The sequence below is a fragment of the Hevea brasiliensis genome, chromosome 17 (genome assembly GCF_030052815.1).
Source record: "Hevea brasiliensis isolate MT/VB/25A 57/8 chromosome 17, ASM3005281v1, whole genome shotgun sequence".
NCBI lineage: Eukaryota > Viridiplantae > Streptophyta > Magnoliopsida > Malpighiales > Euphorbiaceae > Hevea > Hevea brasiliensis.
In genome coordinates, this window is record NC_079509.1 from 14,098,997 (window position 1) to 14,243,175 (window position 144,179).

Below are 144,179 nucleotides of genomic sequence, written 5' to 3' on the forward strand. Positions count from 1 at the left end.
CTTCACTTTATGGGGGTCATATGAGTGTGACAAAGACTGAAGAAAAAGTTCTTCAAGCAGGGTTCTTTTGGCCACACACGTTTAAGGATGTGAGGAATTTTGTAAATGCATGTGATAGGTGTCAAAGGATGGGTAATATCTCAAAGAGAGATGAAATGCCCCTCCAAAATATATTGGAAGTGGAATTATTTGATGTGTGGGGCATTGATTTCATGGGACCTTTTCCATCATCCTTGGGACACAAATACATTTTAGTTGGAGCAGATTATGTGAGCAAATGGGTTGAAGCTATACCATCTCCAACTAATGATGTTAGAGTTGTGATTAAATTCCTTAAAAAATTCATTTTTACAAGATTTGGAACTCCACGTGCCATTATAAGTGATGGAGGTTCTCATTTTTGCAACCATCAATTTGAAAGATTATTGCAAAAATATGGAGTGAAGCATAAGATTGCAACACCCTACCATCCACAAACTAGTGGTCAAGTGGAGATCTCCAATAGAGAGCTAAAAAGAATTCTTGCAAAAACAGTGAATAGTTCAAGGAAAGATTGGTCACTAAAGTTAGATGATGCTCTTTGGGCCTATAGAACAGCTTTTAAAACTCCTATTGGAACTACCCCATTTAGATTGGTTTATGGGAAAGCTTGTCATTTACCTTTGGAGTTGGAGCATAGAGCATATTGGGCCATAAGAACACTGAACTTTGACTTAAAAACTGCAGGAGAAAAAAGAATGCTGCAACTAAATGAACTTGAGGAACTTAGACTGGATGCTTATGAAAATGCCAAGCTTTACAAAGAAAGAACTAAGAGATGGCATGATAAGCATATTAGGAGGAAAGAATTTCAGGAAGGTGATGTTGTTCTTCTATACAACTCTAGGTTAAGGTTATTTCCAGGAAAATTAAAGTCAAGATGGTCAGGACCCTACACTGTTATAAAGGTATACCCCTATGGAGCTGTTGAGATAGGTAATGAAACCTCAGGGACTTTCAAAGTTAATGGGCAGAGATTAAAGCATTATATTGTTGGAGAACCCACGCAAAGGGTCGTAGAGGTTTCATGGCTTAGTTCTCCAATCAGGGATGCTTAGAATTGGAGTGGAAGGTCAAGCTTAAGACCCTAAACAAGCGCTTCTTGGGAGGCAACCCAAGCGTATCCTTTTATAATTCATTAATTTTCCATTTCATTTCATTTTCAGTTTTCACCCTCATTAATCTCAAAAGTGACATTTGTTTATCTTTTGTAGGCCATTCATGAAGATTGAGCAAGTTTACACTTGTGGCAAAAACAAAGAATTGAAGGGAAGCAAGTATAAGCAACATTCTGCACTTTATCCAGTGCCTGTGAACAGTAACACCTTTAAACTTGTGCTAAATTGCTGATGTTGCAATATACTTGATAGCACATGTTTGATTTTGTGTTTTGTGTAAATTCTGTGGAATGCAACTTGAATGAGGATCAATTTTGATATTTAGGACTGATGTGAGCTTTATTGAAGTGCAAAAATAATGTTTGTTGAGTTTCACCTTTTAGTGTATATATAATTTTGTAGTCTGATAGGAATTTACATGTTTTTGTTTGAATTGCTGCTAGTTTTTTGCAATCTGTAGATTTTTGTTACTGTTCATGCTACTGTTCATGCTGCTTAAAAAGTCAATTTCTATGTCTTTTCTGCAATTTTTGAATGTTTAGAACTTGTCTCAAATGCTGCTGAAAATATGCTTTTGGTATAAGATCAGAAAGGAGATCATTTCATTAAGTGTGCAAAAGGTAGTCACAATTAGTGCCTTAATTGAAAAAAATGCTTGCATGAGCTAAATGAAAATATATTGTGTTTGATGAGTGCTAAGAGATGATGAACTTAAATCCCTCAATTTTATGGTGTTTGTGTGTATTTGGTAATTGCTGAGGGTCATGATAGAATTCCATAGCTTGTGGACTGTTTTTGGCAAGCAAAACCACAATTTTTCCCAAAACCTGCCGAAACTTGCTGATGACATTGCTTGTCAAGCAGAGTCTTAAGCAAATTCTGCTGAACCTTATGCTTAACCCCAAGCATGGCCCATCTTACAACAAGTCTGCCCCACAATTTAAAATAGCCCAAGATGTCCGCCAATTTTCCAAAAGCCTCCCCCACACTCCCGATAAACCTCGTCGACTCCTTTCCCACGCCATTTTTTCCGGCAATCTTTACAGGAAGCCGAAAGGTTTCTTTCCTTTCATTAAAATGGTAAGAACTAAAATGTGGTCTTCCCACAAACTCAAACTCAACAAATTTCGACCTAAAATGGGTACTCCATCCTCATTGCCCACAAACCCTAACCCCACTTCACCGCGCTCCTCGCCACCGCCACCCAGAACGCTGCCATTACCTGAATCGCCACCACCTCCGTCACCGCCACCACCCCCAAGCTAGATACCACCTCTCATTCCGCCGACTCCCCTCTCGCCGCAAATCGAACCGCAAAATGAAACACCAATTCTAGACACCCATTCCCCAGAACCAGTGCCTGAGCCTGCGCCTACTCAAAGGAAAACCAAAGGTAAAACTAAAAGGGCTGCAGGTAGACCCAAGGAAACCCCTGTCGGAAAACGAAAACGAGTATCCTCTGTTCCTTTCGACCTAAATTCTCCACCTAAGCCGTCCTCTGAACGATCGACAAAAGGACCAGGTCTTCCTCGCAAACCCCAACACCAGTGGTCCAAACACCAGTACCTCAGTCTCCCTTACACTCTCCAGCACCTGCATCATCTGCAGATAATATCGAGGAGGTAATTTCTCCATTACCTTGGGCTTTTAGGGATATGGCTATGAAAAAGGCCTATGAGAAATTAGTTTCTAAAACCATTTTGGCAAACAAGTATATGGATGAGCAAATTTTGAAAGAATTAGGCATTTATGACTCTGTATTTGCCTATTTGAATGCTGTTAGCTGGACTGATTTTGCTAAAATTAGGGAACCAGTGTACAAGGATTTAACCCTGGAATTTTTGAGTTCCTTAAGGCTGAGTTTCAAACCAATAAAGGTTCGATCATAAAGATATGATATATTTTTGATGTGCTGGAATTGATAGGGAGTTAGACATGGCTGCTATGAATGCAATTTTTGGTTTTCAGGATTCGGGGTATAAAAACATTGAGTGGCAGCAAACTGTTTATGACCCTGTTCAATTCTGGAAGGATATTGCACCTTTTGGGGGTTATTATAGACAGAGGACTGCAAAAGCCTCTAGGATAGTTGACCATGTATTGAAATACCTCCATAGGTTCATTTCTTACACTGTTTTAGGAAGGGGACACGATATGATTGTGGGTCTTTGGTGACTTGTTTCTCTTGTGGTGCATGAAGGAGAGAAAACAAGTAAGCACAGCCCATTTCGTAGCTACTCATTGGCACCAAATTGTCACAAAGCATACTAAAGGTAGTATAGTTTTTGGGGGTATATAACTGCTATAGCAAACTCATTTAGCTTTGATGCTAGTCTATATAAATTGCTGCTAGTTTCTGGGGAATCATATATAGACAGCACAATGTTGCTGCATATGGATGTTTGTGAGAAAATAGGCCATACCTATACTCTGTTACAGCAGCATCCTGATACCACTGGTACTACAGACCCCACTACCTTTACACCAGCAGAACCACAACCAACCACTACCCCACAGTTTTCAGCAGACATTTTATCCCTCTTAAGATCCTTGGAATCCAGAATAACAAGTTTCACTGTCCAACCATCTGTTCCCTCACCTGACAACACAGAAATTCTTGCTACCTTGAAGAACTTAGAAATCAAAATTGAAACCATGGGTCAGCAGCAGGTTAACCAAAAGAAGAAGCTAGAAAAGAAACTTAAAAAGAGATTTTTATCTCTTAAAAAGAAACAGAAGCAACATCAACTTCAAATGTTGGAGCTTTACAACAAACTGGCCCAATCCTACAACAACTTATATCATTGGGGCCAAGCCATGTTTCAAGAAATGAAAGACCTCACAGAAAATTTGGAAACTGCTTCTGAAGCTTCGGATCACAATGAACCTACTGCAGAACCTGAAGCAGACCCTGATGCAGCAACAAAGCCTTGATAGCAGAGCTTGATCAGTAGCAGCAGTTTTAATTTCTGTTTTAAGTTTATTTTGTAATCTGTTTATTTTAGTTTTCGAACTTTGGTACTAGTTGTAATACTTTGGTAATTAGTTTTTATGATTATACTTGCACTTCTTTCCTTTAGTTTACTTTATTTTATTTTATTTTCTGCTATGGACATAGATACTCTGTGAATGTTTTTTTGGTTTAATTTTTGATTTAACTATTAGATTTTATTTCTTTACACTTTTTCATTTTCTTGCACATTATTTTTGCACTTTATCTTTTCTTCAATCCTAATTTTGCTGACATTGATGAGTTGCACAAATTTTCTTTGAGCCACACCTGTTCCACATCAGTTGCAGGTAACAGCTTCCCTTACACCATTTAAGCTTATGGTATGTTACCAATGCTTATGCTTTCGCTTTACCCTATGCAGCAGGTTAAGCAATATCTTAAGCAGTGTAAATCCATACATTTGGGATACTTTTTCACATTTTCTCTCTCTAAAGCTTCATTGTTAATATCATTTTGAGCTAATTTTGAAATACTTGAGCTTATATTGATTTAATCCCCAATTGTATATATTTCATTAATTGATTAGTTCACACAATTTTGCCCATCTTTGCATTCATTTTAAACATTGAGGACAATGTTTCATTTGAGTTTGGGGGTGAGGGCAAAATTTTTACAAAATTTTTAAAATTTTCATTCATTCATTTATTGCATTTCATTCATCCATATATAGATAATCCATACACTTATACATATACCACACACATGTCCATACCCATTTACATACATTTGCATATAGTTTTCATATAGATTACACTTAGTTTTAATTTGATTTATGCATTCATTTTAGGATCATGCATATCATAAAAATAAATTTTTACCTTGTCCTTAGAGGATTGAGAATTGCTTTGAAGAGCAATTGAGCTTACTTTTAGAAGGGTTTGATGGATTGAAAGTTCTAGATAGGTGCAAAGTTATTAGATTCTTGCTTTAGTTTATATCTTCTTAGCCAAGGGCCACCCAATCAATTGCATTGACTTTGAGTGCTTAGAGAAAACTCTAGGGTGAGAAATAGCTAATTGATGTCTCACCAATCCTAGAACAATCTTTTTAAACCTTTCAAGGCGAAATCATAGCATACACTTGAAAAAGAAATGATCTAGCATTCTTTGAATTTTAAACCCATATTTTAGCCTTAGCCAACCTCACTTCAAAATTTCCTTTGAAACCAATTTGAGCCTACATTTATCCCTCTTATTTCTTTGGAACCCACATTAATACCTAGCCATAAACCCAAACACTTACCTACCCTCCATGAGAATAATTCTTAAAGAGATAGATTCCAAAAAAAAAAAAAATAAATAATAATAATAATAATAATAATAATAATAATAATAATAATAATAATAATAATAATAATATATAACAATTAGTTGGGAGAAGTAATTAAAATAAAAAAAAGCTAGCAAATTCAATTATGGTATGTAAAGTAATTCACCACCCAAGTACACAAAGAAATGAGTTTGGGGGTGAATTGAAAGGGACAATTATAATTCAAGTCAATGATATTTATGTAGTCCCTCTAAAAGCCTCAAAATTATATGCTAGCATTAGTGAAAAGTTGTAAAGTTCCTTCTCCCAATTGATTTAAAAAAATATATATATATATAAAATAAAAAATATTTTGTGTATCTTGATCTTTTAATAATTTGATTATTCTCATATTTTGTTACCTTTATCCTTTCTTGTTAACCACATTATCACCCCCTTAGCCACATTACAACCCTTGAAAGTCCTTTTGATCTTTTGATAGTGTTTTGATACATTATTGGAGATTGGAATAGGAAAATTGCCTATGGGATTGTGATATCATTAATCCATTCATTTACTTCCATCATTATTTGAGATACTTTAGCTTATGGATTACCCTATAGTCTATTTAGGCATGATTATTCTTTGTGATTGATTGGTTTGGGCTTGATGATATGGATAATTGACCCAAGGCTAAGCGGTGATAACTTTGGTAAGGATTAAATTCTTTGCATCTTGAAAGTGGGTATATGGTTTGATGGTGGCTAAAGGTAAGCTTGAGAGTTTGGATAAGTAATTTTCATAAATTTAAGGTAAGGTACCCCAAATCGTATTAATTGTTTTAATTTGCTTGAGGACAAGCAAAGGTTTGAGTTTGGGGAATTTGTTACACTCACTTCATATAGGCATTTTATGGTAGTTTTGCATCCATTTTGCCCTTATATTTTAGTATATTTTATGTTTTTAGCTTTATTTTAGTTTATTTGTTAACTTTAGATACTTTATATTTGATTTTCGTAATTTTTGTTGTTTTGATAGGATTTTGTGGCAAAATCGAAGATCAATGAGTGCAATAGGAAATAATTTGAAGAGATTTGAAGTTCTTTAAGCATGGAGGAAAGTTGAAGAAATCAAGCCTTGAAAGAGCAAACTAGCCGAAATTTGCTTGAGACTTTGCTTAAGGTCATGCTTAGGGTAAAGCGGCAGTACTTAAGGAGCAGCACAAGTCAAGCACCAGCAGAAGAGTTCATTCTACTCTAAGTCTGCCGAGATTTGCTGAAGGTCTGCTTAACCTTAAGCAGACAGTGTGACCAGAAGCTGAAATTTGCTAAGAAGCTGCTTAGGGTTAAGCCGAACCCTAAGCAGACTGCCCAAAACGTGAAAAATGCTGCTGACTTGAATAATTTTACGCCTCATTTCCTATTCACTCCTTAGCTGTTATTTACTTTTAGGGCATCTTTTTAGGACCATATAAATTCATCATTTCCTTATTTTTGCCACAAGAGGAAGGGAGGAAAAACAAAAAGGAAAGAAAATTTAATAGAAAGAGAGAGAGAAGACGCCATTTTCTTTTGGGGAGGAGCTACTGCACCAGTTTTGGAGCTCGAAACAGAGACTTTGGTTCTTCCACCTGGGTTTTTCTATTTCAGTCCTCTTATCATGTTTTCCTTTACTTTTCCATCAATATTTCTTGTAAATACCATCATGAGTGAGTAATTTCTTTAGATTTTAGAGTTGGGAAATATATCTTAGATTAATTTGTGGATTTGGATTGGGTATTTCCTTATTTTATATGAATATGAGTTTTGATTCCTTCCTTGTGTGCTTGATTTACTTGCCTAATATTGGTACCCATTGGGTATTGTGTTAATCTTTGATTGAAGGACCGAAAGGTGAAAGTCATTGATGGGTAATCATGGATTGGAACTTAAAATCACCTAGATTTAGAAATAAACTAGGACTTTAAGAGGAATTAATTATTGGTTACAAAACTTAATGGGTTTTAAAGTAATCAAATACATACGAAAGTAGGTTTGGTTATTTTAGAATACACTTTGATTTGCTTGAAAAAGATATCAAAGGGATTTAGAATCAATTTCCTTCAAACTCTATTTTTCCCTAAAAATTGGAATGCCCAAGACAAATCCCAATTAATTTATGCATAAACCCCCAACTCTGGAATCAATTTTTACCATAATTAGACTTTCGTTTAAATTACCCATTGTTAATTTTAGTTTAATTGCGAACTAGAATTAGAATTTATTTGTTTGCTCTTTACCCATTTCAATTAGATTAATCAATTTACCTTGCTCATTTACATTTAACATTTATTCATTAATCATTAGCCCAAATAATCGCTTCATTCATAGTTTAGTAATCAAACAGCAAATCCTCGTGGGAACGATACTTGATTCATCACTTTATTACTTGAGACGACCTGTATACTTGCGGATAAGCCACATCATTCGACTCAGAGAGTAAAATATCAATTTTAACCATAATCTCTATAACTATCTAAAACTAATGCACCCTATAGAGTGAAATGCAACATCAGCAATAAATTCACATCATAACAACAAAAAGGTAATTTGGAGCACTCACACACCCAGTAATATCAATCATAATATATATGGGAGCTGATCTCCTATACAGCTCTCTTAAATCCAACCTGTGCCAGCGAAGAACTCAGCTCGGACTTCCACTTAATAACCAAATCGGGGTCCCAGCGAAGAACTCAAGCCGTGTCTACCCTGAAGGACCGGATCCCAGCGAAGATCTCAAGCCGTGTCTACCCGTACTATCCATAGTCCACACCACATCACACGCACGCCAACGCACGCACACTGCTCCAAATTACCACAACAACATACATGGCACTTTCACAGTTATGAATGCAACATAAATCGTGCCTAAAGTTTATCTACATAGATATATACATATAAGTGATGCATGGGCATGCTTGAACATATAATAATAGTGAAATTACAATTAAAATTAATATTTTACTCACAGACTTGACAACGGTCACTGTGGCAGCTGGGCGGAGGAAGAAGGCTGTCCCGGCTCACCTGACAATTACATTACAATTATTTAATACAAATGACTCAATACAAATCAAGAAAAGACCAAATACGTCCTAAGTCGTGCCGAAAATCCGGCAAAGTCTTCCCTATACCTAGGACCTACCCAACCTGCAAAAGGGCTCAAAACACACTTCTATATTCGCAACTCATATATCCACAATTCAATCACATCACACAGCCCCTCCTGAGCCCATCAAATCAGTCATCCATCACAATATGTAAAATTTCAATTTAGTCCTTATAATTGATCATTTTTGCAAAAACTACCCAAACAAGCTCTAAAAATTCTAAAACTTTGCCCCGCGGTCCTTAGCAATATTACTACGCTATTGCAAAAAGAATCATAATTTTCTGAGCTACCAAGAATATTTTATAGATTTTTAATCCTATTTAAGCACTAAAAAATTACGAAAAAGCAAGGTTCGGGTTTACCTTTGCCAATTCCCACTTCAGGGACGCGCTCGGGATGTCTGACAATGGGGGGATAGCCAAAACCTCGGTCCAATTCGGAGACTTTTCCTTGTAGCCGGTCTGTCTGGCCGGAAATTCACAGACCTGGACAACTGTCGAATTTCCATAAATTGAAGATAACTACACGAAGCCCACAACACGGGGGTTAGTACATAAATTTTATAGAATTTTTTAAGCTCATTAAATGCTCGAAAAAACACTGCGAAGTTCCGTGGGACCCATCGAAAAACGGTGTCAAAAAAATTCGAAATTTATGTCGCCGCGAAGCTCTCGATGAGTGGAGCGCTCTGGTACTCTCAGTTTTCTCATGGAGTTCATGATTTGCGAGAAATCTAGCCCAAAAGTCAAAATGGGCTAAAATTTTCCGAGCAAAAATTGGACAAACCACTCAATGGATTTCGGTGTTCTTGGTGTCTATGGAAAGCTCTCGACGAGTAGATGGATTTAGACACAAGTCGATCCGATTGGTGGCCGGATCGGCCGAATTTTGGCCGGAAAGACGAACGGTTGCGCGCGCGTGCGCGTCGCTTCAGGAGCCATTTTTCGGAGTTCCAGGAGGCGGCCGGCCGTGGGGGAGGGGTGAGGCGGCGCGCCGGCGAGCTGGGGTGGCAGGGGAGGTGGCGGCGCGGCAAGGGGAGGAGGGAGGAGAGAGAAAAAGTGAGAGAAAGGGAGAGGGGTCAGGACGCGTGGGGAGGAAGAAGGAAGAAAAAGAAAAGGCTGGTCCGATTCGACCGGTCCGATCTGATCCGGTTCGATTCGGTCGGTTCGATTCAGGATACAAATTTTTGAATTTTTACTTTGCCTTGGGACCGAAAACGAGGTTCAAAAATTTCGAAAAAATTCTAGAAAACTCAGAAAAATTTATAGACTCCAAATATATTTTTAGTTTTGCCACGTGGTCTTTAAATAAATTTTTAAAAATCATCAAAGTTTATATTTTTGGAAAATCGAACCCGATTTTTAAAATCCTAAAAATCTCAAATAATTTCTTAAAATTTAAATAAAATTAAAATATCAATAATACTCATAAAATAATAAAATTTAAAATTTTGGGGTGTTACATTCTTCTCCCCTTACACAAAATTCGTCCTCGAATTTTACACAAGGCAGAATAAATTACAAGATTAAATATTGAACAGATAAGGGTACTTGCTACGCATGTCCCGTTCTGACTCCCAGGTACACTCTTCCACCGACTGGCTCCTCCACTAAACCTTAACCATAGGGATCTGTTTTGATCTTAGCTGTCTCACTTGGTAGTCCACTATGGCTACAGGTTGCTCCTCAAATGTCAAATTTTCTTTTAGCTCTATCACATCCGGCCGTAGTACATGGGAAGGATCTGGAATGTATTTCCTGAGCATGGAGATGTGAAACACAGGATGAACGTGAGAGAGGTTGGGTGGTAGGTCCAACCGATAGGCAACTGCTCCAACTCTATCAGTAACCTCAAAAGGTCCAATATACCGAGGTGCCAACTTGCCCTTCTTTCCAAATCTCATGACTCCCTTCATCGGAGAAATCTTTAGGAATACGTAGTCGCCTACTGCAAACTCCACATCCCTTCGTCTGGGATCTGCATAACTCTTCTGCCTACTGAAAGCTATTTTCAATCGTTCCCTGATTAAAGGGACTATCTCTGAAGTGTACTGCACTAGGTCTACATCATGTACCTTTGCTTCTCCCATTTCCGTCCAACATAGAGGAGACCTACACTTTCTTCCATAGAGTGCCTCATAGGGTGCCATCCCGATGCTGAAATGGTAACTGTTGTTGTAGGCAAACTCCACCAAAGCTAGCTGATCATCCCATTGACCTCCAAAATCCAAAACACTCATGCGAAGCATGTCTTCCAGTGTTTGGATTGTCCTTCAATTTGTCCCGTCATGCGAGGGTGGAAAGCCGTACTGAAGTTCAACTGTGTGCCAAGTGCCTCCTGCAACTTTCTCCAAAATCGAGAAGTGAACTAGGGCCCTCTGTCAGATATTATGAAAGTCGGAACTCCATGCAATCTGACGATTTCTCGAATATAGAGTCGAGCGTACTATGCAACAAAATATGTAGTCTTCACAGGCAAGAAGTGAGCTGATTTGGCTAGGCGTTCTACAATTACCCATATCGAATCATATCCTCACGTGGTACGAGGCAACCCAGTCACAAAATCTATAGTAATCATTTCCCACTTCCATTCTGGGATAGGGAGCTCTTGCAGCTTCCCTAACGGTCTCTGATGTTCAAACTTCACCTTCTGACAAGTCAAGCACTTGGACACAAAGTCTGCTATGTCTCTCTTCATACCATTCCACCAATAGCTATCCTTCACATCATGGTACATCTTGGTGGAGCCTGGGTGGACACTGTACAGTGTATAGTGTGCCTCTCGCATGATTTCATCTCTGAGATTGTCCACATCGGGCACACATATCCTAGAACCTTGCACTAGGGCGCCATCATTGGCAAATCCAAACTCACCACCTTCACCTTGTTGTACTCTTTCTATGATTTTCATCAATTGTTGGTCTCTGTGCTGGGAAACTCTAACTCTGTCTTGCAAGTCTGGCCTCACTGAAAAATGAGCCAATAATACCCCCTCATCAGAAAGATCTAGGATTAAACCTTGATCCATTAACTCATGTACTTCCCGAATCAACGGTCTTTTCTCTGCTGAAATGTGCGCCAAACTGCCAGAAGATTTTCTGCTCAAAGCATCTGCTACTACATTGGCCTTCCCAGGGTGGTACTGGATAGTGCAATCATAGTCTTTCAGAAGCTCCATCCATCTCCTCTGTCTCAAGTTTAAATCCCTCTGTTGGAAGATGTACTTCAAACTCTTGTGGTCGGTGTATATCTCGCACACTTCACCATACAGGTAGTGCTTCCAGATTTTTAGTGTAAAGACTATAGCCGCTATTTCCAAATCATGGGTGGGGTAGTTCTGTTCATGCCTCTTCAGCTGTCTTGAAGCATAAGCCACTACTTTTCCATTCTGCATCAAAACACACCCTAGGCCAACTCTGGAGGCGTCACAGTACACGGTGTATCCTTCACCACCCATAGGTAGTGTCAACACAGGGGCGGTGGTTAGACACTCCTTAAGCTTCTGGAAGCTCTTCTCACAGTCATCTGTCCAAATGAATGGAACATTCTTCCGAGTTAACTTAGTTAGGGGAGCCGCTATCCTAGAAAAATCTTGCACAAAACGCCTATAGTAGCCAGCTAGACCCAGAAAACTTCGCACCTCAGTGACTGTTGTAGGCCTAAGCCAATTAGTTACAGCTTCAATTTTCTTGGGATCCACTTGAATGCCATCACTAGAAACCACGTGTCCCAAGAATGATATGCTTTCTAGCCAAAATTCACATTTTGAAAATTTGGCATATAGCTGGTGCTCCCTCAAAGTCTGCAACACCATCCTCAAGTGCCACACGTGTTCTTCCTCTGTCCGAGAGTATACCAAAATGTCATCTATGAATATGATGACAAAACGGTCCAAAAATGGCTTGAACACCCTGTTCATCAAGTCCATGAAGGCTGCTGGTGCATTAGTGAGTCCAAAAGACATCGCCAAGAACTCATAATGACCATATCTTGTCCTAAATGCCATTTTGGACACGTCCTCATTCCTGATTCTCAACTGATGGTAGCCTGATCGCAGGTCTATCTTGGAAAAGAATCTAGCCCCTTGGAGCTGATCAAACAGATCGTCGATCTGAGGAAGTGGATACTTGTTCTTAACAGTCACCTTGTTCAGCTATCTATAGTCAATACACAACTCAATGACCCATCTTTCTTTCTCACAAATAGAATAGGAGCACCCCAGGGTGAAGTGCTCAGACGTATGAAACCCTTGTCCAAAAGCTCCTGTAGTTGCTCCTTTAGCTCTTTCAATTCTGCTGGTGCCATCCTGTAAGGCGGCATTGATATGGGATTTATAACCGGAACAATATTAATGCAGAACTCTATTTCCCTTTCTGGTGGCAACCCGGGAAGCTCTTCAGGGAAGACATCCATGAATTCTCTAACAACAGGAACATTTTCCATGTTAACACCTTCTACAGATGTATCTCTCACCAATGCCAAATATCCTTGACATCCACACCTCAACATTTTTCTAGCACTAATTGCTGAAACCAAATTATATGGAGCCACGCTCCTATCACCATCAAAACTAAACTCTTCCACACTAGGTATGTGGAAATACACCTTTTTGTTCCTGCAGTCTAAAGTGGCATAATGAGTTGCCAACCAATCCATTCCCAAGATTACATTGAAATCCATTACTGGTAGAGGAACCAAGTCTGCTAGGAGGATCTTTCCATCCACTACTATTGGGCTACCCGAAAAAACCATATCTACATCTATGTTGTCACTAAGTGAGGTAGCTACCGACAAAGGGCATTCTAAAGTTGTAGGGTTCCTACCCAACCTCATGGCAAACACAGGGGAGACAAATGAGTGCATAGCACCCGGATCTATTAAAACACGAGCCTCATAGGAACAGACCAAAAGAATACCTGCCACAACTGCATTTGAAGCCTGAGCATCCTGATGGGTCAGGGTGAAAACCCGAGCTTGACCCCTACCTTGAGTGGTAGAACCCTGATATTGACTTCTACCTCCTGATCTGCCTCCAAATCCACTTCCCCCTTGTCCTCGGCCCTGTTGGCCATCGAATCGATCGCCGCCATATCGAAGCACCCGGATACAACTGACGAGGAGCATTTGCAACAGAACCCTGTGACCCCATCTGTGGCTCGCTGAACACGGGGCATTCCCTAGCAAAGTGACCTGGTTGGCCACACCTGAAGCATACTCCTGAACCCATCATACAAGGTCTTGAATGTCCTCTTTCACACTGTGCACAAGGTGCTAAGGAAGATCCTGAACCAGACCCAGAACTGCTATACCCCTAACTGTGACCACTGCTGGATCCATACCCTGGTATGAACCGTCGGGATTTGTGTCTAAAACCACTTCTCTTATTCTTGCTTCTTCCTCTGTAATCAGTTTGGCCACCACTATCCGTAGTACCCATGTGGGGAACACCTGAAGAACCCTCTGCTCTGTTTTTCTTTGCTCTTCCGCTGTCATCCACAGCATAGCTAATCTCAATCTGTCTGGCTCGATCAACCACCACATCAAAAGACTGATCCGACATCATGGCCAGGTTTGCATACCTCCTGTCAAGCCCCTTTAGGAACCTCTTCACCTTCATAGTTTCTAAAGCCACTGCTGTAGGGGCATACCTGCTCAGTTCCAGAAATTTTGTAGGATATTCATCTACAGACCTGCCATTCTGTCTTAAGGCCTCAAAGGCCCACTACTTTTGATCCCTGAAGCTTTCTGGCACAAATCGATTGATGAACAGTTCCACAAACTGAGTCCACGACAAACCCTCCATCCGAGGTAATATGCAGTCATTCATCCATTGTCTAGGCATAGGCCCCATGACATGCTGCATACACTCTATAAGTCTTCTATCACCAATCGCACTGCTCTGCTCGTCATAGAATCCAAAACCGATATGCATCATCTGACACATCATAAGTTCCAGGCACTAACTTCTTGAAATTAATTATTTGTTTGTAAGGTTCCCCTCTTGGTGCGGTGGACTGCTGCTGCTGTGGAGGATGGACCATATACTAAGCCATCATGTTGATGGTTCTCTGCAACCCAGCTAGAGTAGCTGCCATGGGGTCCATGGGACCCTGTGCCATGAAAGACTGATCCTAAACTGTCGGCAGCTGCTCTTCTACTTGAGCAGCTCTAGGCCTCCTACCCCGCCTCCTCGGGGCAAGCGCCTCATCCTATGCTGACACCTCGTCAGGCACATCTGTTACAGTGCGATGGCGCTCTCACGCTTCTACGCATTTTCCTGAAATTCAGCAGCATTAGCCCACAAAATTCAAAACAACAAGTTACACAGCTTTAGAGACTCATATTTACACACAATATATGAAGCAGAAACTAGAAGCAAAGATGACAATGCAAGACGAATGTAGACCCTATTTTCCGCATGTAACTCCTAGTAGACTCTTCCCAACACTTAGACAATTTTTCCCTATGAATCTGGAGCCTAAGCTCTGATACCACATCTGTCAAGACCCAACTTATGGGCCGGATCGGCACTAGGACCTGGGCCAGCCTAAAGCCCCTGAGGCCCGTAGTAAGCCTAATTATTCATTAACCCAACTTTAAGGCCTATTTGGGCCCAATTTCAAAAAATCAACCGGACAGTGTACGGCCATAAAATGGACCTTCCAACGGGGAGTTTTTGACTCACCCGACCTGTAAACACAGTAAATACTCAATTGGGGAGCTCAGCTCACCCTCCACATACTCATATCATCATAAAAATATATGAGAGCTCAGCTCCCTCATCCAGTCCATCAAACATGCATATCATTATACGTTTACAGGTCCAACATAATAATAATATTACATACCAAAATCAAATAAATACTTCTAACACATGCGGAAATTCTAGGAGTAAATAAAATTACACAAATATTAATAAACAACCTGCGAAGGAGAAAAGTAGGTTAACCACAATAAAATCCTCCTGTAGCCTGAAAAAAATATTGAACATGAGTGAGCGTTTGACTCAGAGAGTAAAATATCAATTTTAACCATAATCTCTATAACTATCTAAAACTAATGCACCATGTAGAGTGAAATACAACATCAGCAATAAATTCACATCATAACAGCAAAAAGGTAATTTGGAGCACTCACACACCCAGTAATATCAATCATAATATATATGGGAGCTGATCCCCTATACAGCTCTCTTAAATCCAACCTGTGCCAGCAAAGAACTCAGCTCGGACTTCCACTTAATAACCAAATCGGGGTCCCAGCGAAGAACTCAAGCCGTGTCTACCCCGAAGGACCGGGTCCCAGCGAAGATCTCAAGCCGTGTCTACCCATCCTATCCATAGTCCACACCACATCACACACACGCCAACGCATGCACACTGCTCCAAATTACCACAACAACATACATGGTACTTTCACAGTTATGAATGCAACATAAATCATGCCTAAAGTTTATCAACATAGATATATGTATATAAGTGATGCATGGGCATGCTTGAACATATAATAATAGTGAAATTACAATTAAAATTAATATTTTACTCACAGACTTGACAACGGTCACTGTGGCGGCTGGGCGGAGGAAAAAGGCTGTCCCGGCTCACCTGACAATTACATTACAATTATTTAATACAAATGACTCAATACAAATAAAGAAAAGACCAAATACGTCCTAAGTCGTGCCGAAAATCCAGCAGAGTCTCCCCTATACCTAGGACCTACCCAACCTGCAAAAGGGCTCAAAACACACTTCTATATTCGCAACTCATATATCCACAATTCAATCACATCACACAGCCTCTCCTGGGCCCATCAAATCAGTCATCCATTACAATATATAAAATTTTAATTTAGTCCTTATAATTGATCATTTTTGCAAAAACTACCCAAAAAAGCTCTAAAAATTCTAAAACTTTGCCCCGCGGTCCTTAGCAATATTACTAGGCTATTGCAAAAAGAATCATAATTTTCTGAGCTACCAAGAATATTTTATAGATTTTTAATCCTATTTAAGCACTAGAAAATTACGAAAAAGCAAGGTTCGGGTTTACCTTTGTCGATTCCGACTTTAGGGACACGCTCAGGACGTCTGACAATGGGGGGGGTAGCCAAAACCTCGGTCCAATTCGGAGACTTTTCCCGGTAGCCGGTCTGTCTGGCCGGAAATTCACAAACCCAGACAACTGTCGAATTTCCGCCAATTGAAGATACCAACACGAAGCCCACAACATGGGGGTTAGTACATAAATTTTACAGAATTTTCTAAGCTCATTAAATGCTCGGAAAAACACTGCGAATTTTCGTGGGACCCACCGAAAAACCGTGTCGAAAAAATTCAAAATTTATGTCGCCGCGAAGCTCTCGACAAGTAGAGCGCTCTGGTACTCTCGGTTTTCTCGTAGGGTTCACGGTTTGCGAGAAATCTAGCCCAAAAGTCAAAATGGGCTAAAACTTCCCGAACAAAAATTGGACAAACCGCTCAATGAATTTCGGTGTTCTTGGTGTCTATGGAAAGCTCTCGACGAGTAAATGGATTTAGACACAAGACCCGGTCTGATTGGTGCCCGGATCGGCCAAATTTTGGCCGTGAAGACTAACGGTTGTGCACGCGTGCGCGTCGCTTCAGGAGCCGTTTTCCGGCGTTCCAGGAGACGGCTGGCCATGGGGGGAGGGGTGAAGCGGCGCACCGGTGAGCTGGGGTTGCAGGGGAGGTGGCGGCGCGACAAGGGGAGGAGGGAGAAGAGAGAAAAAGAGAGAGAAAGGGAGAGGGGTCGGGACGCGCGAGGAGGAAGAAGGAAGAAAAAGAAAAGGCCGGTCCGATTCGGTCGGTCCGATCCAGCCGTGTTCGATTCGGCCGGTTCGATTCAGGATACAAAATTTTAAATTTTTACTCTGCCTTGGGACCAAAAACAAAGTCCAAAAATTTCGAAAAAAATTCTATAAAACTCAGAAAAATTTGTAAACTCCAAATATATTTTTAGTTTTGCCACGTGGTCTTTAAATAAATTTTTAAAAATCATCAAAGTTTATATTTTCGAAAAATCGAACCCGATTTTTAAAATCCGAAAAATCTCAAATAATTTCTTAAAATTTAAATAAAATTAAAATATCAATAATACTCATAAAATAATAAAATTTAAAATTTTGGGGTGTTACACTCTAGCATGGCTTAAAACCAAATCTAGATTATTAGATGTATAGTATAAGTTAAATTTATATTTAAAGTATTTAAATATGAATTTAATTGTGAGAAATTAATTAATGGAGATTAATTAATTTATATTTGATATAAATTGATTAGAAGAGGAGAAATAATGATTGTGGGTTGAGAACTCAAAATTACAACATAAGGGTAATTTAGTCATTTTACATGGTGACATGTGGCACCATGAGATGGTGACACATGGCACCATATTAGTTTGCCATTTATCTTCCTATTATGTAAGATGATTAAAGTCAAGATTAAGTCTAGTTTTGACACTTGGCTTAATGTAATTGAGTCAATTAAAAATAAGATACAATGTGATAATGACATGTGGCATAGGGTTTAAGTGACTTAATGACCTAATTATATAAAAGGGAAAAGAATGAAAAACAAAACATAACACTCCTCTCCTCAAAGGTGGCGGCAGCCAACATTCTCCCTCTTCTCTTTTTCTTTTCTCATCAATTCAAAGAGAATTGCCCAAATTTCTTTAAATTAAAATTGCTAGAAATTATTTCTAATATTTTATACATACATACTACCTCTCTAAAGGTAAAAATCCAATTTATAATTGGTTGGCAAAGGCTTGAGAAGCAAATTGGGGGCTGCCCATTGGTGATCTTGGTGTGGACAAGCTAGAGAGACAACACTTGGGGTCCTAGATACTTCCTAAAGGTGCCAATCACATTCATAATGCATCGAAGAGGTTAGTGCTCTAACTCTTCTTTTAAACTGAGGTTTAAATAAATTAATTTGTTAATTTATAATCTTGAATGGCAAACATAGATCCTAATACATATTAAAATTTTTTTAATATGCAATTGAGCATTGAAATTAATTAGGCACATAAGAGATGTGGTATGATGCATGTAACTCTAAAAGAAAATTTTTTGAAATTCAATACTCTAATAAACAATTTTTATGCTTCCGCTCCTTCAATTGGTATCAGAGCTACTATATTTGCCATTTAGATTGATTATTGAGATTTAATTGTGTGATTGAATTGATCTAAAGCTGTTTGGATTGACCAATGGTGGCGGCATGCATGTTGAGGTCCTCATGTGTGGCGGCTTGCATGGTTGTGTACACCAACCATGCGCATGGTTTTGTACACCAACCATGCGCATGGTTTTGGGTTTGATGTATGGGCTTGGTTTTTAAGACCCATAATTAGGCCCATGCTTAATTAAATTGTTTAATTAAGAATTTTAATCACACAATTAAATTTTGATTCAATTGTTTAAATGAGATTCAAATCTGAATTTTTAAATTTGTTTAAATGATATTCAAATCTGAATTTTTAGATTTGTTTGAATGAGATTCAAATCTGAATTTTTTAGTTGAATATGAGATATTCAATTTAATTTTAGTATGTATATTTTATTTAATTGTTAAATGGTAATACGCATGATGGGTGATCATAGACAATAAAAGACCAATGTGATTGGATTTATTTCTTTTATTTTTCTTTGTGTTGTAAAGGAATTAATTTTATTTTGGTGGCATGTATTATAAGTGTTGTAATAATTTGGGTTGTAATTTCATTTATTTGAGGACTTTAAAGTCTATATTCTTGTAAATTTGCCTTGATATGCCAAGGATTATAATGTAATTAGATTGCAAGAAGATCAAAGAGGTCAAGAGCATTAGTGGGACCAGTGGGAGAAATTCAAGATCAAGTGTTGATTATGTACTCTTTCAGTAACTCTTGTAAAATAAATGAATCAAATCCACCTAGGAATGTCCTGATTCAATTCTTGGTGGCTCAAAATTGAATCCCTTATAAAGTCCATGATCATACCATATTTATTGTTTATCCATGTATACATGAAATGTATGGGAATGTATGCAAGTATATGATATATGCATGCCAAATGGATAATGTACAAAGTGAGACCATAATAGTAATTAAGCCGACCACTAAATCTTCCAAACAAATTATTAAGTTGGAAATGGTATAATTAAAGTAATTATATCATGGGCCCTCCATTGAGGTAATTATTTTAAGAAACTTTAAATATTTGCATGTGATGCATTTAATTTAAGAGATTTTCTTAAGAATAATTGTTAAGCATGAGATGTTGTAAATATGTAAATAAGTTGATGGCCAATAATGGATGTGCCTGAGGACATTAAAATTATTTGCATATTTACTGGCTCAATGGGATCAACTTAACTAATGCAAGATAAATCAATAATAGATGTGCCTGAGATTTTGAGCATTAGGGGCTAGATGAATGATTGAACCTCACATGAGATGTGATGGGCAAGGAGCTGCTCACTTATAGTTTATTGTAATTCCAATAATGGATGTGCCTGAGGATGATCAATAAGACTATAAGAATTTAATCACCCATTAGAAATCCATCCACTAGGATTTCCATTTCCTACTTTGGAAGTGTAGGATTCGCCAAGTTAGTGGGAGGGCCAATTTGATTAAAAGACTATAATTATTTTAGTTAATTACTTGATACATTTACTCATTAATCTAGTTATTTTCTGCAGTTAATTTCTGAAAATAATGAGCACACAACAACCACCGCCATCCAATATCCTTGCGAGCATAATTGATCACAATACGTTAACGGGACCTAATATTTCTGATTAGCTAAGAAATTTAAAACTTGTCCTGAACCTAAAACGCATTGGATATGTTCTAGACTCAAATGTTTCTGGCCCCTTACCTCCAGAGGCCACTCAAGAGGAACATAACACTTTGGACAAGTGGAAGGAGCATGATATGAGAACCAAGTATTACGTGCTTGCTTCTATGAGTAATGAGTTACAGAAGCAGCATGAAAATATGCAAAGTTCTAGTGAGATCCTCCTTCACCTACAAGAGTTGTATGGTGAGCATAGCAGGAATGCTAGGTATGAGATATTTAGGCAACTATTTCGAATGAGGATGTCTGAGGGACAGAATGTTGGGGATCATGTCCACAAGATGATTCAGCTTATAGAGCAGCTGAAACATCTTGACTTTAACATGGATTTCCAACTGCAGATGGATTTGATCCTTTAGTCCCTACCTGAGTCATTTGAGAATTTTGTGACAAATTCCATATGACTAAACAGGAATACACCTTGACTGGTTTACTTAATATGCTGGTTATTGCCCAAAAGAATATGTCGGGCAATAAAGAAAAAGAGGTAGCTTTGATTACATCTTCTTCTGCTGGAAAGTCCAACAAGAAGAAGGGCAATAAGAAAAAGAAACCTCAAGTTTCAGGATCTTCCAAGAAGATAGCCAAACAGAAAACAAAGACTAAAGCTGACAAAGGCAAGGTAAAGTGTTTCCACTGTCAAAAGGATGGGCACTGGAATAGGAACTGCCCAGAGTATAGCAAGTAGTAGCAGCTTGCAGTAACGACATATTAGACTCCGGGTTGGTAATGGCTCAACTGTTGAAGCTTTAGCCATAGGATCTAAATCTTTATACATGTGTGGACATGTTTTTGTATTTAAATAAGGTTTTACATGTACCCGATGCTTTTAAGAACATCATTTCTATATCTAGTTTGACTAGAGATGGTTATGAATTTCAGTTCATAAATGATGTTTGCAATATTATTTTAGAAATAAATATGTTGGTTCGGGTTATATGCATGATGGACTTTATTATTTAGATAATAATTTTAAATACAAATCTAATACAAGCAATCTAAATGAATATAATGCCATGATGAAAATCAACTCAAGTTTAAAATATATTTGACACTTAAGATTAGGTAGTGTTGCAGAAGATAGGATTACAAAGCTGGAGAAAATATGAGTGACAGTATTTCTAGCACAAAGTATCATAAATTGGTTCACAATTGAGGATACTCCACACAAGACATGACTTATCCAAAAATATTATAATCATGTTTGTTCCCAAGGTATTTATATGGGATATAAATAAGATGGAATGGTGAGCCTCATGCCATATAACAAACATGATAGGCACTTATACATGATAAGTAGGCCGAATTGTCATATATCATATCAGTGCATATAATCTTTAAATTTGAGATAACACAGTTATCTTGTATATAGATGGTTTGAATTTGATACTGCTTTCATACTTGTACTGTGTATGGGTATATGGGCATGTGTTGGCTCCTACTAGTTATATATGGAGATAGGTGTTGATCAAGATGGAATCTGTTACCCTAAGTAAATAGGGATTTAATTGTTCTTGATGTTTCAAGCTCTAACTTCTCTTTTAAACTAGGGTTTAAATGAATTAATTTGTTAATTCACAATCTTGAATGACAAACATAGATTCTAATACATATTAAAAGTGTTTTAATATGCAATTGAGCATTGAAATTAATTAGGCACATAAGAGATGTGATATGATGCATGTAACTGTAGAAGCAAATTTTTTAAAATTCAATGCTCTACTGAACAATTTTCATGCTTCCGCTCCTTCAGGAATATCCTTTCTTAATGGAAAATCTTCATGGATTATAATAGGTTTAGTCCTGATTAATTCAATTCTTTCATCTTCACTAATTATTTTTTACCTATTCCCGTTGGCATGGTAATGAATGCAAGTAATTGTCCTAATCCGGTATACTGCATACTTATTAAACTTACCAAAGAAAACTGAAATTGGTTGCACAAGCAGGTTCTTTGGCCTGAAAGTGTGTGGATGCCAGTGCCTATTGTTCATATAGTTGAAGGAATGCGGTGAAAGACCATATGAAAAAGCCTCTCTACACCCAGAAAACCTAAAGCAGAAAGGCGCTCCCTCACATAAAAAATACATATAGTAGAAAGATTTTTTTTTAGTTAATTTTTCTGCAAGTAATATTTAGATGCATGATTTTTGTTAATCATATTTGTTTATTTTCCTTCAGGACTTATATTGCTTCATCTGAGAAAAGAAGTTCTAGAGCAGCTGAGCAGAAATTCATCTAGTGCTAAGACAATCATGAACATGCAGGCATGGTGATCGGAAAGGATATGAAGTATATTATAAATTAGATACTGCTTATAATTGAAAGTGCTCTATTGGTGCGGGAGGGGAAAAAGGTGGAAAGTTGTTTAAATATGCAATCGATGATTCTTAAATTTAAGCATAGTGATTGCAAATATGCTTCTTTATGCACCCTGGGCCTGGCTTTTGAGCCCAAGATGCTAAGTATTCTGCGTTAGTGTCACTTCTGAATGGACGATTAGATGGCTTCAATGGACTTGGACAACAGCAGAGGCCCAAAAGGCAACGTTGCAGCGCCCAATAATAATAATAATAATTAATCCACGAATAATATGGGTGACACTGACACAACACTTAAGTTAGCTACTTTTAATTTTAAAATTTTATTAATTAAAGAAACTCTATCTGTCTTTCTGCGTAGCACGCCTGTCATGTGCACTTTACATAGTTTCTGTTAAAAGAAAATCATACTGTTGTAATATAATAAGCTTCTTAACAATATGGACTTTCGTTATCATCACCTCATGTTCGTCCTATTAGTTACCTAAACTCCCATATCTCTATTAAACAATTGAGAGAAATCGAACTAATTAAGTACAATCATTAATTTAATCCATATTTAATTAGCTGTGTGTGGGTTCCACTTTTAACAGCGCTTTAGAACTGAAAAACCGGGATTGTTGCTAATTTAAATTAACCTTCTCCACCATAAAATTCCCTAAATTAATATATACTAATACCACATGTTGTGTACGTATTATGTTCACTTTGTCTCTACATGGGTTTTTCATTTGATTAATTCAATTTTATAATTAAAATACTTGATCATGATGTCTGTGTTGTGGCTTGTGGATGTGGAGTTGTAATTAAGCCAAGGGGAGTGTAATCTAAGCAAGTTCAATTAATGGACCAATTTGTTGTTATTGTTAATATTTTAATTTTCCCAACTTAATCCAATTCATAAGTGTCTCTTTCGTATGAGTTTCTTATGAAATGTGATCAACTAGGTAAGAAACTCCAAGCTCTGGTGGTGGTTGTTAAACATTGTTAGTCAACTTGTATCATGAGTAGTAGTGTAGCCACGTGCCTCCTCAATCATTTTTTTTTTATAATATAGAAAATATATTTCATTATTTTAAAATAGAGTATAAAATAAAATATAAATCATTATATTATTTTTTTTATAAATAAAATTAATTACTTATAAAAAAATAATAAAAAAATTAAAAGAATCAATAGTATTTATAAAATATAAACAGGCTGTATACTCTATTCTTTTAACTTAATTTAAAAACTTAAATAATCTAGTAATTTACATCTCATAAAGCATTTTTCTAAAAAAAAAATTTCACCAATAAAACACATAATAACTTTATAAAAAGGATAAAAAAAATGTATTCAAAATTTATCGATAATAATAGGTATAAAAATTTATTTATTCAAAATTTATCAATTATTATAAATATAATAATATATATTCATAATTTATTTCTAACGAATACACATATAAGAATTATTAAAAATCTCTATAGCATAATAAATCCAGCATCAAAGTATATATGCGTGACATTTTTGGAATTTTCGGCCAGAGCAAAGTGGCAAAAAGTTAATACGAGGATTGATACTATTAATCCTGTTTAATATGAGTCATGCGAACAGTGCTCATAATGAGTTGTGAAGAGCAATTTTATCTGTTTTGAGGAATTATTCATTGCCCTTGCAGACATCCCATTGTTCCTTCAGACTGTCATCTGTCAAGTGACGAGAAAGCGGGCCCTTCTCTTTTAGGGCGTGTGCCATGAATATACAACTTTGTTGAATTTCACTTTTAAAATATATATATATATATATATATATATATATATATATATATATATATATATATTATTTTAACACAAATTTACTCTCAACTGCAGACGGAATATATGCGCACCAAACAAAACCACAACACATTAAGCAATTTTCAAATGTATTGAGAGCTCATAATGACTGCAAGCGAAAGTATTAATGAGGAAGGACAAATGCAGTCGGATAAATTGAAATTAATTGTGGAAGCTAGCCGGAGAAGAAGAAGATTATGGTAGACGAGAAATGCCGACACAGAGAGAAAATGAAATGTGAGAAAGAATCAAAAAAAGGATGAAGTGACCAAGTAACAACCACACCCGCCCACCTCTCAAACCTTTGATTGATGCCAATTCCAGACGATGTCGCAATCCAGTAGTACGGTTTCCTGAATTCCAGCCGATCCAATTTCGGAGAATATTGAACCGCCGATTAATTGCACTTACCTATCAATTGAATTCAAGACTCACATTTTTTTTTTCTAATTTCTACTATCTATTTGTAGGCCGACTTGGAATATTTGGATACGGGTCAAATATGGATTTCTTCATTTCCCCTTCATTTAATTTCTTTGTCCATGACAGAACAAAAAATAAACTATAGTTCAAATGGTCGGTAGCTGGCTAGTACGTACCAAGGATGGCCATAATTATGGTGATTTTGAATAATTTGATACGTGTCAATTTTCATCTTAATATATCCTCCCGCTTTCTAATATGGAGTTTGAAATTTTTTATTTTTCTTTCTTTCTGTGAAGGTGTGGGGAATTGGGTGAAATAAACCAATTAATAAGTGGAGTAATATCATCATTTCGAAATAAAAATGAATCAAGAGACGATTATATATTTTGAGTATTGACCAAAACAAGAGGCAGAGAATTGGTCATGTTTCCAAACCTCCGTAGAATTCGACCATCATTATTGGAATTTGAAGATGGCATTTGGCCCAGAAATTTAAGTGTAAAAGAGAAAGGCCATGGTTATGGTTTTCTAATGGAGTGTGTGACTAGAACACTAGGAGTTAAAAGCATTCTTTAGTAGGAAAATTTTAAAATAAAATTAAAATTGTTCACGTATTTATTAAGAATATTTAATTTAATTTATTTTTAACTTTTGATTTAATTTAGTTTAATTTTTATCCAATTTTACTCAAAATTAAAGAATGTGTAATTCACTCATCACTTGGTGTGTGAGTTTTTTTTAATTATTTTTTAATATTCATCATTTAGTTAATTATTTTTAATTTTTTAGCATAGTTAATTATTTTTTAATGTTAATTTAATAATTATAATTAGTTAAGTTTTATATTTTATTTTTTTAATACTACTTAATAATAAGGAAATATAAAAATAATATTTTTATATTTTTAATTTTATTTAATTTTAATTTTAATTAAAAACATGAAAATACAAAATTAATGTTTTCAATTTAAATAATTAAAATTTATTGTAATAATAATTTTTAATTTTATTAATTACATGAAAATAAAAATATATTTTTATTGTTTTTCAATTTAATTAAATATAATTTTATAATTTTTATTTTTAAATAATTATATGAAAATATAAAAAAAATATTTTTTTATATTTAATTTTCATTAAATAGCAAAAATAATATTTTTTATATTTTAATTTAATTATAAAATATAAAAATAACATTTTAATATTAAAAAAATAATTAAATATTTAATAAATAATACGTATAAAACAATTTTGAAAAATTTAACTAAATTAAATATAAATCAAAATTTTTAAATTAAATTAAAAATTAAAAATGAATTAAATTGTACTTCTAAACAAATTGAGTCTTATACTGAAAAGTTTCTATCTATGGAGGCTCCATTTCTAACATTGGGATGTTAATTTCAATGGAATTGTCAAAAGGATTGAATAGCAATAATTAAAAGTAGGGCCATTCCCCATGTTCTGCTGTGCGCCCATTTGAATTCCTATAAATGTTAGACTCTTTCCTGCAAGCACTTTCCACAATAATCATTGATCAAACTCTACCTATCCAATTGGTAGTTGAATTATTCAATACTACAAAAGCGATAGTTGGAATTGAATGTCTATTTTTATATTATTATTTTTCAAAGTTTATAACTTCAAATTTTGACGAACATCTTCATCGCAAAAGTAATTTTGTTAAGTTTTTATAATTTAATTAGATGACTGCAAGTTCCCATATCTATCTGAAGGTTGGTTTTTCTTTTTCCTTCTTTATTTTCTCTGTAATTTTTCAATGGCTGCATCCTATAATGGAGAACGCATCCGGCCGGGACTGATTGGCCGACGAGTCTAGATTACGATGAGCAAAAAAGATTAGAAGCTAACAGCTGCACAATTATTAATATATTATTTTGTCCATAAGTGATTCGAAAAGTCTACTCGTACAATGAACTTGCACGAGTTTCTTTGATCCCTCATCATGAGAAGGGTAACAAGATTCAAGCTTTGAAATGACTTATTTAACTCTTCTAACTAGCTTCCTAATTAGTGTTGAAAGTGATTTGATGTCATCAACTTAAAGCTTAATCACTACATGCATGATGATATAATTAATTATTTTGCAAATCTAGCTAATCACCTCCACACAGGTCACATTAGGAGGCTTCATCAAGCATCTCTTTCCTTCTTTATTAGTCATTTCTACCTCAAGCTGAAGTAGAGTTAGCGTTGACGAAAAAACTGAATCTAAACTACAGGGAAGTAAATTAGTGTATATAATTGGTGTATAGGTTTTATAATTAATTGTAATTAATTAGCGTCAACATCATGTATCAGCTCAAGTTAATCATCCAGCAAGTTGTAATGAAATTATTTTAATCACTGTTTGATGTCAGCAATGATCGAAAGGACATGGAGATTAAGACCCACCAGACTCTACTAACCAGTTACTTGGACGACAAATCACCGTTCCACATGAAATCCTTCCAAGCACAGATGGCGTCAAGTAGTTGACTTGCTGATTTTTAATGAAGATAATGGTATGTGAGAAGGCCGATGATCATGGAGTTGTTAATTGTTTAATTATCATATTTCGCAGCCTGCATAACTATCTTCGAGCCACCTTAGCTTTCATTTTCATCATTTCCCTTCTAACTCTTTCTTTTTTCATCGGAAATTACAACATATATATATATAAGTCATTAACAAACGGTTGATTAGTGAAAGCGGACTGCATTATTTTCAGGTGAATTTTATTGTAAAATCATATATTCAAATGCTACAATTGTTACTGTTAGAAAGATTTTAGTTTATTATCACCTGACCCAAGGGTGAATTAGTTTCATTTTCATAAACGAGTATATATTCCTGCTATATAGAATTATGAAAGAGGTGGCATCTGTGATAAGATATTGAAACCTTTTATTTAAAAGACATGCAACTTTAGAAATCTTTATATAATTTTCAAGAAAATTGAATCTTACATGGATACCATATCGTTGATGGGTCTAGGACGTTCAATCGTACCTTGTAGATCTAATTAAGACTAATTAAAGATAATAAATTAATAAGAAAGGGGAGGAGAAGTGGAAAAGAGATAGATAATTGAATGTGTAATTACCTTTCTTCAGTAATTAAACAAGAAAAAGAGAAAAAAAAAAAAGTAGGCAATGGTTTTGGCAGTGAGTGAGTGTTGTATGTGCTAAAGCACGCGTAGATTCATAGTCTTGAACATCTTCAACGTTTTGAGCTGTTTTTGGAAAAGAAAGATTTTGCTGCTCAAGTTCGCGGCCCACTAACTATCAAATCTATTAGACCCCATCCCTTTTAACACCATTTTGTTAGATAAGCTTTTTACCATTAATATTATTCTTTTCTCACTCAAACTCACCTTCTGTTTTTTTTTTTTTTTTTAAATAAAATCTTAATTTATTATATAAATTTAAAAAATATTTAATTTGATTATTTATTTTTAATTTTTAATTTAAAATATATTTTTTAATTTATAAATTAAATTAAGAATGAGTAGTTAACTGTTTTGATAAAATTATTTAAAAATAATTTTAAATAGTTTAAGTATTTAATTAAAAGGTATTTAATAGTAATTTAATTGATTAAAATTATAAAAAAAATGTAATTAAATTTTATAATTTTTAAAATAAGATAATATTAATATTTTTAAAAATTATTAAAATATTTAATTAAAAAATAATTTAAAATAAATATATAAATTATAAGCAAAATATCTTTATTTATTATTTATAATTTATTTTAAATAATTTTTTTAATTTTTAAATTATATTAAATAATAATTTATTTATAATTTTTTATTTATAAATAAATTTAATTGATTTATAAATTTAATTAAATTTTTTGTTTTTAATGTGTGTATATATATATATTCTTTTGAACGAATGTGAATCTGATATTAAAAGGCACACAAATAGAGGAATGGAATAATGATGATCGTGATTAGATTTTCAACCCTAATTCCCACCTTTCTTTGACTTGAATACCACAGCTTATGGGGCGTTTCAGAGTTCTCTACATCAAAATTTTCTATATGACAAAAAGTGGATCTCTATCTCAAACAGCAAATGTGCTGCCATTCTTGAACTTAAAAAACCCAACTCCTGTTAGACTAAAACTCTCTATCCCCAGACTGGTATAAATATGTGTGAAAAATTAAGAGAAAAAAAAAGAAAAAAAGAAGGTGAACCCATCGCAGTACGATTGATGGGACAATAAGCAGTTCAAAGCTTGATGGCATTAAATAATGGTTTCAACTGGTGGGGCAAGGCTTCTGGACGCCAAAGTTTGTTCGTGTACAATAAGTGTCTGATATCGTAAACCTTTAGGTTTGATTGATAGATGGATAGATATGATTGATATATATATTGGTTCAGGTTGATAACGATAGGGTTAAGATGAATGAGATGTGTTCATCATTAATGGTTAAGAAAATGCTGCTCTAGTCGGTGATCAAGTCTTAGTGGTGTAGTATATGTCAATTATCATGAATAGTTGGCAAGTGTGATCCCCAATTCCTCATTCAAAATGGGAGCTGGCCGGAACTCTTGAGAAAGAGAGTGCGTTCAAATTTAGCTAACACAGTCTGCATGATAAAATTAAAACGAGTGTGAACTTTCCTAGGCACTGATGGTTGCTCAAGATTGTTTTGCAGTTTTTGGATCCTTTCTTGTTCTCAATCTCTACCTTCTGATTTTTGTTCTACAAAAAAGATCTGTAAAGAATCTCTTAATTTGGTGAAAACTAAGTGCAATTGATTTTTTTTTTTTTTAATGATCAAAGAACTAAGTGCTATTGATTGTTTAAGTCAATGGATTGAAAGCCAATTAAGTGGAGTCAAGGAATGATAATTCATAGTTAATTATATGTATTTTTTATAATATTATAACTAAATATATAATAATATTATAATTGAAAATATTTTTGGTTTAATAATGTAAACAATTAAGTTTATTCGATAGTTATAATTTGTGTCAATTTTATATAATTTATTAAATTTATTTATCAAAATAATTAAATTTAGATGAACCGCATAATTTTTTTGTTCATTTAAAATTATCATTATATATTAAAATTAATTATACTGAACAAATATATGTTTTAATTATATATATATATATATATATATATATATATATATATATATATATATTTTTTTTTTTTTTTCTTATTGGTTTTCTCTGCTAATGTTCAAAATTTTCTACTAAAGTGGGCCGCGTCTCTATCTCTTCTAATGTCAAATCTATCATTTTCATCATAGATTTACTATTTTATTTAATAATTTCTCTTATAATAAAGTTTTTATTCTCTTTAGTGATGGTGAGAAGAGAAAACACAATTTTCAAATCTGCATGCAGTGAAATATTTATCAAAGATATTTATAAATATAAAGAAAATTCATTAGAAAAAGTCTTGATTTGGAATCACATAATCTATAATTTTAATTAATATTAACTCTCGTAGATAAATTTTATTCATATTTTTTTATCTTGGCAATTTAGCTTCTTGTTAATGAAAAATCTCTTTTTTTTAAAAAAAATTGAAATATTTAAGAAAATGTTAATTATCTTCTGCCTCCATTTTTTTTTAAAATTTCCACTTCAAATAATTTGCATTTTTTTTAGTTGGTAGTATCCAAAGTCTTACATATAATCAAATCAGTTTTATTTCAAATAATAATTTTCATTTTTATAATATGGCTGGTTAGTACTTTTATTATCTTCTACCTCCATTCCCTTGAACTAATTATGATTAATTAGACCACTAATTAGGATTAATTTACTTCTCTTGGAGAAAACAATAGTTTTTCATTCATAAATACCAATACATTATTCAATTTTATGACTGTAATTATTCTATTTGGTCCTTTCAGAATTACTTTTTTATTTTTTTTTATTCACAATGCGATACAGATACATTAAAAAAATAATGTAATTAATTAATTAATCTATATATAAGGCAAGATCTTATGTTAGTCGCAAGTTGATTCACCAAAGGAATTAATTTCACTTATCATAATGTGTGATTTGAAATCTAAAAATTTATTTGACTTTCTAGTTCATATTGGACTCTATATATTATATTTATGAAAATGATTTTAATATTATTTAATTAAAATTCATTAATAAAATAATGTTCTCATTCATTTTGCTATTTCCAAGTTATTTTCTTTTGAAACTGTCTGTGCATTATACAGATGCGTGATAGAGCGGAAGAGAAAAGAAAATCGAGGAAATGAAAATGATACAGAGAAATACAAGTAATAGAAATAAATGAACATGAAGAAAAATAAAATGTTGAGAGTTGTCGCCCATCAAAGGAAGCAAGCAGATCGAGCATGCATGCATGTTACCGTCACTGCAACCACAGAGAGAGCCATGAGCTGAGTACAAACTGGGTCAAACGTCGGTGCATCCTTTGTGGTGGTCCAACTCCAAACCATTTCATATGTTTCTTTTTCGCAGGGAAACCGTGTTATATACACATTGCAAGAGAAGCCTCTTATATTATCTCTCTTAAAAAAAAATAAATAATAATTTTCACTACTTAGACTCAGCATGGCCGGTTTAAAATTGAAATTGAATCAATTTAAATTGTATTAAAATTGATTAAATTTATATTTAACTCGAACTATGAATGAATTAGATTAGTTAAACTCCACATTTCATGTATTTTTATTTCACAGGCAAAATGTATTAAAAAAAAATTCCTTACCAATATTTTTTAGACCTCACATGACTGATGTAAAACTGAAATCGAAGTTAAATTAATAAATTAAATAAAAAATTATTAAATTCGTGTTTGACTCAAATTGTAAATGAATTGAATTGAAATCGATCAGTTTAATTCTAGTTAAATTAAATTTTTTTAATTTTAAAAAATAAAAAATTAGAGCATTAAATTTAAATTAAATCAAAATCAAAATCTTAGAGATTTACAATTCCAATTCAAATTCACCCTTTTAAATAAACCAAAACCGATAGTTCCAAATCAATTTGAACCAAAACCAATCAAGTGGCCAGTCTACAAACCAGTATCTAATCATTAATCAGCTATACCTTTTATGCTGTGTGCCAACAGAAATTTCCTTTTTGCCCTCTAGACAAAACTATGTTTCACCTAGCTAGCTAGGAATTTTCAACTGCAGGTCAGCTACCTATCCCTTACAACCCGCGCTGTGTATGCATAGAAAACGTGAGTGATGTAAATCATGGGTAATTTTTATTCATTGGCCCTCAACTTTAATAACTCTTCTCATATTTTAATTTTAATTTATTAAAATAAAATTATTTAATTTTAATTTTATTTTAAAAAATAACCATTTGATCCACAACAATCAGTTTCTCAGTTATTATATTAATCTAATATCTCACTTCTCTTTAAAGAAAAAAAATAAATAGACTAAATTGCCCCCTTACCTACAGTCCCTCCCTTCTCTTTTGCGTAATCCATGATATTCCTCTCCTTCACGAATTATCCCTCTACTTCCTCTCCAAATCCTATATCTCTTCCCACTCCAAATCTTCCTTTGAGAAGCTATGCCGAATGAAGAAAACCCATTGCCATCCAACTTTCTTTGTCGATTACATGAAGAGCACAACATTTATTTCTATGTTGCCGCAACATTGCAATGAGACCCATCAACTTTGGTATCGCCTCTAAAGCCCATCCGTTGTTCATCAATTCGGAAGACCAAGGGACTCCCACATTGCTATGATGAGTGAATTTGCCTTTTGCAAAGCCTCTCGCAAATATCCAGCTACGAACGACATTAAGAATAGCACTAGCTATTCTCACCAGTGTCGGCAACCACCAATTACAACAGTTGCTTGTTGTTTCTCATTTTTTTGGTTGTTGGTTATATGGGTTTTGTTGCACAGCTATTGATTTGTTTTTGTGTTAGGCAATTGAGAATTTTATGTGTGGATTATAAGATTTGAGGTTCTCCTGGTGTTATAGTTTTTTATTTTTCAGCGTTTTTGATTATCTTGATGTTATGGGTTTTTTGTTTCCCTTGTTCTTAGTAATATGGAATATTGATGGCATTCACTTTTTTTTATATATATATATATATATTATAGCTTGCAAATTTTCTTGTTGTTTCGGTTTGAAATTGAAAATTATTTGCCTGCTCTGCATTGCTAATTTATGGTGTTCTTTTACTACATTTAAAGATCAAATAATTTTTTTTTTTAATTATCAGTTTAAGAATTTGGGAACTGGGTTTATGTTTGATCATTTGTAATGCAACTCCATTATATGGAACAAAAAAAATATCAATTTGAGAGAGAGAGAGAAATAGAGATGGAGATGGAGAATGAGAATGGAGAAGAAACAATATGAGAGAAAGAAGGGGAGGGAGAGGGAAGAGAGAGAGAGAGTATAATAAAATAATTAATTTAATAAATTTTAACTTAATAAAATTAACATTAATAATAATTAATTATAAATAAAAAAATATATATAATTAATCATTTTATTAGGCTTGGGCCCTGGCCGTGCGCGGCCCATGGAGGCTGAGAGCTTATGAGGAATTTGGTGCGCTACCCGGACAGGATATCCTTTTCGGGCTAAGTGGTATCAGAGCCTCGTAACGTTCCGGGGGTCTCGGGTTCGAGTCTCGCCCCTGCGTAAAAAACAGCTCTGCGCTAAGAGTGGGCCTGGCGAATCCAGAGTCTGCGCAAGTGGAGTCGTGGTGGGCTTGGGCCCTGGCCGTGCGCGGCCCATGGAGGCTGAGAGCTTATGAGGAATTTGGTGCGCTACCCGGACAGGATATCCTTTTCGGGCTAAGAAGATGGCAGAAAACAGTGATACAGAAATTAAGAGAAATACAAGAGTTTGAAGAAGAAAATGTGCTTAACTCCTTCTTAGAAGGTAGAGCGATCTCTGGCCACAACGCCACGTACCAAATATGGCTTGTCAAACACCTAACCCTGTTTCTGAAACTCATCTCCAAACCCCTTCTCCCTCAGAAATTGTTAATCTCACTTCTTCTCTTTCTTTTTCTTCACCACTTCGGAGAACACTATCCTCCAGAATTGATAATCTCGTAGAAATATCCACTTTACCTGAAGATGCTCAGGTTGGAGAATCCCTCCTTCCTCTTCTCAGTCCATACAACATCTATAGACGATCTGGATCTTTAACCAGATCTATCAGATCTCTCATTTCATCTCGAAGATCTTTGTCAAAAGAATATGTTCAGGCCTCCAGAATGGACCAATGCTCTCTCCAGAGTTCATCTGCTGAACAATATGTGACTTTAGAAATCCCTCCTCAGCTCATCCCCAGATGGAGACAAGAAGGGTTTTCTCATCTTCACTTTGGAGCTGTACGACTTATCCTCAGTCTACATGGGAGACGAGGTCTTCCAGTTACAGCTAGAGTATCTCTCCTTGATACACGATTCTTGCAGTATGAACATGCGGTTATAGGAACCTGCCTCACCACTTTGCATGCTGGGAGCGTGGTGTTGACATTCTTCCCAAACTATAATCTCTCTCTAAGAGATCCACATCTTAGCACTGCCCTTAAAGTTCAGGTTCAACTCACTGGCGCTGCTCAGGTGACCTCTTCGATGATGGCCACCTTACACCATCAAATTATCTACAGATTGCAAGATCATGCTGTAGATCTTTCACAGCCATCTGTCTCCAATGATGCTCTGCTTGTATTGGCTGATACTGAAACCACCCCAACAATTGTTCAGATACCTAGGCAACTGCCTAGAAATGAGCTTGAACAGCTCATTCCAAAGGATTGGTTAACCAATTATGAAAGGCTTCATTCAACCTCTCAGCCAATCCAGATTACTGAGTCTTCTTTCAGGAGAAACCCTGATGGAACGGTGCAGACCACGTTTCAACCTCCTCGGCATTCTACAGGCTCTTTGCCTGTATTTCAGACCATGATGGTCCAGCCATTAGAAAAGGAGCAAGACTACTATCCCATTGAAGCAAGAACACTGCATACCATTATATCTATCCTCAGAAAATAGATGGTCACTGCCCCTGGGATCTCCCAGGTTCTGGAGAATGCGATGAAGATTGTGATTGTCAAGACAATTACTGGGAAAATGAATATGACCATCCTCTGTCTGATAAAAATTGGAGGAAGCTCACCAAACAAACAAGAAGAGCCTCTTGCAAGCCACAACAAGTTCTCAGCAGAGACTATCCAGATAGTAGCCCATGGATTGGTATCCATGAGGAAACCAAACAGAAGAAGCCTCTTCCTATCTATGAGCTTGCCCTTGAGATCATCAGAAAGGAAGGAAAGAAACTACCCCCTCTTAAACCAGTTTCTTCTCCTCCTCCTGCACTTCCCCTAGTACAACCTTGTATGATGTTCTCACCTGCCTCCTATGAAGCAGATTTTCCTCCATTAGCACAACAGACCGACCAGCAGACCAAGATCTCCACCAGACCTTTCATTCACTCAACTAAGGTTGATAGTGAAGGTCAGACAACCCCGATCACTCAAGCTGAAGAAGTTTTAAACTGGCAAACCAAGAATGCTGCTGTCCAGAATAAGACGCTACAGCGTATTGATTCCAAGATTGACCAGGTCCTTACCAGGACTCAGCATGTTGATCAAAAGCTTGACTCCTTCACTGCTTTTGCCCAAAACACGTACAAGGACTTACAAAGCAGAATTACCCAGCTTGATAGAGATCTGAAGGCTTTGATCCAACAGCGGAGATTTGGTGTAGAATTCAATCAAAAGGAACAGGAAATAAGAAGGCTGAAGAAACAATTAGCCCAAGTTGAAGCAGACTTGCACAAGCCCACAGAAGCTCCAGTCTCTTTCAGCCCATTCAGCCCTTTCTCTGCCCAAACAACTTCTAACCCTTTCCTTCCTACACCTGAACCTGCTTACTCCCCTTTTGGACCTTTTAACTATTCATATGAACCACCTCCAACATATCACCCATCTCCTTTGTTCAAACCTACTCCAACACCTGCCAGGTATGAGCAAAAGAGTCCATCTTCCTCAGAGGAATCCCATCCTCCAAAAAGGAAGATTGATAAAGGGAAGGACAAAATGTATCCTGATCCTCCTCCACAGCATATGGTGTCCATACCCTCTGAGCCAGAACCAGAAGAAGATTCTTCTGAAGACTCGTCTGATGATAGTGAGGACGGACGAATGGATATCACGACACTGCTCATGGCTGATCCTCAGCCAACAGCCTCCCAAACAGGTCCTTCACCAACCACAGATTCTACCAGTGGCACTACAGGCCCTACAGGGCCTCCTCAAGACCCCCATGTTGAAATTCCTGATGATGAACCAATTCTAGACTTTGGGCTACCAGGCGCTCCACAACAGGCCAGGCCCAGTTCAGGCCCATGGTTCACCTTGGATGATGTTCCCCCATCAAGATGGAGAGACCGTCTTGCAGAATTTAAAGCTTGGCTTGATGTCCAAATGCTCCGGGAAGGTGCTGACTCCCATGCTATACTCAGAGAATTCATCTCTCGAACTGTTGGCACATTACAAGACTGGTTTTCCTCCATTGGAGAATATCAGAAAGCTCAATTTTGCCACCTGACTCCCTTACAAGCAATCAACGCTCTTTGCCGAAGTTTCGGGAGATGCATCCTTATACAAAGAAGCGCTTAAGACAAGAGTTCTTTGATATGCGCTGCTGTTCTTTGAAAAGATCAGACATTGAGAAACACTACCAGCGCATGACTCAACGTTATTATCTGCTTAATGGTTACAATGATGTCAACCTCCGGCATACCTATATTGCCTCCCTGCCAGAAGCATTGCAACCAGAACTCCATAGAAGTATTGCTGCTACCAGAAGAGCGATGAATGCTATCACCATAGGAGAAATCCATCAAATGACTCTGGCTTGTCTGGATAAAATGTGCGAACAACAGAAGCTGTTCAAAGATATCATTGACAACAGCAAAGCTTTGAAGAATGTATGCCAGAAGTCTCACCTTGCCATTAAATGCAAGGAAAAGAATTGTGAATGCAAGACAAAGAAGAAAGCACATTACAAGAAGCATCCTTCTGGGTTCAAACCCCCTTTCAAGCAAAAGAAAGGAAGAAGGTCAGTCAGATACTTTCGAAAGAAAAGAACGGGTACAAAGAAGTCTGAAAGGTGTTATATCTGTGGCAATCGAGGTCATTATGCCAAGAACTGCCCAAAAAACCCTAATAAGGCAGTTAAGCTGTTACAACACATACAGCAGGCTTCTCACATCTCCCTGGAACATGATGATGTTGAATCCCTGTTCTCTGAACAGGATGAGCCTGATGAAGATACAGTCTTTGCCCTTGGAGTAGACACTGGATCAGAAGAAGATTACTCATTCACTTCAGAAGAATCCAGTTCAGATACTGAAGCCCATTACCCGTCTTACCTGGCCCAACATATCCAATCCTCCCAATCCACCTATGGCCCAGACACTATTCCAATTCCTTTAGTCCCGATCCATATTCTTCCCAGTAAGTATGAACGGCCCATTAGTGTCATTGGCTTCCTGGATACCGGGGCTCATAAGAGCATGATGAACCCAGCCATCTTACCCTCAGAATACTGGGTCCCTCATGAAGAATACTTTAAGGCTGCAGATGGAAATGTTTTCAAGACTAGCCTCATCACTAAGCACCCGATTGGAATCCAGTTCTTCCCCACTTGTATCCTCTGGACTAGGGTCATCGGGTCGGATCTTCCTGACAAGGATCTATTGATAGGCTTTGACTTGTATCAACAGGCGAAGCATTTGAAGATCCTCCCCACAGGATTGAAGTATAAGAGGAACTTTCAGCCATTTACTTCTGTCCCAAGGTTATATTCTCTGGCTGATGCCTCAGCTGAGTTCCAAGAACACAAGGAGCTGCTCTTGCGGTCCTGTGCTGATTCCCATGCACATTTTCATCATCACCACCCCCTGTGGCAGAATCCGGATTTCTTTGTCAATCTTCCGTTCAAGCTTAATGAAGATATCAATCCGACAAAGGCATCACACCCGGGGATGAACCCTACAGACTTGGCTCTAGCCCAAGAAGAGTGCAAACTCCTCCAAAGAAGGTCTCATAGAACCCACATCTTCTCAGTGGGCCTGCCAGGCCTTTTATGTCGAAAAAAGATCTGAGCGATTAAGAGGAAAGAAGCGGCTTGTCATTGACTACAAGCCCCTCAACCACTTCCTTCAGGATGACAAATTCCCGTTACCAAAACCTGAAGCCTTGTTCACTCAACTGCACGAAGCCCATATCTTCTCAAAGTTTGATCTCAAAGCTGGTTTTTGGCAACTGGGTATTAACCCCTCTGATAGGCCCAAGACTGCCTTCTGCATTCCTACGGCCCAATACCAATGGATGATCCTTCCATTCGCCTTAAGACGGCCCCATCAGTTTTCCAAAAGGCCATGACAAGGATATTCGAGCCCATACTGCATAGTGCTCTTATTTATATAGACGATATCCTTCTCTTCTCAAAGGATGTTACGGCCCATAGGACACTCCTATCCACATTTCAACAACTGGTAGATTCCTATGGAATTATGCTATCAGAAAAGAAGAGCTCACTGGCCCAAACTGACATCGACTTCCTTGGAATGAAATTCAAGGATGGAAAATACCAACCGGGACCTCACATTGCAGAAGAATTACTGAAGTTCCCTGATAAGGACTTGTCAGTGAAACAAATACAACAGTTCCTTGGTATTATCAATTACATCAGAAAGTTTATCCCACATGTGGCCACCCACACTTGCCAGCTGTCAAAGATGCTTAAAAGGAATTCCCCACCATGGAGGGAAGAACAGACATGTGCAGTCAAAAAATTAAAAGAAGTGGCCTTAAACTCGCCACCACTGAAGATTCCCAGCATTGGACACCGCATCCTTCAGACTGATGCTAGTGACACCCACTGAGGTGCGGTCCTCATCGAAGAAATTCAAGGAGAAAAGCATATCTGCGGACATGCTAGTGGAGAGTTCCCAGAGCCTCAAAAACATTATCATTCAGTCTATAAAGAGATATTGGCTGTCAAAAATGGGATAAAGAGATTCGAATTTCATCTGATTGGCTACCACTTCACTGTGGTCATGGACAGCTCATCCTTCCCAAAGGTTCTAGACTTCAAAAACAAGTCTCTTCCTGAACCTCAATTACTGAGGCTTAAGGACTGGTTTGCCAAGTATAAATTCACAGTCCAGCATATCAAAGGAAAGCACAACTTGGTTCCTGACCTCCTATCCAGGCCAAAAATCCTTCACCTAATCCAAGCTTCCTCTTCACTCCCCTTGATCCTCATGGCATCATCCTCATCCTCTCCACATACTCCAGCTCCAATACACAATTTCCTGGTTCCTACTCCAGACAGTTTTCCCCCTGGATGTTCACCAAACCAGCCTATCTCAAAAATGGCTAAGTTCGCAAGGGATCATCTGTTTCACTACCTGAGTGCAAGAAACACCCTAAGGGGATTACTCCCCTCCTCAACTGTCTTTATCCCTGATAATCCTTTTCTCACCTGTTTCAGTATCCAACCTGGCAGAGAACTCATCCTAGAAGAACTATGGCTCCTATGGTGCATGGTTACACTCTATTCCTCAGGTCTTTAATTCCCACTCATGTCCCTGTATCAGTATGTTATGAACAATACTAACAGGACTCTCCTGTCCAGATTTCTAGAATGGTTCAAGCCCATTTCAGCATGGCGCTACAGCCTGAAGCGCATCATAGACACCCATGGAATAGAAGACAGGCCCATCGCTACTCAGCCCAACATCAGGACCTTGTTCATTTTTCACAGGCCTTTCTCTAGAAGGCCCGATGGACTCCTCTGGACCCAGAATACTGAATACGAATGGAGGACCTACGAAGGATCAATTATTGACAAAGATGCCATGGGACCCTTGAGAAGACAACTAGCTGAGTACCTTTGTGAAATCAATAGTTATTTTTGTCTAGTGCCTCCCCATGTGAGTTGTACGTCACTCGGTCCCATCGATCCTCACCGATGAGCCTATTGTGGACCCATCCCATGTGGCAAGATTCTCAGGATCCAATGGACACAGAGTCACGAGATGCCATTCAGAGTGCGGACCCACCATCTCCTGTTCACCAACAGTGGCCAAAGGACTTTTTTGGAATCGATTCTGATGACTCTGACTTTGACACCCTCAATCTGTCCACCACTCCATGATAAAAGCAAAAGTTTGTCAATAATGTAATAATGTGTATTTGTCTTTATTTATGTTGCTTTGAGAGTGTCGGTAGCCAGTTTCTAACCAGTTGCCTGTAATGTCAAGAGCCTCCTCGCCTATATAAGGAGTTGCTCTCTTCAGTTGTAATCAGACTTAGTTCCCTTTTAATAATATCCTCTGAAGTTCTCTTCTATGGCTTTCTAAACTCTTCTCCTTCTCTCCGAAAACCTTTGAATGTGTATCATACTCTTATAATCAGAGATACGTATGCTCTACACTTGCCTCTTTAAGAGGATCCTGTGTATCAGAAATATCTTTGTTTTGACATTAAGGTGCGACGGTCCCGTTATCACATGTGTAATGAACAAAAGGGCACAGCCAGAGAGTACCTATGGAGAGGGAAGAGGCATAGCATGAGTTCATTATTTATATTTTTTAACTTGTAAACCTGCTGTTGCCATTGTAAGTAAGAATGATTATTTTGAAATAAAATCAAAATTGAGTGACTTTATTTTAATAAAATAAAATTGAGGGACGAAAGTGAAATTGCCATCAAAATTGAGGAATGATGAATAAAAATTATCTATAAATCACACTATCAAATCTCAATAATATATAGTAAATTTCAAAATCAATTATAAAATTCAAATTATTTTATAATGTAATTTACGTATTTAAAATAAATTTACAAATAAAGTTTCCGGTTTAACTTGACACATTAATGTCAAAAATTAAAAATTATAAAGGGTGCATATATATCGGTTATACTAAATAATCTCCGGTTAGCCTATGAAGAATTTAACCAATATTTTAGGATTAATTAAGTAAAACTCATCACCACGGAGATGACTTTAGTGGTGTAAATGGCGTCCTAAAACTCTATCATTGGCGACGACTCCAGTGAGACACTTGCTGAAGAGAAATAAATTTTTTATTTAACATGTAATAAACAATAATTTTGATTAATTCTTGTGGAGATCTACTTAACTAAATCTTTTAAGCAATGATACACTATAGCTAATTGAAACATATTATAAAATTTTACTAATTTATTATATAAAAATATCATTATTTTTTTAAAATGTGATCAAAATTTAGTAATAATTGATCTAAAAATTAATAAAATTTATTAAAAATATATTTATTTAATCATATAAGAAAATAATTTAAATCTTAATAACTTTTATTCTTTTTAAAAGGGTCTAATGACTCGAAAAAAATCCAAAACTTTGTAAATTTTGATGTTTTAATCCAATTCTCCTAATTTTAGATCAATTGGCCAAAATTTTAAAATTGAAATGAGTTTTATTCAAATTTGAAATTAAAATTGAGGAGTGTGTGCCTAATTTAGTCTACCAACTTTTTTATTATAAATATATGAGCTCACATGACACATCATAAATAGTAATAATAATAATAATAATAATAAAATTTAACCTCTCTATCCCTCCATCTTTTTCTCTTTTCTTTCTCTCTTTCCACTCTTTAAGAGTTGTTTTGAATATTACTTAACGTTGCTTTTCTAAGAGTTGTTTCTTTGAGAGGTATTTTGAATGACTGGGGCAGAGGTTTAAGCATGAGAGGGAGGGGAGGAAGATGAAGCAGCCATTGTTTTAACTTAAATAAAGGTTCAAAGTTTTTTGTGGTGAAGCATTTTGTGGAGCATCTAATGGGTTTACTATAAGTTACTATTGTATTCTTCTACTGGTAGGACCTTCTAAACTTGATGATGTAACCTAAGATGTGCTTGAAGAAGTGGGAAATATTTTCATTAAAAAGAGAAAAGTAATGTTTGAGCAACACTCAGTATAATTTCAGCATCAACTTAAACATTTAAAAGAAACAGGAAAATAACAAATAATGCGACGTTGTTTTGATTCTCTCTTTTCTTGGTAGAGTAGTAAATTTTGTAGCTATTGTATATTCTCAAAAAAGCATGCATCTCCATTCTACCTTCATTCCATTTCTCAAACCGTAACCCATCGTATCTCAACATATGTTAATCCATTCTTCGAATTGATTAAATGATATTTCTCATTGGTACATCCATTATGCACTACGTCATCAAGATTAACTTCCATGTGCCCTAATGATTCTACCTTTCATCCATGATGGATTTATTGCTGAGATGCAAACAGGGAAGCGAAAAACATTGGTTTCAACAATGAAGAGGAGGGAGAAGAGAGTGGAAAGAGAAGGAGAAGGGAAAAGATAGGTTACTAAGGTTTTTTTTTTTTTTTTTTTTTTTCATGTCCGATGTGTCATGTGAAACCCACACATTTATAATAAAAAAAGTTACTTGTATTGGGCACACAAGAATTGAATTAGAATACTAAAAGTCGCAAAAGTTTGAATTTTTAGGCTCTGTTCAGTAATAATTTTTAAGGTAGTGTTTAATATTTTGATTATAATCAAAATACCACCTCTCTTATTTATACTATTAGATGACATAATATTTATAGTAGTGTTTAGAGGTTAAGGAAGGAGATCGAGAAAGCCTAGCCCTTTCAGCTTTTAGAAGTTAAGAGAGCGTTTTAACCTGAGTTACCACTATTTTTACATTTAATAACTAATTCAATAATTATTTTTATTGAACACTTTTATTTTAAATCATTATATAAATAACTAATTACTAAAAGCTAACAGCTACTGAAAAAGTTAACAGTTATTAAAACAACTAATATAGCTAAACATGGCCTTAGAGTCATTAAGCCTTTTAAAAATTATAATTTCTATAAATTCCTCATAAGGAGATATAACAATATTCATCCAACCAAAACTTTGTGATGTTTTTAATTTTTACCGTTAAAGCATTCTAATTAATTTAAGTTTGTGAGCATGCTCGTGGGTTCAAAAATTGGCATCATTCTTTTTTTTTTTTTTTTTTTTTTCTTATTGAAAGTTAGAGATTGCTTCCTTGAAATAACAAGAAAAAGGCCTAAATATTGTAGAAGGCTCATGGCTAAACAAACACAATTCTAGCTATAAAGAATCAAACTTTGCCCGAACAAAAGGCCCAAGCCCATAACAATAGAAACCCTACCAGAAATGGATCTTTACTCGAAAGGCATGATCCGATAGCACGTTCTCATTGGGCGGTAGATGTAACACCCATTATTTTCTGACATCGGAATTTTTATCGTAGATGGAATATTCTGGCGAATTCGAAGTTTTCACCGATCAGAGAGTGGTGGTAGAAGTGTATATATATATATATATATATATATATATATATATATATATAAATGTGTGTGTGCGCTCGCGTGCGCGTGTGTGTGTGTGTAATGCATTCAAAATGTATTTAAAAATGAAAATATTTTGAAGGTTTTCATCCCTAAAAGTTTTTAAGTGTTTCTTTGAGTAGAAGGAACTTCGACAGCTGAAATATGGACTTTTGACAGCTAAAGTCCCTTTTAACTATTCAAATCTATTTTGGGCAGAATAGACTCTGGTAGCTGGAACTATGACTTCCGACAGTCAAAAGTCGATAGTGAGGTATAAAAGGCCAACATCTTGTCTTTCTATCCAAAAATAACTTGAACTCTCACTTCTCTCTCTCTAAACTTTTGAGACATGCAATGAGGTTTTTGAGGAGATTTCCTTGACATTTTCAAAATTTGGATGTGGATTCTTCCATTTTGAAGCTTTGAAGAGTGGATTCAAGCTTTGAGTCTTTGATTCTCTTACTTCCAAGCTCTAAGAAAAAAGGTAACTTTCTTTTCTTCTCGATCTAATAGGAAGATCCAAGTATGTTGATGAGGAATTTGGTTATTATAACTTCAATTTCATGTGAAGTTGTGTTTAAGATGAGATTTTGAGAAGTTTATGCATATTAGGGTTAGGGTTTTGTGATTTTATGTTGAAATTGCATGCTTTATTGTTAGTTTAACCATGTTTAAGTGCTATGGGCCTTAAATGGCTGGTTTCCCTTAATGGATTTGAAGGAATCCTTGTTTATGTCAAGTTAGTGTTAGGGAAAACCTAGGTTTTGTTTTCTTGGATGATGCACGTTGGTTTTGAGTGTAATTTCAAGTTGTTTTAGGCCCTAGAGACATGTTTATATATGTTTGCTTTGAGTTTTGAGACCTTGAAGTGAGTTTGAGTGTTGATGAGAGAAGAATTCTACAGTTTTTTAACTTGGAAATTATGAAAATTCCTAGGTTCGGCTTTCGAAAGCCATAGTTTTGATAGTTAAAGTATGCATTTTCGCAGAAAAATCTAGAAAATTTCCAGGTTCGGCAGTTGAAGTCCAAGACATCAATAGCTGTAATCGGTACTAGACTAAAAGGCCGTTAAAAGCCTGAGACTTTGGCAACCAAACTGGGTCTCGCCAGGCCTATTCTCCCTTCTTTTCCAAGGTTCTAAACATGATTTTATGGTTCCTAAGGGTTTAGAATAAGATGTTTGTTATGTGTATAAAGTTTTAGAGCTTCGAATAACTCCTTAGATTCCGATATTTATATGATCGGACTTGAGAGATTCGGAAGGTTAAGGATTCAAGGGTAGCTTTTGTTTGAGTTAAGTGGTTGAGAAGCTACAAGAGGTGAGTAACTCTAACTCTAATAAATGTAAATTCTTTAAATATGATTTATGATCATCCACATACATTATGTCATTGTTTACTAGGGTGTATGTATCTAAAACATGAATATGTTATATTCTTGCATAATTATTGTTGATGCATGATAGAATTTGGATGACCCATTGGTTCACCCTATGTTATGTATATATTATATTTATGATGTGATCATGCATGATTTGTGGTGGTAAGACCAAGTGAGGCCTAACAAGTCTCTAGCGCACTACTTTTAAGTGAATGTCCTAAGCCGGGCACATTGAATATATTAAGCAGAAGTCCTAAGGAGCCTTTGTACGAGCCGAGCACATTAGATCTGGGGAATCACTAGTGACAAGTCTATCTTATGTGGAATATTTATGATGTGAAAACTCATTTTGGTGATGCATTGCATATGCATGAAATGAATGATATAATTAATTGATGTTGTTTAGTTTACTCACTGAGCTTGTGTAAGCTCACCCTTTCCCCTAACCCTAAGTGCAGAAGTAGAAGAGTACTTTGGAGCTTGAGCAGCAGGAGTAGCTATATAGTGGTTATATGTATGTTTTATATTTAGTGGACATGTAATATATAAAGAAATAGTTACTATACTAATATTCAAGTTTATGATAGATGTTGTATCTTAAGTATAAGTGATGCAATTATATATGTTTAAAATCTAAGCTAACTTCTCATGTGAGCATGTATGTATGAACTAATTACACTTTAGAAATTTTATGTATGTAAAGATTCAAATTATGAGCCAATTCTATGTTTTTTATGAATAAGAAAACTAAAATGTAATGGTTTGGAGTATGCATAGATTGTGAGATACAAGGATATATTCATGTTTAACAAATTTTTTGGTTTGCTACGAGTTTCGTGTTAGTAGTATGCCTTAGAGCATATCATTTAGTATGTATCTTGTACATATTTTTATTAATAAAAGGCATTTCCACTTTTCCGTTTACATAATATATTTATGTGTAATAGAAAAGGTCCATTGATATTTTGTTAGAAATATTATTCTTAAGTTGTTAAGAATATGAGTGACAATATTTCTAGCACGAAGTATCATAAATAGGTTCACAATCGAGGATACTTCATAATAAGGACATGACTTATCCAGAAAGATTGTATTCATGTTTGTTCCTAAGTTATTTATATGAGATATAAATAAGATGGAATGGTAAGTCTCATGCCATATAACAAACATGATAGGCACTTATAAATGATAAGTAGGCCGAACCAGTGACACTTATGACAAGCACATGGAGTTTACTCTTGTCAATGTTTTGTCATAAATCATATCAGTGCATATAATCTTTAGACCTGAGATAGCACAGTTATCTTGTATATAGGTAGTTTGAGTTTGATACTGCTTTCATACTTGTACTGTGTATGGGTATATGGACATGTGTTGGCTCCTACTAGTTATATATGGAGGTAGGTATTGATCAAGATGGAATTTGTTCCTCTAAGTAAATAGAGATAAAATCCTATGTTCATTTAATTGTTCTTGATGTTTCAAGTTCCTGGCCAGGACAGATAGATTTATTCAGAAAAGACTTTTTGATGAGAAAATCTTTTTAATCAAGAACTGGAATTAAAAGAGAACATAATATTCATAGCAAATGGAGTTTGACATAAAACATGACTCCAGCTTGAGTTGGGATTTTGTAACAGAGAGATTCTAGTGCATGGTAACATATGATTATAGGTTCATTTAAGGTAAATCTTATTACTAATTGGGTGGCCATGATATGCTATGCTAGGTGTTAACCATGGTCTATGAGGTTCATAAAATGATTTAGAGAAATCATTTATGGTAAGAAAGAGTTCTAATGATATTAAGAGTTGATATCATGTCTCATTGCCAATTAGTGATGAGCCTAGTAAGTCACACACATACACAAGTTATCACCTAATTAAATATGATTCAATTAATTAATTAAAGAGTTTAATTGATTAATTAAATAGGTTTGGTTTGCAATTAGATTGCAAAGTCCCTAGCATGACTTGAAACCAAATCTAGATTATTGGATGTATAATATAAGTTAAATTTATATTTAAAGTGTTTAAATATGAATTTAATTAATGAGAAATTAATTAATAGAGATTAATTAATTAATTTATATTTGATATAAATTAATTAGAAGAAGAAAATAATTATTTTGGGTTAAGAACTCAAAATTAAGACACATGGGCATTTTGGTCATTTTGCAGTGTGACACGTGGCACCATGAGATTGTGACACATGGCATAACACATAAGCTTGCCAAATGTTTTTTAATCATGTAAGATGATTAAAATCAAGATTAAATATAGGTTTGACACTTGGCACAATGTGATTGGGTCACTTAAACCTAGAGCTAATCAAAGGGTGACATGTGGCAAGGGTTTAATGTGTTAACCTAGCTATTTAAGTGTTGTTATGAGAAAATAAAAGACAACCAGCAGCCACACTCCTTTGTCACGCCATTTTGCAGCCCTCCCTCTATTCTTCTTCATCTCTCATCAATTCAAAGAGATTAGCCATCAATCTCTTGAATTAAGAACGCTAGAAATTGTTTCTAGTGTCATGTTTACATCTCTAATCTCTTAAAAGGCAGAACTTGAATTTCTAATTAATAGAAAAAGCTTTAGAAGCTGTTCAAGGGCTGCCATAGGTGTTCTTGGTGTGGACAAGCTAGAGGGACAACATCTGGTGTCTCAAGACGAATCTCAAAGCGCGAGACATTTGCAATACATCAAGAGGTTAATGTAATCGTTCTTGATTTAATCTAGGGTTCTAAAATTAATCTGATTAATTTTAAAATCTGAAATCGCAAATAAAGATCCAAAAACATATTAAAAGAGTTTTAATATGTTATTTATCATTGAAATCAAATAGATAAAAATAAATCTTGCATGATGCATATGACCCTAGGTGAAAATTTTTGAATTTCAATGGTATAAACTTGTGTTTTCACGCTTCCGTTCCTTCAATTGGTATCAGAGCCACTATATTTGCCATTAAATTGTTTATTATATGATTTAATTGTGTGATTTGATCATGAAATGATTGATCCATTGCTGGTTGGATCAAGAGGTGTGGCGGCATGCTTGATGAACTCCAACATGGTGCGCATAGCTTTGGAAGATCATGGTGCGCATGGTTGTTATTAAATTCTGCAATTGTTGCATGATGAAAGGTTCATCATATGATCATAATTTAATTGTGTGATTAAAAATCCTAATTAAACATTTTAATTAGTCATATGATGAAAGGTTCATCATATGACTAATTAAAATGTTTAATTAGGATTTTTAATCACACAATTAAATTATGATTCAAATCAGAATTTTAAAAATTGTTTGAATGTGATTCAAATCTGAATTTTAAAAGTTGTTTGAATGTGATTCAAATATGAATTTTTAAAGTTGTTTGAATCATATTTAAATCTGATTTTTTAAAATTGATTGAATAAAATTCAGATCTGATTTTTTAAAAAATGTTTGAATGTGATTCAAATCTGATTTTTTTAAAAATGTTTGAATGTGATTCAAATATGAATTTTTGAAGTTGTTTGAATGTGATTCAAATCTGAATTTTTAAATTTGTTTGAATGAGATTCAAATCTGAATTTTTAAATTTATTTGAATCATATTCAAATCTGGATTTTTAAGTTGAATATGAGATATTCAATTTAATTTAAGTATGTATTTTTTATTTAATTGTTAAATAGTGATATGCATGATGGATGATCATGGACTATAAAAGACCAATGTCATTGGATTTATTTCTTTTATATTTCTTTGGGATTGTAAATTAATTAATTTATTTTAATTTATTTTGAGCATGTATTATTAAGTTTGTAATAATTTTTGGGTTGTAATTTCATTTATTTAAGTTCTTGTAAATTCGCCTTGGTATGCCAAGGATTACTATGTAATATTGGATTGCAAGAAGTTCAAGGAGGTTAAGAGCATTGGTGGGACCAGTGGGAGGAATTCAAGATCAAGTGTTGATTATGTACTCCTTCAGCAACTCTTGTAAAATGAATGAATAAAATACACCTAGGAATGCCCTGATTCAATTCTTGGTGGCTCAGAATTGAATCCCTTAGAAAGTCCATGATCATACCATATTTACTGCTTATCCATGAATGCATGAGATGTATGGGAATGTATGCAATTATATGATATATGCATGCTAAATGGATAATGTGCAAAGTGAGACCTTAATAGTAATTAGAATGACCATAAAATCTTCCAAAGAAATGATTAAGTTGGAAATGCTATAATTAAAGTAATTATAACATAGGCCCTCCATTGGGGCAATTATTTTAAGAAATTTTAAATAGTTGCATGAGATGCAATTAATTTAAGAGATTTTTTAAGAATAATTGTTAAGCATGAGATGTTGTAAATATGTAAATGGTTTGGTGGCCAATATTGGATGTACCTGAGGACATTAAAATTATTTACATAATTACTGGCTCAATGGGATCAACTTAACTAATGCAAGATAAGTCAATAATGGATGTACCTGAGATTTTGAGCATTAGGGGCTAGGTAAAGGATTGAACCTCACATGAGATGTGATGGGCAAGGAGTTGCTCACTTATAGTTTATTGTAATTCCAATAATAGATGTACCTGAGGATGATCAATAGAATTATAAGAATTCAATCACCCACTAGAAATCCATCCAACTAGGATTTCCGTTTCCTACTTTGGAAGTGTAGGATTCGCTAAGTTAGTGGGAGGACCAATTTGATTAAAAGACCATAATCATTTTGGTTAATTACATGATACATTTACTAATTAATCTAGTTATTTTTTGCAGTTAATTTTCTGATAAAAAAGAGCACAAAATAACCACCACCATCCAATATCCTTGCAAGCATACTTGATCACAATAGGTTGACAGGACCTAATCTGTCTGATTGGCTAAGAAATTTGAAACTTGTCCTGAACCTTGAATATATAGGATATGTTCTAGATTCAAATGTTCCTGGTCTCTTACCTCCAGAGGCCACACAAGAGGAACATGATACTTTGGACAAGTGGAAGGAGCATGATATGAGAGCTAAGTGTTACATGCTTGCTTCCATGAGTAATGAGTTACAGAAGCAACATGAGAACATGCAGAGTGCGAGTGAGATCCTCCTTCACCTGCAAGAGTTGTATGGTGAGCACAGCAGGAATGCTAGGTATGAGATATCTAGACAGCTATTCCGTATGAGGATGTCTGAGGGACAGAATGTTGGGGATCATGTCCACAAGATGATTCGGCTAATTGAGCAGTTGGAACATCTTGACTTCAACATGGATTTCCAACTACAGACGGATTTGATCCTTCAGTCCTTTCCTGAGTCTTTTAGGAATTTTGTGACAAATTTCCATATGACTAAACAGGAATGCACCTTAGCTGGTTTACTCAATATGCTGGTTATTGCCCAAAAGAATATGCCAGGCAATAAAGGAAAAGAGGTAGCTTTGGTTGCATCTTCCTCTGCTGGAAAGTCCAACAAGAAGAAGGGCAATAGGAAAAAGAAACCTCAGATTCCTGGTCCTTCCAAGAAAATAGCTAAACAGAAAAAGAAGACTAAAGCTGATGGAGGCAAAGGAAAGTGTTTCCACTGCCAAAAGGATGGGCACTGGAAAAGGAACTGCCCAGAGTATCTTGTCCTGCTTCTCTGAAGGACAAGAAGGATACACCTTCGGAAGGTATGTCCATATCTTGTTATTTAGATTCTGATGATACTGATAGTTCATCTACAGCTTGGGTTTTAGATACTGGTGCCAGTTCTCACATTTCTAATGATATGCAGGAACTAGCAAATAGTAGCAGCTTGTGTTCTCAAGATATTAGAGTCCGGATTGGCAATGGCTCAACTGTTGAAGCTTTAGCCATAGGATCTAAATCTTTTTACATGTTTGGACATGTTTTGTGTTTGGATAATATTTTATATGTACATGATGCTTTTAAGAACATCATTTTTATATCTAGTTTGACTAGAAATGGCTATGAATTTCAGTTCATCGACGATGTTTGCAATATTTATTTTAAAAATAAATATGTTGGTTTGGGTTATATGAATGATGGTCTTTATTATTTGGATAATAATGACAAACACAAATTGAATGCAAGTGATCTAAAAGAATGCAATGCCATGGTGAAAACCAACTCAAGTTCAAAATATATTTGGCACTTAAGGTTATGTCATGTTGCAGAAGAAAGAATTGCAAAATTGGAGAAAATGGGGATTCTATCCTCATTGGGCTCTGAGCCTACTCCAACTTGTGAATCTTGCCTTCAGGGTAAAATGACTAGATCACCCTTTGTTGGACAAGGGCTAAGAGCTGAAAATATTTTGGAGCTAATACATAGTGATGTATGTTGTCCATTTAAAGAAATGGCTAGAGGGGGTTTTCATTATTTTATTACCTTTACTGATGATAAATCAAGGTTTGGGTATTTGTATTTGATGAAATACAAACATGAATCTTTTGAAAAGTTTAAAGAATTTAAATCTGAAGTAGAAAATCAAACAGGAAAGAATATTAAAGCTCTTCGATCAGATCGTGGAGGTGAATATTTGAGTACTGAATTTGATGAATACTTGAGAGAGTATGGCATTGTTTCTCAGCTGACTCCTCCAGGAACGCCACAGCTGAATGATGTATCTGAAAGGAGAAATCGTACCCTATTGGATATGGTACGTAGTATGATGAGCTATACTGATATGCCAATCTTCTTTTGGGGATTTGCATTAGAATCAGCTTTGTATATTCTGAATAGGATTCCATCAAAATTAGTTTCTTCCACACCTTATGAGATATGGCATGGAAGAAAACCAAGTCTTAAGCATGTTAAGATTTGGGGTTGTCCAGCTTATATCAAAAAGCTGAACACTGATAAATTGGAGACCAGATCAGAAAAAGGTTGATTTGTTGGATATCCAAAAGATAGTTTTGGATATTATTTTTATTTGCCTACTTCACAAAAGGTTGTGATAAGTAGAGATGCCACATTTCTTAAATAACAATTTGTTCAAGAAGGAGGCAAAGGAAGGCAAATAGAGTTAGAATTGGAGAATTCTGACCAACCAACAGATCAGATGGATATAGATCCATCTAGTCAACCAATATCGTTGATGAAACATCTACAGCTGTTCCTCGTAGAACAACCAGGGTATCTCACCCACCAGTGAGATATGGTTTTCTTCATGAAGAAGAACAAGAGTTGTCTACTCATGAAGAAGTAGATCATGGAGATGATCCACTTACCTATGAAGAAGCTATATCAGATATAGACTCTTCAAAATGGATTGAAGCTATGAAATCCGAGATTGATTCCATGTATAAGAATCAAGACTGGGATCTTGTTGACCCACCTGAAGGTATTATACCTATAGGGAACAAATGCGTTTTCAAGAAGAAAATTGGTTCTGATGGAAAGGTAGAGACCTATAAGGCAAGGCTAGTAGCGAAAGGGTTTCGCCAAAGGCAAGGAATAGACTATGAGGAGACTTTCTCGCCTGTTGCCATGCTTAAATCAATTAGGATTTTATTAGCAATAGCTGCATACTATGATTATGAGATTTGGCAGATGGATGTCAAAACAGCTTTTCTTAATGGATACATTGAAGAAAACATTTTCATGGAACAACCTAGGGGATTTGAATCCCAAGATGGTTCCAAAGTATGCAAGCTAAAGCGATCCATTTATGGGTTGAAACAAGCTTCGAGGAGTTGGAACATCCGTTTTGATGAAGCCATTAAATCCTTTGGTTTTATCAAAAATGAGGATGAGCCATGTGTATATAAGAAGGTTAGTGACAGTGCTATCACTTTCCTTATCTTATATGTGGATGACTAACTGTTGATGGGTAATGACACAGGTATGTTGACGACTATAAAGGTATGGTTATCAAATACATTCTTCATGAAAGACTTAGGGGAGGCAACATATATTCTTGGGATTCGCATCTATAGAGATAGAGTGAAAAGAATAATTGGTTTATCCCAAAGTCTATACTTGGAAAAGGTGTTAAAGAGGTTTAACATGCTTGATTCCAAGAGAGGATTGTTACCAGTGAGACATGGTATCCATCTTTCTAAAGAGATGTCTCCAAAGACACCTGAAAAAAGAGATAAGATGGCCAGGATTCCATATGCTTCGGCTATTGGAAGTTTAATGTATGCAATGTTGTGTACTAGGCCGGATATCGCATATGTTGTTAGTTTGACTAGCAGGTATCAATCCAATCCAGGTTTGGAACACTGGATAGCTGTCAAGAATATTCTTAAGTACTTGAGAAGAACTAAGGATTTATTCTTGATTTATGGAGGTGGAGACTTGCAATTGGATGGTTATACTGATTCTGATTTCCAATCAGATATCGATGATAGAAAGTCCACCTCTGGATATGTGTTCATTTGTAATGGAGGTGCAGTCAGTTGGAAGAGTTCCAAGCGAGCACGCATTGCAGATTCCACTACAGAGGTCGAGTATATTCTTTGCATCGATCTTTGCAAAGGAAGTCATTTGGATAAAGAAGTTCGTGAAAGAACTTACGATAGTTCCTTCCATTGAGTCGGCAATTCCACTACCTTTGTGACAATAATGGAGCAGTCATACAGGCTAAGGAACCAAGGTCTCACCAGAAATCCAAACACATAGAAAGGCGCTACCACATTATCAGAGAAATAGTTAGGCGAGGCGATGTAGCCATGCAGAAAATAGCATCAGCTGAAAATCCAGCTGATCCATTCACTAAGCCTATGTCACAGACTCAGTTAGACCGACATCTTGAGAAGATAGGTCTAAGATATTGTAATGAATGACTCTAGTGCTAGTGGGAGATTGTTAGTAGTATGCCCTAGAGCATATCATTTAGTATGTATCTTGTACATATTTTTATTAATAAAAGGCATTTCCACTTTTCCGTTTACATAATATATTTATGTGTAATAGAAAAGGTCCATTGATATTTTGTTAGAAATATTATTCTTAAGTTGTTAAGAATATGAGTGACAATATTTCTAGCACGAAGTATCATAAATAGGTTCACAATCGAGGATACTTCATAATAAGGACATGACTTATCCAGAAAGATTGTATTCATGTTTGTTCCTAAGTTATTTATATGAGATATAAATAAGATGGAATGGTAAGTCTCATGCCATATAACAAACATGATAGGCACTTATAAATGATAAGTAGGCCGAACCAGTGACACTTATGACAAACACATGGAGTTTACTCTTGTCAATGTTTTGTCATAAATCATATCAGTGCATATAATCTTTAGACCTGAGATAGCACGGTTATCTTGTATATAGGTAGTTTGAGTTTGATACTGCTTTCATACTTGTACTGTGTATGGGTATATGGACATGTGTTGGCTCCTACTAGTTATATATGGAGGTAGGTGTTGATCAAGATGGAATTTGTTCCTCTAAGTAAATAGGGATAAAATCCTATATTCATTTAATTGTTCTTGATGTTTCAAGTTCCTGGCCAGGACAGATAGATTTATTCAGAAAAGATTTTTTGATGAGAAAATCTTTTTAATCAAGAACTGAAATTAAAAGAGAACATAATATTCATAGCAAATGGAGTTTGACATAAAACATGACTCCAGCTTGAGTTGGGATTTTGTAACAGAGAGATTCTAGTGCATGGTAACATATGATTATAGGTTCATTTAAGGTAAATCTTATTACTAATTGGGTGGCCATGGCATGCTATGCTAGTTGTTAACCATGGTCTATGAGGTTCATAAAATGATTTAGAGAAATCATTTATGGTAAGAAAGAGTTCTGATGATATTAAGAGTTGATATCATGTCTCATTGCCAATTAGTGATGAGCCTAGTAAGTCACACACATACACAAGTTATCACCTAATTAAATATGATTCAATTAATTAATTAAAGAGTTTAATTGATTAATTAAATAGGTTTGGTTTGCAATTAGATTGCAAAGTCCCTAGCATGACTTGAAACCAAATCTAGATTATTGGATGTATAATATAAGTTAAATTTATATTTAAAGTGTTTAAATATGAATTTAATTAATGAGAAATTAATTAATAGAGATTAATTAATTAATTTATATTTGATATAAATTAATTAGAAGAAGAAAATAATTATTTTGGGTTAAGAACTCAAAATTAAGACACAGGGGCATTTTAGTCATTTTGCAGTGTGACACGTGGCACCATGAGATGGTGACACATGGCATAACACATAAGCTTGCCAAATGTTTTTTAATCATGTAAGATGATTAAAATCAAGATTAAATATAGGTTTGACACTTGGCACAATGTGATTGGGTCACTTAAACCTAGAGCTAATCAAAGGGTGACATGTGGCAAGGGTTTAATGTGTTAACCTAGCTATTTAAGTGTTGTTATGAGAAAATAAAAGAAAACCAGCAGCCACACTCCTTTGTCACGCCATTTTGCAGCCCTCCCTCTATTATTCTTCATCTCTCATCAATTCAAAGAGATTAGCCATCAATCTCTTGAATTAAGAACACTAGAAATTGTTTCTAGTGTCCTGTTTACATCTCTAATCTCTTAAAAGGCAGAACTTGAATTTCTAATTAATAGAAAAAGCTTTAGAAGCTGTTCAAGGGCTGCCATAGGTGTTCTTGGTGTGGACAAGCTAGAGGGACAACATCTGGTGTCCTGAAGACGAATCTCAAAGGCGCAGACACGCTGCAGTACATCAAGAGGTTAGTGTAATTGTTTTTGATTTAATCTAAGGTTCTAAAATTAATCTGATTAATTTTAAAATCTTAAATGGCAAATACAGATCCAAAAAACATATTAAAAGAGTTTTAATATGTTGTTTATCATTGAAATCAAATAGATAAAAATAAATCTTGCATGATGCATGTGACCCTAGGTGAAAATTTTTGAATTTCAATGGTATAAACTTGTGTTTTCACGCTTCCGTTCCTTCATTTCAATAGCCTTAAGCTGTCCCTAGCGCTGGTAATGGCCCCCAGGTTGGGTCGTTACAGTAGAGAAGGAATTAAAGGACCTTTAGGAGAAACACCGCTCATCCCACAGATTAATCATATGGCTAAAACTAGTGAGAGATGTGATTAACTGACCGAAGCTTTGTCAAAGGACCATACACAATTGAGATTCCTGATTAAGAAGTCCCCCAAATAATAGCAACGCAAGATCATCGGTTAGGTAGGCTACAAATCCATTAGGGCTAGAAAAGCATTGCCATGGAAACTGAAAGCATCAAAGAGGAGGGTAGAGCTCTAGTTGTCTCACTCGTATCTAGGTTTTAAGGAATGGGTAGTTCACCAAACAGCACCGTAAAGTTCCCGAGAAATGCCCATCCTCATCAGTAAATATGTAAACCAACATTAAAGCACAAGGGCGAAGCTAGAAAATTTTTCTTGGAGGGCTATTATATATATATATATATATATATGCCAAATAGATAGATTATGTGGCATAATAGTATAAGATTGAAAAAACAAGACATAAAAAGTTAGAAATTTATATCAATTAAAAATAAATGTATATTTAAGTTGATTTTATTCAAATGTGCATAAGAGTTGGGAGGGCCAATTAACAAAAAAAATAAAATTTTACTACATTTATTTAAGATTTTTTTTATAAAAATTTAGAGAAACTAATAAAAAATTTGAAATATCAGTTAATAAAAAATAAAATTTGATATACCTATTAAATTTTTTTTTGAAAATATTTGGAGGGGCCAACAACTAAACAATTTTTTTTTTTAAATACACATAAAAAAATACAAAGAAATGGTTGAGGCCCTTAAAAGTTAAGGGGCTAAGGCCACCCCTAGCCTCCTCCTCCCTCTGCCCTTGTTGAAGCACACAAAGCTAGGAAGAAACGTTCACTGTTAAGCGCACCCTACAACCAAACCAAACAAAAATCTATTTCACACTTGTTTAAAGATGGGGAGGGGGAGCTCACGTCTAGGTAAGAAAAGAATGACCATCCTTTGCCCAGAAGGACGGGAGACAACCTCAAAACCCAAAAACCCACAAAGAAAACTTCCTTTCTTTATACAAGAGAGAGAGAGAGAGAGAGAGAGAGAAAGGCCTAGAGGGATCTTTCCTAAATGGGAACCATTCTTACCTATGGTTTATAATTGTAAGCGATCGTTTTTGTACTAGTATATTCCTTATCATCGTTTCCTATCATATTTTTGTACTGTAAATCCTAGGCTTTTTTTGGTATGTTTTAATTTACTTTTGATTTGAACTTAGCACTTCAAAATTTTGAAAACCATCTCAAAATTAAGGTTGTGCAAGGTTTTAGGGTTTCAAATCGAACTAAAGAATCATATCGAAATTGAAAAAAAATTATCACTGTAAGAATCTGTTAGTAGTATGCCCTAGAGCATATCATTTAGTATGTATCTTGTACATATTTTTATTAATAAAAGGCATTTCCACTTTTCCGTTTACATAATATATTTATGTGTAGTAGAAAAGGTCCATTGATATTTTGTCAGAAATATTATTCTTAAGTTGTTAAGAATATGAGTGACAATATTTCTAGCACGAAGTATCATAAATAGGTTCACAATCGAGGATACTTCATAATAAGGACATGACTTATCCAGAAAGATTGTATTCATGTTTGTTCCCAAGTTATTTGTATGAGATATAAATAAGATGGAATGGTGAGTCTCATGCCATATAACAAACATGATAGGTACTTATAAATGATAAGTAAGCCGAACCAGTGACACTTATGACAAGCACATGGAGTTTATTCTTGTCAATGTTTTGTCATAAATCATATCAGTGCATATAATCTTTAGACCTGAGATAGCACAGTTATCTTGTATATAGGTAGTTTGAGTTTGATACTGCTTTCATACTTGTACTGTGTATGGGTATATGGGCATGTGTTGGCTCCTACTAGTTATATATGGAGGTAGGTGTTGATCAAGATGGAATCTGTTCCTCTAAGTAAATAGAGATAAAATCCTATGTTCATTTAATTGTTCTTGATGTTTCAAGTTCCTGGCCAAGACAGATAGATTTATTCAGAAAAGAGTTTCTGATGAGAAAATCTTTTTAATCAAGAACTGGAATTAAAAGAGAACATAATATTCATAGCAAATAGAGTTTGACATAAACCATGACTCCAGCTTGAGTTGGGATTTTGTAACAGAGAGATTCTAGTGCATGGTAACATATGATTATAGGTTCATTTAAGGTAAACCTTATTACTAATTGGGTGGTCATGGCATGCTATGCTAGGTGTTAACCATGGTCTATGAGGTTCATAAAATAATTTAGAGAAATCTTTTATAGTAAGAAAGAGTTCTGATGATATTAAGAGTTGATATCATGTCTCATTGCCAATTAGTGATGAGCCTAGTAAGTCACACACATACACAAGTTATCACCTAATTAAATATGATTTAATTAATTAATTAATTAAAGAGTTTAATTGATTAATTGAATAGGTTTGTTTTGCAATTAGATTGCAAAGTCCCTAGCATGACTTGAAACCAAATCTAGATTATTGGATGTATAATATAAGTTAAATTTATATTTAAAGTGTTTAAATATGAATTTAATTAATGAGAAATTAATTAATAGAGATTAATTAATTAATTTATATTTGATATAAATTAATTAGAGGAAGAAAATAATTATTTTGGGTTAAGAACTCAAAATTAAGACACATGGGCATTTTGGTCATTTTGCAGTGTGACACGTGGCACCATGAGATGGTGACACATGGCATAACACATAAGCTTGCCAAATATTTTTTAATCATGTAAGATGATTAAAATCAAGATTAAATATAGGTTTGACACTTGGCACAATGTGATTGGGTTACTTAAACCTGGAGCTAATCAAATGGTGACATGTGGCAAGGGTTTAATGTGTTAACCTAGCTATTTAAGTGTTGTTATGAGAAAATAAAATACAATCAGCAGCCACTCCTCTCCTTTGTCACGCCATTTTGCAGCCCTCCCTCTATTCTTCTTCATCTCTCATCAATTCAAAGAGATTAGCCATCAATCTCTTGAATTAAGAACACTAAAAATTGTTTCTAGTGTCCTGTTTACATCTCTAATCTCTTAAAAGGCAGAACTTGAATTTCTAATTTATAGAAAAAGCTTTAGAAGCTGTTCAAGGGCTGTCATAGGTGTTCTTGGTGTGGACAAGCTAGAGGGACAACATCTGGTGTCCTGAAGACGAATCTCAAAGGCGCAGACACGCTGCAGTACATCAAGAGGTTAGTGTAATTGTTCTTGATTTAATATAGGGTTCTAAAATTAATCTGATTAATTTTAAAATCTTAAATCGCAAATACAGATCCAAAAACATATTAAAAGAGTTTTAATATGTTGTTTATCATTGAAATCAAATAGATAAAAATAAATCTTGCATGATGCATGTGATCTTAGGTGGAAATTTTTGAATTCAATGGCATAAACTTGTGTTTTTCACGCTTCCGTTCCTTCAGAATCGAATCGTATCAAACCGAACTTATATTTATTAGTTTTGTTCGGTTTTGGTTCTTCATCAAGAACCAAAATCAAACTACAACCATACTTAACCAAAACTGAACTGAAGAATCGATTTTGTACATATGTTTTTTAAATATATTTTCTAATTTCAATATATATATATATATATATATATATATATATAATTTGTCTTAAATACATTAAATAATATTATAGTCCTTAAATATATAACTAAACCACACGTTAATCATATAATATACTTTTTAATTTTAATTATTATATATCTTTTAGTTAAAACCTATATAATTAAGAAATATATAAAAGATAATATAATATTTTTATTAAAGAATATATTTTTGATATTAATATTATTATTTTAATGTTACTATTACTATTTTTATTGTTGTCATGTTAGAAATTTAAGATTGTATTTTCCAATTTAAAGTGAATATAAAAATATTGTAAATTTTGAAATGAAATTAAAATCAAAATAGAATCAAAACTAGAACCAGAATCATAACTAAACCTGAATTGAAACCAAAGTTTGATTCAAAGTCTGGTTCCTTGAAGTGAAAGAACGAAGGTTGCTTCCTATTTCGGTTTTAACTAGAATTGGACTAGAATTGAACGCTCCTATTCAAAACTATTAAAGTATTTTTTTTCTATTTTAAGATTTTAAAAATTATTTAAAAAAATATTGGAATTTAAATTTTTAATCTTTTATATTATAAAATAAATTTTTAATTAAATTACTAATCTAATAACATTATTAAGTGAAAGTTCACTAATACGAGAGTTGATCTTTTATAATTCAATGTGTTAATTGCATGCATTATTACCATTATTCAATTTTTAAGTCAAATCACAAGAATTTTCTTTTTTTTTTTTTTTATATATGTTAATGTGAACAAGTTTCAACAAAATTCTACTTCCTGATTTTGATCCAAAATAGAAAAAGATAGGATATCAACTCGTGGGATTGACTTGAAATTACAAGTAATTAAAAAAAATTAAATTATATTTTCTGCTTATAGATTTAAAATATTAAAATTTCAAACTCTTAGTGCATTATTTTATATTCTGGTGGTTATTATTGGATTATCTACTAAATAGTCAATGTAAATACGGTTTTACAACTTTAATGATATTAAAATTATCTTTAAACAGATGAAATTCAGAATTTTATAAAAATTTAATTTAATTAATATCTTTTTATCGATTCTTATGATTCAAATTAAAGAATTTATTTTTTTAATTAAAAAAACTTTTATTCTTAAACAAATAAAAATTAAACATAATTATGTGAGAATTGAATTAAATTTTTTATAAATTAATTATTCTAAATTAAATTAATAAAATTTTTAATTTTAATTTTAATTAAAATTAAATAAAAAAATATAAGGACCTTCACACATAGTGGGTAATAAAATGACAAATTGTGTCATTATAAAATAATTCTAATTTAAAATTAAAATAATGATTTAACATTGATATCAGATTGGTAGAGATAAGAATTATTTTAAATCAAATAAAATTTATTTATTTCTAAAAAAAATAAAATTTATTTAATTTAGTCCGTTTTTAAATAAAATTAAATTTTAAAGTAAAAATTTTACCCTTAAATTTAAGTTAATTAGAACTAAAATGAAAATTAAAATTAAAGAAACCTGCACTTCGATCTCATGATCCAGCCTTACAAATCAAGCCGCGCTGTGTATATAAAAAGAAAAAATTAAAAAGCATTTTATCTATGAAAAAATTATAATTAAGTCCGTACAGTTTAATAAATTTTATAAATTAATTTTTAATATCAATTTAATTACGATTTAGCTCTTAAATTTTATTTTCATAATAATTTAGTTTTTATATTTTATTTTCATTAGTAAATTGATCTTGCCACTAATAAATTTTGAATATTAATTTATTAATAAAAATAAAAGATAAAAATTAAATTATTAACATAAATAAAATTTAAGGTCAAATTATTAATAAGCTTACATAAAAAAATTAATTTATAAATTATATTAAATCTTAGGGATTTAATTGTAATTATATAAATATTATATTAGAGTCTATCAAGCAACTCGTATATGTTGGCATCCCAATTCGCATCCCATGGATCACTTCCTCGCCCAAAGCTTATAGAGACGCACAATTACAAAATAGTTAACACCCAGTCACCAAGTGCACGCATAAACTGTCTTCACAATACGTACCCGCCCTGACCAGCCACTCATCTCTCTCTCCCCTTCACTCTTTGCCTATGAGACTCCCCTTCCCGAATATTCACTCCCATTGCACTTCCCATAGACTTCCCCCTCTCCCCTTCTCTTTGCCACTCTTTAAGCCCACTCCTCGCCGTCCTCCCCGGTGGGTCCGCATGGACTCATCCGCTGGACCCACTACTACTACCTCCGTCCATCATTTTCACCGCCGCCAGAAAGACAAGATCGTCGTCGTCATGGGAGCCACTGGGTGTGGCAAGACAAAACTCTCCCTTGATGTCGCCACACGGTTTCAATCAGAAATCATCAACTCCGATAAAATGCAAGTTTACAAAGGACTCGATATAACCACCAACAAAATCCCGATTCACGAGCGTATGGGTATCCCCCACCATTTGCTCGGCTTCTTCAACCCGGAAGACGGCGAGGTGAGTCCTTCCGAGTTCCGTTTGACGGCTCGATTAGCTATATCGGATATTGTTTTGAGACAAAAGCTGCCTATGGTAGTTGGTGGGTCCAACTCATTTATTCATGCTCTGCTTGTTGACCGGTTTAATCCCGCAGTAGATGTATTCAGTGGGGCATCTAACCAGGTCTCGACCCAGTTAAGTTACAACTGCTGTTTTATATGGGTGGACGTTTCATTTTCTCTCCTCTGCGATTACTTATGCTTCCGAGTGGACGAAATGCTGGAGGCGGGGATGTTTAAGGAATTATTGGAGTACTACAGACGGGTAGACCCGATGAGTCAACCCGGTTTGAGGAAAGCAATCGGAGTGCCAGAGTTTGACCAGTATTTTAAGAAGTATCCACCGGGGACAGGAGGAGGGGAGTGGGATGAGAAACGGAGACGAGCATACGAGGAGGCGGTGACGGAGATAAAGGAGAACACGTGTCAACTGGCGAAAAGACAGATAATTAAGATCATGAGACTGAAAGGGGCAGGTTGGGACTTACAGAGAGTGGACGCGACGGAGGCGTTGAGGGAGGCGATGAAGGTGAGGATGGCGTCAGATGGAGGCAAAAATAATAAAAAAAGGAAAAGAAAGAAGAAGAAGAGGTGGATGGATGTTTGGGAGAGAGATGTGATGGAGCCAAGCATGAAGATTGTGAACCGCTTCTTGGAGGAGTAGGTTTCTCATCCAGCTTTTTCCAGCTATCATTTTTCTGTTTTAAAAAATTTTGCTTTCTTCTTTATCCCTCTCAACATTTTCTTTTCTTTTCTTTTCTTTTCTTTTCTTTTCTTGTCCTAGAAAAACATACAGGAAACAAAAAAATATGAGGTTTTATATATGGGGTCTCATTTATTTGGGACCAAAAAGGGGCAATCAGTTTTGCAGCGTTAGGACACCTTTGGCATCTGCACTCTGCAGTGCGCTGTCTATGGAATGGGTTCCTTCAGTTAAGACAAAATATAGGCAGGGGAAAAAAAATTCCAATGATTTGTGAATTCTGGAGAGATAGACTGAGTGGCTTTGTGAATGTTATTTGTTAATACCTAACACAAATACAGTGGTTTGTTGTTATTTTATATATATATATATAATATATTAATTTGATTGAAGTTGAGGCATATAGTAAGTAAGCTCCTTCAAAGAGACTTTTCTTGTGGCACATATATATTATTATTATTATAATTTTTTTTTTTTTGGATCATTTGGTGTAATAAACCACTCCATCTCTCACAATGCCTCCAAAAGAGACCTTTCCCTTCAAACCCCTTTTTGGTGTCTAGTCACTCCTAAGAAACTTTATTAAATTGACTCATTTTTAAGCCTAAATGCGCCATTTTTCCAATTGATTTTCTAGTTATTGAACTCGAAAATATTTTAACTGTCTTTAAAAAAAATAGCATGTGATACTCAATTTTCAAACATTGAACTCAATTAAATAAATACTAAAAAATAAATTTTAAAAAAAATCCAATTCGTGTCTTAGATACTTGATAGATTAGATTCTATCAGTCAAATCTTCCACTAAACAGGAGAAAGATTTTAGCTTATGGAGGAACATTAGATTATTTGCCACATGATTTTAGGTACACCCTGTGGCATTCACTCCACTTGTAGTTTATGCCAATAGGATTGCAGCAGAATTACACATTTAATCTAAAGGGTGCTTTTTTAATAAATGAATATGTGAATTCTCAATTTCCTGCTAGGTTTGGAACTTGCTGCAAACCCATAAATTTGAAGAATTCTAGCATTCATTACAGCAATATTTCCTTCCAAAGTGTAGTGATATTCATCAGCATTTTCAATTCCTATCAGGTGAGCAGAAAACATTTCGGAGGAGAATGAACGGTTACAGTCTTAGGACCCCCCGCCTCCAGGCTCCTATAAAATGAATTTTTATGTGGCAACCAGTACATAGTCGAGATCAGGGGCAGTAACTGTGCTAGCCCGCAATCATGCTGGCCACCCCATGGGTTGGAGCTGCAAAAAATGTCCAAGGTTAACTGATACTTTGATCCTAGAGGCTCTTGCTCGTAGAGAGGCTGTCTTATTGGCTTCAGCGAAAGGTTTAGATCCAGTGATAATAGAGTGAGACTATAAACAGGTGATTGCATCAGCAAATGGGGTATTAAATCTCAGCAACTTCGACAGCATCAAGATGGACATCTCATTCTTTTGTAATTCCTTCAGAAACATAGGCTTCCACCCTGTTGTTAGAAGTTGTAACTCAGCAGCTCATTCATTTACCCAAAGAGTATTTCATGATGTCTCTTTTCTATGTAATCCTATGGAGCAAGTCTCCTTTGTATCCTCTTTGGCCTCTAGGAGGTCCTTCAATGAATGTTACCTTTGACCAAAAAAAAAAAAAGAAAAAAGAATTGACAACCAAATGGAATAAAGATTAACAGGATTTCAATAATCTGAATCCTAAATGAAACCATATTCTTATGCAAAATGGCAGGCCACAACCCATCAAAATTTACTTGTAGTTATTTCTAAGCGTTGAACATTGCAACACTTGATCTCTTCTTATAAGAATGAATAATTTCTTTTAGTTCAAAACAGGGGAACAAAGCATGAGTTTAAATCTCTAATTGCGATGAATAATAGAAATTCCTGTATTTGCCACAGCCTAAAAGATGAGGCACTGGCAGCCATTGTCCGAAATGTCCTAAGTTTTATTTTTTATTTCTTTTTTCTTCTCCAATATTCATGGATTTTGTAAGTTTAATAATAAATGTAGGTAGGGACCCAAGTGGTTGCAGATATGTGTAGGTTTCCAAAATGTTCACGAGGCAAACGAAGGGCTCTAATGTGATTTATGATTATTTACCATCTCTGGACCATCTTCTTCAGCCTGCAGGGAGCTAAAAGAGGAATTCTACAACACAGTTGGTGTCTTGGTGATGCAATGGGTCCCCATCATAGCCAAGACTGACAGATATGTATAAATTTAGTTATATCCAGCTCATGTGATGGGGCTCAACTCACCTGCTGAAGCTCTTTATGCTAAGCTTCATTGGAAGTTAAATGAGACGAGCATCCATTTTTTGCTAAAATTAGTATATATAGTTGGCCAACACCCTATCAACATAATGACGACTGCTAATCATAATTACCAATTAGGTTCATTTAGATATATAATCCTATAGTCCGACCTTTTCCAGCAACCACCTTTCCTTCTCTAAAAAGAAATCATCTCACCTCTCTCTAGCAATTTTTTTTTTTTTTTTTTTAATTTGTTCTTGGGGTGTTGCCTGCCATTTTTAGCTAGCGGCACCCCTCTCTTCCAGTTTTCTTTTAATTTTCTTGAGTTTTTCTTTGCATTTATTTTTTTAATTTTTCTTTAAATAATTTTCAAATCTTGTTTATATTTTTGTTTTCTTTATTTTTTTTTATTTTCTTGTGTTTTGTTTATCATATTTGGTGTTTTTATTCATCATAGGTTTTAGCTGAATATCGAATCGATTTAATTCGATTTTTTAATTCAGTTATTCTCCAAATTAGTTCAATTTGGTTAGTATTTTTCGAAATTTTCAATTTTGTCTGAGATTTCACTATCCTCTGTTGACTATAGATATTCTCTCTTGCTCTCCTTGTCGGTGTCGCTCAATGCTATCATCCTTGTTGCGCTTCCACACCGATCGTCCTCCTGCTGGGCCATGGCTTCCTGGTCCTAGCTTCCGACTCTTCTTTGTATTGTTTCTTTTTTCTGGATCTGTAATGTTGGTTTATTTTTGTGGGTTTGTAAATAAGTTGGGTTCCTTTTAATGGATCTATGAAAAGGTTGGTTCTTTTTCTTGATGAGGCCATAAATTTTTTTTTTTTTTTTATAAGTGTTTCTTTTTATGTATCTTGTTGGTATTGAGATTTTGATGTCAATGATGTTGTTGATTTTGCTATTGCATTTTGCGTTTTTGAGTATATATTGCATGTTGTTGATGGCTGACGAGATTTGAGTTTTAACTTTGGGATGTCAATCTGGATTTTGGAGACTGTCTTTTGGCTTGGGTAAATCGATGAACCGAATTTGGTTCAGTTTGATTCATTTTTCTTTCACTTCAATTCAGTTTAGTCTCTAAAATTTTGCAAATCGATTCTTCATTAGTACGGCTCAATTTAGTTTGGAATTGAACCGACCAATTGCATACCCCTACTCATAGTTGAGTATATATTTTTTTTATTGCACATACCATACTGATACTTCAATTTGATTTGATCTCTAAAAATTTGTTTTTTTATAGGTGTGTAATTTACGAAGCATATATTTTATATTTTTTTTATTAAAATTTAGTAGTGCAGCTTGTTCCTTCAATGGAATTAATAGTTCAAATTCTTTATATTCATCATACGTAACTAGTTCTTAAATAATCAAATTAAGTACGAAATTAATTCTTAGAAAATCAGGTTAAGTAAAAAAAAACTCAAAAAATCATCTAGTCACTTTGAAAATCTATCTATTTTGTCATGCTCTCTATCTTGAATTTCATTCAAGATTAACGAATTCTTTCATATTTTATTAATTATAATAATTTATTTTACGTCTGGTCTTTAAAAGAGGGTCCTCTCTTTTGTACCATTTATATCCATTTGAATTTAATTAATAAAATCCTAATATTGATAAGAACATACTAGTTAAGTAGGTAACAAACATTTTCACCTTCTTTAAGCCTAACAAGGAAAAGTACCTTATCTTTGATTTTCAGTGAATTTAATGTTACTTAATTCCATCTTAACCTCTTTTTTTTTTTTTTAAGTAAAATAGAAGGTAGATATCTTATATAAAGGAATCTTACCCTTATATTTTTGAGAAGCAAAGTTTAGAGTATTTTTTTTTTTATATATATAAAAGAAAGGTTCAATTAGATTTGCATCCTTAATTCTCGGGGGTATATTCCTTGATTGCTTTTCTCATTAACTAATTTATTAGTTAGTACTCAGATGTTTTTGGGAAGTGGAAAAACAATATATTATTTTTCAATTTTTAAAAAAAGAATTCAAACACAAAAAGAGGAAGAAGGAAGTTCGTTGCTTGGAAGAAATTGGCCGTCAGGGCCGTGGAGTGCAATGCGAGGGAAGACACGTCTAATGGGCTGTTCTTCTGCCAGCAGGCAATGCTACATGGGAAGACTTTGACTACCAAGGAGCAAAGGCCATTATTATTCCCCTCAAAAGTACAAGATAATAGCAGCTAAAACCCAGTTTGAACTTAATTATAAGCATAATAATATGTATAAGGATTTTTTTTTTTATATAAGTTTGCAACTTGATAATAGAGAATTTTTACGCTTAATTAGCAGTTGAGTTTCAGGAAGCCTCTCCGCAGTCGTCCTCAATAATGAAGCCACTAGAAGAGAATTATGAGTACCAATGGTTTAATTATCGAGTTCTGAAAACACAACGAATCCTACAAAAAACAAAAGCAATATAAATATTGCAGATGTTTAATGGTTAAGTGCCATAGTGGTGCGAAAGATATTCAAGAAAATTTTGCACGTCCTTGGTACAATGAACACTACTAGTTTCAAACAAGAGTTAATATTTAAGTGCTGAATTTAAAAAAAAAAAAAAAATTTAAAGCTGGTAATATTGGAAGTAACAAATCTTAAGTGTTAGCTAGGGTATGTCCTACTGTAGGAATTTAAAGAAAACTCCACCTCATTGTCTCAGTATTGTTCCTAAATTGGGTACATATAATTAAGAACTTGCAATAAATTAGAAGAACATCTGCCAAAATATTAGCAACTGTCACTTGTACGTTGTACCCAGAATTAATGAGCTATGCTTAGAACTGCAAGTCAGCAGAATCGAGTTTTTACTATTAGCTAGGTTCATAATTTACTCTTATATTAAATGAATCGATTCTTTCATGGATGCTTTACGCTCCCCGCATTTTGTTAGAGGTATGAAAGTCTCACTGCATGTCCTTCCCGTATTCGGTTCTTTAATTTTTTGTTGCCATTCAAGTGGCCTTCTCACTAATTATTTTAGTTGATTTTGCAATATATGTTCCTTTGATATTTGTTAGCCGTGTAATATTTTTTTTAATTGTTAAGGAAGGATGGGCATATACTAAATTAAGAAAATATATATTCTTTGATAAAAATTATGATAATTTTATTACAATATACTATGTTTTATATCTAATATACATCATTTCTGTAACTAATGTGGGGTTTGAAGGAACAATCCCACCACTAGCTAAACTTCAAGTGAAAAGACACCCTTATTGTACATGGTTAACAATTATTTTTTTTTTAAATTATTGAGAAAATATAAACACAATATAAAAAAGACACAAACTTTTAATAAAATCATTGTAATTTTTTTTTTGAAAATCATTGCAATTTTATAAAAGTATATTAAATTTTGTATCCAATATGCTCTTTTTACAACTGATGTGAGGATAAGAAAAATCTGATAATGTTGTAATATTTTTTTTGAATTAGTCCTTGATTTTACGTCTCCTTAATTTGTTGTTAATGATGTGGTTTTTTTACTAGCAATAATAATTTTATTAATTAAAATAAAAATTAAAGACGAGAGAAGAAAAATCAATAATGATATAATTTAAAATCAATGGATGAAAACCCATACACCCACCCAATATCTAATAACAGCAGCTGATGTGCATACTTAATTCACACTTGTATGAGCGGTCAAAGTGGTCTTTTCGCGACTTAAATTCATGTGTAATTTTTTCTTTTTGGTTATCGTGAAAGTGGCATTATAAAAATGTGTTAGGAAGGGTTTGTATTTCTATAAATATGTTTATTTAATGCTACTTTGATTATATGTCCATAATTTTTAAGATATTATTTAATTATTTAATTTTAATTAAAATAATTTTTTATTTATATAATTTAGTGATATAAATTATTAAGATTAATAAAATAGTATTATTAAATTTATATTTAACAACTATTTAATAAAATTTTTCATTAAATAATTTTATATTAAATCATTATAACTAATTATTAATAATTAATATTTAATAATTAATAATTATTAAAATTACCAATATCTATATTAATAGTTGTTAGAATAATTAACATTATTGTCCATACAACATCTATAGACGATCTGGATCTGGTCCACTGGGGTGCAGTCCTCATCGAAGAAATTCAAGGAGAAAAGCATCAAATGACTCTGGCTTGTCTGGATAAAATGTGCGAACAACAGAAGCTGTTCAAAGATATCATTGACAACAGCAAAGCTTTGAAGAATGTATGCCAGAAGTCTCACCTTGCCATTAAATGCAAGGAAAAGAATTGTGAATGCAAGACAAAGAAGAAAGCACATTACAAGAAGCATCCTTCTGGATTCAAACCCCCTTTCAAGCAAAAGAAAGGAAGGAGGTCAGTCAGATACTTTCGAAAGAGTGTTGGATAATCTGAGATAGTATGGGGAAGTGGCTTATAGGTTTTTCTCTCAACATTGGTTCCTATTTCATTCTTGTGGCCGAATTGCTTGCTATCCGACATGATTTTTTGTATAGTTTGGGAGAAAGGGCTTCATTTGATTATCCTAAAATCTGATTCTCTAGAAGCAGACAACTTGTAGGAGTCATCTGACATTACCAGTTGTCTATTATATTTGAACTATCATGATCTTATAGCACGAGGATGACAATATTATACATTATTTACCATAATGCACGTGAGATTAATTTTATTGTAAACGTTCCAGCACTCATACGAGTAGTTCTATTGATCGTGATCTGTTTTTTTGGTCTGCTCCTTCTTCAAACATTTCCACTTAACTTATTTTTTTATCTGGGGCTTTGTTTTCTCTTAATGGTTTTTAACTCAATAAATTTAAGTTGTAAATAAAATAATTGGTAATTTTATTTTAATTTATACGTAATAGTATTTGAAGCATGCTTGAAAGTGAAGCCCTAGCCAGTGCCCAATAGACATGCTTGAAGTTGAAGCGTGAAGAAATGCTGGTTTTAGCGAAGCCATCCCAATTCCAAAGAAAAAAAAGGTGTTTTGCTTGACAGGTTAGAAAGAAAGAAAGAAAAGACAGAAAGGGAATGATGATAAATAGTGAAATGGGAGATCCAAGAAAGAGAGAAAGACAAAAACATCGAAAACAGAGTAAACCCATTAACATAAACAAAACATTAATTAACCAAGCTATAAAAAAGAAAAATATCAGAGACAAACATGATGACTACTCCATACCCAGAAACCAAGAACAAGAGAGCCTATGGCCTCTGATCTGCAGTGCGCGTGCACTTTCTTTTGCACATGATCCTATAGAGAGAGTCTTGAAAATTTTCACTGTATGCAACTGAAGAGAGACAGAGAGACAATGTTTTATGGAGAAAGACCAAGTGGGAGAATGGCCCAAGGTCTGGACAGACTTAAATTAATCACCTGCTTGCCTCAGCTTTAGCAATATCTATACATGCTCACTCTATTTGACCACACACTTCACTAAATAACCAACATTACATTTATTAATTACCTTCTTTGTCTTCTCTTGGTTAACCTTCTTTTTGTCTTATTCCCTTCAATCTTTCGTAAATATTAGTATATAAATAACTTTTTTTTTTCAAAAATAGAATTACATTAAGCCTTAAAAAGTCATGGCAGAGGATACAAACATAACTTGTTCCGAGGAGTTGCATAAGATGAACTAGAAAGGGTTTTCTTGGCTAAAGAATGAGCCGCCTATTACAATCTCTCTTACAAAACTAAATCTAACATCATCTAATTTGGAAGCAAAGGCTAAAACATCATCGAGCAGCCCTTTAATTTCCAGAAGTTTGGTTGTAACATGTAAAGCACGAATCACTATAAATGAGTCCCCTCAATGAGATCTGGCCAAAGGCCGATATGGCTCTTGAACCGGCTTGAGGTAGGCTTGAATCAAATCTAAAATCGATCCTAATCAACCATTCTGAGTTTTGAATAAATCTTGAATTGGGCTAAGGGGCCAGTTAAGGGCCCTTCTCCTCGAGCCGAACTCATAACCAATTAGATTCAAAACTTGTTTTTTTTTTTTAATTTATATTGAATTTATATTTTGAGACTTTTTAATTTTTTTACATTAAAAATTAATTTTTTTAATTTATAAATGATATTTAAAAATTTATTATAATTTAATAATACCTAAAATCAAACTCGAATAGTCCCAAAACTGTTTCGAATTGAAACTATTTTGAATCAAAATTATTTATTGAAATCATTTTGGATTGAAATTTAGCTTAACAATAAAGCCACCAAACTAACAATTTTGACCAAAATGGAACTAAACCCAAATGGGGCACGTTGCCAGTTCTACCTTCAATGATAATCCTAGGAATACCTTTATGTAAGGCCAACAGAATTGCATTCCCACAAGTCAAACCTATTAACATTAGTGGCTCAAATTTTATTTATATTTTTATTTTTACAACTAACAAAAAAATCCAAAACACAAAATAAATACCAAATGAATATAAAACAATACCTTTTATTTAGAGAGTACAAATAAATGAATAAAATATGTACAAAATACTGGGTAGATGCCGATATTTATATACAAAGAGGGAGAGAGAGAGAGAGAGAGAGGGGTCCGTTTTCCAGGAAAGGCCATGTAAGCTAAGATCCAGGCCCAAAAGAAAGCCTTGTTGTTGTGATTTCTGAGCTTTAGCCCATCGCCTTTAGGCGTACTGGGTTTCTAAGAGAAGCTTGCTTTCTTTTTGCTTGTATATTGATTTTTTTTTTTTTTTTTTTTTCAGTTGAGTTATCATTCAGATGAAAAATTAATTTGAAAGAAATTTTTTATTAAAAGCTGCTGAATTTGTATTGCCAATTTTCTTGACCCTAACTTTGCCATATCCCAAGATTTTTACCAAATTGAACATTCTTTAGGTCAAAAACAAGAAAGATTCCACTATTATTTTAGCACATTTCACTTCTGACCAGAAACGGCAGGTCCAGTTGATAGCTGCAACCTAATCTTTCATTTGCCTCTTCTTTCGTGTCTATAGAATTAATTTACTCTTTTCGCTTGATTTTCCTTTTAAAAAATTATTATTTTAATATTAAAATAAATATATTTGTTAGACAAAAAAAAAACAACATTTAAAATATAAATTTTATTTTTATGAGAAAGAAAAATTTTTTCCATTTTTTTCCCGTGTAGAAGGTGGCTAAGCTTCTTTTTTTTTTTATATATATATAATTAATTATAAAATTTCCAACATTAATTCTAAAAAAAATTATTACATGTTTTTTTTTCCCAATGGATTAAACAAGAGATTAGTCAGCCAATGGAAATCGTTTCCAAGAAAATAATGTTCAAAGAATCGCCTTTGGTCTCTAAGCAAGAATTCTGACCCCTCTTGGCTGCCATCTTAATTAATTTTTTTTTTGCCTTTTTCTTTTCCAATTTCCCTTTTTTTTCAATTCCATTTTCCTTTTTTCAACAAAGATGAAGAAAGCAAACAGGAAAGGAAAAAAAAAAAAAAAAATCCATCATCTTGAAGTTTCTTTACCATATGACATTTTCCATGTCATAATCCTTACTATTCCTTACTATTCTCAAGGAGTTTTATACGTATCATTAACATTGCTGGCATTAAAAATGACATGAAGCAACACAATGTTGATTTATTATTAAAAAAAAAAAAAACGTTGTTGAAGAATTTAGATAAAAAAAAAGGTGTTATACAATCGTATGAAGCCTCATTTCGATCATGGAAATCAAGAATGAAGACTAGGTAGAAGGCGCAACCTCATGGAATGATCTTTTAACTATTTGTTTTTTAATATCAAAATTAATTAATTTTAAATTTTAAAGTTTTACCTTAACACTTTAGCTTTGTTATAAAAAAAATTATTTATTAGAAAAGAATTCAGCTCAATTTCACACAATCCTATTCCTCTACTTGGAATATAAAATTTTGTAAGAATTCAGTTCAATTGATTATTTTTTTTTCTAATTTCCATGTTTAAGTGAAAGAACTAATTTTTTTTTTAATTTAAAAAATTTTTCATTTAATAAAAAATAAAATTCTTACATGATTGTGTGCTGATTTTTTTTAACTCTTTTCTTACACTTTATAATAAATCGTTTGTAATAATTGAATTCTCACATAATATTTTTTATTTCTATAATTTTAAAAATGAATTTTTTTAAAAAAATTAAAAAAATTAAATTTTTTTATTTCAAACATAAAAATTAATTGAATCAATTTCTTGTAAAAATTTAGAGTTTAAAGAGGGATTTTTTTTTCCTATTTTTATTTGTTTTAAAATAATTTTTTAATAAAAAAATTAAATTATTCTACCTATTAAATTTCTAAATATAAGAATTAATAAAAAAATAAATTAATTGAATTAAATTTTGGTAAAATTTTAATTTTAAAATGAGAGATTATATTTTACAAATATGAAAAATAAAAAAAAAATCTTATAAATTTTTAATTTCACCGTTTGAGCTGAATCGAAAAAGTTTCAATGTAAGCTTATCAGTGAGGATGATCCAAGCTTCATCAGTTGACTTTTACCATAATTAAAAAAAAAAAAAAAAATTCATATGCGTAATTATCTGCGTTTACTCCAATTAAATATCATCATTGCAATTTTACCTTTGAAACTTTGAATATGACTTTCAAGTTTCAGTAATTTCAACACAATCATAATCCAATCCCACAAGCGAAACTAGAATTTTCCTTAGCCAACTTCAGGCACGTGCCATCTCAATTTGTCAAAATTCATCAAGGAAATTGGATCCAAGCTCCTCATTAAAGCTTAACCAACTAACTATAACTCAATTGTTAATCCAATAATAACAAAAAATTTAATTAATTTATAATTTCTTGATTTTGATAGATTTTACGTCTTAAATTCTTGAAATTCAGTCAATATATATTATTGACTTAACATCCCATGTCACTTGGATTATTAATTAATGCGATATGTATAGTAGCTAGTTAAATAGACTGCTATTCGTTTGATTAACTAGTCGTAAGCTTCTTATTTTAGCCTTTATTAGGCTTGGGATGATCAACCAATCAAATAAATCAGAAGGGAGCATATATGGGAGATTATTTCGTTATCAAATCCAAGCCTAATTGAGAAATGAATGTGATGCATTTGGGATCCTATATGTGAGACAAACTTACCAACAACTTAGCTTCATAAGCATGGAATCATCCACAAGTGGCTTAACTAACACAAATTGCTCAACAACTCATTAATAAAGCATAATGCTTGATGGGATTGTTATAACTAATCTAATAGAACAAATTTTAAATGTTATCCTGTAATTTAATTAGCATATAACCAGATAACTATATATGAAACAAAAGAATAGCTAAGGGTTCGAATCTTTAAATAATATTTTTTTTATATGAATTTGATGCATTTAAATAATATATATATTTTAATTAATATAGTGATTAAAGCCGTGTGATTACAAGTTGAAATTTGGGCAGGCGACAAAGCCAGCCAGGATATGTGTAAAATATAGGCATAGGCATAGGAAAAGAAGGAAGGGGAAGCTACCGTCTAACAACTGCTTTCCGCTAAACACTTACATTTCAACACCTTCCCTTTATGTCAACGGTCAGAATCGCTGGCCACTTCTACATATCCCTCTCTTCTTCATCTTTATATTCATATTTATCTCTCTATAGTAACAAACATCACTCAACGTGAAAACTGAATCTTGTTTCTTGTTTCTGTTCTTTCGTCTGAAGCAACTGTATATACATATATATCTCCTTTTCTCTCTTCTTTGTTTTGCTTCATTGGTTTCCAAGAATTCAACAGCCATCATGAGCCCAGCAAATTTCCACCAACATAACATCCTCAATGGTCTCCGTCCATCTCCATTGAAGATCAACAAAGAATCCCACCTCATTCACAAGCCGTCTTCTTCTAGTTCTTCTTCCTCGACATCCAATTCTTCTTCATCATCTGCTTCTGTGATAGCTTCTGTTGGAGGTGAAGCAGGAGCCAAGCAGCGACGAAACCAACCGGTCATTATCTACACTCATTCGCCTAAGGTTATCCACACGCAAGCCAGGGATTTCATGGCCTTGGTGCAAAAACTCACGGGTCTTTCCAGCTCCAAGATTGACGAAACCGCAAAGCCAACCCAACAAGGGCAAGAGAGCAGCGGCGTTATTAATAATAAGGAGTCGTCTTCGGTTACAACTGATGGGAATTGCGGTGTTGGTAACATTTCACCTATTCTTAAGCCACCGAAAAATCCTTGCTTCGCTGATATTCCACTTTTTACCCCGAATTCGGTGGATTTCTTTTGCTCCCCCAAGCCTTTATATATATATCCTGATGCATCGCCAAGCATGGGGAATTCGTTATCTCCTTCTGTAATGGAGTTCATAAAAGGAATACCTGAATATTGACGTGAAATAGAAGATCAGAGTTACTAGTGATTGAATTAATTGATTACTTTTCCATAAGTCTTTTATATTGTTTTCTGGAGTCTTCCTTTTTCCGATTTGCAAATTTAGAGAGATGGGCGACGTCCATCAAATAATGTAAATTTTTTGTTAATTCAATTCATTCTTAGGCCAATATCGAGGGAGTTTTACTATCTCTACTAGTCGTATGGCATTAATCATTTATTATTTATACATTTATTGACATATTGATAATTTCTTGTTTCAAATCATTCAACAAGAGATTATAGTGTCCATGAAAATTAGCGGTGTAAAGGATACAGTAGCTGAAATATTAGAAGCTATATATAGAAGTTATAAGCTAATTAACTTCAATAGAAAGTAGTGTTTGATAACTAGAAGAGGAAGCTCATGCGATAATTTAATAATCTTATTTAGCTCTAATATATGTCCATGCAATAATTATAAATGCCTATGCTTAATTTTGATGAATGTGTGGAATGGCCCTTTCTTCAGCATATGCTTCCTGGATTTGGTGTTCATCCTACTTGGATCTCTTGGATAATGGAAGTGTGACTACAGTTTCCTACACTTTTCAAGTTAATGGTTTTCATACCGAGTTTATTCATCCCTCTCAAAAGGTATTAGACAAGGAAACCCTTTCTCTCCTTATCTTTTCCTTTTTTGTATTGAAGGATTATCTCATATGATTAGAGAATCAGGTCTTTCTGGTCAATCCATTTCTTGACGATGTCCTCGTATTACTCATCTACTATTTACTGATTACTCCATTCTTTTTTCCAAAGCAACTACTAATGAAGCTGACTTGATTGATACTATTTTGAAGAATTATGTTGAACTTAGCGGCCAACTTATTAATTTTGATAAGTCTACCATGGTTTTTAATAGAAATACTCACGGTGTTGTTAAATCTAACATAGCTGCCATCCTAAACATCAAAAATATTTCTGGTCATAATTGCTTTTTAGGCTTGTCGTTCGCTTTTTCTCAATCTAAAAAGGATGCTTTTGCTTTAATCAAAGAGAGGATTCAATGAAAAACAGCTAGATGAAAAGAAAAATTTTTATCACAAGGAGAAAAAGAAGTTCTTATCAAAGCAGTGACCCAAGCAATCCTTGTGTATGCAATGAGTTGTTTTAAACTTCCTGTCACTCTTTACCAAGATATTAATCGTTTGGTAGCTATTATGGGGTAGAGAAGGGTAGACAAGCAATCCCTTACACTTCCTTTTTGAATGAGAATATGAAAGCAAATGCATCTTTTGGTTAGAGAAGCATATTATGAGGTAGGCAAGTGTTACAAAAGGGTATCAGATGGCGCATTATTGATGGGAAATCTGTTCTTTGTAAACAAAATACTTGGATTCCTAAATCCTTCCCTCATCCACCTCAAATCACATCTTCCACCAATTCATCCATCCATTGGGTTGTTGATTTAATGAATCACACTCAATGTTCTAGGAATATTCAAGCCTTTAAGGAAAATTTCCACGCACAGGAAGTTGCCAATATTCTGTCTATACCAATTTCTCTATTCAGAGAGGAAGACAAGCTAATTTAGCATTACAGCAAGGATGGGAATTATAATGTCAAGTCCGGTTATTATGTTGCTAGATATCTTCATAATGATTCATCTAAACATTCGAGAGCGGGTCTAGGTCCAACCTCTGTTGCTATGATTGACAACTTTTGGAAAGACATTTGGAATATTCAATTGCCTACCAAAGTTTCTATTTTCTTATGGAAGCTTTTTCATGAACGACTCCCTTATAGATGATTACTACATCGCAGAATTTTGAATATTTTAACAGAATGTAAAACTTGTGGAACTGTGGAATCTTTGCAATATATCTTTTTCTAGTATCCTAAAACTATGGAAGTATGGATTCATTAACCTTTTCAAGTACGATTTATTTTGCTCCTTAGTAATCATTTAGCTGATTATTGGCTTGAGCTTTCTAATGTTATTCGACAACATACTGATGCTAAAGCTTTATTACAAATTCTTACTTACATTTTGTGATTATTGGCTTGAGCTTTCTAATGTTATTCGACAACATGCTGATGCTAAAGCTTTATTACCAATTCTTGCTTACGTTTTGTGGTACATTTGGAAATGTCGTGATGCCTTGGTATTTGAAAATGTGGTTTGGCCTTTCCAAGATGTTCTTATGAAAGCTTCAGCCTCTTTGGAAGAATTTCGAATGTCTATACAGTCCTCATCTCCCCTAAAGCATCCTCTAGTCCACCGTCCATCCACTTGGACTTCACCTCTATTTCCTCAAATCAAAATCAACTTTGATGTTGCAGTCAATAAGCATCGTGGCTTTGGAGCTATTGCAAGTATTGCTTGTAATAATTTGGGTCATCTTATTGCTTAGTTTTGCAAATGGATAATCGACATTATTGACCCTATGGTTTTAGAGCCGCTTGCTTGCCGTGGAGCTACTCTCTTGGCTAAAAACAAATCCTTTCATCTTGTTTGTTTGGAAGGTGATGCTGAATTGGTAATCTAAGCTGCTAAGGGTGGTATTATTTAGGGTAATCTTCATGGTATTTATAATGATATTGCCATTTTATCTTCTGAACTCTCTGATATTACTTTTAATTGTATTCCTAGAACTTGTAATTGTGCTACTTATAGTCTTGTTAAGAAGATGCTTCAGGATGATTCTTTCGCCTGTAATCATTTAAAGCAGACTAATTTTGTACTTTTCTCTTTAAATCAATAGATATCTCATTTCTAGTTGGCAAAAAAAAAAAAAAAAAAAAAAAAAAAAAAAAATTAATTTTGTGCCCTTATCCCAGCAGTTCTCAAACTCCTTTATGCTTCTGCATTCTCTATGATTGAGGGAGATAAACCAAGAAGCCGGATACATTTGCACATAATTAATAATTCCTTATATAAACATCTATAAAGCTAAATTCAAGAAAAATAATGATGGTTTTATCATTTCTTTTTTTAAATTATGCAGATCAAATGTATTGTCAATTGTCAAAAAGATTTTATTGATTGTCTTATTTAATTATTGCTTTTAAGTTTTGATAGTGCTTAATCTTGTTATCTTAATATATTCCAATAAGATAATGAAAGGCGTATCCACATATATAGTTCACCAGCTTCAAAACATAAAAATGGATAATCAATCTACTAAGTACTAATTAAGTCCACGCTTAATCGCACAGTTTCAAGTAAATTAAACATGCATCGATCTGCAGGCTCATTCGCAAGTCAGATCAATTTGGCCTCTTGGATTGACATTAACACAATTAAATCAAACAGAACAATATATCGGCGTAATTTTGAAAACGTGATTAATTAACATATCATTCATTTGTGAATTGTGATGTGAATAATTTGTAGTATAGAAATAACAACGCCATGATAATCCTTTTTTCTCCAGTTGAACAACTGAAGCTCTAGTTTATGAATGGTTTAAGGGCTGATGCAGATGCAGCCCAAAACTCTCTGTGCCCAACCATTTAATTACTAAAATTTGGAATGAGCAGTCTGTGTCTGTCCAGGCCCAATTAAAGAAATTTTCTTTGGAGTTCTTCTCAACTCCACGCAAAAATAAAAATAATAAATAATTAAAATATAAAAAAATGCTTAAAAAAGTATAAAAAAATAATTATTATTAATAGTAGTAGTTTTTTTTTTTTAATAACATGAGCATGAGCATGTGGAAATGTGTTTATACTAAGCTAGCATTGAGTTGACAATACTAATTAAGATCCTTTAAGAATAATATGAGATAGCAGTAAGATAGAAGTTTTGGAGCAGCAATGAAACATTTACCATGTTAAATGCAGAGAACACATTTTGTGTGGTCATTTGGAATAAAGATTCCTTCCACTATTTTGTAATCGTATTTATTTTTATTAGATTAGCATCAACTTAGTTTCAAACTTTGAAATCATATCCCCTTCTTTGCTCATGTGGACCTAACTATAATACTAATATATGTTTGTTGTATTGTGTTACGTAGTTGTAGTTTGTTACGACACGCAAATATCGATGCGCTTCCGTAACAGCAACTACACTCGCAAAACATTTTCTTAACTTACTCAATTAGGCTCCGCTTTGCTGACAAAAATCAAAATTAATTATCTTTAAAATGTAAATACGATTTCCCCAAATGCCAATTTGGACAATTCTGGCATCTCATAAATTATAGTCACCTGCTGCGTGCGGCATATGTGATTTGGTCACTGTGGAAATAAATAAATAAATATTTACAATTCATTCTTTTTTTTCCTTTATTATTACCAACTAAATAAATAAATATTTACATATATTTCTCCAAATTGACCGTTTTGCCATTTCTACCAAACAGGCTCCGACTCTTAACCGCGTCGCAACACCGGGTCACCACCACGCAACTCGTCAACGGACTCTTCTTCCTCGACTAAAACGGCGTCAGCGTCCCACCACGTATCCACATCGGATTCCGTCGCATTTCCTAAAGGTGAGCTGACTTTTCTCATGTCACCCACCGTTAACCTCCCCGTTATGTCATCCCTGACGTAAACCTTCTCCCCGCCGCCAGCACTTCTTCCTACAAATTTTCCGAACCTCGGCTTCCACTCTGCGAGTATTTCTGGTATCCGACTCCCGACCCGCGTGTCCCACACCCTCAGCAAGTGTCCGGACACGGTTGTTTCCGCGGATACGATCACTGCCGGCGATGAAGAAGACGTGGAAAAGGCCGGAATCTCGCTTTGCTCGCCGAAAATGGAAAATACATTGACCTCTTTATTCATATCGCAAACAGAAATGCAATTTCTTGACTGGTTATCAAGGTTTAATCCAAATCCGAACCCTAAGTTATCCCAGAGCTTCACCACGTTCTTCCCATTTGAGAACTCAGACCATGATGAAAACAGGTCTTCAAGGCTGCTGTTTCTACGTCTCCTCAAGTTACGATTGTGCCACTGGTCATCGGTGTAATGACCGGAGCCCCTGACACTAAAATCATCATCAATGTACCTCCAGCCCTGTGAAGACGACGATCCAGGTTCGTATTCTTCTTCTTCTTCGTCGTAGTCGTCGTCTTCCGATACCGACGAACAAGACGTGTCTGTTTCGCTGCTGTAGTCAAAATCTTCATCAGCACTCAAAGGAGGAGGTTGGGAAGGGATTAAATAATGGTTTTGAATTCGAATGATGAGAATCTTAATTCTATTGATTATGGTGGAAAAAGAAGCGACTAGGGCAACAATCAAAGCTCCCCATTTACAAAAACTGTAAGCCTGGTGAATCTTTTCGACCCTAGATAAAGCAAAAACCTGAGAAGGAAAAGATGGGTTTTGTAGGGAGGTTATGCCAGCTTCGAAATCGCCAATTCTGTTGATCACTGGGATCTCCATATTAATACAAGAAAAACAAACTCAAAGCTCAAACCAGAGACAAAACGTATAAGCCTGCAGAGAATAGGCAAGATGTGGATTTGTAATGCAATTAAAATTCTAGAGCGAACGAAACGAATGAGGAAAAGAGGGGTTTTGAAGAGCGCAGATGATGGGTTTTTAAAGGCGAAAGCAGCGAATTATTTGATGATAGCTTCTACGAAACAAAGAGAAGGAAAGAGAATATGGCAGCTCATGTGGCAAGTATATATTGGCTATCTGATTTCAATTTAGAGCCACGTCAGAGAAAAGCAGTTAGGTTGTTGGAAAAAGACAGACTGGTGAGTCAGCACGTGGTGATCGGAAAAATTATATTTGATTTGTTTTAAGAGTAAAAATGTAAAATTACAAGGATAAATTAGTAGGCGTGTCTGTCGTGTCATTGATGAGTCATAGGATGAGAGAGAGAAAGGGGCCCAGACAAAACTGGAAACGAGTAGCCGTGCGATGACAGCTAATGTCGTGGCTGTTTTGTTTGGGTGCTAAGATGAGATGCCGCCTCACTTGGTTCCATGAAGAACATTGTGTATGTTTTTAAGGATTGTTAGCATCCATACCACAATTGTCAATTTAAACTAAGTTCAAAATATTTGTGGCCAAAACGAAAAATAAGAAAAATTTTTTTTAAAAGTTTTTTAAATTAAAATTATATTATAAAAAGCAGCAAGTGAAACAATGTACAACAATATTTATTTTATTTTTTTTGTCATTAAATATTTTTTAACTGGAAATTAGTTGTTTAATATATTATATTTTTATATTTTTTTAATGATATAGATATACACGTATTAATATTCATTTAATACACTTTTTTATATAAAAAACTTAAATTTGTAACCCATTAAATATAATTTACGCTTGTTTAGCACAATTTTCTAAATAAATTATCATCAAAATTCTATTCCCTTGTTTACTTTTATATGTATTTTTTAGAAGTTGTTTACTTCATATAATTATATGTTGTTTTAATAAGGTCAATAAGTATTAATAATTTTTTTTTTTTAATTTTACTCTTATCTTTACTGCATAATAATTTTTTAAAATCTATTTTAACATCTCTCTATCTCTTTTAATTAAGTAGAATAAAAAATAATTTAGTTAAATTAAGAGATATTTTATTATAATTTAGATGATTTAATAATTTACTTAATCATTATGCAAAAACATGAAATGATAAATAAAAATAAACAAATAAGATAATTTTTCATATAAATTAGGTGTATTAAATAAATTTTAATATGTGTATATTTACACCCATTTAAAAAATTATTTATTTTAAACTAAACATTGATTGCATTAAAATAAATCAAAAGCTAGAGCTTGACCAGAAAATCAAAAGGGACGGAATCCCACTCCTAAAAACCCGAATTCTAATTCACTGCTTTTGTAAGGACATGCGCAATGGCAATTACTGCGAGAGACACTTAGTGATAAGTTTTTTTTTTGTTCCACTTGGAAAATAGGAATGGCAATGAAGCGAGTTGGCCATGTGAATCACTCCTCCCATCCTTGTTTTATAAGAGTTTGGGATTAGGATGGGGTATTCTCTATCGGGGTGTGGGGCAAGACGGATTTACCTGTAAGAATTTCTTTTTATTATTTTTTATTAACATATAGTATAAATTTATTTATTAAAAATAAAATATAATTAGAAATGTAAATTTTACATATTATTTTTACAATATGTTTATATATTTCGTTAAAATTATAATATTTAAACATATAAATAAATAAAAATAAATTATTTTTAATAAAAAATAATAATATACTACTATGGAGGGTGAGTTACCAGGTTTTGGGATGGAGATAAGGTCTTCCCATCTTCGCCCTATAAAATTAATCGGGTTCAAGATGAGACGAGTCGAGTTTTAGAACTTTTATCATTCCTGCTGAAAAAGAATGAAAAATAAAAAGTGTTAGTCTTACTTTCCACAAAGATTAAATTTTGAATAGTGAGAAATATAATCTAAGAAGTATTGATTTGATCTTTAAATAAAATAATATTTAATGATTAAAAATGGGCGTTAATTAATATTTCTGAATTAATCAAGCAGTTGTCTAAGGTTACTAGTAGTTTATTAACTGCCTATCTAAATAACTACTTGTGCCTGTGCTAAAAGTTGTATTGCTTCAGACATGACTTTAAGGTATTATAAATACTTGTTTCTCTCTAGATTTAATTACCAATTTTCTTATCTTCTTTTCTTCTTCTTTTTTTTATGCATAAAAAAGTCTTCTTTTACATGTTCTTAGAGAAAATTTAGGTTTTGCTGTCCAGATTTTTTTTTTAGACTGTATTTATCCTGAATGAAATCTACCATTAATCTAGCAGCAACAACAGTTGGAGCATAATTTTCTGAAGACAGTGTTATCACATTAGAAAGCGTGTATTGTTTTTGTACCAATTGCCTATATTTTAATGTGCAAAAATAGAGCAATCATAAAGCTCCTTAAAAATATGGCAATCCATCCTTAATAATGACTTTAAAATAAGAGAAATCAAGCATCAAGGCTTTATGTAAGGCTTTTCTTAAGAAAATGAGTGGATCTAAATTACACACCTCTTTATATCTAGATAAAATAGTTGAAATGTAAAATATTTATGGGACCTCAAACATTGAAATGTAAAAGTGTTCATTTTCTGACCAAAAATTGTTCTCCATAATTTCTTTTTATAGCTTTCATCGTAATGAAAAGGAATTTCTATAATATTAATAAATAAATATAACTAAAGCTCAAAATTAAATAATATATTTCACCCCATTAAAGATATATATATAAAAAAAAATCAATTAAAATGTACTTAATTGGTACATGCACGAAAAAACTTGTTAATAAAAAATCCCCACTATGAATTCGTTTAAAACTATTACACCTTGTGGTTGTGATCATCAAATTTCGTCTAATCATCACCGCTAAATGTGAAATTTAGCACGCGAGTTGGAACAAGAAAGCGATGCACACCAATCCCTTGTATTGCAGATCACACTATCCATCTATAAGGACATAAATAATGTCGGCGTTTCAAGATTAATAATGGGGATTAGTCCTTGGCCTGCAGTCAACCATGTCAATAACTAATCCGGCTGCTTAACGAGTAAAGTATTATTATAAGAAAAAAATTGCAGAGAAAAATGGTGGTTAATCATTATTTTAAGTTGGTGACGTAAGTAAATTGTTCCCAATTTTCTGGAGTTGACAGTTGTCGCGTATTCCGGTTGAACAGGTCAAATTGGCGTGTTATTATTAGAGGACTTGGGAGCTAGAGTGATGCATTAACCGATAATAAGGAAGTGAAGACCACACATATGGACCACCATCCACTAATTCGGAAGGTATTTAATTACCAAAAAAAAATATTTTTATTACTTTTTTCTTTTATAAAAGAGCATAGAATCATAAGCATTAAGCAATAAATAGTGGTTAGGGATGGTGACATCCAATGAGCAGGATAAAATCTTACATTTCAACTCGAGTTCGATTAATAGTGGTTAGGGATGGTGACATCCAATGAATAATGTAGATTTGTTTATAAATTTCACAATTAATTTTTTTTTTAAGTTCAGAAATTCAAACAATCCGTTTGTAATTTGTAAAAAAATTTACAATTCATTTGTAAATTGTTTAACTTAAAAAAAAATTGTAAGATTTATAAATGGATTGTAAATTTTAGAGGGAAGAAGCTTGCCTTTTTTTTTTTAAAAAAAAAATTACAAATAGATGCAAAATTCATTTGTAAATTGCATTATAAAAATGGCAAAACACCCTTCACCTCTTTAGTTTCATTTCACTTTCATTCTCCTTCTTTTTTTTTTTCTCTTCAATTTCATTCTTTCTCTTATTTCACTCCCATTCACTTCAATTTCTTTTTTTTTTTTTCTCATCTTCATTTTGCTTTTCTATTTTTTTCCTCTAATTTCACTATTTATTGTATAATTTTTATCTTCCATTTTCTTCGCCATCTTATTCTCATCTTAATTTTTTTAATATCTTTTTCTCCTTTTCTTATTCTTTCATCTACTTTTTCTCTTCTTTAATTTCTTTTTATTATCTTTATTTTTTTCTTATTTTTTTCATTCTCTTTATTATCTTTTTTCTTGTCATTATTTTTTTTTTCATTTTCTTGTTCTCTCTTTTTTTTATTAATTTCTTTTTCTGATCATTAATAATACTCTTTTAGTTATAAAATAGTATATATATATTTTTATAATTTTTAACTAATATAAATTGTTTCTTAAAAATAATCTTGTGATTTTATATATAAAATTATATTATTTTTCTATAAATTTTTATAAAATTATTTTATAGTAATTTTATTATAATATATTGATGATAAAATTATTATTATTTGCAATTTCTATTGGTAAATTATTTTAAATAACATTAGTGTAATATTTTTTTAGTAGTAAATATCTTTTTAATAATAAATTGTATTTTGTCTGAATTTTCTTATATATTTTTTAAATAACAACAGATTTACCAACAATTTGTTACTAAATATTTTTAATTTCCTTTTTATAAAATACAAAGGGATTTAAAATTTATTATTACTTTTTTATTTTTCTTACGATTTACAAATGGATTGACACTTTCTATTTCCTATTTTGGCTAAATTTATTTTATTTTATTTTATTTTTTTATTCTAATTAGGATTAATTATTCAAGTTTTCTATTTTAGTTAGAATTTAGTTTTTAATTTTCCTATTTCATTTAGGATTTTGTTTTTCCTATTTTATCTAAATTTCTTATTGTCTAGAACTATTGAATACTTTATTCTTAAATTATAGATTGGATCTTATTTATTTTTAAGGTTTTGTATTAAATCTTATTTAACTTAAAGAGTTTGATATCTTTTCCTTCTTCCCTTGCACCAAAATTTTTTTCATTTCTTGATCAAAGGATACAATTAGTCTTTTTTATCCTTTGGGTATTGAGGGGATTGCAAGGGAAAATGGAGATAAAGGAAGGTGCGTTGCTGGTGCAATAACAATTACACTTCCCAACTTCTTACCTACAGCATTGTTTCCCCTGACTGTAAATTAAACAAACCTGTTGTTTAATCTCTTTAATTTCTTTCTTTTCTTTTATCCTTTTGTTTACAGTATGCTGGATTCATACATATGCCTTTGCCCTTTCTAAATCTTAGCTGACAAAATATAATGACATGAGTGAATATCAGATTCTCACAGAAGCACTTCTTTTCCTTTCTCATTTTATAGGAGACACCCATCAGGTAAGGCACTTAATAAACAACACTAGAACTCTATAATCATTTGTTGATTTTTTTTTTTTTGCATCAGTAAATATATTTATCTTCCATAATATAGCCTCTGCATGCAGGTTTTACTTCAGACAGTGGAGGCAACACTGTATACAAGGAAACAAGTCCTTCACTATGGGAGTCCAATTGCCAAATCAATTTCATGAACAAAATTTAGTAGCATGCACCAATGCCAATGCATACAGGTTTTGGGATGACAATATAATTGAGACAGCTGAGGAAAGATTCTGCAACTTAAATGTGGATGACATGATTGATGCAATTAACAGAATATCAAGGTATTACACTCGTCAAATGAATTATGCTTAATTTGGTGTAATGATGCCTTAATTATCTGTATCATTTTTCTTTGCCTTCATCAATCCTGACCTATACCCTTATTTCTTTCCCTTTGCATTTGGGAATCATGAACAACAGACAGAATGGGCGGATCTAGTTCAAAGATGGGAGACCTGCAGTCGTAACAAGCCAACCTGCCCTTACATGTATGCTTCGATAACCTCACTTTAGTTCATATGATCACACTAACTCTCACGGTTTATAGTAGCAAGAAGCCCTGCTTATTGAGATTCTTTTAAACTGTCAGGCTAGAATTTATGAAGAATTATGGCTTTAATTGATGCATTACTCTCAAATCAAATTGCCTGCTTCCCACAGATATGCATCTGAAGGTATTAAAAGCAGCATGTTACTGGGCATATAAAGGTGCAACTGAAGGATCAGTGTTACTAGGTAAGCTACAAAATCTTCTGAGATTAACAGTGAATACATGTTCAATCTTTATTTGACAAATCAGAAATAATTAAAACCTCCTGCTTGCAGATGATTATTTTTTATCCCGAAAACCAACAGTGACTTCGCGATTAGCTCAAGGTGGAGTCCGATTGGCAGCCACTCTTAATCGCATTTTTGAATGAAACTGTGTTTGGTCCTAATTAATGTTTGGGGGTAAGTAAAGCATGTCTGAAGCATTTCAAAACATTATGTATGCTTTGATTATTGGTACATTTTCAATGTATCATAAACTTCAAGGCGCTGTTTACAAAAAAAAAAAAAAAAAGGTACATATATTCTAATAATTCTTGCAAGTGTTTTCTTCTAAAATTGTTGTTAGTAGTTAACATTTACTCATGCATGTAAGTGTATAATTCTAACTACTGTTAGAAGCAAAAGCAGGAGACAAACACAATATTGGTTCATATTTTCCATGGAAATATAGAGTTTTGTCCCAATAAAGTCATCATATAATTCACTGCCTGTAACAGACAGCCGAGAGAAGGGAGAGGTTGGTTTTTTTTTTTTTGTGTGTGTGTGGGGGGGGGGGGGGGGGGGTGGGGTTGGGGGGTGTTGTGGTTTGTGGTGTGGGGTTTGGGGTTTAGTGTTCATATGGGTGTTGTTCTTTGTTTAAAGACAATCTTTGTGACATTAAATTCTCCTCCTTAATCAGCATAGGTAATTTACATCAGAATCATATCAAACAACATTTGAAAAAGCAGGGACAAGTGTAGTCTAATTCCAAGTTTGTGCACAGCATAATACTCTCCTCAACTTATGGTTTCTTCACAACAAGAACAGGGCACTTGGCATATTGAACACAATAATTGCTCACACTTCCTAGTAAAGCCCTGTATAGAAATATCGGTATCAGTACCCAATAGTTTAACAGTAAAGATAAGCAAGCAACTCTAGAAAATGTAAGATGTTCCATAGAAAAAAAAAACTACCAAATGAGAGAGAAGGGGGTAAGGGAGTTGGAAATGCTTGCTATCCTATCTTCAGTTTCATTGTACACATCAATATATACGAAAACTATTAATTGAAGTGAATTTCTGTTTACCATCTGACATCAGTATCCTGTAGTTGATAAGTTGTAAATTATGTGATTCCATCAAACAGAATTAGCCTTTTCTTAGAAAGGAAAGCTAACCTTTTGATTTTTCCAAGGCCACGTTCTCCTAAAACAAGCATACTGATATTTAGCTTTTGAACTACATTGCATATGGCTGTTTTAGGATCCCCTTCCTCTGTGATTATCTCTGCATTCACCTGTAAAAAATATATAAAATAATAAAAAAAAAACCGCACTCGGTAAAAGTTGACACTTGGTTCCAGAAACTGGCATAACTTAGGAGTATCACACGCAAATTCATAGATCCAAGGTATGTAACAAAAATGAAAATAATTGTAGAAAACCGAAACCTTCCAATTGGTATTTTGAATTACTTCGATTTGCCCCCTTCTATTTCAGATACAAGTGCAATTGGGAGGTGCCATTGCAGTGTGTCCAATTCACAAATTCAAGCAGGATAAATTTTTACTTGAGTGGGGGTGTCAGAGGTTATCTAAAACTTGATCCTCATCTAACAGGATAAAAACACTCGTTGAAACTTTAGTTTCAGTGGGTCCATGCCACTCAACACAAGAAGTCATTTCTTATCACTGATCTGAGTGCCTATACTTAACAACATTGCAAGTAAGATGTGAGTCGCTAACTTGGTATAACAGTGTGTCAGCAAGTAGTAAAGAAATATGAGCATACCCCTCGACTAGCACAAATTTCCTTAGCTTTCTCCAGGAAAGCCAAAGCGAGCTTCTTGTTGTTCTCTTTGACAGAGTTGACAAAATCCGGAGCTGTTACTGTGTCAGGTATACCAGATATTTTGTAAACTAAAAATGAAAATCGCAAAGAAATTAAAATACAAAAGTGCAAGCGTCAAATATTGATCACCTACCAGCTGAAACAGAGCAGTACATGCGAGCAGAGCCGAGGGAAGCAGCAAAAGGGTAGTTTTTGGGAGGGGGCTGGGCCATAAAGATAAAAAGGGGTGATTTTGTGAGAGATTCTTTAAGATTGTCAAGTACCCAGATGAGAGCATAGTGACTATACTCGCTTTCATCGATGGCCAGCATCACTTTCCTCTCAGGTTCTCCATTTGCCATAGCTACCTCTGCCATTTTCAGGGTTTAGACCCAAAAGCTTAGTTTGAAGAATGATGCCTTCGTTTACAGCAGAATACGATATTTTCAGCGTGGAGGTCAGAACAAAGCTTTATGAAATGTAGTTAGGGAAACAGTGGGCGGAAAGATTAGGTCATAACCGCCAGTCAATTTAGAATTTGGCCTCCATGCCGTTGGCATCTGAACCGTGGGTACAAGGAATCGATTCATATATTTTGTAGCTATAACTTTATTATTCTTATTTTTACAAAGCAAAGCTAAACAAAATGTCGGTTAAAATTTACTGAAAAATAAATATAAAATCTATAAAATAATATAAATATAGAAAAGGTTAAAGGCTCAAATTAGCCTTTAAAATATATCTAAAAGTATAATTAAACTTTTAAAAAAAATTCAGCTCAATTGGACACTTGTGACTTTTAAAATTAACTTACAAAGACCGAAACTAATAAAACTTACACATTGAACCAAATTTAGTTCACGTGATCACATGACCCAAACAGATGTCAATCTCTGTTAAGTAAGTTTCACCATTGTTAAAAAGAAAAGGATGGAAGGTGACCTTCATCTACAAGAAGTTTCAATAGTTCCACAAAAAGAAGAAGAGAGTTGAAAGAGATGATCTCCTTGAAGTAAAAAGCTGCTTTAATGGAGAGACTTTCCTATTAGGAAGGGTTGTTGATTGAGCCACACCAATTTCCTTTGCGCGTGTGAGAAATTCCCAATCCCACCATTATAGCTGCCTTGTAGAGTTGATTCAGCGAGAAATGTTTTTCTGTTGTTGTTGTTGTTACAGACTTCCCAGATAAGTCTCTCAATCTGATCAATGCTCCTCATGATTCCTCAAATCTCTCCGGCTTTTTTTTGGAAAGATCGAAGCATGCAATCGTGACTCTGCACCTTATCTCTCTATTACTCATTTAATTAATTGGTTGCTTAGAAATATGGGGGCAAAAAGCAAAATAAAAAGAATGGTAAACTGTTCCTATTATGTGTTGAGGCAGTGGGTATAGAATAGGCTTTTAGGCGTGATAAATCACTATCTTTAAGGTATTAATTACCCCCACTAGATTGCTGCAAGGTTATGGCAATATATCTCCAGGATACAACAAAGCCTGAAATCTGCAGACAGCAACTCCTGAAGATTTTCCTTAAGAACTCTTTATATAAACTGAATTTAGAGAGATTAGAAGAAAAGAAGAAGAAGTAGAATTAGTATATTTGGATTAAAAAAACTCATCCATATTTATAAAGAATGAAAAGTCATAGCATCTTTACTAGATAGACACATCTGTCTATCTCCAATAGATACAACTACTTGTGTAATCGACATGTTTATTTATTAAAAGCTACTTATACAAATAGTTGTGACTATTTATATAGACATATCTGTTTATTAACAGACATCTATACAAATAGTTATGACTTTTGTATAGAATAGATATGTCTGTTTATTAACAGACACCTATACAAACAGTTGTGACTATTTGTATAGAATTGGCATGTCTGTCTATTAATAGACACATCTACTTGTTAATAAACACATCTGTTTATAATTTATTTACGAAAATTACAATATGATAATTATTTTATTTCACACATATACGTACCAAGTGCCATAATAGAATAATATATATTGAATTATATATATATAATTCTATATATATTTCACTCTTGTCATTCCCTTATATTTTAATAATATAGGAATTCTTTCTCTCTATACTGTCTAACACACAAGCTATTTATAACAATTCCCCACTTAGCTTGTATTGTTAGATCCCATTGTTTCATGCATAATGAAAAGTATCTTTCGATTTAAACTTTTCCTTAGTGTAAGTATTTTAAAGTTCTAAAAAAATCATGGTGGCCTTAGCTTAAACCTAGATTCCTATTAAATAGAACCGAAAATACTACACATACGAATCAATTAGTTCGACTTAAAAAGTTCACCAAAATTTTAGCACGAATATGGCCTTGTGCTACCTCCTGTTTTCATGAACATTTACAAAAGTTATTCTCACTTTTATTGAAGCGGCACCACTTTCTATGTTCATATAGGTGAAGTTTCCTTTGTAATAATTTTAAACTTCATTAAGAGTATAAATACTCATCTTCATTCCATTAACTTAATACACTAAGTACTTAATTACAACATTTACTAATGACTTGTTGTTACCCTTTAAACTTTATTTAGTAATAATACTATAAAGTAGGGTTCCCATTATTAGTAAATTTAATGGAATATTTTTAATCCTAATCTAGCACATGTATTTTTTTATCATATCTCTCGAGAGCCCTTTTGTAAACGGATCTGCCAAATTATTACAAGATTTGACATAAGTAATAGTAATAATTCCATCAGAGATTAATTGTCTCACATACTCATGTCTTAAGCTAATATGTCTAGACTTTCCATTATAAATTTTATTATAAGCTCTAAACATTGTTGCTTGACTATCACAATGTAAGGAAACAACAGGCATCGGTTGTGGCCACAACTTGATATCTAATAAAAAATTTCTTAGCCATTCTGCCTCCTTATCAGCTGCTATTAGAACTATAAATTCTGATTCCATTGTAGAATGGGTTATATAAGTTTGTTTCTTTGATGCCCAAGAAATAGCACATCCTCCTAAGGTAAAAACCCAACCAGAAGTTGATTGATTATCATTAATACTAGTTATTCAGCTAGCATCTGTATAACCTTCTAACACAATTGGAAATTTATTATAAAATAAACCAAAGTTTATAGTTCTTTTTAAATAACCAAGAACTCTTGAAATTGCTTTCCAATATTCAATACTAGGCTTACTAGTGTATCTTCATAATTTACATACTGCAAAAGCAATATCAGGTCTAGTGCAATGCATAGCATACACTAAGCTACCAATTGCACTAGCACACTCAATTTGAGCAACTGCCCTGCCAGAATTTTCAGTTAATTTGGAAGAAACATCATATGGAGTTTTTGCTTCTTTGACTTTTAAATGATTAAATTTATTTAATATTTTCTCAATATAATGAGATTGGCAAAGAGCAAAACCCCCACTATGTTTTTTTACTTTGATACCTAAGATTGTATCTACCTCTTTTAAATCTTTCATTTTAAATTTTGAGGTTAGATACTTCTTTGTATCATTCACACCTTCCATATTTGTTCCAATTATAAGCATGTCATCAATATAAAGACAAATTATCACACCAAAATGATCTGTAAATTTGGAATAAATACATTTATCAGCACTATTATGTTTAAAGCCATATTCCAAAATTGCAGAATCAAATTTTTCATGCCATTGTTTCGGTGCTTGTTTTAAACCATATAAAGATTTAATTAATTTACAAACTTTTCTTTCATTCCCTGGTAAAATAAATCCTTCTGGTTGCTCCATATAAACTTCTTCTTCTAAGTCACCATTTAGAAAGGCTGTCTTAACATCCATTTGATGTACATATAAATTATATATTGATGCTAAAGATAAAAGTACTCTAATAGATGTTATTCTAGCCACTGGTGCATATGTATCAAAGTAGTCAATTCTCTCTTTTTGTTTAAAACCCTTTGCAACCAATCTAGCTTTAAAAGTTTGAATCGATCCATCTATGTTATATTTTCTTCTGAAAACCCATTTACATACTATTGGTTTGGAACCAGGTGGCAAATCAACTAGAACCCATGTATTATTAAATAATAATGAATCCATTTCATCATTGATTGCCTTTTTCCAAAAGGCCACATCCCTTGTAGTCATTGCCTCTTGAAACGTTTTAGGATTATCTTCTACATTTAACAAAATTGGTATTTTGTTAAGTACAACTGACCTATTGCCTTCTACCAGAAAAACAATAGCCTGAGAAGATATAAAATCTGGATGTAAATTCTTTTCTTTTCTAATACGTTGACTTCTTCTAATTTTATTAGAAAAATCTAACTTTCTTTTGTTGCTAGACGTCGATTCAAAATTAATATCAATACTAGAACCATTGCTTTGACTTGAACTATTCATGGGCTCATGTATAGGGTCATTATGAAATTTATTTTCAATAAATTCAACATCCCTAGATTCTACAATTACATTCAAGTCTAAATTTAAAATTCTATAAGCTTTGGAATTTTCGGCATAACCAACAAAAACTCCTTTCAAAGCTCTAGGACCTAATTTAGTCCTTTTAGGATATGAAAATCTATAATATGCTAAACAACCCTATACTCTTAGATAGTTAAAGTTAGGTTTTCTATTTTTCCATAATTCATATGGAGAAATCTTAAATTTTCTAGAAGGAATTCTATTATGTAAGTGACAAGCAACAAGTAAAGCTTCTCCCCATAAGTTTGTTGGCAAATTAGATTTCACAAGCATAGAATTAAGCATATCCACCAACGTTCTATTCTTTCTTTCTACCAACCCAATTTGTTGTGGTGTATAAGGTGCATTTATTTGATGTATAATTCCATTTTCTTCACAAAATAAAGAAAATTCAATGGAAAAATACTCACCACCTCTGTCACTTCTCAAAATTTTGATTTTTTTTTCCTTTTTGATTCTCAACTTTAGATTTATAAATCTGAATCATTTGGAATGCTTGATCTTTATTTTTCATTAAATAAACATAAGTATATTTGGAGAAATCATTTATGAAAGTTATAAAATATCTATTTCCTCCTTTAGTCAATATTCCATTTAATTCACAAATATCAGAATGCACAAGTTCTAATAACTTAGAAGATCTTTCAACTTTTGGAAAAGATTTCTTAATCATTTTTGCTTGTATACAGATTTCAAAAGATTTTTTATTATCATCTATATATGAAATTAAATTATGTTTAGCCATAAATTTTAAAGATTTAAAACTAATACGTGCTAAACGATCATGCCATAAAGATAAAGATGACTCAACAGTATAAACAGAAATATTCATATTATTATTAATACTGAGTTTAAACATTCCATCACATGAGTAACACTTTCCCACAAATAGTCCATTTATGGACACAATTATTTTATCAGACTCCAAAACAGCCTTATAACCTTTCTTACACAATAGACTAGCAGACACAAGATTTTTTCTTATTTCTGGCACATATAACACATTTACTAATAATAGCTTCTTTCCAGAAGTGAAGTTTAATTCAACACTGCCTTTTCCCACCGCTTTAGCGGAATCATGATTGCCCATTAGAACTTTCTGCCCATTTACTACTTCTTCATAATAGTACTATTATTGCCTGCTGCTTCAGAAAACTTTCTCTTACTTCCAGAATTTTTCTTTTGAAAATTCTGACTTCCTTACACAAAATTAACTTTTGTAGTAGATTCAGAAACAAATTTCTTATCACGATTTCTTATCTCTTCTTCAATGCGCAAGTGTTTCTGAATCTGTTCAAGAGAAAAATCTTCTGTGGTATGCAGTAATTTCTTCCTATAATCATTCCAACTAGGAGGAAGTTTTGCTATTATTCCTCCTACTTGCAACGATTCAGGAACTATCACTTTCAAATCTTTAAGTTTTGAAACAAGGACATGTAACTCATGGACTTGATCCATAACAGATATATTATCAACCATTTGGAATTTAAAATATTTCATGATGAGAAATTTATCCACACCTTGTTTTTCTGAGTTGTATTTGAACTTCAGTAATTTCCAGATTTCCATTGGAGACTTGACAGAAGTAAATAGATCATATAGCCTATCTGACAAGTTGTTAAGAATATGACTTATGCATAGCAATTCATCTTCTTCACGTTTGTCTCGATCTGCTTTCACTTGTTCAGAATCTTCTGGAGTTGGTGGTGAAATAGCAAGCAGACTTGGATGAAGTATATAAGAAATCTTCAATGTGGTGAGTAAGAATAGCATCTTGTCTTTCCAGCGAACATAGTTTGTCCTATTAAAACGATCAAGTTTCACAAACTCTTGATTCATCACGGAAACAGCCTTGGACTCCATTGCGATTAATACCTTAAAATTGTTGAGGCAGTGAGTGTAGAATAGGCTTTGAGACATGATAAATCACTATCTTTAAGGTATTAACTGGCCCCACTAGATTACTGTAAGGTTATGGCAATATACCTCCAGGATACAACAAAGCCTGAAATCTACAGGCAGCAACTCCTGAAGATTTCCCTTAAGAACTCTTTATATGAACTGAATTTAGAGAGATTAGAAGAAAAGAAGAAGAAGAAGTAGTATATCTGGATTGAAAAAACTCATCCATATTTATAAAGAATGAAAAGTCATGGCACCTTTACTAGATAGACACATCTGTCTATCTCCAATAGATACAACTATTTGTGTAATAGACATGTCTGTTTATTAAAAGCTACCTATACAAATAGTTGTGACTATTTATATAGACATATTTGTTTATTAACAGACACCTATACAAATAGTTATGACTTTTATATAGAATAGATATGTTTGTTTATTAACAGACACCTATACAAATAGTTATGACTTTTGTGTAGAATAGATATGTCTGTTTATTAACAGACACCTATACAAACAGTTGTGACTGTTTGTATAGAATTTACATGTCTGTCTATTAACAGACACATTTACTTGTTAATAAACACATATGTTCGTAATTTATTTACGAAAATTACAATATGATAATTATTTTATTTCACACATATACGTACCAAGTGCCATAATAGAATAATATATATTGAATTATATATATATATATATATATAATTCTATACATATTTCACTCTTGTCATTCCCTTATATTTTAACAATATAGGAATTCTTTCTCTCTATACTGTCTAACATACAAGCTATTTATAACATTATGTGATTGTAATGTTTGTAGGAAGGGCAACTTGAGTATATTCGATTCATTATCAAAGATCAAATTGTTGGTTTTATACAAAACAGGTAACATATTTTTTATTTTCCCATTTTGTACTTTCTAGTGCTATCAAAGAAAAATGGTTCTAAGGAGATGGCAGAAGCCCAACTAAAAGATATATGGTATGATCGAATTAGTGAGGGAAGGTCTAAACCATTTGAAGTGAATGAATCAAAGCATATGGATGATAATCCTCAAGTGAGCGAAATGGAAGAATTGCCAGAAGAGGTAACTGACAAGCTGCTTATGCCGAGGAACAAATTGGAACAAGTATGATATTGGTAAGATAAAACAAAGAGGTGGAATCAAATATATCTGGTGATTTGACTTCATCTATAGCTGTAATTGATGAGACGTCCATGCCTAAACAAATTCTAAAAATGAATTTACTGAAAGAATTGCTTATAGGAGGAGTTGAAAACATAACTTCTGTATTTCTTAATTTTTTTAGTATAAATATTTGTTTTATTTTATTGGTGTTCCTGCTGTTATTTTCTTAGCAATAACTCGTTCCCAGGATCGTTGAATTGAGGCTTGGGGATCATATGAGATATTCATTCTATGCCATTTGAGTTATGACACTTCGGTTGGGGTTTAAATAGGTGATTTTCTTGCTGGGGAAACGATAATGGCAAGAAAAGGCTTGGATTTTGGAAGTGTGGATTATGTGGATTTTGCTGGTTCATTAACATTTGTGGATTTAGTATATGTTGCTTCTGCGTACAAGCTGCAATTTGGTGTTGGAGATTATGATGATAGTGCATTCCAGTAGGCAACGTAGCTGGAAGAGGAACCCTGCTAGTTGGAAAACCAAAAATTGGGTTTTGTATACTATAGTTAATGTTGTTGTTGTTGCTTCCCAATCCAATACCTTGATAATTAACCAACCCAGCAGTAGAAAAAGGGAGAAGTAAACCAAAACTAATCTTTCCATTGTTATTATTGGTTGAAGGGAACCTAGAAGCAAGAAATGCTGACAAATTATGTTGTGGTTAGTGGGCCCATGTTTTAGAGGTTAACCGAAGCTAACAGATGTTAACTTTGGGTTTTTTTAGTTCTATTTAAAAACTAAAAACGTGCTCAAACTTTCTTTAAAAACTTAATTGTACTTTGAGTATACTTTAGAGGCTAATTTAAACTTTTAACATATAAAAAATTAGTTTATTTGTTCGATTGATAAATGGGTTTAACTACCAGCTCAAAATTAAAGAATCAGTCCAATACAGTAAACTCATGGTTATAGAGATTAAAAAAAGCCCAAAGCTAGCTCTAAATATACAAAAACCAAGCCCACGGACTAAAAATCCAATGCTTACAAGCTTTTTTTTTAATATTTTTATTTTTAATTATAAATTTTAATGCAATGCAATTAAATTTCATATTATATTTTAATAAAAAAATTAATGACCTTATATTAAATTAAACATAATGTATAATATATTCTTCTGATTTGTATTTCTTTACCTCTTTAAAATTTTCAATGTAAAAGAGTTAAGTTTTTGTTAATGGCTAGACTTGTTCCTGAGCATGAAGATCTATTCACTTAACCTGAAAAATGCTAGGATTGGGAGGTCAAAATAAATAAAATCTCCTTAGGTGTGTGTCGACACCATTTTGGCCGACCTCCGAAGTCAAGGGACTTTAAAATCGACTTTATCATCCGCTCTCAGCTGATGTCCTTCGATCACAAATGACTCTTCTGAACTCATCGATTGATCGACCATAGAATAAACCGATCCTATACTTAGTTAATTGTTTTCCGATCTCTTATCAGATGGGTTCGAATCAATATTGGGTCTCCGGACCATCCAATCTTGCCTACGGATACTTTCCGATCTCTCTGTATAAATATTGCAGAACTTCATTTGGTTATGATCGGGCTTCTCACTTGAAGGCCCCAGATATTCCTTAAAATGAAGTTAAGGTTTCTATCCAGTCTAACGACGATCTTGATCTTAAGAATTCAAATCAATGTCAAGTCTTTCCAATTCTAATGTTTTAAAATTTTACCCGGTGTTTGGTCATGACTTAGTCCGATCTCATGCTTACGTGTAATGTTTTTCCTATCTCTTATACTTGGGTTAATGGTTGCTTTTAAATTTAATGTTCCAATACGTTCAAACAATTAAAGTATTCATACAATTTGAACGCTTGCCGATCTCATCAAGAAATTGAACAAAAAGGATTTCCATTCATTTCAAAGAAAAATAATATACAAGTCACTCAGTAGGTGGGTCACCCCCAGCCTGCTCCCCAGGTACATCATCCACTCTCTGATTCTCTCCCCCTCTCTGGCTCCTCGTCGCTCTCCTATTCGGCCTCTAGGGCGAGCTCATTCATCCAGGAGAAGTCTTCTTCAGAATACCACTTCCTCAGCTCGGCCAGAAGGTCATTATGGGCATTCACATAAGCCCCGGCTTCTTTTGTGGTGCTTTCCTCTTCCATAGCTTGGAGCTCCTCATCCTTGGCTCGAAGCTCCTCCTCCTTCACTCGGTGCTCCTCCTCCTTTGCTCGAAGTTCCTCATCAAAGCGAGCGAGATCAGCAGATCGACTGCACAGGCTCAACTCTCCTCTGCCAATGACTACATCGCCAGATTGGAAGATCACATAAAGCACTGTGAAGAGAAAATAGCCGAGTTGAAGCTTGTAGTCTTCGTCAGTGATCGGCTGCATCATCCAATACTTCAGTTCGGCCATAACCGCTTCTAAGCACGAGAATTTTTGGGTGGACGCCTGAGATTTTAACTCTTTCACCATGGCGTCTTCGTCCTTATTTAAGGTGATCTTCTTCGGGATCGAAGCGACCAGGTGTTCCCAACTCCGTGGGATACCCTCAAAGCCGTTCCGAATTTTACTCCTCAATATAAAGAATCGGTTTTTCCAGTTCTTCAATGAAGAAGGGAGATCGGTGAAAAGCCCATAGTTTGGCTTTGCCTGAAAGAACCAAAATTCATCATCTTTCCTTAAAGCAAGCCTATGCAGCTCGGCAAAAACTTTAGCCGTGGGCTCCAGTCTCTTAGCTCGGCAGAGGCCCTGGAAGGTTACCAAAGTCCGCTAGGAGTTCGGATGCACTTGAGCTACCGAGACGTGGTGGAACTTTAGGACGACCTTGTAAAATTCTTCTAAAGGGAAACAGAGCCCGGCCTTCAACTGCTCTTCGTACACCATGATGAGATCGCTTTCATCGAAGAAGTGATCGACCCGATGGTTGCCATGGTACTTAATCAGTTCGAAGGAGTCGATTCGCAGATTATAGTTTTGACTTATGGACTGGAGATCTATTTCTCTCAGAACTAAAGACAATTCATCAATTGGCAGGTTTTCTCTTCTTAAAGACGCTTCTCGCTTCGGTCCGATAGCCGGACCAGTAACCGGAACGATGGCTATAGTGGGACGTCCGCTTGGCCCAGTCACATCGCCCTCTTTCGAGGTCCACAAAATATGGACGGAAGGCGGGCTCGTAACTCTCTGACTCTCGGCGCCGCTCATTTTCAAGAAAATAAAAGAAATTAACCGAGAAAAGAATCAAAATCCTTATCGGAATGTGATCGGTGTCGGAAAAACTTGAGAAAATGAGAGAAAATGCTGGGATTGCTAGAAAGGTTCTGAAAATGACATAAAAAAATGATTGACTCACCTCACCCCTATTTATACCCGTCTGAGCATTAAATGCTCGCGAAGTCCCAAGCGACGCATCGGTTAGCAAAACCGGCCGTTTCCTCGACACGTCGCAAGGAGGTTCTAGAAACATAATAAAAAACCGAATAAATGATATCAGTTAGCCGAGGTCTTCAGATCGAACAAACTTCCAAAATCATGAATCGGCTAATAGCTATTCATTTAGGGATTAGATCGAACATGCATATCAGAGATCGGAAAAATAACTAATGCAATAATAAAATAAAACCTTCAAATAAAATTTCATTTCATTTCCAAAAGATCGGATTACATCATTAGGCGAATCTTTAAAACGAATTACATCATTTGGGCAATCTCTAAAGATCAGCACTACATCTTACCTAATAATGGCCTATGTCAAAGCCTAGGCTTGTGGTTGAATCAAAAGATATGTTTGATCAGAAAGCCAACCACAAGTATTGGATAGATGTGCAGCTCAGATAGGGTGACTATGACTCTCATGATAGTGAGCAGAGTTGTGACACCCCTTACCCGACTACAGTGTAGCCGAGCAAGTTATGCCACTCATTGTGCCGGAGCACTCTATTTTATCTGATTTCATTAAAGTCCTTGATTTATTTATTCAAAAACTTTATTGAAGATTTAGGCTATTTTTACTTTTATCAACATCTAACTAAATTGGAAATTTCAAAAATTTTAACGATAATCCGACAAAGTGTCGGCTGTAATTTGGACTAATGATTCTTCCGAACTCACAAAGACAACTTCAATATATACTCAATTTCTCAAACTTAATAGTCTCAAAAATTTTCAAACATAATGTATCTCAATACGATTATCCATTTCTCGAAATCTCATTAGATTTTCAATATCTCAATATTCACAAGTATAATCTCATTATAACTCAAATTCAATTCACATACTAAAATACTTACTTTGAATAGCTTCCATAATTCATAGGTTAATTACATGAGTTTATTTTGTACAAGATATACAAATAATTTACAATGTGCTAGGAATGAACAATATACATAACATGTATAAAATGAGCCCTATCTACATGCATTCTTTGAGGAGGTGACAATCTTGAACTCTTCGACACTTCGCAGATCCGACTCCAAAAATCTCGATCGACAGTCTCTTGGTTTTACCTTGATTACTGCGCGAGGAAGCAATTCCATCGCGCTAAGCATTTCTCCTTAGTGGTGCAATAATATAACCGAAATAATATATACAAGTAAAGAAAGAAAAAATGATAATTCGGATACTCAAGAATCAATTTAATTTGGTATGGTATTTCTAGTATCAACGATCTTATATACTAGTTTGTTCCTCTTTGGAAGTGCTTAGTTTATAACTTTTGAGAATACTAGCGGTATATAATTTATTCTATCTGTATTGTATTTCAAGTCCATGCGGTTACGCAATTTATATTTTTGTTATGTTTCTTTTGCTAATCTCTTTTGCTTATTCATTCAATACTTAATTTAATTGTCTTTGGATTTTCATTATACTTAACTTAACTTAGCTGCTGAATTGAATAATACTTTAATTGATCGCCCAAGTAACCTATACTAGACATCGGATGGATAACGGGTCATTGGCACCGACATCGCGGTGCCTCGGTCGTCATACCATGGGACAGAACGCCTACCATGTATGCGTCGGATGGCTAAAAAGCCATGATATCACATAATCGGCATAAAAGCCATGAATACGGGCATAAAAGCCATGAATACGGGCATAAAGCCATGAATACAGGCATAAAGCCTTTCCTTTCGCAGTACTGCTAAAACAATACCCTATTGGCATGCCAAACTATCGAAACCAATCTTGTTAGATATACTAGGGCATTTGATATTTTAAAATGTTAATATATTGTGCTTTATGACTTCATTATTTCATGATAAATTTCAATCATAATTCATACATTCATTTGATCATTTATATGATCACAATTCACATCAATTATTCTTTTATACCATTGTACTCAAAATACTTCTCCTCTTTACAATAATGAGAACTAATGTCTCATTCATACATTAATATGGTTTATTTATCCATTCATTATGTTATTCATATTGATCACAATTCTAAACAATGGTTCACATGTACCATTGTATTCAAAACATTTTTCCTTTCTCATTTATACATTCAAGAATCTACTTATGTAATTACAAATTTTATATTTCAAGTTGAGTTACTAATATTTTATGAATTCCATTTGTGATGGGCATATATGCCCTAACTATCTATTCACATCAATTAGGTGACTTATTTTTCATGTTTCAAGTAATCCATGAATATTTCATGGATTTCAAATTTATGGCCTAAATTTCTTTTTAACAATTTTGACTAGGATGCATAGTCCATATTTGTCATACAATTCTAAGCATTTAAGCTTAGAATTGGTTCTAGGTCTTCATCTTAATTCACTAATCATTTTGATTACTATTCACCCCATTGGTCAACAAAAATGTTGACTTTTGCATAGACAATAGGTACATTGGTTTTAACACTCCCGATGTACCACATTTTGCATTTAAACTTTTGGAATCAATTACCAAATCCATTTCCAAGCTTATTTCAAGTTTTCATGTCACTATTCACTTCATTAGTCAACTAAAATGTTGACTTTTGCATAAACAATAGGTACATTAGTTTTAATACTCCCAACATACCACATTTTTGTATTCAAAACTTGTTGGTTTTGGTCACTTTCTCAAAGCTTAGGTCATTTTGGCAAAATTGCCAATTTTTGGTTTTGGTGACACTATTCACCTCATTGGTCAACAAAAATGTTGACTTTTGCATAGAAAATATGTACATTGACTTTGGCACTTCAAACATACCACATTTTTCATTTAAAACTTGTTGGCATTAAGTATTAATACCATTTCTAAGCTTAAACCAAGAGAAGCAAAATTTTCAATTTTGCTAACTCAACTTTACTATTCCATTGGGCACTATTGCAGTAGGAATTTGAGGAAATGGTAAATATGAAAGTTGTTCCTTATTTTGTCTAGTTGAATTTCCTTTTTTGAATCACTCCATTTGGAGTTTTGTAGCTCAAGTTATGGCCAAAATAAGTTTATCGCTCACGTCAATCGCTCATGCTGCACTTTTGGGTTTTGGCAGATTTTGGTCCAACTTTGGTCAGTAATTTGATCAAGTTAAGTTCATAATTTGGTCTAACTTTCTTCATATGAAATGTTCTACTATGCCTTAGGTTTTCATCGGTTCAAGAATCGCCTAAATCCGAGTTTTCTAGAGAGAGTTATAGCCATCCAAACATTACTGCTCAAATGAAAATCTGCAGAGTTGCAGGTTTGAACAGTAACTGCCATTTGGGTTAGGCTCTGGTCATAATTTGGGTTAGGTTCTGGTCATAAAAGTTGTTTGTCTATGTCTTAACTTGTTGCTGTAAAAATTTCAGGTCAATTGACCAAATCTACAGTGAGTTATGGCCAAATGAACAGTTACTGTTCATTTGATCATTTCTGCAGGTGCTGTTGCAGGGTGTCCGGATTGGGGCCAACTTTTGGTCCTCTTGCTTTGGTCTTTTGGGAATAGTTTCTTCAGAAAAATGTGCCATTATAAGCCTAGTTTCATGTCCAATTGGCCAAACACCAATTGGACTAACACAGCCTAAGTTATGGCTGTGTAATTGGACTGAAATCTCACCATTGTCACTGTCCCTAGGCAAAGATAGTCATTCCCTTTTACCATGATATTTTTCAATCCATATTATGGTCAAATCTCCTCAAATGGTCACTAATTGACCATTAAAATGTCCTTTAACAATTTCATAAGCCAAGTCCACATTTTCACTCCCAAACCCTAGTTTCCCATTATGATTCACACATACACCTTAGATACACACTTTCATTCATCACATATGTGTATATGCACCTTAAACATAATCTCTAATTCATTTTAAGTCCATTAAAACCATACAAAATACTCCATCATTGTTTCTTCCTTAGGGCTGCCAAAATTTATGGTACACATACACATGAGTTTTAGTCCATTTAACTTACAATTTCATACTAAATTCAAGTCCTTAACATGGAAGTAAAGGAATATTAGCATAAGTAAGCACTAACCTCTTGTAGGGCAAAATTTTCCAAGCTTAAACTTCCCTTTCCTTCACTTTCTAGGCTGCCAAACACCTTCCCAAGATGAGTGGACAAGTTTTAATGAAGAGAATTTAAGGTTTAGTGGTGAGAATTCAAGGTTTGGAAGAGAGAAAATGAAATGAATTTTAGTGGAGGAAGAAAGGTTCACGTATGGAAATTGGGAAGAAGAAGAAAGCTGCATTTTTCTCTCATTTTCTGCCCATTTTATTGATTTTAAATGGGTTATAGCCATGTGTCACCATATAATTGGGTGAAGGTACACTAATGACATCATGTGATGTCATAAATTCCCATTTAATTCATTTTTTTTCTTTTCTTTTCTACTCATTTTCAATTCAATTTTTAGTAATATTTATTCACATTTTAGATCATAATAATTATTTACTTAACTGGACAAGTCGGCCAAAAATCGTCTCTGAAGGCGAAATGACCAAAATGCCCCCCGTTTGGCTTAACGGGTCAAAATTGTCTGTACCGATTGAAAAATTTTTCTAAATATTTTCTTGGCATTCTAATGCCATAGGAACCTCAATGACCCTTCTCTGGAGTCCCAAAAATTATTTTATGAATTTTTACCCGGGTCTAGGGCTCCTAGTTGCAAGAACCGCAACTTCCCTCCGGTTACCCATCGCTTAGGCACCGGCTTGTTTAACTTGGTTGAATTTTATTTCTAAAATTTTTACTAAATTTTTCTCATCAATATTTGAGTTAATTATGGTTCCTGACTTTAGTTTAAATATTTTTCCAGAAGTTCTAGCTGTCGGACCGGCCAGGTCAAAGCGATGGTATGCGGATGCTACCGGGATGATGTTACAAGAGTCATCGCCAATGTCATCGACCAGAACCGAGCTGCAGTCGGGACGCCTGATGTGGTGAAGGGCCAAATGAACTTTAAGAGGTGGTCACCAATATTAAGATTGAAATTAGTAGTCCTCTTGCCCGAGATCGGCCCACCAATTATACCGGTAGACCGATTCGAGATCGGCACGTTCGTCACTTTTGATCTTGATCGGTAAATTAGTTTGGTTCCATCACTGTCATTAGATAACGTCCTGATGATTCTCCGATCGCCAGGGTCATAAACTTTCAGGCGAAGGGCAAAGAAAACAGTCGAGAAAAGATCAAAAGCAACCATAATTAGAATTTTTACCGGAGAAGCTTGAATTGGAGAAAAAGAGCATTGAAAAAAAAACTGAAGGAGAAAAGTGAAGTATAAAGGGGATTTTCCCGTTAGTGCATATATATAGGGCCTGGGCATTTATTGCATACAGAAACCGAAGCGGATGCATCAGTAACTGAAGAATTAATTGCGTTGATCAAGGCAAGTTGGATAAAGAAGAAAAATCTAGAATTGGTGAGATCGGGAAACGAGAAGAGACCTGATACGAGAGAGATTGGAAAAGGAGAGGGTCATAATAGGTAGATTAGAAGAAATAGAGATCGGAAAGCACGGAGAGATTGAATAACTTTCAATCAACTCTCTTCATAATCAGAGCCGAGTTAGTTAAAGCATTGCAGGAGTGATCAAATCTTCACCACACGCCTCATCTGCAGAAACGCCTACCTAGTTGACAGACGCCAAAATAGTTATGGCAGTCCTGTACATTTCGATCTCCACCAATGATCACAATTGTAAGGATGGACCCGGAGCCCTTGGATCAAAAAGTAGACGACAAGTTCGATACTTTTTATTCCCAGCCTTCGGATTCATCTTGTAAGGCAATACCCTGAGCCGTTGGATTAAAAGAATAAAGGACGGATATTCTAAATAGAATCCCAACCCTCCATTTTGATTCTCTTTAATTCTCAGACATCGGATTATGTCCTTTTGAATCTAAATCCTCCGTCTCCCCTGATGAGATCCTAACCCTCCATGATGAGCACTCATTCCCTATAAATATTTGCATGCAATACTGTAGGACGGACAGACAAAAAAGGTGGTGGTGATTATAGTAGAAAGACTCTGAAATTTGATTCAGTCTTGCTACTTTGCCATTCTGAGCTTTTGAAAAACTTTAGAAACTAGTTTTCTTAAGTATCTGCATTGAAGGAGTTCTGAACCCTGAAATTTTCATTTTCAGTGCCCGTTCATTGCTCTATAAGGCCATTTTCTTTGTTCAGTTTCATTCTCACCACCCTAATATCGGTACATTACTCTCCAAAGCTCAACTTCATTCTGACCATGTTCCCGTTATTTTGAGTAAGTATTAGTCTTTTGGTTGTTAGCTCTCACCTCTGCAAGAGTTGTGGATTCCGGAGTCATTCCATCCGTCTCCTCAACTTCCCACAGGTAAACGTTTAAACTATCATTTTGTCAAACACCCTTGTTTATTTTCTCCAGCTTTCTTTTGAAATTTCTTCTACAATCAAGTTGCACTAAAATCTCAAAATAGATTGTCCAAGCCAATAGTTATTTCCCGTGTCTTCTATTTCATTTGCAAATTTCATTTATTGTCATTTAGTTTTCATTTGCTTCAAGAGTAGACGTTCAACCCATAGGTAACTTATAAATACTCAAAAGGACGTAAGCAGGGGTATTTCGATATGAGAGTTTCCAATCAAATAAAAATAACAAAAGGATAGGTGTAACAAAATGTCGAATAGTAAACCAAACAAATAAGTTATGAGGTCAGGTTACGAATCGAGCCTAGGTAATAACATAATAGAGTGGGAATCGAGATAGGATCGGGTCCCTAACTAGTGATTAAAAGAGATTGGATATCGTTAATTAAAGAATTCTGATAAGGCGATCACATAGGAGATCGGTGGGAAGTTCGATCTTGCATCCACTCTCTAGTTTTAAAGCTTAGTGGGTTAGGAAAAGTTTTGCATGGGTTTCTTGCGCCCTCGGTCGGCAGAATCCTTAGTTCAAAGTTCTTGCGATATGCAATTCTACAGAACACTTTAAGAGATCAGGGGAGAGTTCTTACTCGATTCTCGTCCAAAATTTTAATAAAATGTGGAGATCGGAGGAGAGTTCTTATCCGAGATCCTTCACTTAAAACTTTAAATAGAATACTTTAAGAGATCGGGGGAGAGTTCTTACCCGATTCTCGTCCAAAATTTTAATAAAATGTGGAGATCGGAGGAGAGTTCTTATCTGAGATCCTTCACTTAAACTTTAAATAGAATACTTTAAGATATCAGGAGAGAGTTATTATCCGATTCTCAGCCAAAATTTTAATAAAAATATGTGGAGATCAGAGGAGAGTTCTTATTCGAAATCTTCCACTTAAATTAATACATCAAGAGATCGGGAGAGAGTCCTTACTTGAATTCTCTTAACTAAAATCCAAATTAAAATATCACAACTTCAATACACAAAGTAACCCCTAAACAAAAATCCGCTACCCGACACCTACTCACTAAGGGTCATCTCATGTACTCATGTCCTTGGGCAGCCCTGAATAGTGAAATATTAAATATTCCTTTTATCCTTATGAAGGATTAACATCGTCACTCCAACCCCCAAATTACCAATTTTAATTTATAAAGAGCATAATGTCAAATCTGCTTACCCTCATTGAGGGACGAGGTGGGGTGCCTAACACCTTCCCCACCCGTATACGGACCCCGAATCTAGAATCTCTGTTTTCGAAGTGGTTTCTTCTTAATTTACCTTTATAAATGGTTTTCTTTAATTTCTCTCAAAATTAAAGTGGCAACTCCTCACTTTTCCCACTTCGGTGAGAACTCGTCTAGGTGACCGCAAAAACCCTTGCGACAGCTTGATGACTCCACTGGGGACTTACCACCTTAACCCTGGTTTAGAGGTCCAAAAGCAGATTTAATTTTATGCTCATTAGGGGGTTTAATTTACAAATTTTGAAAATCCTGATATATTAATTATTATTCTCTCTAACCATTTTGCTTACTTTGGTTGTCTTATTTGTTATTGCAATTTTTGTCTAAAACTCCCCCATACAGGGAAGAGGTAAATATGTCGCTTCACACACCGATCACTTACACAACGTCCTCACACACTTCAACCCTATACCCAGGCTTTCTTACTCTTTTAGGAAATAGGAGGGAGTCATGTAGTAGTACCCGTGGGTTTTACCCCGTTAGCATCCGTGAAGGCTTCTGCTCAGATTGGAACTTGTTCCATTTGTTGTGATACCCATGGAATTCTCCCGATAGTATCATGGTGGTGGAATGGGGCTCCACTATTTACAGTAGGAACAATTTGGGAACCTGTGACTTTTATAAAATTAGACCTTGAGCTAAACAATCACATTAACTAAAAGCCATAGCAAACTACCTTGTAAGATAGAATTATTCAATTGGACAGGACCTACCCGGTACTAGGGTTCTCCCTATTTTAGGATAAAAGGGACATACTTGCTTTCACCTTACTCTGTTTGTATTTTTAAGTTTTTGAGGGTAATTTTGAATCATACTGTTAGGATGATATAAACATCTTCCTACTTTGATAGGTGTATAGATATTGTCATGCCAACAGTATAATTCAAAATTACCTAAATTTATTTTGCTAATAAATTTTCTCCCACAGGCGTTATAAATTAGGATCTGTGAAAGGATAAACGAAAACTTTAATATGGCATCCTCGAGTCAGTCAACAGAAGAAGTTCCAAGGCAGGAACAGAATGCTAGACAATGGTCCAAACCGCTTCATAGTTCAGAATCCCCTCAGATTGATAACATAGGGGCAGACTTTGGCCTATTACCTCCGTTAGATCCAAACAAAGTTGAAGTCAGAATCACCGGTCTCGAGGAGCTATCCAGCAGTTGGAAATCACTTCCCGATCACGTTAAGGCAAAGTTTGAGGAAAAGTATGGAAGGATTGCAACCTTGATATGGGTCAGAATACAAGTTTCAGCGTTAAAGGCCATGTTATCGACTTGGAATCCCAAGTATGGGGTGTTCTCCTTCAACGATGTTGATACGATTCCCACTATGGAAGAATATCAGGCGCTGCTAGAAATCCCTTATGTGGCACAGAATCAGATCTACCTACACCTCGAGCGTAGATAGACTTGAAAACGGTTCGCACATATATTGGGAGTCTCTACTGAGGAAGCGAGGGAAAAGGAAACTGTCAAGGGAACCACACGTGGGTGGTATTGGACTTATGTCAAAAAGTGTTTAGATCTGCACATTCAGAACAAACAATGGGAACAGGCTTCGATAACACTAGCTCTGGGGATTTACAGCCTGATTTTATTTCTCGGGCCTTTGGAAATTATAACCTGCGGCATCACAAAAGTGTTCTGGGAAGTAGAAAAGCAAAATGTTAACCCAATACTGGCAATCCTTGCAGAGACCCTTTTGACTCTTACCTATTGCCGACGACAAGGCAAGGGATCTATCAAGTGTTGTTCCCAATTGCTACATCTTTGGATTCTCAATCACATGTGTCCTCTTGAAACTAGGGGATTAACTTGGTATCCTGACCAGCCACTTATCGAAAAAATGGCTAAACTGACAATAAGTCTAAAGAATGAGCTGCAATGGCAAGAGCAGATTCTAAGCTTCAATAGTCACAACTACTGCTAGAGAAAGTTATGGACTATGGGTCATCCTATTTTGTTCAGTACAGGGAGTAGTCATTTGGTACCTTTGATCGGAGTGACCTGATACACAAGTTACATCCCCGCTTTGGTAATGAGGCAGTTTGGTTCAACCTAATTCGAGCCCAATGTTGAAGAACTCCATCAAACTCATTTCTACCATGAACTCAGTGGAGAGGAAGAACTGAAAGCATTCTGCAAATCCTGGGAGAGCTTCACTATGATGGAATGGTTACCTAAAGGGCCAAGTACCATAGAAGATTATCTCAGATGGAGAAACAACAGCGACCAAGGATGCCTCAAACCAGCAGAACTTAAGGGGAGCGTGCCTCATCGGGAAATTCTTTCAGAAGAAGCTAATGCCCAATTGGTCAGCTCTCTACAAAATTCAAATGTCGAGAACTAGCGACTACGAGAATGAACAAGGCAGTTGGAAGAGCAATAGCAAATCCTGAAAAAAGGAGGTGAAAAGGCTCAGGGAAGAAGCGATGACAGAAAAGTCAGAATTTGAGGAATAAGAAACACGATGGGTAAAAGAAAAGATTTCCCTCTAAGGTGCAATAAGAGAGGCAGGAGTTCAGAATGGCAAGTTGCAAGAGAAAATGGAATACCAGGAGATACTCATGGAAGAGTATAAACAAGAAAGCAAAAAGAAGAAGCTTGAACTAAAAGAACAGGCACAGCTGATCAATGACATTTTGAAAGAGTGTGCTAAAGAAAGGAAAGAAAAAGAAAGGCAAGCAACTCTTCATCAAGAGTTGAGAGAAAATGTTGACTAGCTAGAAAAAATGATAGCACAAGGGAAACAAGAGCTCCTGCCAGAATCTGAATATGCCTTGAGGACATTTAACCTCGCCAGACAAGAAGAAAGACTCTATGAGTACCTCAAAAGATGTCATTGTATTTTAAAGAGTCTCCCTGAGCCTAGACAATTGTAAAGAATGCTATGTATGAGCTGTTTGATTAATGAATCGCTTTGGACCATTGTTTAGCAAAATATGAATGAATAGTATAACTCCCGTTGGAACTATCCTCACTAGCGTTGTATGAAAAGACGAATGTGCCATATGAACAAGTATCATAAACATGCATTTGATCTAGTCATTCACCATCGGACTATCGAGCGATGCCATGATAAAGTTGACACAATTATCTTTCTGCAGACTCCATTTTTAGCGATTATAGGCCATCATATCCTTTGCCCAGTTAGGATCCCTAACTCTAATAGAATTTCAAACTAATTTAAAATTTCTTCCTACAGGAAATCAACATTGCTCCTAGCAAAGCAAACTCAACTAAGCAAGCAGTTCCACCAAGACGAGTGTACTTAATAAGGTCTCAAATAAAGAAGATAATGGAAGACCAATAACAAGTACAGAACCTACAGGGACAAGTTTCAGAATTAAGAGACCAAGTCTCAGAGCTCGTGAGACTGATGAAGGAGATATCCCAAAATAGACCCACATCCGAACCAAATTTGCCATTACCTCCCCCGCTCCCTACAGCAGTTGATTCTCATCAAGCTTCAACCTCTTTCACCTTTCAAACTCCTATCCCCGATCCTACAATCACTGTGAATCTGACCCTCACAAATAATGACTTACCTTTCCCTTATCATCCGACTGTCTCAAATGCCGAGTTACACCCTTCTATACCGATCCCTCCTGTCCACCCTACAACTTATTTCCCAACTGGGGGAATGCCTCATGTAGTAGGAGAAAGTAGAGCAAAAGAAAATGAGAAGTTTACTACTCTAAAAGAAAGATTAAGGGCGATAGAGGGTCTGAACATGTACGGTTCAATAGATGTGTTGTCACTGAGATTGGTACCAGATGTGGTGGTACCACTCAAATTCAAAGTTCCGGACTTCGACAAATATACCGGGAATTCAGACCCTCGTATTCACTTGGCTACTTACATCGCTAAGATGTCAGCCTGTACAGAATATGACAGGCTTCTAGTCCACTTCTTCCATGAGAGTCTCTCTGGGGCAGCCCTGCGATGGTGCATTTAACTAGATAGGAGCAAACTGCGCTCCTGGAAAGATTTGGCTGATGCTTTCCTGAAACAGTACAAGTTCAACTGTGACGTCGCCCCCACAAGGAGAGACCTCTAAAACCTGGTGCAGAGAGAAAGGGAAAGCTTCAAAGAGTATGCCCAGAGATGGAGAGAGAAAGCAGTGGAGGTATATCCTCCGGTTACTGACAATGAACTCTGCTCTCTATTCATTGAGACATTGAAGGCTCCGTACTTCAATCAGATGATCGGAAACACCTCCAACAGCTTTTCAGACATCATTCAAGCTGGCGAAAGAATTAAAGCTAACCTCAAGTTAGGGAGACTACAGGAGTTGACTGAGAACTCTGCAAAGAAGACCACCAGTTTTAGAAAGAGGAAAGAAGGTGATGTGCACTCTCTCACCCGATAAACCCAACCTCCATTCTCTTAGAATAATTTTCGGCCGTACCCCCCTACTCAAGGCCTTACAATAACAAACATTCAGCCCCCTTTTCCAAATTATCCTCACTCTCGTCCACAATATCCATCGCAAGTAGCTTACAACCCCAGACTGCCCGCCCAACCAAATCAATCAAGACCACCTCCTCCCCAAGCCAACCCGAGACCACAAAGGAACCTTGATCCACCTCTCCCTCTTCCACTCAGTGAAATATACCGGTACTTACTCGGTATAAATCAAATAATGCCTATCTCCCTTGACCTGATTCAGTCACCATATCCTAGGTGGTATGATACCAATGCCCGATGTGAATACCATGGCGAGGCACTCGAGCACTCAACTGACAACTACGGAGCTCTTAGGGGAAGAGTACAGGCCTTGATCAGAAATAGTTGGTTAAAAATTGAGGGAAATGACTCTTTTCCCAATGTCACTTCAAACCCATTACCTAATCATGATGCAGGCAGTGGCGTGAATATGATAAAGCCACAGGATGAAAATTCAATTTTGGAGGTAGATCGACTGATTCCTCATTTCGAGAAAATTTTTGCTATGGCAGTAAAAGAGGGATATCTATGCCTGTGACACCCCTTACCCGACTACAGTGTAGCCGAGCAAGCAATGCCACTCAGTATGCTGGAGCACTCTATTTTATCTTAATTAATTTTTATCATAATTTTGAATATAACTTGTGAAATATATTTCATTTTAAGCCATTTATCGAAATTATTATTTATTTGAGGTTCCGAAAATTTTAAAGAAAATTCGGCGGAATACTGGCTAAAAATAGAGAAAACCGTTCTTCGGAACCTGTGAAAAACACTTCCTATGATCATATTCAATCATCTCATCACTCTCAAACTTCAATATCAAAATCTCAACATTTTTCAACCATTCATTTCTCAATCATTCATCACATGTGATAATCATATATAAATTACAGATACACATTCACTTTTCCATTTACAAACACAATTCTCATTATTTACATGAACATCAAATTACATTTCATAAGTTCATTTACACATGAGAAAATAAAATCAATTACAAAATACCAAAATGACACCTAGTGTCCTACCAATGCACTGCAGACGGTGAGGTGACACAGACACTATGCAGAACTGTGAACGGCCTTACTCAATCTGTGGTCTACTGAGCCCTCTGTCCAAATCTTCAGTACCTACGCGTTGCAAAAGCGACGCGCTAAGCATAAAGCTTAGTGGTGCCAATAATACAAGAAAATATAATATGCAAATAAAAATCATAATTTCTTAGCCATTGTGTTCATAAGAACTGAATAATTATCAACTTAATGTTTAGTCGAGGGCTAATTACGTTTTATGATATTAACTTCTTCATGCATTTTGTTAATTATTTTCTTCATGATCTTGAGTTTCTTTGTATTCTATCATAATCATTCCTGATATTTAATTTTCGTATTTTCTTTAACAATCAGTTTAATTACAGTTATACTTTTCCATGCCCAAGTAACCTATCTTGAGCATCGGATGGATAACGGGTCATTGGGACTGGACACCGCGATGCCTCGGGCCGTCATACCATGGGACACAGAACGTCAACCACGTATGCAGTCAGTATGGCTAAAAAGCCATGATATCACATGATCGGGCATAAAAGCCATGAATACTGGCATAAAAGCCATGAATACGGGCATAAAGCCATGAATACAGGCATAAAGCCTTTCACAGTACTGCTAAAACAATACCCTATTGGCATGCCAACCTATCCAAACCAATCACATTAGGCCTACTAGGGCATTTTGCACTTTTAAGTTTCACAATTTTTGAATTTCAAGTCTTGGTGTCACTATTCACTTCATTGGTCAACAAAAAGTTGACTTTTGCATAGAAAATAGTTGCATTGGTTTTAACACTTCCAATGTACCACATTTTGCATTTAAAACTTGTTGGCATTAAGCATTAATACCATTTCTAAGCTTAAACCAAGAGAAGCAAAATTTTCAATTTTTGTAACTCAACTTTACTATTCCATTGGGCACTGTTGCAGTAAGAATTTGAGGAAATAGTAGACATGAAAGTTGTTCCTTATTTTGTATAGTTGAATTTCCTTTTTTGAATCACTCCATTTGGAGTTTTGTAGCTCAAGTTATGGCCAAAATAAGTTTACTGTTCACGTGCACTGTTCATGCTGAGATTTTGGAGTGCAGCGATTTTTGGTCCAAATTTGGTCAGTAATTTGATCAAGTTAAGTTCATAATTTGGTCTAACTTTCTTCTTATGAAATGTTCTACCATACCTTAGGTTTCCATCGATTCAAGAATCGCCTAAATCCGAGTTTTCTAGAGAGAGTTATAGCCATCCAAACATTACTGCTCAAATGAAAATCTGCAGAGTTGCAGGTTTGATAACTTAACTTTGCTCAATAATTTGCTTGAGTTAATGGCATAATTTGGGGTAGGTTTCTTCATGAAAGTTGTTTTTTTATATCTTATCTTGTTGTTTTAAAAATTTCAGGTCGATTGACCATATCTACAGTGAGTTATGGCCAAATGAACAGTTACTGTTCATTTGGTCATTTCTGCAGGGGCTGTTTGCAGGGTGTCCAGAATGGGGCCAACTTTTGGTCCTCTTGCTTTAGTCTTTTGGGCATGGTTTCTTCAGCAAAAATGTGCCATTATAAGCCTAGTTTCATATCCAATTGGCCAAACACCAATTGGACCAACACAGCCAAAGATATGGCAGTCCAAGTGGGCTGGAATCACAGCCTCCCTACTGGTTACCCTAGGCAGCCTACCAATTCAGTTTGCATCACTCTAAATCTCTTCAAATTATGGTGAACTTACCTCAAATGGTCACTAATTGACCCTTATAAGGTTTACTTACCACTTCATAAGCCAAAACCAAATTTCACTCTCCAAAACCCTAGTTTCCCATTAGGTTTTCTACAAAATGCCTTAGTTAGCATACCAACTTATTATTCTTATGTTTATAAACTTCTTACATGATTCTAGTTCACTTCAAGCTCATCAAAAACACTCCTTCCTATTCCTTCACTAGGGCAGCCAAAACTCATTGTCGCAAGGGATTTTGCGGTCGCCTGAACGAACCCTCACCGAAGTGGGAAAGAGTGAGGAGTCGCCACCTTAGTTTTAAGGGAAACTAAAGAAAACCATTTGTGAAAATAAATTGAAATGAAACCACTTCAAGACAGAGATTCTAGGTTCGGGGTCCGTAAACGGGTGGGGAAGGTGTTAGGCACCCCACCTCGTCCCTTAATAAGGGTAAGTAGATTTAATTTTGCATTAGTTAGGAGGGCTTGAATGGACATGTTGATCCTTTTGACTAAAGGAGCATTTGATTTTTCACTAAATTTGGATCACCCAGATACATAAGTAAATGAGACAACCTTAGTGAGTTACTGTTGCATGTTAATCTTATTTAAAAGAACTATTTTATTAAAATTTAATTTAAGAATTGGATAAGAACCCTTCTCCGAACTCTTTAATATTTGTTAAAATTCTGAGTTGAGACCGGATAAGAATTCTCCTCCGATCTCTCTTGGGGTATTTAAAATTTAGGATTGAGAATCGGATAAGAACTCTCCTCCGATCTCTATTTAATATTTATTAAAATTTTGAGTTGAGACCGGATAAGAACTCTCTTCTGATCTCTATTAAGTATTTATTTAAATTTTGATTTGAGAATCGGATAAAAACTCTCTTCCGATCTTTATTAAGTATTTATTTAAATTTTGATTTGAGAATCGGATAAGAACTCTCTTCCGATCTCTATTAAGTATTTATTTAAATTTTGATTTGAGACCGGATAAGAACTCTCCTCCGATCTCTATTTAATTAAAGTTTTGAGTTGAGAATCGGATAAGAACCCTCTTCCGATCTCTTTTTAAATTAACAGGAACCTTAATGGGATCTTTCCGATCTCCCAAATTTTAATTTCAGCTACATGTCATAAGGTCCTAAAGCTAAGGATTCTGACGTTCTAAGGTGTTGGGGGGTAAGGCTTCTAATTGATATTTTGTGACTAAATAAGAGAAGCTGGACTGAATTTTGCTGACTTCCCCTAAGGTCACTTTACCAGTACCTATTAATGTCCGATCTATTCTGTTTCGTTTACTTTGGTTTTATTCCACTTTATGGCATCTTGCCGAATTGCCGTTTACGTCAGCCTAATAGTTTGGCTATTTTCCTGACGTGTTATTCAGGCTCTCTCTCTTAAAAGAGACCCTTAAGTTGCAGTTACCTACGTTTTACCCAACCACTTACACGCTACTAGGAGATAGAAAACTTGCATTCAGAAATGACGAAGATTAATAAAATGGACTGATCACTAAAGAGATAACTCGAGGGAGTAACATTCTTTGGGGTTCTTTTGCACTAAATAAATTTGGAGAAAATCACATACATAAAAAGAACAAAGAAAATGCGGAAAGTAAACGTAAACACTTAATAAAACGGCGATATGAGCTCTTACCTGTAAGGAGCCAAATCTATTGAAATAACTATGGGGTGACAAATAGTAATAAGACAGCGGACTGATTAGCTTGAGGGCTGATGTTCGTTGTGAAATGAAGGGTGCTTAGCTAAAATGCAATCAGATTAAGATAAAAACCGAGTGAAATGAAGTTGAGCTTGGATAATGGGAATGAAGACAGAGATGATAAAGGGCTGAAAGTGAGAGTATGACCAGATAATGAACAAACTGAAAAAGTAGAGTTCCAGTATTCAGAATCCTTTTCAAGAAAACACTTCAGAAAACTAGTTTCAAAAGTCTTTCTAAATCAAAACTTCAAAGTAGCAGAGTAACAAACTGAATCAAGTTTCAGAGTTCTTCCGCTATAATAACTACCTTTCTTTTTTTTGCCCGTCCCTTGAACAGTTTTTCATGCAGGTATTTATAGGAATCGGGTGCTCCCCATGAAGGATCAGGATTTATTTTGAGGGAGATGGAGGGTCAAGATTTCGAAGGACATGATCGGATGTTCAGGAATTAAAGAGAATCAAAATGAATGGCCGAGATCGCTCTTCAGAATATTTGTCCTTTTCTTCTTTCAATCTGACGGTCCCAAATCTTCTTGTCCGAGGCGATCCGAAGTAGTGAAAGGCGCTGGTCTTGTCGTCTTCTTCTTTGATCCAAGGGCTCCGAGCTTGTCCTTACAAGTGAGATCAACGGTGGAGATTGGGATGTATAGGACTGTCATGACATACCCTGGCACCTGTCAGCATTGCGGGCGATTCTTAGGCGTGCGGTGGAGATCTCGTCTGCCACGCTTTAACTACCTCGGCTCTGATTCTGACGACGGTTATTTGGGATTTGTCTTATTCTCTTTGTCTTCCGATCCCTCCCCCTTCTCGATCTTCTTGACACGCTCCTATTCCGATCTCTCATGCTGATCTCCCATCCTCCGATCTCTATTATTCCGATCCCTTAATCAGCCTTGGTCTGGTCAAAGCATTAATTTCCCCTCGATTCTCGAAGCGTCCGCTTCGTTTTCTGCTCAGTAATAAATGCCCGTTTTCCCCTATATATACCCCAGACGAAAGAGAATTCCCTTCATCCGATTTCCTCTCTTGCTTTTTCTTTTTTGTTTTAACTGTTCCGGCAGTAATTCCGGCTACGACTGTGGCTTTTGATCTTTTTCCGATGGACTTCTTTATCCACCGACTGAAAATTTACGATCCCGGTGATCGAATAATCGTGAAAACCTTAACTGATGATGGTGAGAGAACTGAATCGATTGACCGATTTGGGTTGCGGACTTCGATCGTGCCGATCTCGAGTCGCTCAACTGGAATAATCAGCGAACCAATTTCGGGTGAGCTGATTGCTAATGTTCAGCCGATCCCTGGCGATCGCTCTTCCGAGCTTATTCGGCTTTTCACCACATTGGGTGTTCCGACAGCGATTTTCCCTCCACATTGGGTGTTCTGACAGCGGGTTAAGCTTCGATCGGCGACACCCTGTGGATCAGTCACAATGTTGGCTATTGACATAGGCTTCTTTAGATAGGATGTTCCGCTGATCTTTAGAGGTCGGCCTTTTGATGTAATCAGATGTAATCCGATCTTGAGATCGCCCAAATGATGTAATTTGATTTTTGGAAATGTACTCCGATCTCTTGAGATCGCCCAAATGATGTAATCCGATCTTTTGGAAATAAAGATTTTATTTTGTCAATTATTATCTTATTAATTATTTTCCGAGCTCTAATATGATTATCCGATCTGTAATTCGAAACACCTGGATCTACCGCTCTATAATTAACCGATCTCTTTATGGAATCTTGGGAATATTCGTGAGACGTGTCAGAACAGCTGGCGAGTCCCGCTAACCGATGCATCTTTCGAACCTCGTGAGCATTAAATGCTCGGACGAGTATAAATAGGGGTGGGGGGTTAGCCATTTGCTCCTGTATGTCATTTTCAATCTCTCGCTCACAACCTCAAAGTTCTCTCGTTTACTCAAGTTCTTTCGACGCCGATCAGACTCCGGTAAGGGCTTTGATCTTCTTTTTAGTTTAAGTTCTTTGTTTTCTTTGAAAATGAGCAGTGCCGAGGGTCAAAGAGCGGCGAGTCCTCCTTCCATTCAGTTCTCGTGGTCGTCTGATGAAGAAGAGGTGGTCGGGCCAAGCGCGCAACCAGAACCTCCTAGGGTCTCCGTTCCAGCTCGGGGGCGGATCGAACCATCAAGGCACGTACCTTCTTCAGGGAGGGAGAATCTCCCTATGGATGAGCTGCCATCGATCTTGCAAGAATCCGATCTGCAATCGTTTAGCCAGGAGTACAATATTCGTCCTGATTCGTACGAACTTATCCGGTGTCACGGCGATCACCGAGCCGATCACTTCTTTGAAGAGAATGACCTGGTTATGGTATACGAGGAACAGTTAAAGGCCGATCTTCGGTTCCCTCTGGATGACTTCTTCAAGGAGGTCCTAAAACTTCACCGAGTGTGCATTGCTCAAGTTCACCCTAACTCGTGGCGGATCTTAGTAGCCTTCCGAGGCCTATGCCGAGCTAAGGGAATTAGACCTACGGCTAAGGTGTTCGACCGAACTGCACAGGCTAAATCGCCGAAAGGACGACGAGCACTGGTTCTTTCAGGCGAAGCCTCATTGCGGGCTCTTCACCGATCTGCCCTCCTCCCTTAAAAATTGGAAGAACTGCTTCTTTATTCTGAGGAGCAAAAATTCAACCTGCTTTGAGGACTTCCCCGTGGTGGTGGCACGGGGCCCTTGCTTCAAGCGCGTTACCACGAACGGGAGGAAAGCTTAATAGTGATGGATCTCAAGAATCGCCGCCACTCAAAAGTATTCCGGTTTAGATGCGGTGTCGCCGAAACGCACCATTGGACCATCTGGTGCTCACCGGCCAAGATCGCGAACTTCCGCTCTCTGACCTCGGCACTGGTATTTTCTACATCTCAGATCTCAGGACCTTAGCGATCTCACTGACCTCTTCTTTGTGCAGGTATGGCGGGTGATGAGGGTTCCAGGAAGCGGAAGAAAGAAAGAGAGATCTCCCGGAAAATAAAGGAGATGAAGTGTTCGGAAAAGCTTCGAACTTCCGGCCATGAACCAGGGGAGACGCAAGGAGGCCCGTCCCAACCTTCGAGGCCGCCGATCACCGAAGCTGTCCGATCTCCTCCTCAACAGGAAGAGCTGGCTCCACCTCCTCCAGTTGCTCCAAGCACAAAAAGGGGTCCTTCTCAATCTTCTGTGAGAGCCTCTTCTCGTGGCGCTCAAACGCTGATCGAGTCCTTGAAGAATAACCGGACTGTTCGGGAGAACCCCGGTTTTGCCAAAGTCTTGGGGTCTTCCATCTGCCTTTGGGAGGATCGGGACAGGCTATCCCCGGACAGCCTTGACGATATCTTGACTCGATCCATGAGCCTGAACGTGGAGTGTCTGGTGAACCAGACCATAGTTCGGGAAAAGGCTCATCGCCTGGGCAAGGAAATCGAGAAGAAGAATCAGGAAATGACTTCCCTCCGATCCCAACTCGCATCCGCTCAGGATGACATATCTCAAGTTGAGGGGCGAGCGAAGTTCTATGAAGACAGGCTGGCCGAACAGAATCATGTTCTGGCGGAAAGGGATCGTGCTCTCAGGGAAGTCCAGGCGCTCCGGGCCAACGAAGCTTCTCAGGTCGCTCAACTTATCGAGGAGCTTAAGGCGAAAGACGAAGAAATGGTGACAGGGATAGCTGGCGCCTATGTGAATGCTCACAAGGACCTCTTGGCCGAACTCCAGAAGCGTTACCCAGAAGAGGACTTCTCTTGGATGGCCGACCTGGCTCCCGGGGGCGAGGGTGAGGATAGTGAAGAGGAAGGAGAGGATGAGCGAAATGTAGATCAGGCTGGGGGTGATCCCCCAGCCGAATAACTTGTACAAATTTTGCAATGAAATGAAATAGAATGCCTTTTTGTTCGATGAATGGTTGTGATCGGAAAATTTCTAAACCCTTGTTTGTCTGAGTATATTGAAATAACTGGAAACGATTATTATCCTAAGTATGAGAGATCGGAAAACACAATATGCATGAGATTGGTAAAGAACCAACGTTAAACAGAACTTAATTGAAAATTTTGCTTGAACATCTAAGATCGGGATCTTCATTAAACCGAATTAGAAGCTTAGCTCGATTATTCCTAAACTTTTAAAAGGGAGGTCGACCATGAATACTGGCAGCAAGGATCTAGTGTTAATTCAAACTTGTCTAACAAGAGAGATCGGGAATATAGTTAACTGGTCAGGATATTCGACAATTGGCTTGAGAGATCGGTGAATGATTTGAGAGACCGGTAAAGCTTTGACTGATATGAGGACTTAGCATTGACTCAACTTTCTGTGAAGAGAGATCGGAACCGTGGTTAGATGGCAAAGAGAGACTTAGTGCTAGGGATCGGTTTCGAAGTTTATTGATTCTAGGGATCGGCCAAAATATGGTGTCGACAGCTGCCCCTCTTTACATAATTTCTATTAAAGGAAAAATTTCCGTGTAGGAATTATGTAAAGATTCAGACTCATATTTTGGACGATTAGGCGTTCGAAGTTAGGGAATCAAAGCACACCTAAGTTAGTGACCTAGGAACTGGCAATGGAAGTTAAATTAAAATCAACTTGGATCTAGGAACCAGAGGTTGATAGCAGGAAATGTAAATTGCATTAAAATCAACTTAGATCAAGGAACCAGAGGTTGATAACAGGAAATTTAAATTGCAGGAAAATTAAAATCAACTTAGATCAAGGAACCAGAGGTTGATAACTGGAAATTTAAATTGCAGAAAATTAAAATCAACTTAGATCAAGGAACCAGAGGTTGATAACGGGAAATGTAAATTGTAGGAAAATTAAAATCAACTTAGATCAAGGAACCAGAGGTTGATGACAGGAAATGTAAATTGCAGGAAAATTAATATCAACTTAGATCAAGGAACCAGAGGTTGATGACAAGAAATGTAAATTGCAGGAAATTAAAATCAACTTAGATCAAGGAACCAGAGGTTGATGACAGGAAATGTAAATTGCAGGAAATTAAAATCAACTTAGATCAAGGAACCAGAGGTTGATAACAGGAAATGTAAATTGCAGAAAATTAAAATCAACTTAGATCAAGGAACCAGAGGTTGATAACAGGAAATGTAAATTGCAGGAAAATTAAAATCAACTTAGATCAAGGAACCAGAGGTTGATGACAGGAAATGTAAATTGCAGAAAATTAAAATCAACTTAGATCAAGGAACCAGAGGTTGATAACAGGAAATTTAAATTGCAGAAAATTAAAATCAACTTAGATCAAGGAACCAGAGGTTGATAACAGGAAATTTAAACTGCAGGAAATTAAAAATCAACTTACAAAGCAAGTCTATCCCTGACACATGAAGTTCTTCCCTGATGAAATGTACTTAACGGAAACCCGAAGGCCAAAGATTAATGGAGGACGAGTTGCAAGACTTGACCCATGACCTCCATTTCCTCGAATGCCCCATTTCTATTTTTCAGATTTTCTCCCGAAAAGCACCCTCGCAGGTTTTTACTTCCCCTTCGTCTATATGAACAGAAGTGCCTTTCCAGGTTTTCACCTCTAGTCTTTTTTTTTTTTTTGGCCATTCCCTGCAAATCTCATAGTAAAGTACGTGAAGTTATCAATTGTTAGATCCTAATCTTGTGGCAAAAATTTTAACTGATTAATAGCGCTTTAAATAACGAGATTGCAGAAGGATAATGTTAAAGAATAAATATAAGGGAAAGATAGAAGCATAGGGAATGAAGTATGACTTTATTACGATTTTAATAAAAACAAAGATAGAGTTTCAAAGAAGAAGGGTACAAGGATAGATCTCACATATTCCTTATGGCTGGCTTTGGAATCCCTTAACTGCCATTATTTCAAATTCTCTGAAGCCTCATGTCACAACGGTTTATTTCCCTTTTCGGTCCCATGCTTCTTTCCTTATTTCTCCCTTTTGGTTCTTGGGATGCCCTTGCGGGTTTTCACCCCTAGATTTTTTATTATTATTATTATTATTTTTTTTTTGGCCCACTTTTTCAGGATGCCCTTTCGGGTTTTCATCCTTCACTCATTTTACAGAAAGTGCCCCTTCGGGGTTTTCGCCTTCTTTCACACATTTTGCTAGGAGCGCCCTTTCGGGTTTTCGCTCCTACCCCTTTTTTTTTTTTTTTTTTTTTAGGCATAGTATTTCTTGACGGTGTCAGCATTCACAGGTCTCGGAAACTCTTCACCGTCCATGTGGGTCAAGATCAAGGCTCCTCCAGAAAATGCCTTTTTAACCACATAGGGTCCCTCGTAGGTTGGTGACTATTTGCCCCGGGGATCGTTTTGATTCGACAGCACTTTCTTCAGAACTAGGTCCCCGGTTTGGAATTCGCACGGGCGAACATTTCTGTCAAATGCTCTAGCCATTCTCATCTGGTATAACTGCCCATAACATGCTGCTGCTAACCTTTTCTCATCAAGCAAGTTTAACTGATCCAACCTTGACTGGATCCATTCTGACTCATCAATTCCTGACTCCTTCAGAATCCTTAGGGAAGGAATTTCAACTTCAATAGGCAATACTGCTTCCATGCCGTAAACCAGCGAGTATGGAGTTGCCCCGGTTGAGGTTCTCACGGAAGTTCGGTATGCGTGAAGAGCGTAGAGAAGCATATCATGCCAATCCCTATACGTGACCATCATTTTCCGGATTATCCTCTTGAGATTTTTGTTTGCAGCTTCCACCGCTCCATTCATCTGGGGACGGTATGGGGAGGAATTGAGGTGTCGGATTTTGTATTGATCGCACAATTTTTGAATCTTTGGACCATTCAGATTCTTGGCGTTGTCAGTGAGAATTTCATTAGGGAGGCCATGCCGACAGATAATATTGTTTCTGAAGAATTTGAGAAACGTATTCTGTGTGATGTGCGCATAGGATGTCGCCTCGACCCACTTGGAGAAATAGTCGATGGCTACAAGGATGAATCTGTGCCCATTGATTGCCTTGGGATTGATGGGACCAATCACGTCGATGCCCCACATTGCGAAAGGCCATGGTGAGACGAGGTTGAACAACTTGTGAGGCGGCACATTGATCGGATCGGCATAGATTTGACACTTATGGCATTTTCGGAAATACTCGACGCAATCCTTTTCCATTGTGGTCCAAAAATACTCACGTCGCATGATTTACTTAGCCATCATGTGCCCATTGGCATGGGTTGCACAATTTCCCTTATGAGTCTCAAAAAGGATCTTCTTCGCCTCCTTTGCATCCACACATCTCAATAATTCGCCGTTAGAGCTCCTCTTGTATAGGGTTTCTCCACTGGGGAAGTATCCCAATGCTAATCTCCGAATCATCTTCTTTTCATTTTTGCTTGCCCCCAAAGGGAATTCTGCAGTTCTCTGATGAGCCGTGATGTCACGATACCAAGGCTTTCTATCGGGCTCCTCTTCAATCATGAAGCAATATGCTGGCTCACTTCTTGCTTTAATCTTCAATGTCTGAATCATCTGACCCTCTTCGATTTGAGCCATAACAGCTAGAGTAGCTAAGGCATCAGCAAATTGATTCTTGTCCCTACTAAGGTGAGTGAAAGAGATTTCTTCGAATTTCTTGATCAACTCCAATAAGTACTTCTGATACGGGATTAGCTTGGGATCCTTGGTTTGCCATTCTCCCTTGACTTGATAAATAATCAGGGCTGAGTCTCCATATACCTCCAGCTTCCTGATTTTCATTTCGATGGCAGCCTGTAGACCCATCACACAAGCTTCGTATTCCGTGACGTTGTTGGTGCAGTCAAATCTCAAGTTAATGGCTATCGGAAAGTGTTTTCCATCCGGGGATATCAATACAGCTCCAATTCCATTCTGGGACAAATTGGACTCGTCAAATACATTTCCCATACATCGGCTGGCCCCTCTTCTTCGCAGTGCACTTCATTAATATGCTCATCAGGGAACTCAAAATCCAGAGCTTCATAATCCTGGATAGGATTTTCTACTAGGAGGTCAGCGATCACGCTACCTTTCACCGCTTTCCGGGTCATATAGACTATGTCATATTGGGAGAGTATGACCTGCCACTTGGCTATACTACCTGGCACGAATGGGCTTTCGAATACGTACTTGATAGGATCCATCCTGGAGATGAGCCATGTCTTGTGATTCAACATATAGTGCTTGAGGCGATTTGCTGTCCAAGCTAACGCGCAGCAAGTCTTTTCTAAGAAAGAGTACCTTGACTCACAATCATTGAACTTCTTGCTCAAGTAATAAATAGCCCTCTCCTTTCGGCCGATATCATCATGTTATCCCAAAACGCACCCCATCGAGTTCTGTTGGACCGCCATATACAGAATAAGAGGCCTCCCTACCACGGGTGGAACCAATACTGGTGGGCTGGTTAAGTATTGCTTAATTTTCTCAAAAGCCTCCTGGCAAACTGAATCCCATTGGGTGGAATTATTCTTCCGGAGTAGTCTGAAAATAGGCTCAGCTTTGGCAGTGAGATTAGAAATAAATCTCGAAATGTAGTTCAACTTTCCCAGAAAACTACGCACCTCCCTTTCTGTTTTTGGGGATGGCATTTCTTGAATAGCTCGAACCTTGTCTGGATCAACCTCTATTCCCCTCTCGCTTACTATGAATCCCAACAACTTTCCCGATTTAGCTTCGAATATGCATTTGGCAGGGTTCAGTTTCGACTGGTATTTCCTGAGTCTCTCGAATACTTTCCTCAGTACCTGCACATGACTTTCTTCTCCCCGGGATTTGATGATCATATCATCCACATACACTTCCACCTCTTTATGCATCATATCATGGAATAATGTGACCATTGCACGCTGGTAGGTAGCACCAGCATTCTTCAACCCAAAAGGCATGACCCGATAGCAAAATACTCCCCATTGAGTGATGAAAGCAGTTTTATCCTTGTCTTCCTCGTCCATCGGGATCTAATTGTACCCTGATGCCCCATCAATACACGAACACCTGCCCAATCCCGCAGCATTGTCAACTAACACATCAATGTGAGGGAGAGGGAAATCGTCTTTCAAGCTCGCTTTATTGAGATCCACATGTCGGCCTTTTCGAACTCTCCCATCCTTCTTCATTACCGGGACCACATTAGCTATCCATTGGGGATATTTGACCACTTCCAGGAACCCAGCGTCATACTGTTTCTTGACTTCATCCCGAACTTTGAGGAGTGTGTCGGGATTCATTCTCCTTAACTTCTGCTTTACCGGGACTGTCCCTGGAATTAGGGGAATTTTGTGCGTCACTATCTGGGGGTTCAAACCAACCATATCATCATAGCTCTAGGAAAATACGTCGAGGAATTCTTTAAGCAGGCTGATCATATCTCCCAATTCTTCACTCTCCACTACCTTAAGTTCCCTTTTTACTTCTTCCGTGCCTAAGTTTACGGTGCGCGTTTCGTCTCCACAAGGCACGAAGGAGGGCTCATCCTTTTCACTGTCTTCTTATGTAGGGTCTTCCTCAGAATCATTTGAAGTAATGGCAGTTATGGGGATTTCAAAATTAACCAGAGGAATCTCTGAATCTATTGGATTATTAGGTGTTAATTGATGAATGGTCCTGAATGAATAAAAAAATGTATTATAAGGATGGAATTCAAAAGAAAGAGAGAATTGGATTTAAAATGTGCTATTAATTCATTAACGTTTGTGCCATAAGAAAAGGTCCATTTACAGTATTACACTTGTCACCATGGACAAAATGATCAAGTGTAGATAACCAAAGGTACTTTACTCGAAATTGAGTACAGGGATGTCCTCGGTTGTCCAGTTATTCAGCTCTTGCCCCTCAGTCATTGGCGAGACTAGGGCCTCATACAAGGAATCCAGTTGGATGACATCTATGGATGGATCATCGGGTGATTCTTCTGTATTTGCTGGATGTTGAATGACCGGTTTAGTGAAGATCTCCGTAATTCTCGGGACTACTTTCATCTTTCCCATTTTTCGATCGAACCTTTGATCCCGGAGCATTTTCCTCATCCAGAAATGCCCATCCATAAGGGCATCTTCCTCATAACCCAAACCGCAATGGCCTACCTTCTGGATAGCTGGTATGGGTTCAACGATTCCCTGTAATGTGGCGCCTAGGCCTTTGCCTTCTTCGTACCCACTCCTTGTCATTATTTTGGCTACCATAGCCATAGCCCCTCCATTTTCTGAGATGGTTTCTTGTAACTCGAGGGCTTGGAAGGAGCTTTCTAATGACTCCTCAGCTGCCTCCACATAGGGAAGTGATTGCGGCTTGGTGACTAGCAAGGCCTCCTCTCCTTTCACTGTGATGATTTTGCCATCCATGATGTATTTTATTTTCTGGTGCAGAGTTGAGGGAACGGCGTTCACAGAATGGATCCAAGGCCTCCCCAGCAGCATAGTATAGGCAGGCTCAATGTTCATCACTTGGAATGTGACGTTGAAAGTGCATGCGCCAATCTGAAGCGGTAAGTCAATATCTCCCAACACTTCTCTTCTGGTACTGTCAAAGGCTCTCACCACCATAGCACTCTGACGTATATCAGATTGGTCCACCGGCATCCTGGCCAAGGTAGCACTAGGGAGTACATTGAGAGCTGACCCGTTATCAATAAGTACCTTGGCTACTATACAACCCTTACACTTCACTGTTACGTGTAGAGCCTTAGTGTGCCTTAAACCTGCAGGGTCTATCTCGTCCTCCGAGAAAGTACCAAAACTGGATGCCTGGATTTGTCCCACTATCTTTTCAAACTGCCCCGGTGTGATGTCGGGGCTCACAAAGGCCTGATCCAGAATTCTCTGCAGGGCTTGACGGTGCACCTCTGAGCTCAAGATCAGTGACAGTAGTGAAATCCGTGCAGGCGTCTTCCTCAACTGTTCCACCACATCATACTCACTTTGTTTCATTATTTGGAGTAACAACTCCTCCTCTGCTTTATGCTCAGCAGGCTCTGCTTCCTCTGTCTTCTCTACATCCTCTTCTGCATTCTTCCATGACTCTCCCACCTTTACTTTCCCTTTTCTCTTTTCTTTTTCTTCGTTACTGTAACACCTCCCACTTAGAGTTATGAACTCGACCTCTTGCTCAAGGGAGGAGGGCTTTGTGGCAGTGATGGGTTGGGGATCGATATGGGGAGTAGCACTGGTGGTAGGTCCAGCATAAGTCATCTGAAAGTGTGCATGAGGAGTGAAACATGGCTTAGGAGGTGCCGGAGGTGAAGCAAGGCTAGGAGCCGGTGTACTGCTTGACGCTCCTTGAGTGAAGACTTAGAAATTGTAGTTCCAAGGTATGGCGTGGGTGTTGGTAACAGGGAGCTGAGATGGGGCTCGGATAACCGTTACTGGTGGTGAGGCTACCGGGGGTGAGAAAGTGATTCTGGGTTTAGGGGTGGGAGCATTTTAGCTATATCTAGTGGTATTCACTCCCTCTTCCGTCTTCGACCTTGTCTGGAATCTCAGAACCTTGAGAGACAATAAGTTCCGAACCTCTTGCAGATCCCTCACGACCACTGTGGCTCGTGATCATTGCCCGCTCTCCATGATAAGGACACCTCGTACTCTCTTCCAATCCCGCTACCTGAGGGCAGAGGTAGCCTTCCCTCATTGCCACAGCAAAAATTTTCTTAAAGTAAGGAACCAGGTTGTCTACTTCCAGCGTTGATCCTTCCTCATCAGGCTCTATCATATTTACACCACTGCCTGCATTATGGTTAGGCAGTGGGTTTGAGGTAACATTGGGGAGGGAACCATTTCCCTCAATCTTTAACCACCCGTTTCTGATTAAAGCGTGCACTCTCCCCCTGAGTGCTCCGCAGTTGTCAGTTGAGTGCCCTTATGCCCCTCCATGGTACTCACAACGGGCAGTGGCATCATACCACCTGGGGTATGGTGGCTGGATCGGGTCTAGGGGAACTGGTACAATTTGGTTTATACTGACAAGGTATCGGTATATTTCACTGAGTGGGAGGGGAAGAGGTGGATCAGGGTTTCTTGGGGGTCTTGGGTTGTTTAGTGGTGGTCTTGATTGAGCGGGAGGAGGGGATGGTCTTAGTTGGTAATTTGTAGGTGGAGGGTATTGTGGGCGTGGGTGTGGATAATTAGGGAAAGGAGGTGGAATGTTTGCGACTGTTTGGCCATGAGAGGGAGGATATGGCCGATAATTGTTTGGAGGTAGTGGAGAGTAATTATTCTGCCGGGTGACTGAATGGACATCACCCTCATTTTTCTTGCCAAAATTGGCAGTTTTCTTTGCAAGGTTCTCAGCCAACTCCTGCAATCGTCCCATTCTTAGGTTGGCCTCTATTCTTTCACCAACCTGTATGATGTCAGAGAAGCTGTTGGAAGTGTTTCCAATCATCAAGTTGAAGTAAGGGGCCTTCAAAGTTTCGACGAACAGAGAGCATAGCTCGTTGTCAGTCACCGGAGGATGGACTTCTGCCGCCTTTTCTCTCCATCTCTGGGCATATTCCTTGAAGCTTTCTCTGTCTTTCTATACCAGGTTCTGGAGGTCCCTCCTTGTGGGGGCCACATCGCAGTTAAATTTATACTGCTTTAAGAAGGCATCAGCTAAATCCTTCCAGGAGTGCAGTTTGCTCCTGTCCAACTGGATACACCACCTCAAAGCTGCCCCTGAGAGGCTCTCATGAAAGAAGTGGACCAGCAGTCTATCGTCCTCTGTCAGAGCAGACATCTTGGCGATATAGGTGGCCAAGTGAATGCGAGGATCTGAATTCCCTGTGTACTTGTCGAAATGAGGGACCTTGAACTTGGGAGGCACCACCACATCGGGAACCAATCTAAGCGATGCCACGTCGACTGAACCATACATATTCAGCCCTTCAATTGCTCTCAATCTCTCCTCTAGAGCAGATAGTTTCTCACTTTCTTTTGACTTATTTTCTCCTCCCACTGCGTGGAATACTCCCCCAGTTGGGAGATGAGGGGTGAAGTGAATGGGAGGGATTATATTTGAAGGGTATGGGTTGGTGTTTGGAATAGTTGGGTAATGAGAGTAAGGTAGGTCATTATTTGTGGTAACCGGATTGACAGTGATTGTCGGGTCGGGGATGGGAGACTGAAAGGTAAAAGAAGTTGAAGCTTGGTGAGGATTATTTGTTGTAGGAGGTGGAGGAGGTAGTGGTAGGCTAGGCTCTGAAGTGGGTTTATTCTGGGACATTTCCCTCATTAGTCTCATAAGTTCTGAGACCTGATCTTTCAATTCGGAAACTTGCCCCTGTAGGTTCTGTACTTGTTCCTGATCTTCCATTATCTTCTTTGTCCGAGATCTTGTTAAGTACACTCGCTTGGGCTGAACCGTGTGCTTGGTCAGACTTGCCTTGTTTGAAGCAATATTGATTTCCTGTAAGGAGTAAAAAAAGAAAATTTTAAATGAACTTTGAATTTTGCAAAGAAACTAAAAGTCTGATGCGGGCCGAAGGATCTGATGGCATTTGAGAGCCAGGTTGAAATCTGTAAAAGGATAATCGCATCAATTTTATCATGGCATCGTTCGATAGTCTGACTGTGAATGACTGGATTGAATGCGCATTTATGATACCTGTCCATATAGCGCATTCAATTTTTCACATAACCCTAGCGAGGGAGTTCCTACGGGAGTCATATTATTCATTCACAAATTTACTAAACAATGGTCCAGAAATCATTTCATTAACTGAATAATTTGTACATCGTATCCTCTACATTGGCCTAGGCTCTGGAAGGTTCTTTATAATAAGATGACATCTTCTGAGATACTTATATAACCTTTCTTCTTGCTTGGCAGGGTCGAATGCTTTGAGAGCATATTCGGATTCAGGTAATAGTTCTTGTTTTCCCTGTGCTATCGTTCTTTCCAGCTGGTCAACATTCTCCTTCAGTCCTTGATAGAGAGCAGCTTGTTTTTCTTTCTCCTTCCTTTCCTTAGCACACTCTTTCAAGATATCGTTGATGAGTAGTGCCTGTTCTTTTAATTCGAGCTTCTTCTTTTTGTTTTCCTGTTTATACTCTTCAACGAGCACCTCTTGGTACTTTATCTTTTCCTGAAGCTTACTATTCTGCACTTTCACTTCTTTTACCTCAGCTTGGAGAGAGTCTTTTTCCTTTTCCCACTGTTCCTCTTGCTCTTCAAACCCCATCCTTTCGGCCCTTGCCTCTTCCTTGAGCCTTCTCACTTTTCTTTTAAGTTTCTGCTGTTGGTCCTCCAACTGTTTTATTTGTTCTTGCAGTTGTGAGTTCTCGGTGTTTGCTTTTTATAGTGAGTCGAGTAGACGATTATCAGCTTCTTCTAATAGGACGTTTTGGCGAGGGTTGCTGTCCTCGAATTCTGTAGTTGAATGTTCTCGGTCCCTGTCAGCTCTCCATTTAAGATAATTACCCGAGGCACTTGGGCCTTTAGGCGATCTCTCCATCAGAGTAACGTTTTCCCAAGACTTGCGTGCCAGTTTCAATCCTTCCTCTTCCTTGAGCTCATGGTAGAAGCGACCTTGGTGGTATTCTTCAATGTTGATCATGGACTGCGTTGAGCCAAACTGCCTCATTACTAATGCCGGAGTGTAACTTGTATATCCGGTTACTCCGATTAGGGATACCGACTGATTACCTCCCATACCGATCAAAACGGGTTGACCTGATGTCCACAGCTTCCTCTAACAGTAATCATGGCTATTGAAACTCAAAATTCGTTCCCACCACTGCTGTTCATTCTTCGGACTGATTACTAACCGGGTCATCTTTTCGATGGGAGGCTGGTCGAGGTACCAAGTTAATCCCTTTGTCTCCACAGGACACATGTGACTGATAATCCAGAGGTATAGCAACTGAGACTAACACTTAATGGACCCTTTCCCCTGTTGTCTGCAGTAGGTTAGGGTTAACAAGGTTTCCGCAAGAATTGCCGGTATCGGATTGATCCCCTGCCTTTCTACCGTCCAGAATACTTCCACCGCGCTGCAAGTTACGATTCCCAATGGTCCCGGGAACAAAATCAGACCATAGATTCCCAAGGCGAGTGCCACTGAAGTTTGATTCCACTGTTTCTCTTGGAGGTACTGATCTAACCCCTTCTGGAGATATGTCCAATACCAACCATGTGTGTTTCCTTTGACAGTTTCTTTTGACTTTGCCTCCTCCGAAGGGATGCCCAACAAATGTGTTAATCGTTTCCAGGTCTGCCTATGCTCAAGGTGTAGGTAGATCTAATTCTGTGTTGAATAAGGAATCCCCAATAATGCCTGATATTCTTCCATAGTGGGAACTGTATCAATATCATTGAAAGAGAATACCCCGTACTTAGGGTTCCAAACCGACAACATGGCCTTTAATGCCGGGATTTGGACCTTGACTCGCATTAACGTTGCAATCCTCCCATACTTCTCTTCAAATCGTGCCTTGACCTGATCGGGAAGCGACCTCCATCCATTAGACAGACCCTCGAGGCTGTTCATTCTGACTTCAATTTTATTCAGATCTAATGAAGTTAGTAAGCTAGCATGTGCCTTGGAAACATCATTTTGTGGGGGTACTGGAGTATGAATCGATTTGGACCAAAGTTTAGCATTCGAACTTCTTCCGCTGATCGACTTGAGGATGCCATGATAAATATGATGCCTATCCTTTTCACGGACTCTTGGTTTGGTAATGCTCATGGAAAACTTCGTTAGCAAGATAAATTAGGTAATTTTGAATCATCTTGTTGACAGGATGACACGTACACATTTATCAAAGTAGGAAAATGTGTAGGTGTTTTAGTAGAATTCAAGATTACCCTCACAAAAATGAACAAAAGGAAATTAAAGCAGAAAAGGATAAGAGTAAGTATGCCCCTTTTGTCCTATAATAGGGAGACTCCTGATATCGAACGAGCGCTACCTATTTGGATAGTTCTATCTTAGAAGGTAGCTTACTACGGCTTTCAGCTATCGTGATAGTTTAGCTCAGGATCTAATTTTCTAAAAGCCACAGGTTCCCAAGCGCCCCTCATGTGATGGGGCCCCATTCTATAACAATGATATTATCGGGAAAATTCCACGAGTATCATAGTGTAAAGAACAAGTTTCAATTTGAGCAGAAGCCTTCACGGATACTAACGGGGTAGAACCCACAGGTACCGCTACATGACTCCCTCCTACTTTCCTAAAAGGGTAAGAAAGCCCGGGTATAGGGCCAAAGTGTGTGAGGACATCGTGTGAGTGTTCAGTGTATGAAGGGACACCTTTACCTCTTCCCAATTCAGGGGGATTTTATTTTTCCATTTTTCCCTTTTTTCTTTTTTTTGAAATGAAGAGCACTGTAGGAAATGAAACAGGCAAAACAAGCAAAATAGTTAGCCGCAATAACAATAATTAACGTATAAAACATCGCTGAATGAGCCCATCTAACTATAATTTGATCGGACAAAATTAAATCTACTTTGGACCACTAGACCGGGGTTAAGTCAGTCTTTGCAGTGTCCCCAGTGGAGTCGCCAAGCTGTCGCAAGGGATTTTGCGGTCGCCTGAACGAACCCTCACCGAAGTGGGAAAGAGTGAGGAGTCGCCACCTTAGTTTTAAGGGAAACTAAAGAAAACCATTTGTGAAAATAAATTGAAATGAAACCACTTCAAGACAGAGATTCTAGGTTCGGGGTCCGTAAACGGGTGGGGAAGGTGTTAGGCACCCCACCTCGTCCCTTAATAAGGGTAAGTAGATTTAATTTTGCATTAGTTAGGAGGGCTTGAATGGACATGTTGATCCTTTTGACTAAAGGAGCATTTGATTTTTCACTAAATTTGGATCACCCAGATACATAAGTAAATGAGACAACCTTAGTGAGTTACTGTTGCATGTTAATCTTATTTAAAAGAACTATTTTATTAAAATTTAATTTAAGAATTGGATAAGAACCCTTCTCCGAACTCTTTAATATTTGTTAAAATTCTGAGTTGAGACCGGATAAGAATTCTCCTCCGATCTCTCTTGGGGTATTTAAAATTTAGGATTGAGAATCGGATAAGAACTCTCCTCTGATCTCTTTTAAGTATTCATTAAAATTTTAGCTCAAGGATCGGATAAGAATTTTCCTCCCATTTCTCTTTAATGTTTATTAAAATTTTGAGTTGAGACCGGATAAGAACTCTCCTCCGATCTCTATTTAATATTTATTAAAATTTTGAGTTGAGACCGGATAAGAACTCTCCTCCGATCTCTATTTAATATTTATTAAAATTTTGAGTTGAGACCGGATAAGAACTCTCTTCCGATCTCTATTAAGTATTTATTTAAATTTTGATTTGAGAATCGGATAAGAACTCTCTTCCGATCTTTATTAAGTATTTATTTAAATTTTGATTTGAGAATCGGATAAGAACTCTCTTCCGATCTCTATTAAGTATTTATTTAAATTTTGATTTGAGACCGGATAAGAACTCTCCTCCGATCTCTATTTAATTAAAGTTTTGAGTTGAGAATCGGATAAAAACCCTCTTCCGATCTCTTTTTAAATTAATAGGAACCTTAATGGGATCTTTCTGATCTCCCAAATTTTAATTTCAGCTACATGTCATAAGGTCTTAAAGCTAAGGATTCGGACATTCTAAGGTGTTGGGGGGGGGGGGGGGGGAGGCTTAAAATTTATATTTTGTGACTAAATAAGAGAAGCTGGACTGAATTTTGCTGACTTCCCCTAAGGTCACTTTACCAGTACCTATTAATGTCCGATCTATTCTGTTTCGTTTACTTTGGTTTTATTCCACTTTATGGCATCTTGCCGAATTGCCGTTTACGTCAGCCTAATAGTTTGGCTATTTTCCTGACGTGTTATTCAGGCTCTCTCTCTTAAAAGAGACCCTTAAGTTGCAGTTACCTACGTTTTACCCAACTACTTACACGCTACTAGGAGATAGAAAACTTGCATTCAGAAATGACGAAGATTAATAAAATGGACTGATCACTAAAGAGATAACTCGAGGGAGTAACATTCTTTGGGGTTCTTTTGCACTAAATAAATTTGGAGAAAATCACATACATAAAAAGAACAAAGAAAATGCGGAAAGTAAACGTAAACACTTAATAAAACGGCGATATGAGCTCTTACCTGTAAGGAGCCAAATCTATTGAAATAACTATGGGGTGACAAATAGTAATAAGACAGCGGATTGATTAGCTTGAGGGCTGATGTTCGTTGTGAAATGAAGGGTGCTTAGCTAAAATGCAATCAGATTAAGATAAAAACCGAGTGAAATGAAGTTGAGCTTGGATAATGGGAATGAAGACAGAGATGATAAAGGGCTGAAAGTGAGAGTATGACCAGATAATGAACAAACTGAAAAAGTAGAGTTCCAGTATTCAGAATCCTTTTCAAGAAAACACTTCAGAAAACTAGTTTCAAAAGTCTTTCTAAATCAAAACTTCAAAGTAGCAGAGTAACAAACTGAATCAAGTTTCAGAGTTCTTCCGCTATAATAACTACCTTTCTTTTTTTTGCCCGTCCCTTGAACAGTTTTTCATGTAGGTATTTATAGGAATCGGGTGCTCCCCATGAAGGGTCAGGATTTATTTTGAGGGAGATGGAGGGTCAAGATTTCGAAGGACATGATCGGATGTTCAGGAATTAAAGAGAATCAAAATGAATGGCCGAGATCGCTCTTCAGAATATTTGTCCTTTTCTTCTTTCAATCTGACGGTCCCAAATCTTCTTGTCCGAGGTGATCCGAGGGCCGGGAGTGAAAGGCGCTGGTCTTATCGTCTTCTTCTTTGATCCAAGGGCTCCGAGCTTGTCCTTACAAGTGAGATCAACGGTGGAGATTGGGATGTACAGGACTGTCATGACATACCCTGGCACCTGTCAGCATTGCGGGCGATTCTTAGGCATGCGGTGGAGATCTCGTCTGCCACGCTTTAACTACCTCGGCTCTGATTCTGACGATGGTTATTTGGGATTTGTCTTATTCTCTTTGTCTTCCGATCCCTCCCCCTTCTCGATCTTCTTGACACGCTCCTATTCTGATCTCTCATGCTGATCTCCCATCCTCCGATCTCTATTATTCCGATCCCTTAATTAGCCTTGGTTTGGTCAAAGCATTAATTTGCCCTCGATTCCCGAAGCGTCCGCTTCGTTTTCTGCTCAGTAATAAATGCTCGTTTTCCCCTATATATACCCCAGACGAAAGAGAATTCCCTTCATCCGATTTCCTCTCTTGCTTTTTCTTTTTTGTTTTAACTGTTCCGGCAGTAATTCCGGCTACGACTGTGGCTTTTGATCTTTTTCCGATGGACTTCTTTATCCATCGACTGAAAATTTACGATCCCGGTGATCGAATAATCGTGAAAACTTTAACTGATGATGGTGAGAGAACTGAATCGATTGACCGATTTGGGTTGCGGACTTCGATCGTGCCGATCTCGAGTCGCTCAACTGGAATAATCAGCGAACCAATTTCGGGTGAGCTGATTGTTAATATTCGGCCGATCCCTGGCGATCGCTCTTCCGAGCTTATTCGGCTTTTCACCACATTGGGTGTTCCGACAGCGATTTTCCCTCCACATTGGGTGTTCCGACAGCGGGTTAAGCTCCGATTGGCAACACCCTGTGGATCAGTCACAATGTTGGCTATTGACATAGGCTTCTTTAGATAGGATGTTCCGCTGATCTTTAGAGGTCGGCCTTTTGATGTAATCAGATGTAATCCGATCTTGAGATCGCCCAAATGATGTAATTTGATTTTTGGAAATGTACTCCGATCTCTTGAGATCGCCCAAATGATGTAATCCGATCTTTTGGAAATAAAGATTTTATTTTGTCAATTATTATCTTATTAATTATTTTCCGAGCTCTAATATGATTATCCGATCTGTAATTCGAAACACCTGGATCTACCGCTCTATAATTAACCGATCTCTTTATGGAATCTTGGGAATATTCGTGAGACGTGTCAGAACAGCTGGCGAGTCCCGCTAACCGATGCGCCGCCTGGAACCTCATGAGCATTAAATGCTCGGACGAGTATAAATAGGGGTGGGGGGTTAGCCATTTGCTCCTGTATGTCATTTTCAATCTCTCGCTCACAACCTCAAAGTTCTCTCGTTTACTCAAGTTCTTTCGACGCCGATCAGACTCCGGTAAGGGCTTTGATCTTCTTTTTAGTTTAAGTTCTTTGTTTTCTTTGAAAATGAGCAAGGTCTTAGGGTCAAAGAGCGGCGAGTCCTCCTTCCATTCAGTTCTCGTGGTCGTCTGACGAAGAAGAGGTGGTCGGGCCAAGCGCGCAACCAAAACCTCCTAGGGTCTCCGTTCCAGCTCAGGGGCGGATCGGACCATCAAGGCACGTACCTTCTTCAGGGAGGGAGAATCTCCCTATGGACGAGCTGCCATCGATCTTGCAAGAATCCGATCTGCAATTGTTTAGCCAGGAGTATAATATTCGTCCTGATTCGTACGAACTTATCCGGTGTCACGGCGATCACCGAGCCGATCACTTCTTTGAAGAGAATGACCTGGTTATGGTATACGAGGAACAGTTAAAGGCCGGTCTTCGGTTCCCTCTGGATGACTTCTTCAAGGAGGTCCTAAAACTTCACCGAGTGTGCATTGCTCAAGTTCACCCTAACTTGTGGCGGATCTTAGTAGCCTTCCGAGGCCTATGCCGAGCTAAGGGAATCAGACCTATGGCTAAGGTGTTCGACCGAACTGCACAGGCTAACTCGCCGAAAGGACGACGAGCACTGGTTCTTTCAGGCGAAGCCTCATTGCGTGCTCTTCACCGATCTGCCCTCCTCCCTTAAAAATTGGAAGAACCGCTTCTTTATTCTGAGGAGCAAAAATCCGACCTGCTTTGAGGACTTCCCCCGTAGCTGGTGGCACCAGGGGCCCTTGCTTCCGAAGCGCGTTACCCTGAACCAGGAGGAAAGCTTAATAGTGATGGATCTGAAGAATCAGGCTGCCACTCAAAAGTATTCCTGTTTAGATGCGGTGACTGCCGAGCTGCACCATTGGACCATACAGCTGCTCATCGGCCAAGATCGCGAACTTCCGCTCTCTGACCTCGGCATTGGTATTTTCTACATCTCAGATCTCAGGACCTTAGCGATCTCATTGACCTCTTCTTTGTGCAGGTATGGCGGGTGATGAGGGTTCCAGGAAGCGGAAGAAAGAAAGAGAGATCTCCAGGAAAATAAAGGAGATGAAGCATTCGGAAAAGCTTCGAACTCCCGGCCATGAACCAGGGGAGACGCAAGGAGGCCCGTCCCGACCTTCGGGGCCACCGATCACCGAAGCTATCCGATCTCCTCCTCAACAGGAAGAGCCGGCTCCACCTCCTCCAGTTGCTCCAAGCACAGAAAGGGGTCCTTCTCAATCTTCTGTGAGAGCCTCTTCTCGTGGCGCTCAAACGCTGATCGAGTCCTTGAAGAATAACCGGACTGTTCGGGAGAACCCCGGTTTTGCCAAAGTCTTGGGGTCTTCCATCTGCCTTCGGGAGGATCGGGATAGGCTATCCCCTGACAGCCTTGACGATATCTTGACTCGATCCATGAGCCTGAACGTGGAGTGTCTGGTGAACCAGACCATAGTTCGGGAAAAGGCTCATCGCCTGGGCAAGGAAATCAAGAAGAAGAATCAGGAAATGACTTCCCTCCGATCCCAACTCGCATCCGCTCAGGATTACATATCTCAAGTTGAGGGGCGGGCGAAGTTCTATGAAGACAGGCTGGCCGAACAGAATCATGTTCTGGCGGAAAGGGATCGTACTCTCGGGGAAGTCCAGGCACTCCGGGCCAATGAAGCTTCTCAGGTCGCTCAACTTATCGAGGAGCTTAAGGAGAAAGACGAAGAAATGGTGACAGGGATAGCTAGTGCCTATGTGAATGCTCACAAGGACCTCTTGGCCGAACTCCAGAAGCGTTACCCAGAAGAGGACTTCTCTTGGATGGCCGACCTGGCTCCCGGGGGCGAGGGTGAGGATAGTGAAGAGGAAGGAGAGGATGAGCGAAATGTAGATCAGGCTGGGGGTGATCCCCCAGCCGAATAACTTGTACAAATTTTGCAATGAAATGAAATAGAATGCCTTTTTGTTCGATGAATGGTTGTGATCGGAAAATTTCTAAACCCTTGTTTGTCTGAGTATATTGAAATAACTGGAAACGATTATTATCCTAAGTATGAGAGATCGAAAAACACAATATGCATGAGATTGGTAAAGAACCAACGTTAAACAGAACTTAATTGAAAATTTTGCTTGAACATCTAAGATCGGGATCTTCATTAAACTGAATTAGAAGCTTAGCTCGATTATTCCTAAACTTTTAAAAGGGAGGTCGACCATGAATACTGGCAGCAAGGATCTAGTGTTAATTCAAACTTATCTAACAAGAGAGATCGGGAATATAGTTAACTGGTCAGGATATTCGACAATTGGCTTGAGAGATCGGTGAATGATTTGAGAGACCGGTAAAGCTTTGACTGATATGAGGACTTAGCATTGACTCAACTTTCTGTGAAGAGAGATCGGAACCGTGGTTAGATGGCAAGGAGAGACTTAGTGCTAGGGATCGGTTTCGAAGTTTATTGATTCTAGGGATCGGCCAAAATATGGTGTCGACACTCATGTACACATACACATGAATTTTGTTCATTTAAATTACATTTTCTTACTAAATTCAAGTTCCATTTCATGAAATTAAAGAGTTTTAGGTATATAGTGCACTAACCTTGAATAGGGCAGTTTTTTTCCCAACTCAAACTTCTCTTTCTTTCCTCTTCTTGGCTGCCAAAAGCTTGTTTAAGGTGTAGGGTAAAATTTTAATGAAGTGGGGTTAGGGTTTTATGGTGAAACAAGGTAGGAAATTAAGCTTGCTTGATTGAACATCAATGGAGGGAGGAAGAAGAGAAACTCACGTTTTTGGTTGAAGAGAAGGCAGCTGGTTTTTGGTCTTCCTTGGTCTTTATTTAGCTCTTTTATTAGTTAGTCAAATGGTTACTTAATGGTGATTGGTTGGCAATTTTAAATGACATCACAATGATGTCATAAATAAGCTTTTTCTTCACTTTCTTTTCTTTCCTCCACTACTCATCTTCAATTTAATTTCTAGTAATGTTTATCCATATTTTATTTCATATTAATTATTTACTCAACTGGACAAGTCGGCCAAAAATCACCTCTGAAGGCGAAATGACCAAAATGCCCTCCGTTTGGCTTAACGGGTCAAAATTGTCTGTACCGATTGAAAAATTTTTCTAAATATTTTCTTGGCATTCTAATGCCATAGGAACCTCAATGACCCTTTTCTGGAGTCCCAATAATTATTTTATGAATTTTTCCCCGGGTCTAGGGCTCCTCGTTGCGAGAACCGCAACTTCCCTCTGGTTACCCATCGCTTGGGCACCGGCTCGTTTAACTTGGTTGTATTTTATTTCTAAAATTTTTACTAAATTTTTCTTATTAATATTTGAGTTAATTATGGTTCCTCACTTTAGTCTAAATATTTTTCCGGACGTTCTAGCTGTCCGGACCGACACCGGTCACCAGAACAGTAGAATGTACGGAGTTGCTACCGGGAGGATGTTACAATGCCCTTAGACGTCCGGGTTGGAAGGTGGTACAGGATGCCCCTACCATGAAGGAACGGCTAACCATGAGCTGCAAAACTGTGAGGAGTTCAGGCAGGAAATCCGGAGGATGCTGTCACTCAAAACTTTAAGATGTCAGCGTAGATCGAGGTTGGAGGGCGAAGTGAACACAGCCAGGTTTGGCCGGAATGCCTCCACCTCCAATCCCAGATTAACCTTTTCTGCTCCCAGCATACCAACATCACCACCTCCAATAACAATCATCTGAACCCCGCCTCAACTCCTAGTCACAAACACCCATGCAATGCCTTGGAACTATAATCTTCAAGTCTTTACTCAAGAGGCATCCAGTAGCATCTCAGCTCCTACCCTCAACTATACACATACTCAACTCATAACCCCTCCTAAACCATGCTTTGCTCCCCACGAGCACTTTAAAATGACTTACGCTGGACCCTCTAGCGATGCTACTCCCTAATCAAACCCAAAACCTATCACGACCACTAACTCCTCCCCACCAGATAAAGAGATAGAATTTATAACCGGAAGTGGGAGATGTTACGAAAATGATGAGAGGGAAAATAAGAAAGGGAAAGTAAAAATGGGAGAGCCACAAGAGAACACGGAGGATGGGGCTATGAGAGTTGAGAAAGGGGAACCTGCTGAACCAAAAGAAGAGGAAGAATTATTGCTGCAAATCATGAAGCAAAGTGAGTATGATGTCATCGAGCAATTGAGAAAGACCCTTGCTCGAATTTCATTGCTGTTGCTGATACTAAGCTCGGAAGTGCATCACCAAGCCTTGCAAAAGGTTTTGGACCAGGCCTTTGTAAACCCCGACATCACACCGGGGCAATTTGAGAAAATAGTGGGATAAATTCAAGTGTCCAGTTTTGTTACTTTCTCGGAAGACGAGATAGATCTGGCTGGCTTGAAGCACACCAAAGCTCTACATGTGACAGTCAAATGCAAAGGATGCATAGTTGCCAAGGTTCTGATTGACAACGGATCTGCCCTCAATGTCTTGCCTAATGACACCTTGGCAAGACTACCCGTTGACTCTTCAGCCATCCACCAGAGTGCTATGGTGGTAAGAGCCTTTGACGGTACCAAGAGAGAAGTGCTTGGGGACATTGATTTGCCACTGCAAATCGAGGCATGCACCTTCAACATCACTTTCCAAATGATGGATATCAAGCCTGCATACACCATGCTATTGGGGAGACCGTAGATCCACTCGGCAAACGCTGTGCCTTCAACCCTACACTAGATAATTAAATACATCATGGGCAGCAAAATCATCACAGTGAGGGGGGAGGAAGCCATGCTAGTCACCAAGCCTCAATCAGTTCCTTATGTGAAAATAACTGAAAAGTCCTTGGAAAGTTCTTTCTAAGCACTAGAGTTACAAGAAACTACCCCAAGGGATGAAGGGGCTGCGGCTATGGTTACGAAGGTGATGCTTAAGAGTAGATACGAGAAGGGCAAGGGATTGGGTGCCATGTTGCAGGGAATTATTAAACCCATACCAGCTATTCAAAAGATCGGTCACTTTGGCCTGGGATATGAGGAAGATGCTCTCATGGATAAGAGGTTCTGGATGAGGAACACGCTCCGGGATCAAAGGTTTGACCAGAGAGTCGGGAAAATGAAAGTTGTCCTGGAAATCACAGATGTTTTCACAAAACCGATCATTGAGAATCCAGAGGAAAGTGAAGAATCTCCTGAAGAACCATCCTTCGATGTCATACAACTGGACTCCCTATCTGAAGCATTGATCTCACCAATTGTTGAGGGGCAAGAACTGGATAATTGGGCAGCAGAAGACATTCTTGTGCTCAATCTCGAGTAAAATACATTTTGTTATCAACACTTGATCATTTTGTCCATGGTGACGAGTGTAGTGCTGTAAATGGACCCTTTTTTTATGATAAATGAATTAATAAATTAATAGCGCGTTTTGCATCCAATTCTCTTTTCCTTAAAATCCATTCTTTTAATATACTCCACTTTCATTTCTTCAGGACCATTTACCGACTCACTCCTAATAATTCAATTGACTCGGAAGTTCTTTATGTTAATTTTGAAACTCCCATAATTGCCATTACTTCAAGTGATTCTGAAGAAGAACCTGTAGAAGAACGGAGTGAAAAAGACGAACCTTCCCTGGTGCCTTGTGGGGATAAAATGCACACCATAAATTTAGGGACTGAGGAAATAAAGAAGGAACTTAAAGTCGTAAATAATGGGGAATTCGAGAGTATGGTTAGCTTGATTAAGGAATTCATCGATGTATTCTGATGGAGCTATGATGATATGCCTGGATTGGATCCTCAAATAGTAACTCACAAGATCCCTCTAATTCCTGGGACGATTTCAGTAAAACATAAGTTAAAATAGAATGAACCCCGACATACTGCTCAAAGTCAGGGATGAAGTCAAAAAGTAGTATGATGCTGGATTCCTGGAAGTGGTCAAATACCCTCAATGGATAGCCAACGTTGTCCCAGTAATGAAGAAGGACGGAAGAGTCAGAGTGTGTGTTGATTATAGGGATCTCAATAAGGCGAGCTTGAAGGATGATTTCCCTCTCCCTCACATAAATGTGCTGGTAGACAATGCTGTCAGACTGGGGAGATGCTCGTGTATAGACAGAGCATCAGGGTATAACCAAATCCCCATGGATGACGATGACAAAGACAAAACTGCTTTCATCACTCAGTGGGGGGTATTCTGTTATTGGGTCATGCCATTTGGATTAAAAAATGTTGGAGCTACCTATCAATGCCCCATGGTCACATTATTCCACGACATGATGCACAAGAAAGTGGAGGTGTATGTGGATGATATGATCATCAAGTCCAGAGAGGGAGAAAGTCATGTACAAGTGTTGAAAAAGGTATTCGAAAGACTCAGGAAATATCAACTAAAATTGAACCCAGCTAAATGTGTGTTTGGGGCCAGGTTGGGTAAGCTATTGGGATTCATAGTAAGTGAAAAGGGAATAGAAGTAGATCCAGACAAGGTTCGAGCCATTCAAAAAATGCCATCCCCAAAGATAGAAAGGGAGGTGCGTAGTTTTTTGGGAAAGCTGAACTACATCTTGAGATTCATTTCCAACCTCACTGCTAAAGCTGAGCCCATCTTTAAGCTACTCAGGAAGAATAACACCACTTGATGAGATCAAGTTTGTCAAGAGGCTTTTGAAAAGATTAAGCAATACCTGTCAAATTCGCCAATATTGGTTCCTCCAGTGGCGGGAAGGCTGTTGATTCTGTACATGGCAGTTCAGCTGAATTCGATGGGTTGTGTTATGGGGCAGCACGATGACACGAGGCTAAAGGAAAGAGCCATTTACTATTTGAGTAAGAAATTCAACGATTGCGAGTCGAGGTACTCATCCCTGGAGAAAACTTATTGCGCATTAGCCTGGACGGCAAATTGACTCAAACACTACATGTTGAATCATAAAACGTGGCTCATCTCCCGAATGGACCCGATCAAATATGTATTTGAAAGCCCGTTCATGTCAGGGAGGATAGCGAAATGGAAAGTCATACTCTCTTAATATGACATCGTCTATATGACCAGGAATGCAGTAAAAGGAAGCGTGATTACGGATTTGCTGGCAGAAAACCCGATCCAAGATTATGAAGCCTTGGATTTTGAATTCCCCAATGAGCATGTCAATGAGGTCAGCAGCGAGGACAAAGAATCTACTGATATATGGGAAATGTATTTCGACGGAGCAGTCAATTTGTCAGGTAATGGGATTGGAGCTGAATTGGTATCCCTTAACGGAAAGCACTTCCCGATAGCTATCAAGCTGAGGTTCGACTGCACCAATAATATTGCGAAATATGAAGCCTGTGTGATGGGTTTACAGGCTGCCATCGAGATGAAAGTCAAGAAGTTAGAGGTGTACGGAGATTCAGCCTTGATCATTTACCAAGTCAAAGGGGAATGGCAAACTAAAGACCCGAAACTGATCCCATATCAAAAGTACCTCCTGAAATTGATCAAGAAATTTGAAGAGATTTCCTTCATTCAACTCAATCTCAATAAAGAACTAGTTTGCCGATGCCTTAGCCACTATGGCTGTCATGGCTCAGATGGAAGAGGGACAGACAACGCAGGTGTTGCAAATCAAAGCAAGGAGTGAGCTGGCTTATTGCTTCATAGTCGAAGAAGAAACCAATGGTAAACCCTGGTATCATGATATCCAGGTCTACATCAAAATCAGAGAATACCCTCCGGGGGCAAGCAGAAACGAAAGAAGAATGATAAGGAGATTAGCACTGGGATACTTCCCCAGCGGGGAAATTTTGTACAAAAGAGGCTCCGATGGCGAATTGTTGAGATGTGTAGATGCAAAAGATGCGAGGAGGATCCTTTTTGAGACTCATGAGGGGAATTGCGCAACTCATGCTAATGGGCATATGATGGCCAAGCAAATCATGAGACGGGGATACTTCTGGACTAATATGGAAAAAGACTGCATTGAGTACTTTCGGAAGTGTCATAAATGTCAAATC

The 144,179-nt window shown here is 36.3% G+C and overlaps 5 protein-coding genes and 1 pseudogene across 6 annotated transcripts; 3 read left to right on the top strand and 3 right to left on the bottom strand.

Annotated features, from left to right (window-relative positions):
* Positions 1-61,350: 61,350 nt before the first annotated feature.
* Positions 61,351-64,253, top strand: LOC110633565 (adenylate isopentenyltransferase). The gene is made up of 2 exons (XM_021782211.2): positions 61,351-62,601; positions 63,743-64,253. Exons 1-2 carry the CDS (start codon positions 61,511-61,513, stop codon positions 63,744-63,746), a joined length of 1,095 nt encoding a protein of 364 aa, XP_021637903.2. The 5' UTR covers positions 61,351-61,510; the 3' UTR covers positions 63,747-64,253.
* Positions 64,254-74,446: 10,193 nt separating this feature from the next.
* Positions 74,447-75,468, top strand: LOC110633581 (VQ motif-containing protein 8, chloroplastic). Its single transcript, XM_021782245.2, has one exon. It carries the CDS (start codon positions 74,703-74,705, stop codon positions 75,294-75,296), a length of 594 nt encoding a protein of 197 aa, XP_021637937.2. The 5' UTR covers positions 74,447-74,702; the 3' UTR covers positions 75,297-75,468.
* A 4,078-nt stretch (positions 75,469-79,546) lies between these two features.
* Positions 79,547-81,312, bottom strand: LOC110633553 (uncharacterized). The gene has a single exon (XM_021782197.2). The coding sequence runs from the start codon at positions 80,681-80,683 to the stop codon at positions 79,661-79,663; it is 1,023 nt and encodes a 340-aa protein (XP_021637889.2). The 5' UTR covers positions 80,684-81,312; the 3' UTR covers positions 79,547-79,660.
* LOC110633578 (endonuclease 2-like) lies at positions 80,801-87,154 on the top strand (annotated as a pseudogene).
* Positions 87,155-87,419: 265 nt separating this feature from the next.
* LOC110633555 (uncharacterized) lies at positions 87,420-89,114 on the bottom strand. 2 transcript variants are annotated; one of them, XM_021782201.2, is made up of 4 exons: positions 88,736-89,114; positions 88,543-88,634; positions 87,931-88,049; positions 87,420-87,628 (listed from the first exon to the last, which is right to left on the bottom strand). In XM_021782201.2, exons 1-4 carry the CDS (start codon positions 88,956-88,958, stop codon positions 87,553-87,555), a joined length of 510 nt encoding a protein of 169 aa, XP_021637893.2. In that variant the 5' UTR covers positions 88,959-89,114; the 3' UTR covers positions 87,420-87,552. The 2 variants fall into 2 exon arrangements, with proteins under 2 accessions (XP_021637893.2, XP_021637892.2); XM_021782200.2 differs by having other exon boundaries at positions 88,543-88,640; positions 88,736-89,098.
* A 5,135-nt stretch (positions 89,115-94,249) lies between these two features.
* LOC110659461 (uncharacterized) lies at positions 94,250-94,912 on the bottom strand. The gene has a single exon (XM_058138952.1). The coding sequence runs from the start codon at positions 94,910-94,912 to the stop codon at positions 94,250-94,252; it is 663 nt and encodes a 220-aa protein (XP_057994935.1).
* Between the last annotated feature and the right edge of the window lie 49,267 nt (positions 94,913-144,179).

What these genes read in the sequence shown, in the direction of transcription:
- LOC110633565 (XM_021782211.2), top strand. Translation starts at nt 61,511, where the DNA reads ATGAGACTCCCCTTCCCGAATATTCACTCCCATTGCACTTCCCATAGA.
- LOC110633581 (XM_021782245.2), top strand. Translation starts at nt 74,703, where the DNA reads ATGAGCCCAGCAAATTTCCACCAACATAACATCCTCAATGGTCTCCGT.
- LOC110633553 (XM_021782197.2), bottom strand. Translation starts at nt 80,683, where the DNA reads ATGGAGATCCCAGTGATCAACAGAATTGGCGATTTCGAAGCTGGCATA.
- LOC110633555 (XM_021782200.2), bottom strand. Translation starts at nt 88,958, where the DNA reads ATGGCAGAGGTAGCTATGGCAAATGGAGAACCTGAGAGGAAAGTGATG. An exon ending in AAATTTGTGCTAGTCGAGGG is followed by an intron (nt 88,050 to 88,542) that starts GTATGCTCATAT and finishes TATTTTTTACAG; the next exon opens with GTGAATGCAGAGATAATCAC. An exon ending in GGCCTTGGAAAAATCAAAAG is followed by an intron (nt 87,629 to 87,930) that starts GTTAGCTTTCCT and finishes ATTTCTATACAG; the next exon opens with GGCTTTACTAGGAAGTGTGA.
- LOC110659461 (XM_058138952.1), bottom strand. Translation starts at nt 94,912, where the DNA reads ATGGAGTCCAAGGCTGTTTCCGTGATGAATCAAGAGTTTGTGAAACTT.